The following is a 144,179-nucleotide window of genomic DNA, read 5'->3' on the forward strand; positions in this document are numbered from 1 at the left end:
TGACCGGCCGGGCCTTTCACTCACGGAAATGAAATCAACCGGGCCGCTGGCTTTCAAAGGTTGGAGAACCACTGCCATAGGCTACTTTAAAAGTTCATCAGAGCTGGGCAAATGCTGGAAATGGGGGAAAAAACTGTCACAACAATGGTTTCTCTGCCTCAACAATCACTTTTGGAATGCGCATTTAGTTACCATGGTTCCCTAACAATGCGTTTCAGACATGCATATGCCTTTGCACAATGTGTTGCCAGTAGTCTGGCTTCTTCAGTGCTGCCAGTATTATGTATAATAGTTTGTTCCTTTTTAATGGTTTGTCACTCTTTCAATCCTGATTGAAGAAAACCCGGGCATTGCCGGGTATTTTTGCTAGTAAGCTTATAAATAAAATTTAATAAAATTTCACAATTTTTTTAATAATTGTTTTAACACAAATATATGAAACAAAATTTGAAAAGAAATTCACAATTTTTGTATAAATCCAATTGTTTTAATACAAAGTCACAAAACAAAATTTATCGTTAATAAATTGATAGTTAATGTGATTATAATAAATACTGGATTCAATTTCAAAGTTTTTTAATTTATCAAGTTGCTTGACCACAAAATTCGATGAATAATTTTCATTTTCACGATTTCTGTAGAAAATAATTATTTTAATACAAATTTTATAAAACAAAATTAGAAAATTAATTCATTTTCGATTTCTCAATTTTTTTTATAATCAAAATTAGATAATTTATCCAGATGATTAATTAATTTATACAAATACAAATACAAATACAACGCCACAACAGGCAAATTGCCCAACGACGTGGCTGACTTAAGAACATCATGGATCCCCGAGCCATTTTTTGGAGGCCCTACCTACTACTGCTACACCACACATGCACCCCCCCCCCCCCCGCGGAACCCCCCAACGAGCCGGTACATGCGGGAATGTGCGTGTACGTGTAGTGCAACCTGACGTAAAGTCTGTTTTTGTGTAATGCTTGTTATGTGTAGTACTGTCATCTGCCCCCAGTTTTTCTAACTATGAGTGAAGTGTTATGGTTGAATGATTTAGCGTTGTAGGACTGTTGCTCTCTGTGGCGAGACTTTTTAACGGGGAGATCGGCTCGCATTTGCGCCTTGAAGTTGGGAACCACAGAAAACCAACTTCAGCCGACCACCACTGTGGGGTTCGAACCCGGATCCTCGCATCACGAGTCCGGCACTATAAAAAAAGTGCGATTACTTGGAGGTGGGTGGATTTGAACCCATGTACCCTGAATTCTTCCCATCTCTAACCCTGTATCTTACCAACCCACCACTACAGCACTTAAATGAGATAATTAAACAAAATTATATAATTTATGTTCAGTTTTACACAATTCTGTATTAATCAATTATTTCAAAAAAATTTCAAAAAGAAATTCATAGTTTTTACAATTTTAAAAAAATAATGAAATAAATTTTTCTTGTCTGTGAATCGGCCCGCGGATGTTACGATGCGGTGCTGTAATCGTAATTATGACGTCACGATTACCCGATGACGTCACACAAAGATCGTCGATCCATAATGCACCTCTCTGATTTTTCTCCCTCTCTTGGCGCATTCGGTTTTGCGCCATCTTGGCAACCTCGTTCCCAGCAGATAATCCGGCGTAAATAGATATATATTCCTAAATATATATATATATATGTACAGTGTGTATGTATAGATGGCTGGCTGCAGCTGCGGCAGCCGCACACACACACACACACACACCGCTGTGCCGCCCACAATGGCGATAGTGATGATGATGATGCTCTAGAATAATATTTTCCAAATAATTGACGGGAGTATTATTTCCTTTACTATTGCCGATGATGTAACAGCTACCTCCCCCGCGACCGTACATTCTCCAGATTTTGAACGGGACGAGTATACTCGGTTGCCGTGTAATCTCCAACCCGTGTACAGACATGTACATGACCATCATCATCATCAACATCTCGAAGACGTCGTCCATGAACCTGCTGTTACCTGACCGGTGACTTGATATTCCGATTTCACGTAATTACGACGTCTTTTTCCTTCCCATCAAAGGGGTAAGTTCGGTTTTTAAATTTGCATAATTTTCACTATAATTTCCGTAAATTATTATGTTCAAATATAATATTAAAATTTATTTGATATTTCTTCTTTTTTTTTAAATTTCTCTGCAAAAATTAATGTGTCGTGTGATAAATAAATTTGCGAGAAATTTTCAAAGGAATTTATGGGAAAATTTATTCTCTGTATTTCTTATTTCGTGAAATTTTGAAATTACCTGCAGCCACGCCCCAATTTTCTTGCCGATAATTTTTTTTTATTTTTTTGCATAATTACGGGTATAATCTTTTTGTAAAAGTAATGACGGGTGTAATGTTTTGTGTAATTACGAGCGTCATTTTTATTTATAAATTTTGTAGTAATTTTCAATTAATTTCATATATTAAAAGAAATACACGATATATTAGACGCGAATTATTCTTGAATTATTTTGGAGGTGTATTTTCGGATAAAAGTGATTAATTAAATTATCACTAAATTAATACAATTATCTATTTATTGTATATTCTCAATGATTTATGAAGAAATAATTCTATCAATTATCATATTGTATTTTTATCACACTCGGATATAGTAAAATCAAGAAATTTTACTGTCAAAATTGATAATAATTTAAGAGGAAAATTAATTATCAAATTAAACACTAAATTAAATAATTAATTTAGTGTTAATTAAATTACACAATGATCTATTACCTATAGTTATAATAATTATCTGCAGTTAGTGTCAGTGAATTTTATATATCAAAAAATATATACAATGAATTCAGCAAATTATTCTTGATCTATTTTGGAGGCGCATTTTCAAAAAAAAAATACATCAAATTATCACTAATTTACATAATGAAACTTTAATTTAATTAATACAGTCGAATCCCGTACTAACGAACTCCAAGAGATTGGAGAAATCACTTCGTTATAAAGGAACTTCAGGTTGTTTGCATTGTTCCTATGTAAACTTATTTGAGGGATTAGAAAAGTGTTCGTTAAAACGAGATTTTCGCTATAACGGTATTCTTTAAAACGGGATTCGACTGTAGTACAATAGTAAAATTATATATTTATTGCATATTTTGTGATATTCTTCTTTCAATATTATCATATAGTAATTCATCATATATTTTTTCAAACCCGGATATAGTTTAATGTGAGCAAATTAGTAAACCTCAGCTTCAGAGAACATTATCAAAATTAGTTATCACATTTCAATTAATTAATAACTTATTGCCCACATTACGTTTTAGTGCAGCGATTATTAATTATATATTATAAATTATATATATACGGTATTTCTTTTTTTTTTTCTCAATTTTTTAAAAAGTTTTTTCAATGTTGCAATTATCATTTTGAACTGTAATTTAAGATGATTTGGATTGCGATATATATTCAGAGATACAATAGTACAGAGATAAGCAGGGTTGCAACTGGGGATTATGCGACCCTATGTGTATGTAAGGCCGCATATTTCTGCAGCTTTGAGGCTCGAACATCAACTTATATTTTTTTTAACTATAGATTACAATAAAATTAATTTGAGAAGGCATGCAAAAAACTACGTGAAGGATAGCGGTTCTTAACTAGGGGTTCCTGGACTTCTTAGAGAGGTTTATATAATTTTTCTGTTTCTTCCCATCCTTCTTTTTCCACGTTATCAGGAATGTCGCTTCGTGTTTCAGATTACTTGCAGATCTGTACACAAAATTTAGGATTTTCGTATGAAATAAAAACGTTCAAATTAATCGTAAATTCGGTGCTTTATCTCCGTCTATGGGCTTGCAAGATAACGGACCGTAAGTCAGGATTAAAATCATGGCCCCCCACGTCCTGAAGCAGGGCCCCTAGGCTGGGATCCTTTACGGACCCTTCGGTCAGACTTTCCACGGGCCCTTTTATAGTTAATTTACAGCGTGAAAAATAAAAAAATGATGAGAATTGTTCCGGGCCTCAGGGATAGAGCCCTGTCATCCCTGCCCATGGGGGGGGGGGGCATGATTAAAATACACATAGGTAGTCCGTCGCTTATCCGACCCATATGTCTCGAGCATATGGGACGTATACCGGAGGCCTCTATATACCTCTCCTTCTAGAAGAGGTTTCTGAGGGTTAGTGATCTCGGATGAGAAAATAATGAGAACTTTTTATTTTTACATCATGATGTGCTGGATAGTATTCTGTGGAGGCCTTCATCTTATTTGGGAAGTTGGTCCTTGGGCCTCCTCGTATTGAAAACACAGAAGGTTAAGAACCCCTGGTCTAGGTGTTTATGAATAATACAATATCAGATAATAACAATGTCTGTGCGTTTATGAATAAGGTTCAAGAGATCGTAGGTTAAATATGACAAGTCTGGAAATCGAATGAAATTTTAAACTTCGGCAAGCTTTTGAACTCAAAATGAAATACTTAATCAGTGTATTTTCGTGGTGCGTAAAGTTATTGGAAGTATTGAGAGGGCTCAGAATTTGTAGGGGATGGGAACTTCAAACTTAATATTTCCATACATTAATATGGACAGGGGCGTCGGAAGTGTTTCGAACCCCTGGTGCTCGTCTTGAGCTTTATATTGGAAATTACGTTTTCTAAATCAATTCTGGGACCACTCAGGCTTGTGCCACAAAACACCGTGGGTGCTCGAGCATCCACAGCACCCCCGGCTCCGACGCCACTGACTATGTAGATGGTGGAAAAAATTGGAAAGTGGGAGAACCTCAGGCACATGGGACAGATACAAGTTTACGCTTATGTGTATTTTAATCCTGACACGATTCGTATTATTTTGTAGGCCCCTTGACGGCCTTGGAGATAAAACTCGGAATTTACGATTAATTTCAACGTTTTTACTTCGTACAAAAAAATCCTAAATTCCGTGTATAGACACTAGTAATCTGAAACGCAAAAAGCGTATTGACATTCCTGATAACATGAAAAAGAAGGAAGAAACAGAAACTGATATAGGCCGTTTTATCGATTATGTTGAGGCCCTTTCGAGGTATGCCTGAGGGTGAAACCTATTGTCGAGGGGGAGGAACGCGGATCCTTTGTGAGAACATTTTCTAATCGATGCGATTGTTATTTATATATAAGTAGATAACATTCAATTCCCTTTTATGATTATATTTTGGTCTCTTTTTTTATGGTTTTGATACACCCAAAATATTTCTTAGACCGCGATTACACTGTAAAAGTTTGACAGTAATCCACAGATGACAAAAGATCTTTCACAAAACTTGAAAAAAAAAAACAATAAGCCTATTGGTTGCACTCGTTCGAATGTAACCGATACGCTTATTGGTTGCAATTTTGAAGTTTCATAAAAGAACTTTTCTAAAAATTTTATAATCTAATGCCGGCCTTATATACATTAAAAAAATGCTCCACAAGATTTCTTGATTTAAAAATTCAATGGAAGATTTATTTTGATAAATAGTTTAAAGTCACAATAGACCAATGTCAGTCAGAATGGTGCTTATAGCTCGTAGTATATTATTGAATTTTCAGTATTGTTTGAGACCGGCATTGCACCATAAAAGTCTTAGGCCGGGATTACACTATAAATATTCTTTTATAAAACTTGAAAAATATAACGAATAAACTGATTCGAGCAAATGCAACCGACCAGTTTATTGATAGCAGTTTGCAAGTTTTATAAAAGCACTTTTATCAAATTTGAAAAATGCTACCAATAAGATTATTAGTTGAATTTTCTGAATTTAGTTGAATGTAACCAATAAGATTATTGATTACATTCAAGAGCCAACGATGATTGGAAAAACTCTATTTAGCGATACTGTACAAGAGTGCAGCATGTGCATACGTTAAGTTTCACAACAAGTTCTCAAATTTCTTATCCACAGTCATGCACAATTTTTTTTTTTTTTTTTTTTTTTTGTGATTCTGTTCTGTTTTTGTGTTTTCTACCTCCCCTAAAAGCTTGTACGTTGAGTTTTTAATCGAGCTGCATACTTAAATTTTAAAACACAACATACAGTCGAACTTCATTACAACGACATCAATTGTAACGATTCCTCGGCTACAGAGCCAATAATTTGTTCTCCCGGTTGATTTCGGCTATAGAGAACAATTTTAAGGAGCTTTGCTTATAACGCCAATAAAAAAATGAAACGACCTTGGATATAACGACACAACATTCGTTGCTTTTGTATACGTTTTTATGCGTTTTCCCAATAAAATAAAACAAAAATTGTTCGAAAAAAATTCGAATTTCCAAACAAATATGCTAGCGATACCGAACAATGATGAAGAAAAGATTTATTACATGTGATAACGCCCTGATAGTCTGCAAAGTTACACGCAAATGGTTCATTCCTGTTTTTTTCCTTGTAATTTTTACCTTCTTTACTTTTTGTACTAAGAATGTCTTGAAGATAACTTGCATCATATTTAGAAATTTTTATAACTATGTGCATATGATTTTATTTAAGTATGAATAATCAATCGCTAATATATGCGCCGTGTTTATTATTTTCCTACAAAAATACATTTGAAGTGTAAAAATGATAAGCACTGCAAGTGCCAAAAAATTCAAACACTGTTTTTCACGTTAAAGTGTCAAATAAGCAATGCTTTATAGTGTTGTCAACGTGAGAAGTGCCTGGTAGCCCTCTAAGTTGTTCAAAAAGTCTCAAATGTGAACTTTCCTACGGGTTGTAAAAACAGTTTTTTGCGATTTCCCAAAATACTTTCAATTTTTACTTACTTTTACCCTTCATTTTAATTTACTGCAGATTTGCTGCAGCGCTTCATTTCCCACAATGGGGTGTTTATGAGCAATAATTGTTAATATTTTTCTGACAATTTGCAACATTTTTGGCAAGAGTTAGCGATGTACCTTGTTAATGATCCCATTTTCCTCAATAAAATATGGTTACCTGAATGATAAATGGAATTTCAATTTCATGTGTAGTATTTGTATTGCATTCGATTATATTTGCATATATTTGAAAAGGTCTTGAAAACGTCAACATCGGTCGTAACGACAACTCGGTTATATCTACAAACTTTCGTGGAATCTTCGATGTCGTTATAACCGAGTTTGGCTGTATTATTGCCAGTATCAGTTCAGATGACAGCACAAGTTGGAAACGCATTATGCGTCAATGAATAAAAGCTATTTTTAAGTTGTGTCGGAAGTTCGGGTACGATAAGTAGAGTTTTCCCATGAAGTGTTTCAAAGAGTTGTTATAAATTTCATCACGAAATTATTGGAAAACCTGGAAAAATATTTAAAAATTATGGAATTGTTTCAAGTTCCCACGTTGTATTGTTTTGGAATAATCACTAAATGTTTTTTTAAGTATTTTTCCCCCAAATTGAACCTTTGTGTATGATTATAATACTCCAAAAATGATTGTTCCTGAAAGGTTGTCTTGAAACAACATTTTTCAGAATATTACACAATTTTTTCCTCGAAACAATGTCATTTAAAATTATATCTCCCCCACTGCTCACGTTTTATTTTTCGACATAAAAACCGCGTGAGAAACGTGAATACTTGTGAATTGACGTTATTATCCGTGGAAAAAAATTCACAATGAAAATGGTTTAATGGTTGCCGATTTGTCAGACCCGTTATTATGTTTTCTTTAAGGTAAAAAAAAAACAACTACAACATCATGCTGAGATATTTCTCAACATCATGCGTTATTTCCCGCTCGTTCGATCGGATAAACAGAGCGGCTCTGATTGGTTTTTCACAACTTCGGGAATTATTCTAAAGGAAATAATCACACGCGCATACGGTGTATGAGAATAATGAAAGGAGTAACGAACCGAGAACGAAGTTTAGAACCAATCATTTAAATATCGAAGAAGAATTATTTAATAGACTTTTTTTTTTCTGGTTGTGTGTGCCGTACTGTTTATCTAATCTCTCAGATTTACGTGGGCTTCTTGAAACTATGTACTATTAGGAATTGTTCGTGAATGGACGTATTGTATCACTTGTTACTGACGTCATTATGGGACCTTGACCGGTAAGAAATTAAATATTGGATCCCGATCTATTTTTGATATTTCTGACATTGAGTTCTTTTAAGGGTTTCCCATCGATTTTGTTCTTTTTTGTTCCTCCCATATTTGAAGCCGTTGCAGTGCTCGGAAATGATAAATTCAGCTATCGTGAGTCATTTTCTTAATTTATTTCTAGCTGGGAATGAGAATAATATGCAGCTTTGTGGATGTAGAATCTAACTTCGCTGGTATTTTGGGATTGTTGGTCATAAAAATGCCTGTCATTATCTTATATATAAATGTGAAAGTATGTCTGTCTGTTCTTTATACAAATCTAAAATTTTAGACCAATCGTCGCCAAATTTGTTTACCAAGCAGGACCGGGATTGAACCGTAGGCTACTTTAAAAGTTCGTCAGAGCTGGGCAAATGCCCGAAATGGGCGGAAAACCGTCGGGCAACAATGGTTCCTGGGCCCCCAACAGTCACTTTCTTCGGAATGTTTACTTTGGTTACCGTGGTTCCTCAACAATGCGTTTCCGACATGCATATGTCTTTACAATGGTTTGTCACATCTTTAATGCTGCCAGTATGATAGTTTATTCCTTTATAGTGGTTTATCACTTTTTCAGTCATCCTATTAATAGAAGAAAACATGGGCAGCGCCGGGTATAATAACTAGCCGCATCATAAAAATGTCTGCATCTGAAGGTTTTGTGTGTTACGGTAAATGTGATAAACATCATGCATAATCGGGGCGGCGGAAGTGTTTCGAACCTGTGGGTGCTCGTTTCGGGTTTCATGTAGGAAATTTCGATTTATGAATCCATTCTGAGGGTGCTTGCTGCGTGGACCCATTCTAAAAATTTCCTTGGGTGCTTGAGTGCCCACAGCAACCCCGGTTCCGAGGACACTATGCGTAATACGAAGGTTTTTAACAGCAGCCCGATGCGAAGATATATTTAGGAAAGAGAGAAAATTTAACTGTGCCCTTGCGCGGGGAAATGAACCCAAGCCCTAGACCACTAGACTACAAAGGCAACATATATCTCAATCTGCCTGAAAAGGAATGAAATCTGATTTAACGAATTTTTCCGAACATTCCCGAAAGAAACTCCTATTTGACCAATTCTGGAATCGGACCTCGATATAACGAACTCCTGTTTAACAAATTTTACTATTGCACACCGATATATTTTCTCTCATTTAAAAAAGTTTACGACCATACCCCGATATAATGAACTCCTATTTAGCAAGTTCTACGATCGCATATCAATATAACGAACTCTCATTTGATTAATTATGATTTAACGGATTGTTATAAGTTTGTGAGTGCGTGTGCGCGCACATACACAATCCTACCCCAATATAAAAAATCTCCTATTTCTTGAATTCTACAATTGAACCTCGATATAAAAAACCGATATTACACAAATTATACAACTGTACCTCGATATTACGTATCGTTTTATCAAACTAATTCTTTGAAATTAATTTATATATATATATATTAGAGCATTTATCAAATTTGTGAACGACATTTGGGTATTATGCATAATCGCCGATAAAAGCTATAATCTTTTAGTATTTATCAAATTTACCTACGAGGGACGCTTGGATATTATTCATAAACGCCGGTGAAAGTGATAAATTTATCAAACTCACGGAGACGATTGGCAATTGTGCATTATAAACTGTTAATTATGCATAGCAACCGATTTTTCACATTTACCTTAATATATGCACTACATTCAATGGTATTTGCTCAGGCTTACTTATATCTTTCAAATTCCTCAGGAAATACAATAGTGGACCACGGAAAGACGCCCTCTGACCTTGTATGACCTTCATGGCGAAAAGAGAGGGTTCATTCTTTAGTAGGGAGAAATGGGGGGAGGGGAATAAACATCCTCAAGGTTTGTTGCTAGGGTCCTTCCCTCCTCATTTTTCCTTACTTAAGAATGAACCTTCTATTTCATATTACGAAGGGCATACAAGGTCAGAGGCCATGTTTCTGTGGTCACACTATATCTGTCATTTGACACGGACTTTTTAAACCTCAGAAATGGTCGCTGGGGTCTACAGCTCATGAAACGCCATATGGGCTATGCAAAATTTCAAGAATAAGAAGTCATTCTTTTTATATTATCAACAGAAGGTAACCGAGTCGCTCTCCGTCGAGGAAGAATCGGGTGTCCCACAGCTGTCATTTCATCGCCAAGCTTATTTTAAAAACTGTATTACCTTTTTCGAAGTCCTTGCAGTGTCGTATTTACGGGGCGGGGGCAGCTAAGAGGGATATAGCCCTGGGCGGCAAAGTTCAGAGGGAAGGCAGATTTGGGGAATGGGTTGCCGAGAAAGTTAGTAGGATGGGAGAAGGGAAGCGAAATTTTTGTATAACCCTGAACAAATCTGCTTCTGCTCAGCAGTATGTGACTAGGGAGTGACCAAACCAAAACAATGTGCAAGCACGTGAGTGAGTAAAAGAGTGACTTCGAGCATGATCAAGCATGTGAATGACAAAACGAATGACTTACAGAGCAAGTCAGTCAGTGAGTGACCTAGAGCGCGTGCAAGTAGAGCGTGTGTGAGTGACCAGAACAGTGTGCAAGCATGTGAACAGTGGCGCCGACGTAAAGAAATCATTGGGGGGGGGGGAAATCGCCATTCGTCCCATATATATAGGACACAAGCCCATACGCAGAAGGCAGAATGGTGCATTCCATTGTATATTCATGATTTTTTTTTTTTTTTGCTGGGGGGGGGGGGGGAGAGTCAGCCCACCTCATAAAATTGGGGAGGGCTCAAATGGCCTCAGTCACCAGGTTCCGGCGTCTATGCATGTGAGTGAGTAACCAAAACAGTGTTCAAGCATATGAACGACCAAAACAGTGTTCAAGCATATGAGTGACCAAAACAGTGTTCAAGCATATGAACGACCAAAAGAGTGTGAGCATGTGAATGACTAAATGAGTGACTTTAGAGACCAATGTGTATTTGCAGGAGTAGGGGGGGGGGGGTCAAGCAGGTTATAGTAGTAAAGGGTGGCAAGTTCAAGGTAAGAGTAGTCAACAAAAATAGACTAAAATGGGAGAAGGGCGGCAAAAATTTCGTGTAGCCCACAGGCGGCAAAACCATAAATGTGTCTCTGAGCCCTTGCAGTATGAAAAATTTCGCTGCCATGAGGCGTTTCCTTAATGTCATTTTCATATGATAATAACATTACCTTATGGATGTGGAAAAATAGCTTGGCTGACCTTTAAATTAGTTGAACCAGAAATTTATGGGATACATTTACTGGTGCTGCCTTATATCTTTCAGATTCAGGAATTAGTATGGTAGTGAAATTGATTTTGGGACTTTTGTGTACGCGATTCTGTGCGGTGAGATTTTCACAACGGGAAAAACCAGCTTCTATTAACTTCTCGAAGGGATTTTTCACTTCATGGAACCATCACCGAAATAGTCAGTGGGCTCGATCTGCAACCTACAGCCTATATTTCAAGAAGTCATTCTTATTACAATAACAATAGAAGTTGACCTATAAGTCACAACTTATAGTCATTTAAAAATGGAAGAATCAGGTGTCCCAGAGCCATATCTCCTCTCACGATAACCTTCGTCATCATCAAGTTCGTGTATGAATAGATCTGATGACATTCTTCAATCACCGATTTTGATCCAGATCTGATTTTCATGTTCCTGATATTGGTTATCTGTTATAGGTTTGCAATTCCCCCTCCCCCCTCTATCCGGATTTCCTTGTTCGAAGCCATTGAAATGCTCGGAAATGATATATTTAGATATGATGAGCTATTTCTAATGTATTATTTATATGATATATAATAATATATGATTATAATGTATTCATTCTTAATGCATTTTCTGCCGAGAACGAGAATGTGTAGCGTCATGGATGTGAAAACTATCTTGGCTGACCTTTAAATTATTATACCATAGTTGTTGAATCTTAGCAATGCCTATATCTAGAGCGGTATTTGATACATTTCATGGTAGTTGCTACCTTATCTTCATGAACCTAATTCGTGAGGGAATCTAGCGAAATGAATTTTGGAAATTTTGTGTCTGCCATTGGCACGGATTTCTTCAACGGGAAAACCGACTCCCATTCACTTTTTCACTTGGAAAAACCACAAAGAGGTAGTCACTAAGATCGATCTCTAGCCTACAGCTCGTAAAATACCGCATGGTATATCCTTCTCACTAAGGGCTGGGTAAATCTTCAAAAACCCAAATGTCCAGTCGGACACGTAGCATGAAATAATAGATATCCGAATCGATATTTTTTACATTTCTGAAAAATATTATCACTGAATTTACTTACCATAATTCATATTTTTTTTTTACAAATCGAAACTTTGAAAGAAATGCGGAAATTCAAAAGAATGTGGCGACCAATTAAAAGTCTATAAAATTAGTCAAACCACTAATTATAATTTTCCTCGCTGTTGACGTCGGAAAAGAAGTCACCAAGTTACAATGCACCTCGCTCATAAAATCTTAGCCGATTTACGGTACGAGACAGGACGGCAGATGCGGGACTGGTGTAGGGTGGCCAGATTATGCTACTGAGGAACCGACCACAAATCTCAATTCAATATAGGCCTGAAGGGCATTTGCTCCTCACTTGGGGTCACGTTCTTGGAGCTTCCCGCATTTACCGATAGGTGGCTTCGTTCGGATGGGATCCATCTAAATAAGAGAGGGGTCTGGGAGGTTTACGATAGTCTTAGGTCAGGTTTTTTACTCCCAGACCACGTAGTCGGGAATGCGGGTTAGTTAATGATAATCACAACAGTACTGACGGAAAATTACCCACCTCTGACTTGGATGGCTTCTCGATTGACACTAAATCACCGGGCAAATTAAAATGTGTGTTAATAAATGCCAGGAGCTTGGGTAATAAGAAAGATTTTTTAGAAACTATGATAGTTGTGGAGGGCTTGGATCTTATAGCCATTACAGAATCTTGGGCAAAGGATGGGGATGAATCTTTCTTACACATCTCAGGATACGATACTTTTTTGAGAAATAGATCTGATAGGAAAGGGGGTGGAGTGTTGATATACGTGAAATCCTGTTTCAAGGCTAGAGAGTGTAACGTGCAGAGAAGTGATATTGAAACCATATGGGTTGAACTTGAGAGCAAAAGACGTAATAAGCTTATTGTTGGGGTTTGTTACATTCCACCGAATAGGGATCAAAACTATATCGCCAAAATGCATGATGAAATTTCCTACATGTGTAAGCGAAAGAGGGTTCTCATACTAGGGGATTTCAATTACCCGGGTATTGATTGGGAGAACCTTTCATCTGGAAATCGGTATGAAAGAGACTTTCTTAAGTTGGTGCTCGAAAATTTTTTGTATCAGCATGTATCAGAAGCCACTAGGGGTACTGCTATTTTGGATTTAGTTCTTACTAGTTCTGAGGATCTAGTTGAACATGTTTCGGTGGGGGAAGAGTTTTCTTCCAGTGATCATCGTATCGTCAGATTTCACTGTAACTTTTCCTCGGGTAAGGTTGATAACAAAAGACTGGTTCCTTGTTTTCGGAGAACTAACTTTGATGTTTTGCGAAGAAGGTTAGCGGAAGTTTTCAAAGACCGGTTGGAATCAGTAGGGGTGGTAAGTCAATGGGAAGAATTTAGTACGAAGCTGTCCTCTGTTTTGCACGACGTCATACCCTTTGTTCGAAAAAAGCGTGTTTGTGCATCACACCCTCTATGGTTCACGGATAGCGTGCGGAACCTTTATCTTGAAAAGAAAAGAGCATTCAGAGAGTATAAAAGTGGACGTGGTGACCTATCATTGTTTACTGATAAAAGAAGACTGTTGAAGAAAGCGATAAGGGATAGCAAAAAGGAAGTTGAATCTAGGTTGGCAGATAACATTGGCTCTGACCCAAAATCATTTTTTCGATACGTCAATAATGGATGTAAGGGGACAGTTGGCCCCCTCTCGATAGGAGGCTCTAAGGTAGAGAGCAATGTAGGCATGTGTAGTGCTTTCAATGACTTTTTCGCGTCTGTTTTTAATGGAGATAATGATATTCGATATACGGGTGTTGCATGGGGTAATAAAACCCTCAACGATATTCAAGTAGAAGACGTGGAGGTCCTAAATCTTCTAAGAAATGTATGTGCAAGCAAAGCACCAGGACCAGATGATATCTATCCCAGGGTTCTCAGGGAAGGTGCTAATGAATTGTTGGGGCCAGTCGCACAGATATTCAGGAGTAGTGTTGCTGAGGGTATCGTCCCGAGAGATTGGAAACTGGCTAACGTTGTTCCGATATTTAAGAAGGGTAGTAGAGAAGTGGTGTCTAATTATCGTCCAGTGAGTTTGACGAGCTCCCTCTCGAAAATTTTGGAAATTATCATCAAAAGGCAGTTTGTGAAGTGGATAGACGAGAATAATGTATTGTCGGATAATCAGCATGGGTTCAGGAAGGGGAAGTCATGTGTAACTAACCTCCTTTGCTTCTATGATTACGTGACTAAGGCTTTGGGTAAGAGCAAAAATGTCGACGTTGTTTACCTTGATTTCCAGAAGGCATTCGATCGGGTCCAACATGGCAAACTCTTGAAGCGTTTACACGAGATTGGAATAGGGGGCAACTTGCTGAATTGGATAGAATCGTGGTTAAGAGATAGGTCGCAACGAGTTATGGTGAACGGGGAATTCTCTGGTTGGACAGACGTCACAAGTGGGGTTCCTCAGGGAAGTGTCCTTGGCCCCATACTTTTTTCACTTTTTATCGACAAACTCGATCAGGGTATCGATGGAATTACTAGCAAATTCGCAGATGATGTGAAGCTAATGGGGGTAATCGGGAATGAAAGCGATAGGGAGTTGCTCCAGACCAACTTAAACAAGATTGCAGCATGGGCAAATGAATGGGGCATGACGTTTAGCGTAGATAAGTGCATGGTCGCTCATTTTGGTTCGAACAACCCATGGTTATCTTACGAGTTGAATGGTGTCACTATCCCGGATGCAACTAGAGTCACCGATTTGGGAATTCTCATTGACGAGCGACTTAAGTTTTCTGAACATTGTTCAGCGGTTGTCAAAAAATCGAATAGAATGCTTGGTCTCATTTTCAAAAAGGTCTCTTCGCGTTCTCCTAAAGTCATTCTTCCGCTTTTTCGAGGCTTAGTTCGTCCTGGACTGGAGTATGCTGTAAGGTTTTGGAGACCATAGACTTGGTTGAAGGGGTGCAGAGAAGAGCTACGCGTGTCCTTATTGGCACACAGGGCTTGAGTTATGAAGAGAGACTTCAGTTTTTGAATATGTTTACATTGGATGAACGCAGGTGTCGAGGAGATATGATCGAAGTGTTCAAAATTTTCAATGGGATGGATAGGATGGACCATGAACTTTTAGTACACCGCCAATCAACTGCTTTTACAAGGGGACACCAGTATCGATTGGTGAGGGACAATGCAAGGTTATGGTGTCGCAGGGAATTTTTCTCTAATAGGGTTGTTAATAAATGGAATAGCTTACTCCCGGAGGTAGTAAATTGTAACACTATTGACACGTTTAAAAAGAAATACGATAAACATGTTGGGGTAAATCGAGAAGCTATCCATTCTTAGAATAAGACAACCATAAGTATTCTTTATGGGCATTGTATAATATTTTATCATGTGTATATATTGTTTGTAATTTGTGTTAATTGCATTTTTAATGGGGTTGCTGTATTTTTGAAACATATGACATCCATATTTTTATGGGCATCTTTTTATCAGCCACCTCGTTGGGCATTTTGCCTGTTGTGGCGTTGTATTTGTATTTGTATTTGTATAAAAACCTGAAAAACACTGAAAAAAAATAGAGGGGGGACTCGACGAGAGCCGAGAGGGGGTCTGGGGGTGCCCTCAAGAGAGGACACCCTAGACCATTGGTTCTCAATCTTTGGAAGCCCACGGCCCGGTTGATTTCTTTTATGTGAGTGGAAGGCTAGGTCATACGCACTCCCAATGGGGGGGGGGGTATAAATGGGTAAAAATAAATCAGTGAGCTATTCATGGCCCGGTTTGACTGATGTCAGGGCCCGGTATTGGGCCGCGGCCTGTCGGTTGAGAAACACTGCCCTAGATCACTCTCTCCCTCTCGTGGGCGGGACTCGAAGAAAGCCGAAGATGAGGGCTTTGGGTGCAGGACACCCCCACCCCATTCCGCTCGAGAAGCCAAGGTAAATCCAGGGACATCTTGAAAAAAAAAAAATTCAGAAATCATAACAGTAATAGGACAAATATTTGGCTACTATTTGGCCTATTCGGAACTTTTGTCGAATATTCAATTCGGCCGAATAATGCTCAGGTATCCGGCCGAATATATCTGTATAAATCTATATACATGAAACTAATTTTTAAAATTATATTAATTGGAATTTTTCCAATTAATATAATTATATCAATTATGTCAATTGTATATATTGTGTGGTGTACATGGAAGTTGAGCTACTGAAAAAGGTAAAATGGACGAAGAATATCTAGAGAAGAAAAAAAGAAAGTGAGTCGTAAAAAAAAAAAATTGTATGATGCATTACAGTTGAGAGTAAATAATTGTTGAAATTTCCTTAATTAGATGTAAATTTGGTAAATTGAAAAAAAAAAAGATTCTGTAAGTAATATTAAAATGCAGTACAAATCATCATTAAATTTGATTGTCAGTATCATGGCAATAGAAATCTTTCATTTACCCCAGGTCTTTTAAATATTTATTCAAATAATTAATTGCACAATTAAAATTCAATGCCAATCATTTGAAATTACCAATAGTTTTATTTTACATTGAAGCAGCAATTTTATTTGTAATTGTGATGAATTTTAAGGAAATTGATATTCGGCTGCCGAATATCCGGTTATTCGGTCAAATCACTATCCGTCCCATCCCTAGTTTACAAGAGTTTACAGCACATACGGGCGAAAAATAACGAAATCCGGCATGTCTGGCCATTCTATATTACATAAAAAATAAACTATGATACTAATAATGTAGTGGAAAACATATCAATCGGTATTCTGATGCACATAATTTACACCGGTACGAAGCATAAAATGAATAATATATTATATAATAGAACTTTTTTTTTTTGATGGTGCATTATTGGTTTGAAATCAGTAACTTTTTAAAATTATAACAAATAGTTTACTTTTTATTTAACAGGTATCAGTATGAATCCTATGTTATTTTAATGGGTATTTTTTTTTGTCGATATTTTTGTATACAAGAGAAATGCTGCATATTTTCCATAATGTCAGAATGACTAGCAGAATTTTTATACTTTACGGACACTTTACATACTGTATAACTGGGTCATTCATAGTACATAGTTTTTGGGGTTTTTTTTTAGAAAAATATATTTTCCAGTTCTTATGCAAACTAAAAATATTTTTCTATTCTTCCATGAATATCATTAGGATATACTGTTTCGCTAGAAGTGGGGTTTTCCATTTTCCAGAACAGCCCAGCTGCAGTATATGGAGGGGGGCCCATGACCAACCACACCGGGCTGCTAAATATTAAAATTGTGAAAGTAGATCAAAATACGTTGACTACTGCATCATGGCTGCCAAAGAAAGCATTTCTGTGGAACTGCATTCGTGTTAGTTGCAGCAGCATCTATAAACAAATATTCAAAAGAAAACGGGAATGTTAAAATTTTTTTCCCCCATGTTCCCGCGTCGTCAAAATTTTTACATATCCCGGGCATGTCGGGCCATAGATTTGTTCAGTTCTTGTTACCGACAGGAGTTGGCCTAGTTGTTCGAAAGCTGAAGTATTAAGAGTTCCACAGCCGTCGTTTTTCGATGACTTTTTGTCATCAGCATGTTTATCCATGTAGAAATTGCATTATCTTATGACATTCTTCAATCAACGACCTTAATCCAGATCTATTTTTGATATTCTTGATATCGGTTGTGTGGGAATGTATGCCACGGGACACTTTGATTGATCTGTCTGATTTGAATATGCCGCAGGCAACTTAGGTGGTACGTAAATGTGCCGCAAGTCAGGTGATCTGGAACTATGTCAGCTGTCATACAAGGGGTCTTTAAATATGCTTCGGATCACTTAAATTTACTGTAAATGTGCCGCAGACCGCTTAAGTGCTCCGACGCTGTACCGCAGGCCACTGAATGATCTATTGTTTGTTGCAGTTCACTTAACAGCCGTATTCACCGGCATGTTTTAAACTGTAGTCACAAGTTTTGGATAAGAGATCGACATAGATTGTTGAAAGCCTGAATTTAACCAATCCGTCTCAATCTCTTATCAAAAAATTGTGACTGTAGTTTAATCCAGCGGTTCTCAACCGGTGCTCCGTGGATCCCCAAGACCTCCGTGTGCACCTCCCAGGGGCTCCGCGGCGACTCGAAAAAAATAAAAATGAATTAGTAAATTTGATAGATAAGTAAATAAGAGGCCTACAAGGTGCTGCCATAAAAATTGTGCACAAAAAAAATGGCTCCTCGAGTAAAACAAAGCTCCGCCATACAAATTATATACTGAAAAGGGCTCCGCGAGTCAAAATAGTTGAGAAAACCGCTGGTTTAAACCATGTCGGTGAGTACCTCCCTTAACACCAACATGGTTTAAACTGTAGTCACAATTTTTGGGTAAGAGGTCAACGTAGATTGGTTAAAAACCTGAATTTAACCAATATCCGTGTCGATCTCATCAAAAAATTGTGTGACTACAGTTTAAACCATGTCGGTGAATACCGCCCTAATAAGAGATCTGAAACTGTGCCGCTCAGTTTATTTTTACAAAATTAGGTTGGAGATCGCAGGCCACGTCAAATGACTTCGACAGACACATTTGGCCAGCGGGCCACGGTTTGATCACGTATGTCATAAAACATCGCATAGGACATGCATATTTCAAGAATATGAAGTCATTTTTATCTAAATAAGTTGACTCAAACTCTCCGGAATGGAAGAATCGAGAATTCAAAAAGCCATCATCTTCACCCATGTATAAAAGTTGCATATTATCTAATAAAACCCAACGATTTTCTCCACGCTCGTCAAAAATAATTTTGAGAAAGTTCCAATCATCAAATTTAATTTCTCTCTCGTGAAAAATAAAGCGAACCCGAATTTTCTGCGAAGGAATTTTCTTGCCCATAAAAACAAAAAAAACTCTCATCGATCGATCCTTAACGCTTTACTGAGCGGGAAAATGATTCCGAATGGAATTCTTCAGATGTTTTTCCTGTCTAGTATACGATATAAAGAGATAGTTGCTATACGTAATTTATTTTTCTTTTGCGCTCGTCTATAATCTCGATATAACGTCGAGTTGAGAAAATGGTTCTGTCAACGACTTCTTTCTCTCTCTCTCTCTCTCAATATCTTTTACAGAGGCCTGAAAATTTCTAGACAACGGTTAATGTTAATGTCCGTGAAGAGATTAGAGTGAGAGAGAGAGAGAGAGAGACAGCGAAATGCTCGTTCTACCGAGCAAAGCGGTCACTGAACTCGTTATATGCTGAATGAATGGAAACACGTGCCTCGGACAGCAATTTACAGTATTATTATCTATCATCTCTATGGGTTTTTTTAATACTAAATCGAAATAATAAAAAAATAGGAACCTGTTCCATTGACCAGCACCTCGACAATTGCCGGAGAATAATAGGGTTTTTTTGTGGAAGATTCTCTCTTCCATCACGTCAAGGTCACTATTCAAAAGACATGAAAGGGTTAGTTCGAACGAGACAGACTGATAAAAGTCAATTATGTTGTGTTATCTGAACTAATTTTTTTGTGGATGTTGTTAGATAATACAAAATATTTGCCCCTTTTTTATTCCGGTCTCTACAGCAGCTAATTTCGTCGGCATGTCTTTTTGCATAGCCTCCGTTTTTCAGGAAAGTTTTCCACTCCGTTGAGTTATCGCACTGTTGGAAAACCCGCTTTGCACTTGAGAGGTAATATGTCATGAATCAGTATTATCTTTGAAGTAAGAATTAGATTTCATTTTTCTGTCCGGAAACCACGTGATGATCCAAGCTGAGTTACGTTGTAGGCGAATTCGTGAAACTTGTTTCCTTGAAGATTCGGCTTTAAATTGCTGCGTAAAATGTATCGTAAAAGCGATGAAATCTTCGGCCATCTTCACTAGCTATTTGAAAAGCATGATTTCAGAGTGTATAGTAAGCCGTATGATTAAAATCTCGTACCTATCAACAAGCCACTTTACCGCACACCAACTCCGGTCATATATATATTGCCATACGGCAATTTCCAACTAGTGGAGTTAGGTGGGAAATGAAGGCTCCATTCATCGGTGGTCGCCCCAGGCTCAGTAGGTAAAGAACTTGCTTCTGACGTTCTATGCCTGGATTCGAACATATGAACCTTGATGGTAACCTTCATAGTGGAAGACGAGCATCTTATCACTGTGCCACTAGGGCACCTGTCAGCAAGCTGGCACATACAGGGAAGGCCTTAATGGCAAACGAAAATTTACTCTGTTGCCTAGGGCTAGTATCTGATTAGACCCTTCCCCCCTCCTTCCTGCCCGTCGGTTTAATGGGAAAAGTATAAACTCAGTGCACTGTCTCGTCCAGCACTCGGGACACCTAACCCCTGTGCCCTTCTCAAGTTTACGCACGCCTGGCACATAACCAGATACATACTAAATAATATATAAATTCAGTTTTGTTTTATCTAGAACCTCTGACCGTCGTGAGACAGATTATTTTTACCCTACTGTTGATAGACTAGGGTTCTCTGATGCAGTGGGGGTGAGGCTTCAGCTTGGTGCTGCTGTTTGGTAGCACTAAGCCCTGCGGTCGAACACTTTAGCTCTGTAGCTTTAGCAATAACCACACGACGGACATTAATAGTGTTGGCACCACCTTTCGAATCTGGCTCCGCTGGCTCTCGATTCGGGAATTATTTCCGTCTCGCCCAGTCAGATCTGTACTGAGTAGGATGGCGACGTCCGATCTACGAGTTACCTGAATACCTTTCGGAGTGGGACAGGGGTATACCAAAATGTTATCTAGAACAGTGGTTCTCAACCTTTGGAAGCCCGTGGCCCGGTTTCATTTATTTTTGCAAGTGGAAGGCAAGTCAAACACATGATTAACGGAACCTGAATAGGGGGGAAAAGGAAACGGCAGATCAGTCGCGGCCCGGTATGAATGTTGTCGCGGCCCAGTACCGGGCCGCGGCCAGGCGGTTGAGAAACACTGATCTAGAACCACTCCACTTCATCCTATAAGGAACTTTTTCTTATCGAACTTATAGAATATATTATTATGTTATTCAAAAGGTTACAACAGTGTTGTTGTAGCACTACAACAAACAAAATTGTAGAAGAATAATGTAAATAAAAATTATAAAATTATACAGGGTGCAAAGTAAAGTCCTTTCACACACATACACTATTAACACGATTAACTTTTGAACCAATGATTTCATTCAAATAACTGTTTCATTGACCAGCACCTTGACAATTGCCGGATAATAATAGGGGGTTCTTTATTTTTGCGGAAGAGGCTCTCTTCCATCACGCCAAGGTCACTATTCAAAAGACATGAAAGGGGTTAGTTCAAACCAGACAGACCTGATAAAAGTCAATTATGGTACTCGAACTAATTCTCTGTTGATATCGTTAGACAATACGAAGAAAATTCACCTCCTTTCCGGTCTCTGCAGCGACTGATTTCATTGATATTTCTTGTATACCTGGATTTTTCAGGAAGGTTTCCGCTCCGTTGAATTGCATGTTCGGTAAATTACATCGCCGAAAGAACCTGCTTTGTATTTAGAGAGGCCATGTTATCAATCAATATTATCTTACAAATTAGAATTTTTTTTGTTCCCCCTCTCTGTCCGAAAACTACTGGAGAAGATTTACGTTGAAAAAGAATTTATAAAACGGGTTTCCAAAAACGAATCAGATTCAAATTGTCATTGAACCATTGAATGTTCTCTTTTTGTTCGAGATCTGATGGTTTTTTTTCATAGTTAATGACGCGTATTGAAAACAGGAAAAAAATCAATTCCAGAAATCTACTTATTCGAATGGTACTGCTTATAAGGAGCCTCATTGAAGACGTGAAAAACCTCAAAAATCACCTATAAAATGAATGTATTGAAATAATATTACTTTTTCCAAATATACAAGGTGTCCTGTAAGTGCTAAAGCGGCCTTTATCTAATCAACCGTTCATCGTAGAGGTATGATTTCAATTTAAAATATGATCTAAAACTGCTCTGTACCAGTTTTGAGAATGGAGATACATTGTGTGACAAAATAAAAAAAATTTAATTTCATACAGCTCCTCGGTCTCCTAACATCCAATTAGAGGTTGTTCCCTATCTCTTCTGGGCTCAACAATAAAAATCTTACAAGATTCATCGAAAGACTGGTTATTTGTGGAGATGAAGATTACAAGGAAGAAAATTCATCACTGCCCCCACGGGGACTCGATCCCCGGTCTCTCGTTTGCCGGACGAGCGCTCTACCATCTAAGCTATGGAAGCAGATAGAATACTGCAACCTTGGAGCGTATATATATATATATGTTGAAAGGCACCGTACATGGACGGCGTCAACAATCAACTAATAGCTCGTGAATGACAAAGGCCAACCAGATGGCCATATGCATATAGAAACGTCCTCTCCACTTAATACAAATACAAATACAACGCCACAACAGGCAAATTGCCCAACGAGGTGGCTGACTTAAGAACATCATGGATCCCCGAGCCCCTACTGCTACACCCCACATGCACCCCCCCCGGAACCCCCCAACGAATCGGTACATGCGGGAATGTGCGTGTACGTGTAGTGCAACCTGACGTAAAGTTTGTTTTTGTGTAATGCTTGTTATGTGTAGTGCTGTCATCTGCCCCCAGTTTTACTAACTATGAGTGAAGTGTTATGGTTGAATGATTTACCGTTGTAGGACTGTTGCTCTCTGTGGCGAGACTTTTTAACGGGGAGATCGGCTCGCATTTGCGCCTTGAAGTTGGGAACCACAGAAAACCAACTTCAGCCGACCACCACTGTGGGGTTCGAACCCGGATCCTCGCATCACGAGTCCGGCACTATAACCACTCGACCACCACAGCGATGAATCTTGTCAATACAAGATTCATCGAAAGATTGGTTATTTGTGGAGAATCTTAAAATATTGTTAATAATCTTAAATAATTTATACAAGATAAAAATCTTGTTCTTATGAGTGCAATATTTGCTGAGATATTCGAATTAAAAAATCGGAGAGAAATTATGAAAGAAAAACCTAATTGGGGGTAAGGAACCGTTGTTCGTTAGTTTTTGCTGTTTTTTTTCCCCAAACTTTTCTTTGATTTTTGAATTCAAAGATCTCAATAAATATTGCGGTTAAAAACACGGTTTTTTAGTGTCTACATTACGTTAGTGTCTACATTAACTAAAAATTGTAAATTCAGGTGGGCATTAGACAGTTCGCACCTAACCCTTTCTTTTCGAGCATTATTACTCACTATTTGAAGAATATAACTTTTCGGGTTTATTGTAAGCCATATGATGAAACTTGAGTGCAATAGTTTATCTACCAATAAGCTAACACATGTGACCAGATGCTCTAAACAAACTTTTATTCTTTTATCTCGAAAACCGCTCCACGAGATGCTCCCCTTAACTTTCAGTCGGCAATATCAAGGTTGATATTGCACTTTGAAACGTGACATTTTTTTTTATTGGGCTCAGTGAGGAAAAAAAAAAGCAGTACCATTCTACGTGTGAGTTAGCGAACATGGGTACCAGTACTGATTGGTAAAGGACAGTTATAGGTTCTGATATGTCACAGGGAGTTTTTCTCTAATAGGTTTGTGAATAGATAGGAAAGCGTACCTCTGGGGGTCGTGAATTCTAGCACAATCGACACACGTCTAAAAAGAAATACGATAAACATATTGGAATAAATCACCTTGTTTTAGTTTTTATAATTGCTTTTTTTAATTGGGTTTCTGTATTTTTGAAATGTATGACATCCATATTTGTTATGGGCCATCTTTTTCTCAGCCACCTCGTTCGGCATTTTGCCTGTTATGGTCTTGTATTTGTATATATAGGGTGGGCAATAAGTCCGTAGATATTTTAAAAATGAATAAAATCCGACAAGAAAAAAAACTGAAAAAAAGCCGATAGGTGGCGTTGACGTACACAGGTCAAAGAAATACGCAAATAACGAACAGAATGCCTCCAAATTTTGCCGTACAAGTTTCATGGGTACCAGTACCGATTGATAAAGGACAATTATAGGTTCTGGTATGTCACAGGGAGTTTTTCTCTAATAGATTTGTGAATAAATATGTATTCACTCATTCCGCCGTACAAGTTTATTAATTACATCAGTATGAGTTCCACATGACCACCAACACAGGGGATAACACATTGCAGGTGAGTCGTAAAACCAGCAAAGGCAGAGAGCAGCAGGTCCACGTACACGGTTTACAGCGGTGACCTGATTGTGGATTAGGCTCGCAAGTTCTTATAACCGCCTCATTTGCATATTTCCACAGAAGTAGATAGATAGATAGAACCACTGGACTGCTGCAAAGCACCTTACTTCCGTTACCTCAAAAGAGTCAGAGTTGTGTCGGAAAAGTTAGCAAAGATTTACAGTGGTCGCTCCCCTTGCACCGTGCTCGCAAGTTTCGAATCACTCGCGTCGTTCTCCCCATGAAGACAGCCATCAACTCAGTGCAACACACAAGCCATTTGACAAAAATGGATGACTGAATCCAATGACTAGGGAGAAAAATTGCACGTGCGCCCAGTGGCACATAAGGGCCGGAGACCACAGCCTGTGATTTCGAAAGAAGTGTGGAAAAGACGTGTGGGCAAGAAAGAAAGAAGCTGGCATCTTCAAGTGGGAGAGATTAGAGAATAGTCTAAATATACAATGCATACAAATTACATATATACAGCGCCTCGACTGCGACGGGAACAATCAAACAGACCCTCCGCTGACAGTGCTGGACATTCACATTTGAATTACACGCAAACATTATTTACTTTACAAAAATTTATTTTTTTATACTATTGATAATGCATATAAACACTACTATGAAGGTAGTATTGGGTACCAATATCACCGTGAGCTCATACAAATATTCAAGGTTACAAAATTACTATCATACTATAACAGTGCGGCGGGAACAAGCTCGTACTAGCGCCACCTATCGGCTGTTTTTGAGTTTTTTCCCGTCTTCAAAAATTTTTCGTGACCTAGCAATTATAACCTGCAAACCGTTTTTTATTTCGGTTATTTTCCCGGTTTCTATTCATTTTTGAAGTTACACCCTGTATAAATCGAGAAGTTAACCATACTTAGATGAGACAACCATAATTTTCTTATGGGCGTTATATTTATATTTAGTCATAATTATTAATATTTTATTACTTGGACCTGCATATAATGTACAGATGAAACAGGTGTCAAAAAAAAAAAAAGAGCGAGAAGACTCTTTTTGAACTTTGGATTGTTTTGCTTACATAAAATTCGTTAATCGTAAATCCCCATTAATTTCTGATGCACTGAGTTGAAACAGAACTTTGTTACCTGTATTGCATTTTTGATGTTATTGCTGGGGTTTTTTGCGTCACGACTCCCATGTGATGTTTTTCCCCCGATTCCACTTGGAATAGATGTTGCTAGCTGCAGATTGTGTGATTTGCTTCAGTGAACTGTGTCAATAGTAATGCCTGCTTATAGCCAGATCATGACTTTCTTTTTACATACACTACACATTCATGCAAACACATATCTATCTACAAACATGTACACATTTTCTTCTTCACAGGCCTTCTTGGTCAGTTTTTATGCCGGCAGTTGGCCCTCACGGGCTGGGAATCGGCTCAAAATTCAATTCTGGTCTGGTCTGGTAGTGTTTTATTGCTCTTATTGGGTTGCTGTATTTTTCATATAATTTAGATATACATTCGACATCCATATTTCTTATGGGCATCTTTCTTCGGCCACCTCGTTGGGCATTTGGTCTGTTGTAGTCTTTTTTGTATTCGTATAAAAAAAATAATTTTGTGTCTCGGTACATGTACGGCCGCTAGTGAAATAAATGTCGTATTTAACTACGTCATTGGCGCGTTATTTGGATACTTTTCCTAATTGAAAATAATTCTCCATAACCTACGGTTCCCGAGTTATTTGAGCTGAAACGTACTTGAGTTTCCACTCTGTGTACGGAATAGCAAGGTTAAGTGTATTTGTTTCATTAGTCCCTACCCCCTCTCCCTCAAAAAAAAAACACAGTTGTTCCTTCCACATTTCTGGCTGAGTTTACTATCAACTAGCTGGCACATAACCAGACACTAACTGAATTCTTCTTTTCTTATTTTCCTCACCTGGAAATGTTCCACTTTAACGTGCATGGAACCAATGTTTCGGTATGGAATTCGTCCAATATTATGTTATTCAAAGGCTCACAACAAAAGTTAATGTCGTCTATTGATTTTCTAACACGGATAATCTTTCGACAAGTGATCGTGATCGCCAAACCACACGCAGCGATGTAATTATTTCCTTTCGAACAGGAACTATTGCATCGTCTTTTTCCATTAATATGACATTATTCTCCTACTGGCTTCTTCCTTGTTTTGACAAAACCCCATACGAAGTAAAAGAGCTTAACTGCGTAGAAATGAAATACCAAAGGTTACAACAACATTCTTTTTTTGCGTCTGATTCTGATGACATTTCACGGAAATGGTCGTCCTAGAAGTTGTGAAGGTTTTTGTTAGGTATTGTTGCTTCAGCTGCTGTCTTTTTGCCAAATTTAATAAATATTTTGTAGCAAGTGACGGAAATTGAAAGTCCATCTAGATTGATTCATTCTGGATTTTATTACTATCGGTCAGGACTAGACAAATCTATTGTCCGACATTCTCGGGGCATGTAAAAAATTTGACTGGACATATGTACGGGGCATCCATAAATAAAATCCTATTTCAAAATAGTCTACAGGCGAAACCAGTCATCAGAAAATTGTGAAATTCTGTGGGGGACTCCATGAAGTGATGGGAATTTGTTTCAAGGGAGAAAAAATTAGTTGCACATGTCGCCACCAGATAGGCGTTTCACTTTGAATACCTGTAGTAAACATGTAAATTTATGTGATGTCACGCAGCAGCTGTTATAAGTTTACGAGATCGCGCTTTCTTGGTCAAATTGTTTTACCAAAACAGCAATTCCACAGTAACTGCTCTACCGAAATATCGGACTTGGAAGAGGATTCGAAAAGGTCCAATGAATGTTAAAAACCTTCAGAGTATGATAACGAAATTTGAAACCACAGGATCGTTGGATGTTCGTCCTGGAAGAGGGAGAAAACCCGTTTCTATAGACGCAGCTACAGGAGGTTTCGCTTCAGGTGGAAGAGGGCAGAGCTTCAAATTCTCTTGGTAGCACTAGTGGCAGACGTGTAGCACAGGCGTTGGATAGGCCACGTTCAACTGTCCATAAGATCATGCGGAATGTCCTCCGATATTATCCATACAAACTTTCGCTTGCGCATCGGTTGCTTCCTCATGATTATGACGCTCGACTCCGGTTCTCACTGCAGTTTCTAGCTCGCGTTGAGGTCGATTCAGAATGGCCTTGGAATATTATCTGGACAGACGAAGCGCATTTTCACTTGGATGGTGCAGTCAATACTCCCAACTGCCGAATTTGGTAAACAGAAAAACCGCACGCTTTCTCAGAGGTTCAGTTGCATTCACCAAAAGTGACGGTATGGTGTGGATTTACTGCATCGTTTTTATTCTCGGTCCCTACTTCTACGAGGAGTTACGTTCTACAAGTCCAGTCACGTGTTCGACCACCGGGAAGCGATATGCATTGCTGTTACAGAATGAAATTGTTCCTGCTCTGCAATCACGTCGCTGTGCCTTGCAGACACGATCTTTATCGCTTTCGATACCTTTATGCAAATAAATCTATGCTAAAAATAGTTTAGATACTTTCTTGCTAAAAAAAAAATCTTTATTATTTTTTTCACCATTTTGGGACACTTTTTATCAAAAAATATCATTGAAGTTCACTTTAGAACCATTTTATACAAAAGTTATAAGAAAGGGCAATCAGGATAACCTTAACTTTAGCATTACGAATGTATTCACGAAACATGTTCAAATTCGGTTCTTGAAACGAACTTTCACATCTTTGAGTATCCTATGAACGATTATTGTTAATGCCCCTCCAGCAATTGCAAACTAATTAGTACTTTTCTTGTGCCAATGATAGCCTTTTGTCCATGGTACAAGGATTTTCTCGTTATAACTGAAATCAATTAAAGAACAACTGAATCTCTCCAAGAAGATAGCGATCTCGAAACAGCATGTTATGAACCGTTGCTAACAAGGGATGGCCATAATCATCACCATGGTCATCTTATTGTAAGGATGAATGCAATCATGTTTGTTTTTTTTCTCCTTATTTCCAAGCTTGTTATTTGATACTCTCGTAGCCTCTGAACTATTTAATTGTTATCTCTTAATGGCAGCTGTGTTTGCTGATCGTATTACGTCACGCCCACACGTCATCAAGTTTTATCCTGTCATTTACAGAAGAAAAGATACACATGAACATAAACCTACACATGGTTATATCAATAGTCTTCCAGACATTGCGTTTCGAGTTAATGATTCATGTACTCATCGTTGATTAATGGCCATTGAAAATGCTTGCGAATCTTTTATTTCTAGATCATGACATTCTTATTTTAGGCCATTCATGGGTTTTATGTTGGGCTAATAGAAACATTACGAATTAGCTTCGCTTCCAATGATAACTATTTGGGACATGGGAACAAGCTCGTCTCGGCTTGAAGTTTGAACTTTGAAAAAAAATCAATTACCTCAAAATAAAATCGATTACTAATGAAATCACCTGATTTTAAAAGCGAGAAACATTAGAATCAATGGAATAAAATAAATTCAAGACAAAAAGTTTGCCATTTTAAGTAAAGTAGTTTACACATATTTATTTTTTTTGAAATTGGGATCTATAGCAAGCAATCATACATATTGTTATCAGTAGAGAGTTGTCATTAATGTTTTAGTCAGTACTGGAAATTATAGTTGATTTTATTTTTTTCATTCCATTAAAAATTCAGTATTTTTTATGATTGAGAGAAATCAATTTGGGAATTAACAAAGTTTCACGAGAATAAAATTTTATTTTAAATTAAAATTAAAAATTCAATCAAAATTAAAAATTTTCATTAAAAATAAAAATTCTAATTTCATCAAAGGAAAATTAGGATTTACATCTTTAAATTACATCTTACAAATTTAATAGATTTACATCTATTAAAAATTAGAGAAAAAAATCTTAGAAAATATTAACAAAAAAAATTAGAAATGAGCTCATTTAAATTGGAATTTTGAAAAGAAAACGAAAATATATATAAAGAACTGTAAATCTTTCATGTCATAAGTAACATTCATAGAAATTTTCCATGACGAGGAAGAAAATCACTAAAAATTCGCAACTTTAGATTTTAAAAAAAATTATTATTAAAACTCTAGAGATAAAAATGAAGTCCAAAAATATTTCAAAAAATCAATACAAATTAAATACATTACAACTGGATAAACAGATTAAAAGAATGAAATTTACACTTAAAAATTCATCTCTGAATTTTCTCAACATATCTTTGAAAATGTATTTCAGAACTTATGCTATATTTTAAAACTTACGAAAAACATTTCTCAATTTTTACAAAAAATCTTTATTTTCCTTATATTTATTTTCCAGAATTTTCTATTTATAAAATATTTAATAAATTTATATAATTAAACTATTTATAAATTTTCTATAAAATTTCTTTTTTATAAAAAGGAAAAGATTTTTCTTTTGATAAAAATTTCCAATATCAGAAACTTTTTACTTGAAATATAACAAAACTACTATTTAGAAACCTCATTTGAATATTGGACGCGTAATCTTTTCTGTTCTTCCATCCACAACGTTGAATAAAATAGTAAAAATTACTAAAAAAAAATGCATCTGTAAATAAACATATACTAAAAACGATATCGTCGACATAAATACTGAACTTGCGATAACCCTATCACAACTTCTCATTTAGTTAATTGCTGTTTTTACTGATTCTTAAAATAAATGATAAAATTTGATGTTTTCTTTAATCATCTTATCGAAATATTTCCTTGTTCTAATTCAGCGCCAAAATATGTTCGAATGGGGTTTATTTTTTTTATTCTGTTAATTAACGCGATTAATTCATCTTAATGGATTTTTTTGATGAAACGGTTGATTCCTAGATGGCGCTGAATGTACGAAAACGATAGTGACTTTTAGTGGTAATTTTATTTTATTAAAAATTATTTCTTTCAAATATCAGAATAATTCTGCAGGGAAGAATTGTAAATGAGGCCTAACGAGAAACATATTTTAAGCTAACATAGTTTTATTAATACAGGGTATCTCATAAATACGTAAATAGTTTAAAATTCATACAAATTGAAGAAATTGGTGTAATTGAATGTACTTTGCGTAAGTCATTTTCACGAATAGGGGTTTTTTTTTAATACAGAAAAAATTTGTTCAGAAAATTTCTGTCAATAGATGACGCTGCTCAAAAACAAATCACAGAGATTTCTGCACCTGAATTCTGAATATTTTTTTTCAACCAATGTGAAAATCACAATGAAAACCTCATGTAAGTAAGTGCCTCAGTAACAGGAAAATTCAGAAATGAATTGTAGTTAGTACACTCAGCATTTTACAGGATCGCGATTTACGTACTATTTACAGATTTGCTTTTGTGCAGCATCCTCTATCAACAAAAATTTGAAATAATTTTTTTTTTTCTGCGTGAATTCGCCTGTGTGAGAATATTTTTTCTCTAATTGCATTCAAATTTATCAATTCCTTAAATTTTTATAAGTTTTTAAACTGTTCACGAATTTATGGGACACCTTACATCTTTGTTGCTATTTCTAAAGCAATTTAGAAACTTTTTTTCAATATTTTTAAAGTAGTGAAATATATTTGATGAAGCCTGAAATACCACATTTCAGGCCGAAATGTACTACAAGTAGAGCAAAATCATTTCTTGAGGTCAAACATGAATGAAAAACACTGTTAAAATCAATTCAAAAATGCCAATATTAATTTGATGGTAGAATAATTAATATATAGCTGTAAATCGAGGGATAATCTGCATGTTCTGTTGCTACGTGAGGGTCATGCGTGATTCTTGAATATAGTGTATGTGTACAGTTTATGCGTATGACTTAAGGTACGGTTTACTTAATCGATGTTACCATGGACTTGTATGGAGCCTCCTCTTGATTGAAACATGCACCTGCAGCGGTCATTTCAAGAATTCGTTATGGTCACTCCTCTTTTTTTTATAGTATCCCATTATTAATTCATGATCACGAGCGCAGTGGAATGCATGATTATTATGCGCATAATTCTTTCCACGTCGAATCGTATCACAAATATATACGGGTGTATCGCGAAGAATGTCCGAAAAGTACAATAATTTCGTGGTTTATTTTAAAATTAAAATATCAAAAAATTTCGCAAAAAAAAAAGAGGAAACTAAAGCTGTAATAGTTGCAACGACGCAGAATGGTTTTAGGGTATATTGGGGCTGCTGATTTCAAAACTTGTGTTGGTTTTGCCTAATTGGCACTAGTTTTTGAGATAATGTGATTTGTATGCTGCACGTGTATTACCATTGAAATTTAATTTTCACTTCATGTCAAAAACTAGGCCCCAATCTGACAAAAACCAATGCCAGATTCAGATTCAACGCCCCAAAATCATCCTAAAATCACTGAAATATCTTTGAGAACGAAATCAGTGTTGAGAGTTATTTGGAGGGACGTGGGAAAAAATTAAACTTTTACACTGCCCCCAACAAAAAAAAAATTCAAGCTAATGTCTAGAAAGCACACAATTTCCCACACTGAAGTAGAAGAAATATTCAATCTCACATTCACATGTGTCTCACAAAGAGCCTTCAGTTTCGATGACAAGTTTTACACCCAGACAGACGGTTTGGATGATGATTTTGTGCTTTGGGATGGTTCCGAGATGACTTAGAACAATTGTTACTCGTTACGAATGGCATAGACCCTCACGTTCAGTTCACAGTTGAATTTGAAACAAACAATGAACTTTCTTTCTTGGATGCATTAGTAAATAAACAGAAACTACATTTTCAAACCTGTATATCGTAAGCCTTTCTCGGTCTCACTACTACCACGTCACTTTAGATCGTGTCATCCCATGCAACAGACACATCGTTACTTAGGTAGCGTGTATACAAATAACCGGTTATTATTCATAATCACCAAGCATCACCATCATCATTATCCCCCCCCCCCAGACTTTGAAGTCCATCTCCAGCTATGACCCAAGCGTCGTTGGTAAATTTAATAAAAACTAAAAAAATATCACTTTTAAACCGGTGATTATGCATAGTACCAAAGCGTCGCAGCGTTGGTAAACATGATAAATCGTACTATATGGTATACTCATACCTGTACAGTATTATTATTATTATTATTACCTTGGGGTACGATCGTAAAATTTGTTACCATTATATAGGGGTCCGACTATCTTCATCACACGTACTAGACTCATTTGGAGTTTTTTTTCATTTTTACCAAATTCACCAAATACACTAGGACAGGGGGGTTCTCAAACTGCTCTCCGCGGAGCGGTGACTCTGACAAAGGTTTTCGAAAATGTTCTTCATTAAACAGCTCTGGGGAGCCGGCAGAGTTCGCGGATAAGCATCGAATAGGGGAAACGGGCGCCGCGGGTGGAGAAAGTTTGAGAACCCCTGCACTAGTTATTATGCATAATCACAAATAAAGGTGATAAATTTCAAGTATTTATCAAATTTACCTACGATGCTTGGTTAGTATGCGTATTCACCGGTAAAAAGTGATAAATTCGTCAAACTTACCAAGGCGATTGGTAAATATGTTATAAATCGGTTATTACGCATACTTACCAATCGCCTTGGTAAGTTTGACGAATTTATCACTTTTTCACCGTAACGGATATACGTGAATCAGAACCACAGAGAGAAGTGGCCATGTTGAGTGTTTACAATATTGCCATGTTGAGTGTTTACAATATTGCCATGTTGAGTGTTTACAATATTGCCATGTTGAGTGTTTACAATATTGCCATGTTGAGTGTTTACAATATTGCCATGTTGAGTGTTTACAATATTGCCATGTTGAGTGTTTACAATATTGCCATGTTGAGTGTTTACAATATTGCCATGTTGAGTGTTTACAATATTGTCACGTTTATTACAAACGGATCAAACACGGTGAATTATTTTATTAGGCTAAGCACAATACAGGGACGAAAGGAATAGCGTGACCGAACACAACGAATACGCAGATCAAACTGCCCAAAAAACAAAATAATCAAAAAGAATCAACTTAAGTCACCATAGCAACCAATAGTTCAAAGAAATGAGATGGAGAAGACAGTCCTTTGTAAAGGCTTGTAGCCCTCATACGTTGCATTGCTCCCTCTTCACAGAAACAGCGTCCCGCTGTTTGTACGACGGCTCATGAGACTTGTTGTCAGCCTTGTTCCTCTCCTTGTTCCTCCTTAGTATTGTCGTCGTTGGAACAGGAACTGTCCTGAGCGTCCGGGTCATTGTACGGTTTCATACGGAGCACATGAACAACATCTCTTGATTTCCGCCGTCGTGAAGCAGGATCAAAATCTTCTACCGCATAATTCACATCTGATAATTTTCTCAAAACTTTATACGGGCCAAAGTACCTCTTCATCAATTTTTCCGACAGCCCGACTTTTCTTACAGGTGTGAAAATCCACACTAGATCTCCAGGCTTGTAGTCTACCATTCGGTGTTGAGAATCATAACGTTGGCTGTCATATTGTTGAGCCTGTAAAGTTCGCAGCCGTGCTATCTGCCTTGACTCTTCTGCTTGTGCAATTAATTGGCCAAGATGATCAGATTCCGGTTCACCCGAACTGTATGGGAACATAGTGTCTAGGGTAGTTTCAGCTTCGCGTCCATGTAATAAATAAAAAGGTGTAAATCCAGTAGTTTCTTGTCGAGCAGTGTTATAGGCAAACGTGACGAATGGTAGGATTTCATCCCAGTTTTTCTGCTCGACATCGACATACATGGACAACATATCTGCTAGCGTTTTGTTAAAACGTTCTGTGAGGCCATTCGTCTGAGGATGATACGCCGTGGTCAATCTGTGGGTCACATTACAAAGCCTGTTGAGTTCAGCAACGAGTCTTGACTGAAAAACCTGTCCCCGATCGGTTATAAGAGTTCTCGGAGCTCCATGTTTTAGCATAATTTCTTCGACGAAAAACTTGGCTACCTCTGGTGCATCTGCTGAAGGCAGTGCTTTTGTTATAGCATACCGGGTAAAATAGTCAGTACTCACAATGATCCATTTATTTCCTGCTCGAGACTTTGGAAACCGTCCAAGCAGATCCATACCAATACGACAGAAGGGTGCTTCTGCTGGAGGAATGGGAATCAAACGGCCCGGTGGTTTTTGAGCTACGTTTTTTCTTCGCTGACATTCCTTGCAATGCAATACATAGCGACGTACGCTTCGATATAGACCGGGCCAGGAGAATCGCTTTCGTATTCGGTCGTAAGTTTTCGCAAATCCCAAATGGCCTGCTGTTAAGGAATCATGGAAATGTCTGAGGATGTCCAACCGTAGATGTTTCGGAATAACAGGTAGCCACTTTTTTTCCGCCGGATCAAAATTCTTCTTGCACAAAACGCCGTCGATAACCTCAAAGTCGGTCTTAAGAGAGCCGCTTGACCCTTCATAAGCATGGATCTTATTAGCTACATCGGGATCCTTGAGTTGTTCACTTGCTAGGTCGAGGACTGAAGTTATGACACTAATGTCCTCTGGCACGGAGCTTTCGTCAACGGGGTACCTTGAAAGGCTGTCGGCATCATTATGTTTTCTTCCGCTTCTGTATACTATTGAGACCTCGTACTCTTGCAGTCTCAGCGCCCATCGTGCTAACCGTCCGGAAGGATCTCTCAGGCTGGCTAGCCAGCACAAGGCATGATGGTCGGTAACAATCTTGAAAGGCTTTCCGAAAATATAGGGTCGAAATTTTGTAATGGCCCATATGACCGCAAGACATTCTCTCTCCGTGGTGGAGTAGTTTTTCTCGGCTTTTGATAGAGTTCTGGACGCGTATGCTATAACTTTCTCTTTCCCGTTCTGATGTTGGACTAGCACTGCTCCTATTCCGTAACCACTGGCATCCGTATGTAACTCTGTTTCAGCCTTCTCATCAAATAGCCCTAATACTGGGTCGGAAGTTAGGGCTTTCTTTAGAACTTTAAAAGCTTCTTCTTCATCTTTTTCCCAACGAAATTTTACGTCATTTTTCAATAAATTTTGCAATGGAGCAGCTTTCAGACAGAAATCCTTTATAAACCTTCGGTAGTAAGAGCTGAGCCCTAAGAAACTCCTCACATCTCGGATGTTTTGTGGAACAGGAAAATTTGTAATGGCTCTTACTTTATCTGGATCTGGTCTAATTCCCTCGGCATTCACAACGTGGCCAAGAATTTTAATTTCCGGTGCTGCAAACAAACATTTCTTTGGGTTCAAGTGAAGACCTGCGTCTTGAATGCATTGAAAAACAGCTGTTAAACGGTTAAGATGTTCATCGAATGTCTCGGAAAAGACGACGATGTCGTCGAGGTAGCATAAGCACATATTCCACTTAAGGTGACGAAGGAGATTGTCCATCATGCGCTCAAAAGTTGCTGGAGCATTACAAAGTCCAAATGGCATCACCTTAAATTCGTATAGTCCTTCTGGTGTTACGAAAGCAGTCTTTTCACGGTCAGCTTCATCAACCTCAATCTGCCAATAGCCACTGTATAAATCCATGGTGGAGAAATACTTTGCGCCCTTTAGAGAATCCAAAGTATCGTCTATACGAGGTAGTGGGTAGACGTCTCTTTTGGTAATTCTGTTTAATCTGCGGTAATCGACACAAAATCGCCAAGTGCCATCCTTTTTCCTGACAAGAACTACAGGAGAGGACCAGGGGCTTTCAGATGGCTGAACGACTTCTTTTTTTTCAGCATCTTTTCAACTTCCTCTTGAATTATTCGACGTTCGGCAGGTGATACCCTATAAGGTCTTTGGTTGATGGGAGAATGGTCTCCAGTGTTGATTTTGTGCTTCACGTTGAGTTTGTAACTCCCCACCTTACCTCCATCACCAAAAGCTTCCGGAAACTGTTCTAGCAATAGAAGCAATTTCTTTTGATGTTCACTATCAAGATCCGTTGACAACATTTGCGAATAATCGACTGGACTCGCATTACTCTTGCTAACATTCTCGTACGACAGCACTTCCGATAAAGCATTCACATAGTTACAGTCAAGTTGTTCAGCGTGGCCAACGCACATGTTCTTCAAGATACGTCGAGGTTGGGCTAGCCCATTAGCGACCCACAGTTCCCCTTTGTTATTAGCGAGGCTCATGATGGTTGATGGGATGGCAACTTCTTGGTTCATTAATAAAAACCTATTATTTTCTACGATAACGTCAATGTCATTATCCAGCATAGGTGCAGATACTTGTATCTTAGTTACTGAGCGTGCTGGTATGGTATAATCCTCTACAGCGTACAACCCCCCTTTCTGCGTAGACCGATGATCATGTAAGATCTCTTCAAACGTAAATTCTAACTTGCCACAGTCTATGATTGCTTGAGACGCTTCTAGAAAATCCCAACCGAGGATGACATCATGGCTACATTTCGGCATAATTGTGAATTCCACTGGTTGACTGTGACCATTGACGGTGAGACGAAGAGTACAGGTTCCAAGAGGTTTTACATAACTGCCGTTAGCGACTTTTAAGATAACATCTTGTGAGGAACATTTTTCACTATTTACAAACATAATTTTGCGTAAATGACGTCGAAAATCTTCTGAGATCACAGAGAAAGAGGCTCCAGAGTCTACTAGTGCACGTATGGGATGGTCGTCGAGGATAACATCAACATGATTTCCGAGCATCTTAGCGACATTGGGAGGATTTTGAAAAATAGCGGCCTCACCTCCAACAAAGGTCGCGCGGCTTAGTTTTCCTCATTTCGTCGATTCGGCGACTGACTAGAACGTCTATACGGCGACGGGGATCTGTAGCGGCGTGTCGGCGATCGTCCACGAAACGGGCTGGATGGAGGGGTCCTGGCGGCTGGTATGCTGGTCTCGTCGGTTATGCGGTTGTTACTGGGGTATGACGAAGCATGACGGCCTTGGCTGTTGCGGTAGGTGTCAAAGATGGCCCTTCGGTCTCGACAATAGCGTACGACGTGTCCGGGACGTCCACAGTGGAAGCAAACGGGACTGTTGTCCCGTGTACGCCACACATCAGTTTTCCTCGGAAGTTGTTCCAATGTTGGTTCCAATCTTGCCGTCCTACGGGTATGCGTCAACTGGCGCTGTCGTCTTGATCCAGGAGAAATCGGCCGTTGACGTTCTCCAGACAGAGAAGCGAGCGACTTTCCCACTTCATCCCTTACGACAGCCTCGATCGCTTGCAGTCCTGGTTGGTGCGTCTCTGCCGGTGGCATGGTTAAGCGCTGGATCTCCTCACGCACAATTTGACGGATAAGATATGACAAATCCTCTTGTTCCTCGATAGCAGCTATAGGAACTACGTTTGGGAGTCTGGCAAACTTGTTTCGTCCGATCCTTTTCTGCTGCATTTCTTCTATGTAATGGCACCACTTGACGAATTCAGCAGTGGTAGTGACTTCTCTCATCAGCAGCGCCTGGTATACGTCCTCGGCCACTCCTTTCATGAGGTGAGACACCTTGTCCTCTTCTGACATGGCCGGGTCTACTAGATGACAAAGTCCCAATACGTCCTGGATGTATGATGGACTTGGTTCGCCACTCCTTTGCGCTCGACTCTTCAGCCGTTCTTTGGCTCTTCGAACGTACAGCTCGGTGTCACCAAAGGTTTTCTTCAGTTCAGCTTCGAACGTTGACCACGAAGTGAGTGTGTCCTCGTTGTTTTCGAACCACTGCCTCGCAGTACCTTCGAGGAAAAAGTACGCATTGGCCAAGCGATGACTGTCATCCCACCGGTTGAAGTTCGACACTCTCTGATACTCCTTCAGCCACCTCGTCGGATCTTGGTCAGGATCACCTCTGAAAATATTCGGCTTCCGGGTCTCCTCCATAAGAGCTGGAGTGCGTATTGTAGAACGTTCTTCTTCTCCTCTAGTCGTCATGGCTCGAGAACGAATAGTCCTTGTAGATGTCACGTACAGTCCGTATTCAGGAGGAAGATTCTGTAATCGATTACTCTGCCGAGAATCGTCGTTAGAAGCCAGGCTGATCACAACTGTCGTTACCCGGCGCCTCCACCAAAAATGTCACGTTTATTACAAACGGATCAAACACGGTGAATTATTTTATTAGGCTAAGCACAATACAGGGACGAAAGGAATAGCGTGACCGAACACAACGAATACGCAGATCAAACTGCCCAAAAAACAAAATAATCAAAAAGAATCAACTTAAGTCACCATAGCAACCAATAGTTCAAAGAAATGAGATGGAGAAGACAGTCCTTTGTAAAGGCTTGTAGCCCTCATACGTTGCATTATTGCCATGTTGAGTGTTTACAATATTGCCATGTTGAGTGTTTACAATATTGCCATGTTGAGTGTTTACAATATTTCAGCATGGTTTCAAGTTTTACTGACGGATTAGGGCGGACATGTGGAGAATACTATCTTACGATGTACATGATTTTTTTCTCACAGATGAAGTGTCACTTTTATTGCACATTTTTCACCAGAATCGTCTTTTCTCGTTCACAACGCGTGGAAGTGATGGGAATAGAAAAGAAAAACGTAAGGGAGGGAAAATGATTTTACGCATCTTGGGTCGATACTTTCTCACCCGTGTTTATAACATAGGAAACGAATCCTGAAAGCATGTCTTTTCTTTCCGTTTTTTCTTGTTGCTTTCAGAGTAAAAAAAAACCTAATAATTCAAATGTATCAAACGCATACAACAGATTTCGTTTCAGATTAGGAGAAAAAAGGCTATGAGAAAGGTCAGAGATTTCAAGCCTTATATAATTATATAGAAACATTTCCTATATAGGCACGATCTTTTCCACTCAAGTTCATGAGCAACATATAATTTGTAGTCACGGAAATGAAATTGTTCGGATAGTTATCGATTGTGAATTGTCTCTATCATGGATCAGGTCGATGATTCTTTTCTTCTGTAAATACCCGTTTCAAAAACAGTCGGCCCCGCGTAATCGGATAACGGATAAACGGATACCCTGCTTAAGGGGGTCTTATACCTTTTAACATGGTGAAGAACTATGCTGTAGTACAGGGGAGGCCAACTTCTTCCTGTTCGCGGGCCAACGTAATGGTCAGCTATAGCGTCCCGGGCCGCATCAGTGGTGCAACTTCGGCGTATAAGCCACACCATTATTAATTGAATTGATTAGTTAGTTATTAAATTAATTTCGTCACTAGAAATAAGAAGTTCGTAAGCAGTTTGTTAATCAAGAAATCTGCTGATGGAACCCGATAGCTCAAATAATGATCACAAATTTAATTTTTTCACGGTACATTTACCTTGCCGTGGGCCGCACAAAATCACTTCAGCGGCCACATGAGGCTCGCGGGCCAGCTGTTGGCCACCCCTGCTCTAGTAGAAATATCATTAAAAATACTATTTATATAACCGCTGATTTATTTCAAATGTTTTACACATATTTCCGATTGTATATGCTGTCGTACGCCAGTGTAAGATTTTACACCGGGGGTTCTTTACCATTTTCGCGGCTGCGACCCAAAATCAACAATATGATGAACTTCGCGACCCAACGACTGATTTTGATTTGAAAATTCTTGTTACCTAGATATTTTCTGATTAACAAAATATTTGGTTTTCGAACCAAATAAAACTCAGTCCTTAGTGTCTTGACAGGTGGACCTAACAGAGCCTGAGCCTAAGGCCCCGAATCAAACAGAGGGCTTCAAGTTATTGAAAGCCTTCAATGATTCTTAAAATTATTTCTTTTAAAAATTCTGAAGCATTAGAAACAGCTTGCGTGCATGATAAAATAGCACGACATGAATGTGATTGGAATAAAAATCAATCCAAAACAAAAGAACCCTATATATATTATCATGTTAAAATGTATGAGACCCCACTAAACGGATCAAATCCTCCGCCACCAAAACTTCTCCCATAGAGACAATGTTAAAATTTCCCGCTGAATATGATAATTTCAATGACTTCTCCCCCGCTTAATTGAATATTACACTTTACACGCCAGCTGTTAATACCGCATCAACCACTATACACATACGTACATTTAATTATTATATGTGTATTGTCGTGTGCGGAGGTATATACTCGCTTGAAGTTCCAAAGGATGTTTAGAGGTGTCGCGAGTTCGATACCCGGTTTGTTCGCGGCGGTACAACCGAAACGGCGACATGACTACAGAAAAAAAGATTGATACCGCAGGGAGTTCCACACAGAACGGTTAGCGCATCAACCTCTCGGTGAGTACTTCTGTCGGTTCGGAATCGGCAATAAACTGTAGGTCCCGGTCTAATTAGCCCTCATGTGCAGAAACACAACACCACCTATAGAACAAGGCCTCCGCACGAAGCTCTCTTGTGACGTCACTGAAGAAGGCCATTTCGCCTATTGCTATTGGATATAGCAGGCCGACGCATGCGATAGCTTTACCTTTTTTTGCAGTATATCCAATGGCAATAGGGGAAATGGCCTTCATTGACGTCACAAGCTTTGTGCGGAGGACTTTTTTTTTATGCGTTTCTATGGGGTCATCCAAGTATTACGTCAGCATCGATGGGGGGGGGGGGGGTCCCGATTTGCTCACTTTTGATGACAAGGGGGAAGGGGAGGTTTGGATAATGCTTACGTCATCAATAACCCTTTATGAAATATTTTTAATGGCATCTTACTCGGTGCGCCAAAATGAGAAAAACCTTTGAATAGTTTGTGTGTGTGTGTGCACTTGAATTAACATTCTCCCCTATTGATAAATGCCCTACAGAGCCACTTGTTTCGGAATCCAAGTGATCTCGTAATGTGTCCGAGCCGCTTAAGTGCTCTGGAACTGTGCCACGCATCACTCAAGTGATCCGTAATTATATGCTGCGGATCACTTAAATAATCTGAGAATGTGCCGCGGGTAACTTGAGTGATGTAGACCCGCCCTGGGGGGCCGCTTAAGTGCTCTAAAACGATGCCACATGTCACTCAAGGGATCTCTAAATATGTCACGGTTCGCTTTAGTGTTCTGGAACTGTGTTCCGGGTCATTTAAATGATATGAAAATGTGCGACGGGCCTCTTAAATGCTCTGGAATTGGACCACGGGTCATTTTAGCGATCTGTAAATGTGCCGATTAGTTCATTTTTACAAAATTAGGTTTGAGGAGGGCAGGCTGCATCAGATAAACCCCAGGGCTATATGTGGTCAGCGGGCGAAGGGCTATTATGCGATTAATCATTATACGGCTTAGAGGGTGGGTTGCAATGAATTTATAAATGATAAATTTTGAGTTCATAGCCTTCAAATAGCATTGAAATTAACAGAAATTGATTACAATAACATATAGAGGTATTTTCTTCCGAAATTTTGATAAAAATATACTTTTTGCATTAAAAAACCACATTTTTGATAGTCGGGGGGGGGGGCATAGGGTCTCGTGCCCCCCCCCCCCCCCCCCCCGCGTACGTCTCCGATCCCACCAATATGCGTTAGTCACAGGAACAGTCAGAGGAGCAGAACTGATGACGAAATTTTGCTGACAAGGGTGGGGGGGAAGGGTGGTCAAAAATGGCGAAAAATTTGCTGACGTAATACTTGAACGGACCCTATGGGGTAAGAAAGTGTTTTACGCATTTCCAATGGGGGGGGGGGGGTTTACTCAACCCTATTACTTATTTTTAGGTAGCATTCTTGGTATCCAAGGGTTAGCGAGCATCGTACTCACTTCCATAAATGAGCGATTCTCCGACGAACTTATGGGATACGCATGTCTCTTAAGCATTTCTTGGGAAGCAGATACCTTCTACGTATTCGCAGGGTATACAGATCAAGAATTGTGATAATCATTCGGGCACTTCAAAAGTAATCGCTGGCTGTCCGTTAGCTAACCCAAAGCACGGACTCTTGATGCCTTTTAAGAGCCCGTTCTAACGAGCCTCCTTTCATAAGCGGATACAGGCTGTTCGAACGGGGGGAGGGATTTCCCTTCCCGCCTACGCTTGGAGTACAAATTTCTAGGAGAACGGAGTTGCGGTCGCCCTCTGTGTTCTCCCCCTGTATCCATATCTTCTGCGCCAATTAAATGAAGGTCACGGACTTCTTTACGAAATGACCGTGACATTATACAGGGTGGTTTTTCAGGAAGGACTCCCTAACTTTGAAATGACAGAACATGTAAACAGTGGTAAAGCAATTAAGTTGATAGCATACCGGGAAATTTAAATAAACCAGTTTGCTATAAATTAACTTTAGTTTTAACTTACAGATGACACCACAGTCATCATTATAATAAATTTAATAATTTCACTTTTACCTGTGGGGTTATTTACAAGTCACTGTTTGCAGCATGAGTCCTCAAACTCTGTATCGGCTCGAACAGTTCATGTATGAGGCGTTGAGCATATTTTTTTTTTCTCATTTCCTCTCTTTGTCTTGAAACAGCGAGTAACTTCCGCTATATGGAGTTTTTGCCTTTTTGCTATTTTTCCTTGGCTGCAAAAGAAAGAGCTCGGAACGCGTCTAGTCGTTGTTTTCTTCATATTTTGGGTTTATTTGCGTTGTTTCCCGTGCGTATTACAAACATTCATAGTTAGAATTCTGCAGGAAAAACATATTTTCCAAATTTTTCTACAATTATAATTTTTTAACCATGATTTGCCCCCCCCCCTCCTACAGAGGCACTCAGTGTAACCGCACGGGCTATCGGCTTGTTATACGAGAAATCGATTCACGAACTGGTTCACTTCTAGAGGAGTTGTATTATCGGGATAAAAAAGCGAGCCAAAAGACTGTCCCGTGCAGTGTACAGAAATTATGAGGTGCACAGAACGGTTAAAAATGTGATGATACCGAGATAAGATGGACCAGCTTCGCATGGAACAAGCAGAAAGCAGACAACTTGTAGAAATTAAAAAGATTCGCGCGCTTACCATTACCCAGTGCTCCATGAAATTACTAGAATCCCCCTCCCCACCAGATTTGCAACAGATGTACTGTATTATTATTACGTAAATCACCTTCTTCATCCAGAATGTCAGTGATTCGGTTTGAAGAAATGCCAGTCTGGTTGCTACGGGGAATGCTACCATGTCGAAATTTAGAGATAAATGGAATCATGGATGAATCGACGCAAATAATAATCGGGTACGGGCGTGGAACTCCTTTGGTTAACGGTGTACTATACGTATAGAAATCCACCACGGCTAATCAAATATGATATATTTTTGCCCTTTGGAAGTTGGCATACACTTCAAAAAGTTAGAATACTAAATGTGAATTTAGATACAAATACAGAGAAGCCACAAACAGGTAACTTACCCAACGAGGTGGCGGAAAAAATATAAAAACAAATGTGTCCATGACAAAAACTTTATGAACAATTTCCCCCGTGATCGAAAAGGCAGTTGGTGCGAAAACATAGTAAATTATTTTCGTTACTAGAAATTATCAACGTAAGTATTTTGTTGTACTGTAATGTTGTAATCAGGAAGTCCGCTGTTGGAACCAATAGCTGAAATAATGATCACAAATTTTTATTTAATCACTTCACAATCAATGACGTAATATTGCGTCCAAACGCCTAGGAATAAACTCAAACAAGAGCTCCCTCTGTTTTCTTTCCTCTCTCCCCATTAGCGCGAGGCTTTTATAACCCTACGAAGTGGCTCTTTTTTTTTCAACTTCCTTTTATTTCTATACAGTTATTAGTGATTTTTTCCCGCACATATGATGTATCCTTCGACTATATATAACTATATATAACAGCAACAAAACAAGGTAAAAAAATAAATCTACTTCGTATATACAGTCAAACCTCGTTAATGAGTCACTAGGGAGAGCAAAAATATGACTTGATATGCGGAGTGACTCATTAAACGGAGTAAGCCATAGCTGTGTCATTTCCTGCCTGAAGATAATAGGGACTTCCAAAAAGTGATCCGGTAAGCGGAGTAACGTGTTAACCGGGTGACGCACTAACGAGGTTTGACTGTATACCTATACTCCCTTTCATCTCTCTCTATCTCCTCTCTCTCCCTCTCTTATCTGTATTTATCTATTATACTGTTTTCCTTTTTCATTTGGTTTTTCTCTCTTTCTTTCCTTTTCTTTTTTCCCCTTCAACTTTTTCCCCCTTTTTCTAACGTGCGGTAAAGTTACGGCAAGGTTACCGCATTTAAAGTCCATTCGTCAAATATAGCTCATTCGAATTTCTTGCCAGTACCTTGTAAGCGAAGGGATTAATACACAGTTTTTTAATTGGTCGGGGGCCGCGCAGAATCACCTCTCTTGTGGACAACCCGGTTATATCAACCAACAGCATCAACCCCGGGTGGTTTAGACGTAGTACTAGCAGCATCAACCCACGTGTCGTAATCACACCACAAAAAAATCCTAATAGCCGTGGCATTCTCTCGACTTGATTGGAAAAACAAATGCTGCCTTATTTCGGATACACCCATCCCCCGGGAAAGCTTCAATATTTCTCTGAGATGGGAAGCCGGGTGTGTCCGGTCCTCGTTCAATGTTCAATGTCTTATTTCAGGTCTTTCAAATTATCCAAAAGGAGGTAGTCGCATAGTATTATGTCTATGTTATTAGGTTATTACATACAATTAATGATATAGATTATGATATCTGCAGCAACATCTATTGACAAAATTTTTAACTAATTTGAAATTCTTTAATGATTAAAATTTGTGCATTTTTTTTAACAAAAATGCATGCAATTCAACAACCAGCTTATTGCCCTGATCTCTTGCAACATGTGAATTTTCCTCTTTCATCGGATAAAAAATTTGCTAATGGCGCAACGATTATCGGGTTCCGAAGAAGTGCAGCAAGCAGCGATTGTGGAAGTGTCAAAAAATAAAAACTTGCACAATCCGCATTTACATCTTTGTATGAACAATGGCAAAAATGCATAATAGGGTAGTTAGTTCGAAGAAATTTGCCTTCAGTCTAAGAGATTTTATCCCGAAGAACCCAAAAATATCGGGTTCCCGGGTTTCTACGCGGTCAATAACATCGTCCGTGGTTTTCCAGTAGATTATAACCCCTACCTCCTATATACAGGAGGTAGTGGCTCCTGTATATAGGAGGTAGTGTTATAACACTCACTAGAGAGATTTCTCGACCTCCTTAGGACCTAGCCTAGATCTCAAACTTCCAATTCTTTCTCTTCGGAGGCGTGGGTTCGGATCCCACCGCTGCCACCATGCTTCGCTTGGCATCCTAGACATATCACCATTTAAGTGTACACTGGAGCCAACGAGAATAATTCATGTAATCACATATATTCACATTTATTTACATAGACGCCTAAACCAGAGCGTTCGACATCTCTCTCGTCCAACAGTCAACAACCTGTCTCCCTTCGGCTCCATGGCCTTTTCACCCGATCCGATTATTATACATCACTTCATTTCACTTCCGACACACTCAGGACCTAGTCTAGATCTCAAACTTTCAATTCTTTCTATGATAAGAAATCCACAACTTATCGAATTCATATTTTCTTAATTGATTTCAATATATTTAATTTATACTGACTCTCTGATCACAGCTCAAGCAACACTTTCTATAGCAGAAAGCCTCCGCGCGATGCTCGTGACATCACTGAAGTCGTTCATTTCAAGTATAGTCATTGGATGTACTGCAAAAAAAGGTAAAGATTTCGCATACGTCGACCTGCTATATCCGATGGCTACAGGTGAAATGGACGACTTCGGTGACGCCAAAGCTTCGCGCGGAGGCTTTATGCTGTAGAAGGTGTTGGCTCAGGCTGCATTTTTTAGTATCTTTCATTGCTGCTCTGCGGTCGTGTGAGCATCGTGCTGGACTCTCGCCCCGAGGATCCAGGTTCGAACCCCGTTAACGGCACAGTGGTGATTGGCTGAAGTTGGTTTTCTGCGGTTTTCCAGGCACAGAGAGCAGGCAAACCTACAACACGAAAAGTTCAAGCATTTCCATCTTTACTTCAGAAAATGGAAGACCGACGGCAGCATGAACACGAAACAAGCGCAACTCGGACAACATAAATACGTTAGGGCCACACATACACTCAGAACACACATTCTCAGGCATGAACCGATTCGTTAGAAATTCCGTAGAGGAATGTGTACGAGGTGCTTGTACGATTAAATAGTAGTAGTATCTTTTATTGATACACATCTTAGGCCGGGATTACACTATAAAAGTTGGATAAAATACCTTTTATAAAACTTGAAAAATCCAACTAATAACGCTCATAGATTACATTCGAGCAAATGCAACCGATAATCTTATTGGTTGAATTTTTGCAAATTTTATGAAAAAAAATTTAGAAAACTTTTACAGTGTAATCCCGGCCTAATACACGTACACCGACACACTCAATTATCACATGCAAACAGTTTCTAATCTTCCTCATCCAACTTATACGAAGCTGCATAAAACAGGGAAGCTTATGGGGGTCAATAGACTCGGTACGCCCTGAGAAAATGAATCTACTTCAGACAGTCGAAGAAAACACCAAATGGTTCTAGCCTTTTATTCATTCTTCTGTAATGAAATAAATCTCGGAATTTTTTTGAACGTTGTATTATAAAAATTATTCCGATAAAATTGGAAAAAAGAACTGAGGATCAACACCACGGATGCGTCTGCTTTCCTCCATTGGTGACTCAGATCATCCAAAATAATGTCAACTTGAAAAACAAAAAACATTCATGTCCATTTCCGGAAACAAAACCCAAACACACTCATTGATCTGCTCTGATAATTTCCCGTCATGTTGCCGACATCCCCGTATCATTTTACCGAATCTAATAACACGCAATGAGTCCACGATACACATCATCAATGCAAGGAGTTCCCTTCCACCTTCATCCATCATCGGTCTCGAAATAACCAATCGATGACTCGGATCAGTCAGTCCTCCTCTCTCTCAGACGATCCATCGATCTCGAGTCAAAAGTCATTGTCTCTTGCATCGCATCCTTGGACCATACAGAAGGGAATCAGACCCTCCCTATAACCCGCGTCATCTTTTAATTGTCACGTTGCGCCACGCATTGCATCCTTGTCTGAGGAATTGAACCATTGAACTTTTTACGCCATTGAGAAAATGAAATCCTCGAGCGCACGGCAACCGCACCTTCATTAGCGTCTGGTTTGCGGCTACCCTCCCTCCCATGCGGAATAAAAAGCAATAACGGTAATAATGGAAGAAATAAAAGTTGTTTCTTGGGAATTATTTATTTTATTATATTGTTCCTCAAATGGCGACTGCACCCAGTATTGTTCGCGTTATCTTTCATCTCTGTGCATACACCTTTTTTTTTCTCTAGGCTTTTTCCTAAGAAAACCAAACCTCATTCTCACGCGCTGTGGTCTTGTCTTCTGTTCTGAGATTCTGAATCCACCGAGAAACGGACTAATTTCGGAATGGTTTGATTCCATTAGTGAGGTCATTAGCATAATTATTCCTGAGGAGATTGGCAACAGTTCATCCTTGTTCCGAGAAGTGTCATGGACGTGTTCGGGCTCACGTTGCTGTGTTTTGGGTTCCATTCACGCATCATATCTGTGGAGGGCAGAGAAAAACTCGGACCTATATACTGTATAAATTCGATTGCAAATGCTTCTCAAATACCCGATTCCATGATCTGGATTCCAAAAAGTCGTCTATATTAATCGGGCTCAAGTTTGTACGGGTGTGGCTTGCCGAGTGCTCAACCTTTAGGGGGAGTGTGAGGCGTTTCATCGGTTTGAAAACGTTTAACGAGCCACTTGAATGATCTGGAGCATCGCCGCAGGCCACTTAAGTGATCTGGAAATGTGCCATGGATCACTTGAGTGATCTGCAAATGTTCCACGTACAACTTGAGTGATCTAAAACTGTGACACGGATTACTCAAGTGTACCCTTAAGTGACCCAGAACTTTATTGCGGAAACTCAAGTAATCTGTAAATGTCCTGCGGGTCCCTTAAGGTACGTCCACTCTCAGCAACAAATCGAGCAACTTGTTGAGCAACACGTGCTGCGGGACTTTATATATAAGTGTGGACGTTTTTTTCTGCGACTTGTTGCTTAACTTTTCAAAGTTGCAGAACCCGTCCACACTCATATATAAAGTTTGTTTCTCAACTTGTTGGTCATCATATTGCTCAACTTGTTACTAAGTGTGGTACCTTTAGTGATCTGAAAATGTGCTGTGGGTCCCTTAAACGATCTGGAAATGTGCCCCTTGGTTCAATTTTACAAAATTAGGTTTGGCCATATCAGATGACTCCGAGGGTCACATTTGGCCCGTTGGCAATGGGTTGAGCATGTATGGCGTTTATGAACAGATGTTTGCTTCTTGTTTAGGCTTTCTGCTTGACTACCGAATCCTCCCGAGCTTGGCTTTATTTCTAGGCATACTTAAGCCTAGGGGTCAACATGTCTTCTGCGCATTTCCACGGTCAAACAAAAACAATCCTTCAACGCATTCACAAGCATACGCAAACATCTTACACATTTGTAGGGTAAGCAAACTCCTCACGCATTTACAGGCAAAGCGAGCCTCTTGCGCATTTACAGGCATACGCAAACCTCTTGTGCATTCTATAAGAGTCACTCACACATTCCACGCATTCCTACGAGAGAAATCACCGATTCATTTCTAAGAAAGAGGAGTGCCTTCGTATTCCAAAGAGTACGCTCACCCTTTGCACGTTTTTAGTTGTGCCATGACTTGTACAAATCTTTCGTTCTACCCAATCTGCTTGGAAAAAAAAATACAGTGATCTCTCACTTATACGTTCCACTCAGTTATAAGACGATCTTCTGCACTCTCAGTTAAAGATATAGGTAAATAATGATATTCACTTTTTTTTTTATACGCCTCACTGCATTTTGCGTCTTTCTTGCTTATTCCTTTGCACCTAGGCATAAGTGAGAGATCACTGTATATGAATACGCAAGCCAAGTACAATAATAACTGCAAAAATATTTATTTGATTAATTATTACAAGATTTGTTGGAAGTGGCGGCCACTGACGCCATTGCACAGTCTACAACGACGTGAAAACGATTCCCGGACTCACTAGAAAATACCAGGTATGCTTTTGATGTCTGCCACAGCGACGACAATTCACGCTATGAGATCCTCCGGTGTGTCCACAGGCGTCGGATAAACGAGTGTTTTAAGGTGACCCCATAGGAAAAAGTCACACGGATTGAGATCCGGCGAACACGTGGACGCCAAGCAACGGGTCCCCCGCGTCTAATCTAACTGCTACACGTGCTTACTACCACGATAGCGCTAATTTACGTCGTCCGCAGCGCGTGCGTTTCGCGACGCTGCTTATGTCGGATATGGTGAGCGAACCCACGAACGCATTCAGCGATAAACTGACATCCAACTTTCGTCTCCTCTGGACTCAGAGCCAGCATGCGTTTTCCGCGATTGTCACCCTTTCAACGTGACGTGGTTTGCTACACGATGTTCCATTGCAATTTTTGCTCCTCTTGATGCCTTCTAACAACCCTCTGAGTTTGTCCGTCCATTAACACAGAATATATATAACCTATGGGTCTCGACCCTAATTTGGGTCGCAGGGGTTTCCGAGATGGGTTGTTAAACTCCCCCCCCCCCCCCCCCCCAGGGATTCTCAACTTCTTCGGTACATGCATTTCGGAACATATTCCTCCGTGGAATTTCTAACGAATTGGTACATCTTGGGTATGTCTTCTGAGTGTATATGTGTGGGCCCTAAAATATTTATGTTGTAAGATTTTCACTTGTTTTGTGTTTTTGCTATTGCTGCCATCTCTCAAATTCAGAAGTAAAGATGGTTAATTCTTGAATTCTCGTGTTATGTTATCGCGTTGTAGGACTGCCTACTGAGAAACTTTTACCGGCTCGCATTCACACCCCGTTGTTGGGAAACCGCAAAAAACCAAATTTAGTCGACCACCTCTGTCCGTCAACGGGGTTCAAATTTAGATCCTCATTCAGAGGCGCCAACATGAAGAAAACATTAGAGGGCTGAAAGTTGCTGGTTTCCTCGTATACACTATCTACCAATAAGTATTTGGACACCTATGCAAATGACGATATCTGCGGTCCTGAGATACGTCACGCCCTCCGCCGGTATATATCGTGTAGGAAACAACATCTGCATTAGTCGCATGCAAGATGCCCAGCAGTTCTGAGCTCTCTGATTTCGAGAAAGGTATAATTATCGGGTATCACAAAAATGACTGATCCTTAAGGGACATATCTAGCGAGCTGAAGTACACAAAATCGACAGTGGCCTATGTGATTAAGAAGTGGAAGGTGAGCTGTGATTGTCGGAATTTGCCCAGAGTCAGCAGACCAACGAAACTGGGAGATAGAGACCGACGGGTGCCGTCCAGAGAAATTCGGAAGAACCGCACCCAACCGATGGCCCTCATCCGCGAGGAGTTTCAACAGGCATCCGGGAGTATTGTTTCAATGAATACCATCCGTAAGGAAGCACATCTGATTGGTTTTCATGGTCGTGCTGCTGCCCATAAGCCTTTGATCACAAAGTCCAACCGCGTTGCTCGGTTAATGTGGTGCAAAGCACATTAGACCGTAGATCAGTGGAAACGGGTTCTTTGGAGCGACGAATCAAGGTTCACCCTTTACCGTTCGGATGGCAGGGTCTGGGTCTGGCGTCTGCCTGGAGAACGTCTCCTGCCAGAATGCATTGTGCCAACAGTCAAGTTCGGCGGAGGTGGAATTATGGTCTGGGGGTGTTTCTCCTGGTATGGACCGGGACCCTTGGTCCCCATTCATGGTAAGCTCAACGCCGATGCCTACTGCACTATTTTGGATGACAACGTGCTTCCTACGTTGTGGCAGTTTTACGGGGTGGACCCCTGTTACTTCCAGGACGACAATGCCAGCTGTCATACTGCAAGGTTAACTAAGGCTTGGTATGGTGCCAATGGGGTTCATCGAATAGACTGGCCTGCCCACAGCCCAGACCTGAACCCTATCGAGAACCTCTGGGACGAGTTGGATCACCGAATTAAGGGGTGCCCTACCCGTCCAAAATCGGTGAAGGAACTGACATGTCTTCTCCAAGCCGAGTGGAAGAAAATACCACTAGCCGTCACACAAGGACTTGTGGAAAGTATGCCCCGGAGGGTTCATGCTGTAATTGCCTCTCGTGGAGGCTCTACCAACTATTGATTTTGAATAAAGTTAGTTTTTCTTTTCTATCACAGGTGTCCAAATACTTATTGGTAGATAGTGTATATAGGACTCAAGCGCGTATGCAGGAGAGGAAAGGTGCATTGCATTGTTTTTTCAGAAATTATTGGGATAAATAAAAATTTATTGGAGGGGCTCAAATGGCCTCAGCCCCTAGGTTCTGGTGCCTATGACCTCAGAGATCCTTGCTATGGGTCTCAACCCAAATTTGATTCGCACGGGCTTCCGAGACTAGTCGTGTACAATCTACTTACAGTTCTGGTATAAAGGCACTTACTGCGTCACTGGTTTCAGTAATCTCGAGAGGAAAAAAACAAAAACAGTCCATGGGTCGGGAAGCTGATCTTTCTATTGATTTTGAGTCGTGGCTAAAAAAAAATTTAAGAATCCCTGCCTTAGTCAACGAATAATATGTATTGTTGTAATTAAGGGCAGGCAAATGCCGACTTCCCCAAGCAGAAATTGAACTCTGCTCCTAATTTTTTCCGCCACCGGGCCCCGCGTCTCGTAAATACAGCCCTGGGACTAGCAATAAAATCCAATCACAGATCAAAATACACAATAAAAATCATAGATTTCTATAAGAAAGACTTACACGATAACATTGCCGGTGAGGAAATAGTTATTTTCCGGATATTATGCTGAGGTGAACTCGGAAAGAAAAGTCATCACGTCTCCGCCGGGACTCGAACCCAAGCCCTCTTGTATACCGGGCAAGCATGACCCTGCCTTCACGGAGACGTGATGACTTTTCTTTCCGAGTTCACCTCAGCATAATATCCGGAAAACTGTTTCCTTGGTATCTTGGGGCCGAGAACCCATCTGGTGATATCAATATCTCTTCTATGGATTTTTTTTTTCAACTAAATAAATTTTGAACTGTTAGTCCAGGTAAAATTAAGCCTTCAGAGTGCGACGAAATAATCAGATTATATATGCATGTAATTTTCACACATTCATTGCCATATTTCTCTCGTAACAAACAAGAGAAACTGTTTCAAGGATCTTCCCTCCGATACGAATTAAGCTATTAATCCGCCGTCTAATGGTAATTGGAAGACGTGGGCTATTAATTACACGTTGGTGGTCGATACGCGAAGGCTATTAAAGGGTCATTACGGATTAATAGCCCCCCCACTCACTCTCTCTCTCTCTCTCTCATGGAAGGTGTATGTCAAATGATATTCTTGTGTTTTCGATGTGTATTTGGTCGAACCCATAAAAACTAGTGTCAACGTTTTCTGGTGAGGTCACGAAGCACATGAAAGTGTGCCGCCGACGTTGACTTGATGATGACTTCTGATTATTATTTTGTTCCTTTTGTTTGTAGCGGCGGAAGGTCCCGAGTGTTGCTTATCATGCGCTTCAAAAATGCTAAAAACAACAACGGGAAAAACGCCTTTGTTTTTCTTTTTTCTATTTCTTACGATTGTGTTATTTCTTGTTTTGTTTTGGGTCCGTAACTCCTTGAATAGTTTCTTGAACTGAGGATTTTTCAAGGCTCTAACCTGAAAACCCCGAAAATAACATTTTTCTTAAATATTTATTTTATTTAATATTTAATGCGTTCTGTTATACCCCATTTTCAATGTTTTTTGCATTTATTTTATTTATTTTTTTGCATCTTGTTGAATTTTTTTTCCAGATTTTTTATGTATATTTTTCCCCAATTTTGCATTCTATTTTTAAAATTTCCATCAATTTTCTCACATTCGTTGCCGTTTCTTTTCCTACGGTTTGTTTATTTCGATTTTTTTGCTACTTTATACTTCGAAAAACTTCTAGTCATATTATACATTTTATTTTCCTAAATTTGAAGAAAAATGATAATATAAAGACGTTATATATTTAATTTGTTAGTTATTAAAATATTGGGTTTATAATGTTTTATAAACTTTAATGTTTTATTGATTTTTATGGTTACTAAAAAAATGTAGATGTATTCCGCCATTGTTACTGAAACAGGTAATGCTGTATTTAGGTCGGAATTACACTATAAAAGTTTTATGAAAGTTCTTTTATAAAACTTCAGAAAAAACTAGAGCTTGTCCGATTAATCGGGTCGGTTAATCGATCAATTTCTAATCGCAGTTAAAAATTATAGTTGAATTAATCGACTCGATCAATCCGATTAAAATTTGAGTAAAAAGTTGATAATTTGACTTGATTTATTTAATGAAACAGATTAAATGCTATGAAATTATTGTACCAATATATAACATTATCGATGAGTGGCCTTATTTAAAAACATCTGAACCAATATTTTGATCAAATTTTTCGGCATTGGGGAATAAAGTCCATTCAACGAAAAATTGTGATAATTTCAATTTAAAATTGAATCCGATAGGAGTTTTGGGAGGCAAGACCAATATTTATTGTCTCCACTATGAACAGTAGTTGTTCATATTCTTGGAAGTATTAGTTCCTCTCTTCACACAGGGCCGTCTTAAGAACACCATGGGCCCCCCGGGCCAAATGATTTTTCTGAAGCCCTATCAGGCAAATTTTCGAAAATCTCAACCAGATCCCCCCTTTTCTCTTGAGGTGCCCGGGTGAATCCATGCCTTAAGACGGCACTGTCTTCACAAGCACCATTTGGGAGAGGTTTGAAGAAAAACAAGCAAAAGTATGATTAAAAGTAGTTTCGAAATCAGTGACTGACCTGAAATAATTATTTAAAAAAAAACAAGCCCCAAATGAATAAATTCCAGATTTCAACAAAATATGTTCCGCATACGAGTATTAAATTGCTTCAAGTGGCAGCCTTAATTTCTTAGTCTATTCCTATGCTTATTTACATCTAGCGAATAGGTGCGTGAAATGAATAAATTACATTTTTATAGCATCTATTAATATATATATATATATACTTACGAAAAATATTCAATTAAAATTCGATTAATCGATTAAAATTTTTTGATTAACCAGTTAAAAATTTCAATCGATTCCCAGCCCTAAAAATAACCAATAAGCCTATTGGTTTTAAATATTAGAATTTAAATATTCATTGATATTTTCGTAGATTAAGATATTCGTTGTCTTTGTAATCTAGTGGTGCAGGGCGCTCATCCGGCAAGTGAGAGGACGGGGTTTGAATCACCGCAAAGTCACTTGAATTTTCCTCTCTGGGGTCATTCAAGTATTACGTCAGCATCTATGGGGGAGGGGGTTTCCGATTTGCTGACTTTCGATGACAAGGGGGGTTTGGATGATGCTTACGTCATCAATCACCCTTTATGAAGATATGAAATATTATTAATGACATCTTATTCGGTGCACCAAAAACGGAAAAAAAACCTTTCGATAGTTATTGGGCACCTGAACTAACATTCTACCTATTGATAAGTCCCCTACAGAGCCACTTTAATGATCTCTAAATGTTTCACGGATCCTTCAAGTGCTCTGAAAATGTTTCCGGGCCTCTTAAGTGCTCTGGAACTGTGCCACGCATCACTCAAGTGATCCGTAGTTATGCCACTTATCACTTAAGTAATTTGGGCAATGTTCCGCAAGTAACTTGAGTGATGCAGAACCGCACTGGGGGCCGCTTAAATGCTCTAAAACTGTGCCACATGTCACTCAAGGGATCTCTAAATGCGCCACGGATCGTTTAAGTGTTCTGTAAATGTGTTTCGGGTTACTTAGGTGATCTTTGAATGTGAAAGTGATCTTTGAGGCCTACTTCAGTGATCTAAAAATGTGCCACGGGGCACTTAAATGCTCTGGAACTGTGCCACGGGTCAATTAAGCGATTTGTAAATGTGCCGCTTGGTTCATTTTTACAAAATTAGGTTTGAGAGGGGCAAGCCACATTTGGTCTGCGTGTCAAGAGTTTATCATATATGGCTTAAAGGGTGGGTCACGATGAATTTCTTAAAGAGAAATTTTTGAGTTCTTACCCTTCAGATAGCATTGAAATTAACAGAAATCGATTGTAATAACATATGAAGGTATTTTCTTTCGAAAGTTTAATTTTTTTTTTTTTTGAATTAAAAAATATTTTTTTCCTCTTCGGGGGGGGGGGGGGGGAGGCACACGAGCTCCCTATGTCCCTCCCTCCCGCATAGGTTTTTCATCCCACCAAGGAGGTAGGGGGCAGTGATGACGAAATTTTGCTTTCAAGAGAGGGGAGGGGGTTACAGTTATGCTGACTTTTGCTGACAGGGAGGGGGGGGGGTCAAAAAATGGCTAAAAAATTGCTTACGTAATACTTGAACGGTCCCTCTTTCGTAAATTCATCTTCGCATCAGCTAGCTGTTGAAAACCTTCGTATGGGTAGCGGAGAGAGACATTATCCTGGGATAAGTCACCATTTGGTGGCAGCGTCAGCAATTGTGAGCTTTGGCCCGAGTTATATGGACGGTCGTCCTGTCCATATACGATCCAGTTCAGTGCACACGAGCTCTAAGGAAATATTGAAGTTCGTTTTTGTCGTTGTAGTCTAGTGCGCTCACCCGGAAAATGAGAGGACCTGGGTTCGATTTCCCGCAAGGGCAGTTGAATTTTCTCCCCAATCTTCGCATTAGCCAGCACTTAAAATCTTCGTAAACATTACAATGGTTTGCTATTTTAACATTATACAAATACAAATACAACGCCACAACAGGCAAAATGCCCAACGAGGTGGCTGATAAAAAGATGCCCATAAAAATATGGTTGTCATATGTTTCAAAAATACAGCAACCCAATTAAAAATGCAATTAACACAAATTACAAACAATATATACACATGATAAAATATTATACAATGCCCATAAAGAATACTTATGGTTGTCTTATTCTAAGAATGGATAGCTTCTCGATTTACCCCAACATGTTTATCGTATTTCTTTTTAAACGTGTCAATTGTGTTACAATTTACTACCTCCGGGGGTAAGCTATTCCATTTATTAACAACCCTATTGGAGAAAAATTCCCTGCGACACCATAACCTTGCATTGTCCCTCACCAATCGATACTGGTGTCCCCTTGTAAAAGCATCATATATTATTACATCATATATAAGGACTATTTCCAAGGATTGTAGAGATGGCAAAATGCGGGAAATTCGGCCATATGCAAGATAACAGTTATAGCCAGGATGAAAGCACGTAAAAGAGTAACGCAATTATAAACCTTGTATTCCAGGTTTTTTTGTAGCATTATAAATATTTTTCCTACTGCTGAAGTTGATAATCGCAGCGAGCAAAATTTAAATTCGCCACTCAATATTAGCACTGTTCAACAAACTTTGAATATGTTTACGCACTAGAAAGACAACTGAGAATGAAAAGCGCAAAGGTGTGTTGTGTGTGTTTTTTCATTTTTCTGTTACTGCTGTTAAGGAAAAGGAGCTTGTGAAAATCCATGTTTAAACAGTTTTTCTCGAAATACACACTCTCGCAATTGACACTATTAATATTTAATACTAGCTATAATACCCGGCGCTGCCCGGGTTTTCTTCAATGAGGCTGTTTGGATCACGTGATATCTCCCTCTTTCTTCGAGGGACATGCAAACCGTGCCTAAGTTAACCAATATGGCGACTTCCTGCGCGACTTTACGAAATAAACAAATCTGGATTTAAAGAAACATAGAAACGAATTTTTTCCCCCTTTTTTTAAGGGGCGCTAGGTATTTCGATCCCCCTCCCGAACTTCAAGTTATCTATTTATGCCTGTTTCTGTTTCCAAAAATGCTTAAAGCTGTGGAATTTCTTCGATGTACTTTACGAACCCATAATTTATTTTAAAACAACCTAAACTATATCAATTTATGCAGTTGAATATAAAAAGACAATACGGAGAACTGAATTTTCATGCTTGAGAAGATATAAATAAAAAGTTGAAATTAATAATATTGCCTGGATATCCAACTCAAAAGTATATATATCTATATATAGGTCCGGATAATTACTTCATATTTAATCTCCTGGGCTTCGTATATCTCCAAGTGAATTCAATATTTCAAAAATCGAGAATTCAATACAATTTTTAAAATTATTGATGTGACAGAAACACCACCAAATTTTCGCATTTCTACAGTAAAATCGGCAATTTTAACACTGATTTCTATGAGGATCACCCTTTTCCTGACTCTCAAAGCGATGATGATTATGACGTCTATTCAAAAAGCCTCATTACTGAGAGTATATTGAAAATGTGGCAAACCATTATAAAGGCATAAACTATCATACATATACTAACAGGATTAAAGAAGTGACAAACCGTTGTAAAGGCATATACACGTCTGAAACGCATTGCTAGGGAACCACGGTAACCAAAGTAAACGTTCGGAAAGTGATTGTTGAGGCCCAAAAACCATTGTTGCCGGACAGTTTTTTGCCCATTTGGGGCATTTGCCCTGGTCTGACGAAATTTTAAAGTAGTTTATCGTTCAAGTCGGGTCCCATTTGGTATATATGCAAAATTTGGCGACGATCGATCTAAAATTGTAGATTTGTATAGAGAACATATACACGCACACACAGACAGAAAATCAATTTTATATATATAGATATCAATAGAGAAATATGGAAGAAAACAAATAGAGTGGAAACTGTACCCATCGAAATTGTAGTTCTGTGTACGATAATTATATAGCAACCATAATGTAATATTGCTTTCATTTTTTTTTTTTAGCCGTTTTTCCCTATTTTTGCCAATTTTTCCTGTTTCCCCCCCCCCCTCTTTTTTGCCTGCAAAAACCCAACCCTGTTCATACTTATTAAAATTTAATTTTTTTTTTATGAAAGCAAAGCGTTCTTCTTTGTACAGTAGAACTGGGTTAATTCGGATAATTTGAACTCTTACTAACTGAGCTTAAATTTTCTATCTAATTTAATGGTAAAATTTCTAATTGAATTTGAACTTTTTTTTAAATTCTTTTTGGATGATTCGAAGTTGGAGTAAAAAGTTTATGGTTTTTCTATTCGAGCAAATTTGGTTTGGAAAAATTTTACAAGGACCCAGACTTTGCTTTTCTCGATCAAGTTCTTAAAAATTTCAAAATTCTTAACCGATAAAAGTTTGAAAATTCTGTTATTTCTTTTCTGTTTTCTCTTTTTTTTGATAATGTAATGCCCAGTTTAACATTGTTCAGCTGGAGTACATCGAGACTGTCTACATCGTAATACCAATTACTTGTCGTCATTAAGAACATGGAAAGTATCGGAAAGTTCATATTTCAATGCGTTAATGGAAGTATATTTCCTTGATTTGCATAATGATTATAAGCAAAATTTGAGAAACAGTTTCATAACGGATGATCATGAAGTGTTTCCGTAAATCAGGCTTTGAACATGGTTAAGAAATGGTCTGCAGTGATGCTGATTTCAGAAAAGTGCAATAATATAGCAACCGAGATTAATTATTAGAATTATAAATTACTAAAATATGGGGTAAAAAGTTTTGTAACTGATGATAAAATTTCAACAACTGATAATTATTAAAATCCTATGTGAATGTTAAGTTTTAATTTGCAGTCAATTTACAGATTTAGGACAAATTAATGGGAATAATTAGGACGTTTTCACAATGACTTTGCACTTGGAATTAACCAACCTCAACTGTAACTAACTTCGATAATTCGAACTTTTCTTGCTGTCCCCTTGAGATTCGAATCAACTAAGTTCGACTGTATTACTCTTCCGGATATACCCAAGCTCTTCCGGACAAATAGAAGCATGCCAGACATGAAACTTTCGCGAAATGGATATATCAAGTGAATAACAAATATTTACCGACTGTATACCAGCAACACGTAGAAGAAAATTGAGTGTAAATATCTCTCGGCCGAAAATATATTGTTAGCTTTTCTCTTCGGTAAAGTAAGTAATTAAGGGAAAAATGTAATGGAAGGAAGGGAAAAAAAGCGAAGGTGAAAAAAAAAAAATCGAAAGTATAGTATATATAAATGTTTCTTAGCATTGAAAGAAGTGTACTTGACCCCACCTCGCCCCGAAGGTTCAAACACGCCTTTTACCTTTACCGACCACGTGGGCGATCCGCCAATCATCAAGCTGCCCACTCATCCCACAACGGTTCTTTTTCTCAATACTAACTTACATATATATAAGAGAAGCTCTACTGACTCTATCTCTTCAAAGTCCATCTGGAGAACCGGCTCTAACGGTAGCCGAGAGATCCTCTAATTCAAAAAGAAATAATTTTAAGATAGAAAATTTTTTAAACTTCAAAAAAAAAAAAATGATGCTTGCGACGTATTTTCAAAAGGTGAGATTCCTGAAAATTCTATTGATGCATTTTATAATTACTGCCTTTTAATTTGCGGTTAATAATGCTTCGATTTGACGGATATGAAATGGCGGTGATAGGATCGGGTGATGATAATCAGCAAATATGCTCGAACCTTTGGAAAAAGCGGACCACTTTATGGGTATGAAAACGTGTTGCGGGTCACTCAAGTTATGCGAAACTGCACCGCTGGTCGCTTAAGTGATCTTGAGATGTGCCGCAGGTAACCTAAGTGATTTGGGAATGGGTCGCGTCCCACTTAAGTGATGTGGGACTGCACCATGGGTCACTTAAGTGATAAGAAAATGTACCACACCGCTTAAGCTCTCTGGAATTGTCCCACCGGGTCCTTCCAGTAATCTGGAAGTATGCAAAAAGCATATCTAGAACTGTCTCACTAAGCAAGTACTCTAGAACTGCCCCACCTGGTTACTTAAGTGATCTGAAAATGTGCCGCAGGCCTTTTAAGTGCTCTGAAGTTGTGCCGAGAATCACTCAAGTGATCTGTACATATACTGCGGGTCATTTAAGTGATCTTGGAATTTGCTTCAAGCCACTTCGCTGATGTGGAACTGCATCGTGGGTGAATAAAGTGATCTATAAATGTGCCGCTTAGTTCATTTTTACAAAATTAGGGTTGACGTCGCGGGCAACATTTGGCCCGCGGGTGATTGGTTGAAGATGTATGCTAATGAAGGTATCATGGCGTTTATTTATTTTTTTTAATTTGATATTTCTGATTATGGAAATTTGATCGTTATTAACCGATTGATTTATTTTTTCTTCTTCTTACAGCTGAGCGATTATTCGCCGCACCGGGGTTACAGTGAAATTACCAGGTCTTGCGGTCAGTACCATCGTCGAGATATTTGGGTAAACGGTACCAATATGGCTGACGAGCAATCCGTCCCGGATTCGGAACCTCTCCAACAGCAGCAGCAACAACAAAATTCTGAAACGCTGTTTTTGAGCTGTAGGATCTGTGCTGGGCGTTTCGTTAATCCTAAGGTAAGATTTACGTTATCGATTTGCTCAGAGGCGAATTTATGGTTTTGCTGAATGTGCGGGCTACACAAATTTTGCCGCGCTTCCTTCATTCCAGTGTTTCTCAACCTAGGGTCCGTGGGCCAGCGGTGGTCCGGGACGATGGCATAGGTGTTTCTCAGGCAAGCTTGATAAAATTATTCATCGCTTGTAACTGATATCAGTAATAATCATATGGTTAAAATAAAATTATACCGTCGTACTTAGGCTCACCATGCAGCATCAAGCAGAATGCAGGGAATTTCGATCGTAAATACGAGACATCCAAATTCTTTGGTCACTCCCTTACTTGGTCCCTCGCACTCTACGTCACTTTTTCGGTCACCACTGACACCTTCTTTCGCTTGGTCATTTTTTAGTCACTCAAATGCTTGCAAATTTTCGTCATTCTTTTGATCACTCACATATGCTTGCTCTCTCATATGCTCACTCACCCGTTTGGTCACTTATTCAACTTATTCACCGAGTCACTTCGCTTTCTAGCAGAGGAATGACTGATGATTTCACTGTCTGTGGGTTGTACAAATTTTGCCACCCTTCTCTCATTCTACTAATTTTCTTGACCACCCCACCGAACTTGTCGTCTTGGGCTGTAGCCCGCTAAGCCTCCTACGCCTCTGATTTTACTACAGGGGGAGTACGCAGGATCGACCTTTGAAGAGGAGAGAGCACATCGGGTGCGGGGGAACACAACGAATCTTCTCTAGAGGAATTATGAGTTTTTAACCATCAAAAGCAATTTAAATTTAGAAATTTTTTGAGATAGCATTTTTAGGTATTTTCTATCCGTATTTTAATTTTTGAAAGGGGGGGGGGTATCCTTCCCCCACCCCAAATTAATTTTTTTTAATTTGGGATGGGGGAGGCGCTTGTCCCTCCTATATCCTCTCCTGCGCACGCGCGTCTGGTTTGCTGCAATCGTTTCGAAAATTTAAATTGGTTTAAATTGAATGCTATTTTTTTTTTTCGTGTTTTCAGATTTATTGCTAAACGGAAAATTTTGAATATTTTTGTGTAGATGCTGCCATGCCTCCACACTTTCTGCGAAGCCTGCTTATTGCGATATACCCCATCCGAGAGTCTAACCGTGTCCTGCCCTCTATGCCGGCAGCAATCTATACTGCCGAAACAGGGAATATCCGGCTTGCAGAACAATTTCATCATCAACAACCTGATGATGGATGTGCTGCAGCAGCAACAGCAGTCGCTATCATGCGGTTCGTGCCATTCCAAATGCAGCAGCAGCTCCAACGTGTCGAAATGCGCAGAGTGTAACGTATACCTGTGTCAGAACTGTTCGGCCGATCACCAGCAGAACGCAGCGACGAGCTTCCACGCTCTCGTGCCGTTGGACGACGCGAATCTCTTCAACAACGACGACGTCGCCAATAACCATCGGCGCAACAACTGCATAGAAACTACTACCGGTTACCACCAGAATGGCGACGTGAAACAGGAGGACTTGCTGATGTGTCCCAAACACATGAATCAGACTCTGAGGTTCTACTGCAAGGAGTGTGAGACGGCGATATGTGTCACGTGTACGGACATTGAACATGCGGGTCACATGACGGCGAGGCTCAGGGAAGCCGTGGAGGAGCAAAAGGTCCGATTACGCGAGTTGTTGACGAAAACACTACAGAACGTCCCGACAGTGAAGGATGCTATATCAACGGTAAACAACGTTGCTTTCTTGCTGTCCACTAGGCACACAGAAAACTCCCAAAGCATCGTGCAATGCTTCGAGAACCTTGAGAAGGCAGTCAGCCAGAGGAAGGTGGAGCTCCTACAGGAACTAGACGAACACTTCCGGGTAAAGCAGCACGTACTGGAACAACAGAAGGAGATGCTAGAACTCTGCATGTCGAACATATCGGCGAGTTCTGAGTTCACAGAGAACGCCCTGAATTTCGGCAACGAGACGGAGGTCGTGCTCGTCGTCAAACAGATATCGGAAAAACTGGAAGACTTCGCCAGTATGAGCGTACAGAAGATGCCCGAAGAAAACGACTACCTACTGTTCCTCTCGGAGGGCCTGCAAGAAGCCATCAACGCTATCCTGAACGTAGGCAATGTGTACACCACCAGTGCCGTCGCTCACGAATGCACGGCTGCTGGCGAGGGCTTGAAGCTTTGCGGCGTCGGGAAACAGACGCTGGTCGTCGTGACGGCGAAGGACAGACAGGGAGAGACCGTTCGTGGAGCTGGTTCATTGTTCGAGGCCGAGTTATCTTCGCCGGAACTGTCCTTCATCTGCAAGCCGAAAGTGATCGACCAAAAAAATGGCAACTGTGATATTCACTACACCATTCCAAAGGAAGGTGTCTATCACCTGGGTATAACCTTCCTCGGGCATCATATCAAAGGCAGCCCCTTCGAAGTCAAATCGTTCGTCGAAGAAGAGTCCTCGTCAAGCGACCGACCAGTGAGCTCGAAGATCCCTAGGACGACTGGTGTGAGGCAGAAATCGAGTAAATCCTCGTCCAGCAACAGATCTAGCAGCTCTCGGCTGAAAAGCAACACCATCGAGGACGATCTCATTTTCAAGATCGGGTATCGAGGTAAGGGTCGATATATTTTGATTCCAATCAACGCCATCTCAGACTTGATGGATCCAGTTCGTTATCTTTTTGCTTGTTTATTGCAGGTCGAGGTAAAGGTGAGTTCAGCAACCCACAAGGTATTTGCTGCACCCAAGATGGCAAGATAGTCATCGCAGACAGTAACAACCAGTGCGTGCAGGTCTTCAATTCTTCCGGCGCATTTGCGCTTCGATTCGGAACCAGGGGCAGATCCCCGGGACAGATGCAGAGGCCAACGGGCGTTGCTGTGCTACCGAACGGGAATTACGCCGTGGCGGATTACGAGAACAAGTGGATCAGCATTTATGAACAGAATGGCAAATATCTATCAAGGTTTGGCATTGGCAAGCTGCTGGGACCGAAGGGAATCACCGTCGATCGCAGTGGGCACATTATCGTAGTTGATAATAAAGGTAAGTCATACGTTGTCTTCTTACACTAATTCTACTATTAAAACCATACATGCGCTCATGAACATTCGTTTGAGAATTTTTTTATGAATTGGGGCATGTGGAAGTGCACTTTTTGTAAACCTAACGTAAAATTGATTAGCAAGGAACACATCCGAAAAACTCTGCCATCTGTCTTTCAAATTCGGAAGCAGCAAGTCTGCATTTACAATGATCTACATCCAATGCATAGCAGCATTTCTTCACGTGCAACGCTACAAATTCTAAATCATTACAGTTCACTCGCACTCTGATAAATAGATAGCAGCACTAAAACATTCACTCCCGACGCGAGATGCACACACTTCCGGCATAAGGCACCTTTATATAAAGGGGTTCTATTCCAGCCAGTGTTCGCCAATATGCGTCTAGATGCGTGATTCAAGCATCAAAAAACTCGATTTCACTCCAAATTTCATTGAAGAGTGAAAATACTACTTGAAATTTTAGGTTTTTCTCTTTTTAGAAACATTTCGCTGTTTTATTTTAAAGAAAGTCCCTTTTTTTTTACAAAATTCAGCCTTAAATTTTAGAGAAGAATGAAATTATTCTTCAAAATTATTTTATCGTATAGCATATGGTTATGGACAAGAGCACTGTGTAAGAAACTGTGTATTGTGTAAGAAACATCATTTGAACTGGAGCTCCTGCTGCCGCCTATCGTACACAACTTGTATAAATCATCGATCAAACCTGGTGACCGAGTAATTTCACTCTTCTCTAAAATTTTTAGCGGTAGTTTTGCAAAAAATAAGAACATTTTTTTAAAGAAAACCTGAAAACTAACTCTTCTGAAAGAAAAACCTAAAATTTGATGAAGTATTTTCACTCTTTAAATGAAATTTGGAGGAGTAAAATCGAATTTCTAGATGGCGTATTTGCGAACACCGCTGTTTGCTGTAGTTATTTTGAATATTTTCTAGAAGGAATTTTTTTTTTTTGCTGATAAAATTCTATTTTTACTCGTTTGTTGGTAATGGACAAGAGTAACTGAGAAAGGCATATTTTTTTCATGGTGAATAATAAATTTACGAAATATGAACGTTTTAAAGTCTGAGAATGAATGCGTCCGCGTACACAGAATTTTTTCCTGCGCAGAAAAACATTCTCCATATTTTATAAGGTAGCATGTTATTTGTCTTTTTGCACAGATATTGAAATTCTGTGCATAGAGAAACAACAAGTCTGCGCAGGTGAAATAAAAGAGAATATGTCCTATCTCAGTGTTTCTCAAAGTGGGCAATATCGTCCCCTACGGGCGGAATGGTCTGGGGGGATTGGTAATGTGGTTCTAGAATAGGATCTTATGGGAAGATTTGAGTTGGGGGCGATGAGAACAATAAATTTTTAAGGGGGCGACAATGAAAAGTTTATGAACTATGCCCTATTTGAAAAAAAGTAATCCATGTGGTATCAGTGTTCGCCAATACTCATCAAAATTCAATTTTACTCCTCCAAATTTTGTTGAGGGCTGAAAAAGTACTCCTTTAAATTTCAGGTAATTTTTTGTAGTAGAGATATTTCTCACTGGTAATAAAAAATACCCCTCACAATTTTTGACAGGAGTGAAATTACCGAAAGATACCCAGGCCACATCGCCATATGGCAATATCGGCTCAGAGTGAAATTACCCTTCAAGATTATATTTTCGGATAACACTGCTTCTGGCACCACTCATTCGGTAATAAATTGTCCGTGGCGATAGATCGCAGTTGTGCTCGGATTAAAAAAAGAGCATTTCTTAACCTTTTTCCACCAATTTCCCCCTTCGGACAATATTCTCTTCTCGTGCCCCACTCCCAATCACGAGCTCCCTCCATTATCCAGGAGCGAGGCACTTTACACTTATTGAATTGATAATTCGAGGCAAATTTATGGTGAACGAAAATTTTATAAATAAGGTCAGTCTCCTGACCCCTTGCATAGAATCCAATGAGCTCTCCTCTTGCGGGGCCTTCATGTGAAGTGCTTCCATCAACATTATGGGCCCTCGCCGAGTGATGTTCTGGGGTCCGTGCACCAAGCTGGAAGTTTAAAAGTTTAAATGTGTATATATGTTAAACATTAACATACTTACTCTCGAAAATCACAGCAACTATATCTCATTGTGTAGGGCCCTCTTTGAGCATGAGGTCCCCGGCCATGCCGGATGGGCCTCCATGCATTAGATGGCTTTGGTTCCTCTCTGCATTCTGAAAGTAGTCACTTCCCCCCTCATATTTCACAAGAGCTTTATTTCTTAACATCTGTAATTCTTTCAAAACTCTGTGGCTCCCATTAACAAACTATCATGTCCCCCTTCCACTTCTTTTTCATTCGCAGAGCCCTTAGGGCAGGGGTCTTCAATGTATGGCCCTCTGAGCTTTTTGCCGTAGCCACTGAGCTACAAGTAAAGCTTCAAGTAAAGTTTACTTATAGCTCAGTGGCCGTGGCCCACCGGCTATTTTTAGAAAATGGCTAAAAACATTTGAAACACGATCAAGAGGAAGAAAATAATAATTTGATTACGCCAACACAGCCAGTGAGACGGAGCATGAGGCCCAATATGTACTCACATATTTACGTGTATATTACATCGTATAAATGTTTGTTTTAAAGCGGTCCTAAAGCCCTTGTAGGTATAAAGAACGTAAAATAAAATGTTATGTCATGAGGCCCAAACAGTTTTTTGGGGGAAATTCGGCATCTGGAAAAGGCGTATCTACCTACAGAATTCACAGAAATTCTGAAAAATACCTTCATGAAAAAATAATTCCAGATTTTTGATAGAAATAATTTCAGAATCAAGGAAAGAAATTTCGGAAAAAAAAATCGAGATAATTCGCAAAAATAATAAATATTTCTCGGAATTATTCGGTAAAATAATTTCAGAATTTTTGAAAGAAATAATGTCGGAATAAATGAAAGAAATAATTTTGGAATAAATGAAAGAAATAATTTTGGAATAAATGAAAGAAATAATTTTGGAATAACTGAAAGAAATAATTTTGGAATTACTGAAATTACTTCGGAGAATAACAGAATAGAATTAACGGAATAAATAGTTCAAGTAAATTAAAGTAATTTCAGAATAATTAAAAGAAATGATTGATCAGAAATTTTTCCAGTTGAAAGAAATGATTTCAGAACTAATAAGAGAGAATTTTTCAGAATAAATGAAGTCCAATTATTTTGGGTACCTGTTAACCCTTCTGATAAGATAGAATACATTAGATATGGATTCCATCTCACACACACACGATTCTACATACCTCAGGTTGGTGGCCCGCGAGCTTCGTGGGAAGTTCCCAGGTCCAGGTTGAGAACCACTGATGTACAGTGACTTGAGTTGTTGAATTAAGACGAAGTTATGAAGTTATATAATTTCAGGGAAACACTTAATTTAATGGTGCATATTTTTTCCCGTAGGTAACTGTGTCCTGGTGTTCCAAGAGAACGGGAAGCTGCTCTACAAATTCGGATGTCGTGCGACGGATTCCGGGCGCTTCACGGGGCCCCACTACGCCGCCGTGAACAGCAGGAATCAGATCATCGTTTCCGACTTCCACAGCCACTGCATCAAGGTGTTCGATTCTGAAGGCACCTACGTCACCTCCTTCGGTTCCAACGGCGAGGGTAACGGCCAGTTCAATGCTCCGACTGGAGTTGCCGTTGACAAGCAAGACAACATAATAGTGGCTGATTGGGGAAACTGTAGAATACAGGTGAGGGAGGAGCTCTTAATTATGTTCTTGATTTCTCTATTGTATGTCCACGAAGTCCTCACCCTGGCCGGTTTCCTTCTCAACCTTTGGTCGAAGACAAAAACTTCTAATTGCAAAAATTTGACAAGAAATATTATTAAAGCAATTGTATGTAAACAAATTTTTTCAAAAAATTATGGAATCTGACTATTTTTTTGTTTCCCCAGGCCAGTTATATTTTATACATGTACTTTGAAAAAGTTTGTGCTTTCAGAAACATGTAAAGCAAAACAAGTTTCATTGCCGTATGATAAATATTGACTGAGATATTAAATTTTAAAGTCAGGAAGAGGGATTCAGGGATCTATAAAATTGAACAACAAAATCAAATTTTTACTTGAAATGATAAAAAATTGGTTTCAAATAAGTGTCTGATGTTAAAAAATGGAGCGATTATGATTGATATTCTGCTGTTTTGAAAATAAAGTGAAAAGTTAGTACTGTACAATTGTTTCTATAAGCGTAAATTTGTATCCAGCACATGTGTCTCACCCCCCCCCCCCCCAATATAAGCCACCATCTTCATTAATACCTACAGAAATACTGGCTTTAAGAGCCCCTCACATACACAGTATTTCCTGATTTCATCAAGATTTGATTAGGATGTAAATGCACACAAAACATGCGAGAAAATTATTAGATAGAGAGGTTAGAGCACCAATCTCTCGGTGATTATAAAAAGAATGACTGCCGTTCGGAATCGGCAACAAATTGTAGGTCCCAGTCCAATAAGCCCTAGTGTGCAGAAAATCCCTGTGGTGCGACAAAAATGATCAAAAATAAAACTCTTACTCATTTTTGAATACTTTTCTAATTCATGACCGGATTACATTTTTTTAACTACTAAATCTCTCTTTCTCTCTTGCTTGCCCCCCCCCCTCCCCCTAAGCCCCTCATTTGACCTTTTAACAAAAATGCTTATTTCTTACAAAAAATTACTTGAAGTTTTTTTTTAAGTTAAGGATTGCTCAAACTTAGTATCAGTCAAAAACGGGCAAATTATTCAAATTAAATTTTTTTGCACCAACCCCTGAATGACAGCTAAAAAAAAGACTTTTAAGCACCAAATACTGTAATTAGAAAATTGCAAATTAATATGCTTAATATCTTGCTCAGTTTTTGTCGTACAGGGAGGAAATGTGTTTTATTTGCCATATTACTGCGAGGGCATTTTTTTCTTCTAGATATGACTGAAGAGTCCTGAGGAAAAAAAAATATATATATATAAACTAAATTTTGTAACTTAAAACAAAAATTGTCTATTTAAAAGTTTAACATGAATGTTTACTTTATTTAAAACATTTTTATACAATTGTGGAAATCTACATCTACGACCAACAGTTCAGAATAAAAAAGCCTAGGTAAGGATTTTCTGGACACTGTATAAGTAATTTTTCATTATTTTCTTTATCCAATGCAATCACTTCTATGCAAGAGGATTAATTTTTAATTCTTCGCTGCACAACTGATTACCCGAATCTTCGTGAATTAATGCTATATATTTCATTTGTTGCAGGTATTCGATATGAACGGTTCATTTTTGTCTTTCGTCAACACATTTGGTGATCCACTGTACGGACCGCAAGGCCTCGCTCTAACTTCCGATGGTCATGTGATAGTATCCGATTCAGGCAACCACTGCTTCAAGATATACAAATATCTGCAATAAGTTATTTTATCATTCATACAAGCTCATAATCGTGTTATTATTATTATTATCACTTCTATGCTTTATATGCATATATATTATTCGTTGGATTTTTATAATACGTATGACAAAGAAGCATTTGTTTTATTGTCCACTCCCTTCTATTTTGTTAAAAACATTTTTGACGACATTAGTGAGAAGTATTTTTGTTTTAAATGTGATTTCGTTAAAAAAAATGCTGGAACTTTTGTATGAAGGTGAGCGTGTATTACTTGTTTGTTTTAACATTCCTCTAGATATCATTAAAAAGCATGACGTGAAATGACAACTCTAGCATTAATTGGTTTTTGCTCTTTGTTGTACCTATGTTTAAATTGATGCAAAGCGACCATTTTCAAGTATTACAGCAGCAAATTTTTAGTGATTTTTGACCCACACCCCTCGTGGTCAAGTTTTTCAGGGAAAATAGTATATAAATACACAAATTAAAGATCTCAATAAGAATATTTCATATTTTTATAAAGGTTGGTTGATGACATAATCATCATTCAATCCCCCCCCCCCCCCCCCAACGTCATCAAAAGAGTCAGCAAATTTGAAACCCCGCTCCTCTCGATGCTGAAGTAATACTTGAATGGCTTCAAATCGTGCAGGGTAGAACAGGGCTCTCATAATGCATAGTCACAGCCCTTGGTGAATTGGGGGCCTCCAACGACCTTGTATAACAATTTACATCAGTTGTGCCCAACCTGCTCGTTTTTCACTATGTAGGTTGTCATCAAGGTTCATGGGTTCGAATCCAGCCAAGAGAACATCAGAAAAGTTTTTTTACCTATAGAGCCTGGGGCGACCACTGATTAGATGGCACCTTCTTTTCCCACCAAACTCCACTTATTGGAAATCGCTATGTGACAATATATATGACTGGAGTTGGTATGCGGTAAAGTAGACTTTGGGGGTGTTCTCACGAAGTTCAGATAACCTGTAAGTAATATATACAAGTAGTAGGTTATGGAATAACAATGAAATCATTGCTCAAATTTCATAGATTAATGAGCATCAAAACAAGAGTAAATGATTAACATTGTTTCAATTCATGAACTAATTAATAATCCTGCCCAGTGATACTTGGGATACAATGCCAGAGACAAAACAAACACAAAAGTAAGTTGTCAAACAAAATGAAGACAATATACTTCTGTAGCATGTTGGTCTGGAACAGGAAGGCCATGCAAAAAAATGCATTTTGTATGTCAGTACATATACACCGCCCCCCCCCCACCCCAGTAGAAGAAATGACATATGTAAAATTGATACATTATTTGAATACTTTTTTCAATTGAAAGTATGTTACTAGAACCACCGATTCACGATTTGAGAGCTGAAACTGACATTTTACCCTGTACATAATGATTTAAATTGAAAAAACTTGATAATACCTGCTATCAGAACTCACTTTAGCAGTGTGAGCACAATAAAATACCTGTATATCACTGCATTCATAAAGACCAAGGATGACCCCAGCTAGGCTCTGATCAGCTACAATGTATCTGATGTTGAACATTGATGGAACAATCTTTATATAAAAAAATTAACATAGATAGGGTGTATGTATGTTACAGCAAAGTATGAAATATGGCATTTAAAAGAATACCTGATGGTTTTTAGGAAAATCATCAAATATGAGAGTTAGTGATTACTCCACGCAACACATATGATATAGAAATGTATAATAAAAGTAGATGTAAAATAAAACCATTAACGTAGTTGTGTAAAATAATGTTTGCATTATATATAATGAAAACATTATCATTTGTATTAACTATACCTATACTTTCATGCTTTGCCCATAACACATATATTATTTGATTAGAGTACCCACACGCCTTGATGTTGCAAGTTATCTGCCCATACAGCAGGAATTGATGACTGGTGGATTCACCTTTTAGTGTGATCACAACTGCCTCGACCTCTCGGGAAGGCCATCCACTAATTCTCCAAATTTTTTCATCAGAATAGCTTGCTATTCTTCCAAGAAAATGACAACAAATTCTGGTCATTCAGACCTTGCTTGCAATTGTTGTTAGTTGATTCCAAAGTTGCTCAATAGGGTTTAGGTCAAGGTTCTGAGCAGCCAATTCAAATTTTGAACACATATTCCAAAAGAAGAGTTATGTATGGCACAACTAGTATGCAGTGGTGTCTCTGATCAAGTTGAAACAGACCCTGACCAAATTGCCACTACAGTGCATCTATAATTTCGCAGACAATATGGGACTCTGGTCAAACTAAAGGCACTACTGCTACTAAACCACAGATAAACCTCGTCCACATTTCTCTGTGGAACTTCTAATGAGTGGGTACATGCCAGAATGTGCATGTCTGTGTTGTGAAGATGATTTAAAGTTTCTGTGTAATGGCATATAATTGCATAAATTTTTCTGAGTGAAGTATAATGATAAAATATTTTATCATTTTAAGGCACTGAAAATGGTTAAAATACCATGCACAAAAGTGAAATGACAAATTCCTGCCATGAGAAACAGATGCATTGTCACTGATCAAATCCACTAAATCAGAGGGGTGTTTGGATACTCACGATCACACAGGCAGTGTACTCCCAATTCAATAATTGAAAAAAATTTTCAATCAATGCAGCATTGGGGGCAAAGACAAATAAGATGGTACCGCACGTCACAACACCTAATACTTTATTAGTAGATATACATCCAAAGTGCTTCAACAACAGTTGTATGAATTGATGCAGATTTGATTTGTGCAAGTAAACAACATAACATACAAGCTATCAATGATTTCTGAATGTACATAAAGATGTATAGAGATTAATAAATTAAAGGGAACATATCAATCTTATCCAATATAGCTTTTACAAATTTCATTTTTTAAAAAATATCGTGAAATGTTTTTAGCAATACGACTAAAATTTCACCAAAATCACAGATACTCTTCCTTATTTTTTCTCATCAGATCTAGACGCATAGCTGCCACAACATTACACCTATTCACTATCTGAGAAACTTGTTATACATCATTTAAAAAATTGTGCTAAGATTTCTGATACACAAATAGTCTTTTGACATCACATTTGCACATGAACATTATTTCCATAAAACTTATAGCACAATATTTTACAGCTTTTAAAAAAAAACCTTGATACAGTGAAATCTGTATAAAACGGAACATCAAGAGACTGAAATTATTTTTCGTTTCAGACAGGTTTCCATTTTCTAAATTTGCACACGAAAAGATAAACAATGATTTATTTCCATCATTTTGCCAAAATTTAAATTTTGGGAATATTACCTTAACTACTATAAACTAACGGGTATTAAACGGAGACATGCATATTATTATTTTGAATTTTTTCATGTTTGCTGTTTCAAATTTATTTTTATACGTTTTGAAATTTAATATTTAAACTAAAATATAAAATGTTCTCCTGAATACCAATAGAACAAATACTTACATTTGTCAAAAATGAAAAATTTTCAATTTTTAAAATTAAAAAATTAAAAAATTGTGTACCTACTTTAAAAATAGTGACAATGAGAATAACAATCAATAATGCTTGCAAAAGATTCTACATCTGTTTCACTTTTAACGCATTTCTGTGTTTAAATTCAAGACGTGCTTCTTGTTGCTTGTCATCATCTCTACATTGAATGATACATTAACACACAGTATCACTAAATTGTAAACAATAATTCCATTCCCCCCTTGCCAATATTCCTATCCAGAAACTACTTTGAATAGAAATTATCAACATTTTCCCAAAAAAAAGACACAGAAGTGTTTTCTAACGAAAACCACTCGTTTCCATCATAGATGAAATGCTAAACGGCTTTCACTAAATTTTGAATAGTAAATTTGCTTCCACCTAAGCCCAACCCCTTACTTCCAGAACCAGTTCAGACAAATAAGTATTTACCATTTTTCTAAAAAGTGAAAGAGTTTCCTAACAAAAAGAGGATTAGTACGACTCAACTTCCTCCCATCCAAAGGGAAAAAAACAACCAAAAATTCCTTCCATTTCAGAAGATTTTTTAACTAAAATTGACTAAATATGCCTTCCGTTTCAGTGTTTGATGGTTTCTGTCTTCAAGAGGTTTCAGCACAATTGAAGAAGCATTAATTATCCACTAGACCAGTGGTTCTCAACATTTTTTGACTCGCGGAGCCCTTTTAAGTAAAAAATTCTATGGCGGAGCCCCATAGGTCAATTTTTTAATTATTCATTAAAGTTGGTGATTTACTTTTACTATTTAAAAGTATTTATAATTTTTTTTAAAACTGAATTAGTATATTTGAATAGTGACCAGCAGCAATTCCACATACATTAACTTGAATATAAAATTCCTCGAGTGGCTGCGAAGCCACTGGAGAGTGCACAAGGAGCCCCAAGGGGCACCGGTTGAGAATTCCTGCACTAGACTATTTTTATGTTAGGGTTCTGCCTCATACAGTGTCTATATTATATAGGTTTCACTGTATTTGCATATTAGCATAATATCTGATGAACATTTTTAAAATGGACAACTTTATTTATTGCGTTAGTCAAAAGCAATACGCTGGAGAGCCTGAACCATCACATGATGAATGAAAGCCTATCAAAAGGTATGCTGTGGAAACCAGTTTTACCTGAGAAAATAATTTTGAGGAGCAATTTCACTCCTCACCAAAATTTTAAAGTGTATTTTTTCTCTACATGAGAAATATAAAGTAACTCTATTGAATGGGTGGAAAATTACAATTTGTAGGAATATTTTCACTCATCAACTAAATTTTTTAGAAGAAAATTTTTTTTGTTGTGTGAATCATGCATCTAAATGCATATTTTGTCAACACTGGTGAGAACATAATTGAGAGCATCAGCTCATCAATCAAGGCTAAAAAATGCTTATCATAGAAAAACAAAATTGAAAGTATTGATTGCTAGAAAAATGTAATGGCTTTATGACAATGATATTTTGCCAAAGAAAGAAAGCCATGTGCAAAATAAATAAATATGTTTCCTGCATCAACATGCTCTTACATATCCACTTTCAGTCACTTGGCTGTGCAAATAAAATCACGCCTTTCTCTATGCGTGAGAAAAAAAATCCCCTTCTTTTTAACTTATCACAAATCATTAAAAAGTGATTGAGCAGGCTACTATGCTCATAATCTACAGATGATGGGAGCAGTTAAATGAAAAAAGTTAAAGAACCAGAGAGTAAATTGTTCATATCAATTAAGTCGCAAATCAAATAGCAATGCAATGTACACTTAAGACTTAGCAAAAGTGTTTATAAGGTGTATCTGGAAATTCCAGTGATCAACAATGTTTCCCGTAAACTACACTCGTACTCAGTGAAAATGCATCAGTTCATGCAAAACCACAAAATACACAATTTCTGTGCTGTATTGCCATACCACCCACTGAAAAACAGGACCAGGAAAGGAAAAGCATTACTAGAGAAAATATGAAAATATTAGTGATCAGCAAAAAAGGTTAACACTAATGATATATGCTAATTTGAATTCGTATATTTGAACAGTGACCAGCAGCAATTCCACATACATTAACTTGAATATAAAATATAATTATTGATAAATCTAACATGCTCAATATTTGTCATTTTTCTGCAGCATTGCGCAGCAATAATACCATGCACAATGCTTCTTCAAGTAACTGTGAATAACACAAGCAGCAGTAGTTATGACTCACAAGGCTTTGTGATTGCTAGAATGATAATTTGATATTATATTTTGGAATTCATTTGATTCATAGATAAAAACATATGTGTTCAGTCACGCATGATCGAGAATAAGCAAAAACGAAATATCATTCAACATTTGAATTGGCAAATTTCATTCTACAGTAGAACTTTGATTATCCAGAAATCTCTGCTTATTGAAATGTTTTTCCCTGACGTCACCTTGAGTAAAGCGGCAATTAATGCTGATGCTTGAAATTCTCGACGGATTGCAATGACATAAAAGGGATTTTTGCAAGTGCAAATGATCAAAAATTATAACTTTGAGCGATTTATTAAAAGGAATAGTTTGGTTATAATAGCATCACCACAGTGATTCATTAGAAATAATGCTGCTGGAAACAAAAGTTGTGATGTGGCTACAAAGCAAGGGATGGCCAAATTGTGTATGTCGATTGAATATGCAAGTTGTCCCATAAATAGGTAAGTAATTAAAAAATTTATGAATATTCAAGGAATCAGTATATTTGAACACAGCTTGTGAGAAAAGTTTTTCCCATAAAGGAAGATCTTTTTTTGCACAGAAAAAAAATTTAGTTCAAATTTTTGCGATAGAGGGCATTGCGTGAAAGAAAATCACTGGAAATATGCAAATAAGAGTCATGTAAAATGCAGGGTGTATGATTATCTGCTCATCTCTGAGTTTCCCGGTTACTGGCGCTCACATAAGGTTGTCATTGTGGTGTTGACATTGGTGGATAAAGCACTATTGGTGAAGTTCTTATACCTCAGCCACGAATCACTCACTGAAGCTTTGCAAACGTTTCGGACACAGATGAGATTGTAGAAAGGTGAAGTCAAACTGAGAATTTGATGAATAGAAATTTAGAAGATAGGGCTTGAAATATTTGCAGCTCTTGTTAGCACAGATGAAAGTGTGAAGACTCAAAGAGCAAAAAATATGCAATCCCTTCAGCTAGACGGGTTTCATGTACCCATAATCGACAAAAATTTGAACTAAATTTTATTTCTGTACCAAACAAATATTCCTTTGTGAGAATAACTTTCTTGCAAACTGCATCCAAGTTCTCAAATTCCTTCACTTTTTATGAATTTTTAAACTATTTATGAATTTATGGGATACCCTGTACATTACCTTACTAATTTATAAGTTAATATATCTAGTTTTAGCTTATACGTTCAGTATAAATGGCCAAATATTCAAGAAACTTTCCCATCACACAGATATTCACCAAAAGAAATGTTTGTAAAAGAGAAAGAAGGGAATACTTCATCACAGAAATCACAAAATGAAGTAATAAATAAAAACAGAATAAGTGTGACTGATACACATTCCCATGTAAATGCTCATAAATTAGACACAATTCACATAAAAAAAAACACTCGTACAACAGTAATGTCAATCAGGCATCTCTATAGACATTGCAGGCATGATGACGCGCAATTCTGATTGAGGAGTCGTACACTTTTTCTTTGAATGACTGCTCTGTGGTTTCCGACAACTGGGAGTCTGAGTCTGCACCTCTGTTTCTTCTGGTTCATCACTGTGGAGACTGTACGATATGTTCCCATATTCTTGAAGTAGTGGACATGCACCTAGAAGAAACTGACAAAAGTCTTTCCTAATTCCAAACCACCCTGAAAATCAGAACAATAAAACATAATTTATAATGCTATTATATTCCAAAGGAATTTTATTTTACTTTTTCCTTCAATTACTTCAAAAGTAAATCTTTGCAATTAACTGTATATTTGAATACTGCTTTTGATTTAATAAATAACTCACAGTGATTTCCTCCTTTGGAACTGAAAGACAACAGAATCAAGACGATAAATGTGAAATACAGTGGCACACATGTCTCTGTATATGTCAGACCACCATCTCTGTCAAGTTTATTAGACAGCAAAACCTTTGAAAAGTAAAATAAAGACATAAGAACCTTTGATTGGAAATACGAGTATCACAGCTTTTTTAAAAAAAATTATTTTAGTTCCTATACCAAATTCAAAGTTTATTGCCTAAAAACATAACCCATGGAGGAAAAAAAAACTCAAAGATACAAATTTATCTATGAACCTAATGCTAAAATGGGAGTAGAGTCGACCCAACTGAAGACGAACTCGCTAGATGTAATTTTTGTTTAATACAAATTAAATATTTTTCATGTTAGACATATATCTCTATATTTTTGGTTAATTTGCATAGTATGAAATATTTTCTGCATTTTTTCTACTTCGAAACAAAGTTTGATTTCATTTTATCTTGTTTTTCTGTACTGATGTGGCAATACACACACGCACAGCAACATACTGAATTGTTTGCTTTCCAATTCATAGACAGCAGCACTCATTGTATACATAAAATAAGTGATAGACCAATTTAATCAACAGAAATGATAAACCAATTTACTGACACATTAATGTTCATGGAGAAAACGACAGTGGAAGGAAAACTTGAGGCAGCCTTGAGAGTAAGAATTGTGTGCAGCAAGTATATTTCATAAATTTTCTTTACTGGCTTGAAGAGGGGAGGAAGAATAAATTGGTATTGTCATTAGGACGAATGTACAAATATTCCGAAAACACTAAAATCCTCTCTTTTTCTTAACCTTGTAAAGGTCTTCCAGTAGAAGATGGCAAGGGAAAAAAAATACTTCTCATTAAAAATGCATAAATATACAAAATAATGCCTTAAAATCATCAAATTATGCACCATCAGATAAAAACAGTGAAATATGCAAAGTCGTAGAAACACTAGCCCTATTGATGAGCAAATGAATAATATAAGATAATTCAAACCATTGCCACTAGGATTTTTGCTGCCCGGAGCAAACATGATTTTGCTGCCCACTCCCCCACAACTTTAAAATTTGATAATTTTATAAAGGTGTTCTTTGTTCTAAAGAAAACCTAAAACAGCTGCTTCCCCTAAATTTTCCCTCATTAGGCAGTTGCCCCCTTTCTACTTCCGGCCCTGCTTCAAACTCATTTCAACAAGCAAATACTGCAATTTATGTGAAAATATATATATTTTCATGTAAATTGCAAATTCCTAAATGAACACCAAATAAAAATTGAACATTCCATTAACCCTCAACTGGCATGGTGGGGCCTTGAGAAATGCTTCCAGTGCATCCTGTTTTCAGTACCTTTCAAGCTAGTTGTTTACATATGTTTGACAAATTTATGAGGTTCTTCTATTTTTTTCTTTCTGTTATTTCATTTGTTAAAGTTTCCATGGGGGTCAAAATGACCCCACCTCACCATTCGCCCAATACATTTTTTGTCTGATGGTCATAAATTGAGATAGAAATAGTGTTATGAAAGAGCGCCAGTTTTTTGATAACAGTTTCAAATTAATGGTGAAACATCAATATCTGAGGTGAGCATGAGGATAATGTTGTTAATGAATTGTATGTGAGATCTGTGTGATCAGTATTCCCTAGTGTTGCTTGCAAGTACTGTGTTACCGACTCAGAATAAGACTAATTTTTGTGCTTGTGAAAAGATAGTAAATATTATTTTAATTGGTAAATTTTATTTCCTGAGTACATTTCAATCATATCTGTTTAGTTTTTAATCATGAAAATTGCATTCAGAAATTTAATATATAATTTAAAAGTTTTAAAAGTCAAGTATTCCTCCATTTTTTTCAAATGCGTGTCTTCATTAAAGAAAATTTTTGGGAAAATTACAGAAATTTGAAAAAATATTTAGTGGACTAATTGACAGATGAATGAAGGCACGTAAAAAACCCATTGCTTTTATGAAGACTCTTTTTGTTATTTTTAAAATGGATTAATATTGCTAGGGTCCAAATGAGCCCATGACGCCAGTTACACACAGAATTTTCAATGCTAGTTAAGCGTTAACATAAACAAGAGAAACAAATCCATTACTTTTTCACAAAAAAACTCCTTGCTGTCAAATTTTTTGAGCCGTGTTTATCTTAGAAGCAAAACAATTTCTATTTACACATAATATACAACACAACATGCATTATTAATTTATTTTTCTAACAAGTGTCAATACTTGAGATGTGTAAAAGATCAATGAGATTTTCATTATTTAACAAATAAGTAGAACGTGCTGAATTACGGCAATTGTGCAAAATCAGAGATATTATTTGGTATATATATATAGAGTTTGTATTTCTGCAACTCCTAATTTTATTTTCCTAAATTACAGTACATGCTGCTTAATATGGTTCGATTGGGACTCGGGTGTCTAATAATATTAACCAATTTATGTCTATATCTGAAAAAAAAATCCCAGTTGTAAGTATGATGACTATTAATAGAATATATGGAAACAAAACAAATTAGTTTTTCTTTCCAATGCAACAGGTTTCAAAATGGTAAATCATGCAATTTTTTCAATTGTTCTAAAGTTGGATTCTATCGCCCGTCCACCAAGATAAAATTCTTAATTATAATTCAGAAATCATGAAGCGTTAGATGGAACTATCTAATGTGTATTACTTTTACAATACTTTTTACAATGTACAGTATATTCCATAGATTTCCTTGTGAAACTTTCCATCCAAAGAACTGTGAATATGGTCAGTTGAAAGGAACTTACTATGAACTGAATAAGAAAAAAATTGCAAAAAATTGCTACACACACACATAACGGCTATTACAGTTCGATGGGGACATTGTGAACCCAAGTAGATAAGTTTTGGTTGATAAGAGAGTCTTTCTATATGGTCTTGCACACCGATAATGATAATTTATGTGGAAAAAATAAATCTGGTTCAACCTTAGCTTGAAAACGTGTAAAAAGAAAAAAAAAAATTTGACATAAAAAAACTTATAACTCAAACAGAAGGCCTGATAACTGAATGAACGCCAGTGTCTCTGCCACCGGACTTATCCTGTTGCCGAGATCTCTTCCAGCCCAGCTTCGTGGCAGAGTCTGGAACAAAGTGAGTGCACCTAACAGTCTAAGTGTGTAGCTAGTGTTGTGTCTGATATTTCAGTGCTGCCATCTGTACTTCAAATTGTGAGTGAAGTGTAATGATTTAATATTTGTAACATTGTAGGCCTGTTGCTCTCTTTGGCGAGACTTTTTAATGGGGAGATCGGCTCACATTCGTGCCTTGAAGTTGGGAACCACAGAAAACCAACTTCAGCCGACCACCACTGTGGTGCCAATGGGGTTTGAACCTGAAGACCTGATAACTATAAATGAATTTTTTCGAATGCTATGACATTGGTATGTTTCGTACTTAGTGGAAGTGATAACTACAGCCCAGATTATATGTGCTAAAAAGTGACAAAATATGCACTAAAAAAACTGAAATATGCGCTAAAAAAACTGAAATATGCACTAAAAACAAAGCGAATCTGCCTTTAGACCACCGCAATATGGCATGGAATCAAAACTATACGCAAAAAATGAAAACAAATCAATCTTATTAGTTATGGGACTAAAAATAAGAATATATGCACTTAAAAGTGCCAAAAAATGAAAATAATAATTTCCAAAATATGTATTTAAATGTACTAAAATATGTATGTATATAAAATGTTGAACTATGAATAAAATAAAAAATATACTTAAAAATTTTTCAGTGTGTTTCATGGGGCTATTGAGAAAAATATATCTAAAATGAAAAAAATATGCATATAAAAATAAATTTTCCCTGAAGAGGAAAAATATGAAAAAGAAAATGTGCATTTAAAAATACGGAAATATGATCTAAAAATGTAAAACATTTACAAAATAGTAAAACATGCATAAAAAAGGAAAAAAAATCATTAAAAATCACTGAAGTATGTCCTAAGAGAAAAGAAAAATGAGCAGTAAAACTGAAAAATATGGACAAAAAGATGAAACCTTGCATTTAGAAGTGCAAAAATATCCATTTCAAAATGCTTAAAATATGGTCGTAAAATGAGCAATATTCAATGGGTGAAATATTTTCTTGAAAAAATTAAAAAAATGTGACTAAATTTGAAGAATAAAAAGATAAAAATCTTGAAAACATGTTAGTACAATGCAATTAATAGAAAAAATACTAAAAATATGTGCTTTCTCCAAAATTTAGGTGATTTTATACATTTATATGCAGTAACTATAAAACGTGCTAACATATGCACATATGCATTTGCATATTATCCGGGCTCTAGTGATAAAAATACCTGAATGAGATAACATAATCTATGATAAATGACATCTACTTCATAGTTTAAATTGTATACACTATGATTACAAGGTGGTATTTGATACTTAAAACATGACATAAGCTACATGAAATGCTGACTTACTGCTTCACAGGTATGAATTTACGATAATTTTAAATTAGGGCAGATAAATAATGAACAAAAAGGATTATTCAAAAAAATGAGTACCCACCAAAAAAATCAACAACGGAACTACAATAATACTGTAAGAGATGGCTGAATGCATGCTTGTGCGACGCTGTTCGGCACTAACTTCTGGAGTCCTCATCAGAATGCTTGCAAATATTATTGCATAAAGTACTCCTATCACAGCCATACACATGACAATCCAAAGAGGAACAAACACAACCTGCAGAAGGCGTGAGACAATACTTTAAAGATTTAACTTATGACAAAAAACTTACTAAAAATATGATGCTATATAATAAGTCCAGTAAGGAAGAATAAAATAGAACTTTTAAGAAAATATCAACAGATATACAGTAACACTCAGTTTTTGAAGCTTTTTAAATTAAAATAAACTAATTATTAGCATTAAAGGCAAGCAACATATGAGGATTTTTTTTTTTGATAGGCATATTTCTCATAGAAAATATTGTGTGTGTGATGCAAGTTATTAAAAAATTATGAATTTAATAACCCATATTGATTCGATTACATATCAGGCTAGATAAAAAATAAAAAAAAGGTGTCAGTGGCGCAGTGATAACATACTTGTCTTCCACAATGAAGGCTAATTAATGTAAGGTCTGCGGGTTTGATCTCAGGGAGGAAGACCATAGGTGAAAAAGTTCTTTTCCTACTGTACTTGAGGCAACCACTGACAGAGAGTGCCTCAATATAGTTCTGCCTGAACTCCTCTTTATCTAAAATGGGGACAGCAGTGCAAATAACACCCAACTCGGTTGGTAGTGAATTGCTGTAATGGTGATATGACTGGAATTAGTGTGTGGTGAAGTAATTGTCGAAAAAGAATGAAAAAATTTATCTTTACAATCTGTTTGGTTACAATTCTAGCATGTATGTGCTAGAATACAAATAAACTGTCAGATTCTCACAGAAAGTTTTGGACTCCAAAACCAATGAGCGAAAAAAAAAAACTTGGAGTACAAAATGCAAAATTTACATTACTACACACCATATGTGATCAGAAAATAAATTGATATTCGTCAAATCATGTGCTTTCATACTTACCACCCAATTCCACGTAACAAATCCATCCAGTCTCAAAGCCAAAATTATAAATTGCAAAATATTCACAGAACAGAACAACTCCAACTGAAAATGTAATTATGGAAATTTTTTAACATTTACAATAACACATACACACAAAATAATTTGGTACATCAATATATTATATTAATAAGAGCTTCCCCTCACTATCTCCAAGGGATACAAAAACTGTTATCATATTTACTTAAATCTTACGCACACTCTTACTTCAAAATCAAAACCTGTTTATCTAGAAATAAGCATTAAAATATAGAATTTCTTTTTTTAAAAAATTCATTATTATCATAAAAGCTAGTAAATCAGGTGAAAAAAATTAGATTGAAATAAATATGGTAATTGAATGCAATTGGTGGAAAGACATTTACAGACCGATTTATAACTTATAAATTTTTATACATTAATAATTAATATATATTATAAGTCATAAGTTAAAGTTTTATAATTTTTATTTTTATCAACTGGAAGAAAAGTTTTTGAGGCAAAAGGCCTTTTTTGCCCTTAAAACTTCTCGTCCAATTAAACATTTATAATTCTTCTAAATCTTCCAAAGGTAAGAAATTTTATGAAATATTATCTCTCTCTATTTTATCTCATCTCATAACTTTTGTTGTAAATCAGAAATCCAAAATGTCAGATATTTTTGGAGTCATTTGATCATTTTGTCACACCACAGTTGTTTTCAGCATGCAAGGGCTAATTACTAATTAGACATTACTTTTAAATGGAACACATGCGGTTTTCGCGATAATGAGGAAATTTTTTTTACAGAGGTCTGCAGTTTATTTCTGAATTCAAAAGGCAGAGTGGGGGGGGGGGGGAGCTCAAGCTTACCTGCCGCCTGGTTGCAAAGCCTCATGTGAAACACTTACAAATGGCTGACTGGGCTCTTTGCTCAGGTGACACTGGTTTTTTAGTAATACCACTGTTTATCATACAAAATGTTGCAACCCATACGTCCCACATTTTGATCCAAGATCAAGGTTGAAATTATGCCAGATAAGTGTACACATCCTGGAGCATGGGCCCCCCTATAGTTAATTCATAGTGTGAAAAAATACAAAAATGATGAGAATTGTCTCAGGCCCCAGAGCTGAAGCCAACAGCCCCACTCTATAACAAGGCTTTCGTAAAGAAATTTATTGCAAATTCGTTTCTAGTGTTCTAGAGCCAGACAAGTCAATTTTTTTTTTTTTTGCCTTTACTTCACCAGTCTAGAACGGGCATGGTATAGCTCAGATTGATAAAGTACTCGCCTAAAGTACCAAAGGATGTTTAGAGATGTCGCAAGTTTGATACCCAATTCGCCATCATCAGAAAATTTCCTGACACTGAGATACAACAGAAATGGCAGTAACACGACTACAGAAAAAGATGTTTAGAGATGTCGCAAGTTTGATACCCAATTCGCCATCATCAGAAAATTTCCTGACACTGAGATACAACAGAAATGGCAGTAACACGACCACAGAAAAAGATTGTTACCACAGGGAGTCCCACACTGAGGAGTTAACATGGCAACTCATTAGCGAGTATAAAGAAAGGCAAAATGTTGAATGCTGCCCTTCAGAATCTACAATAAATTGTATGTCCCGGTCTAATTAGCCCTCAGGTGCAAAAAATTACTGGTGACCCAAATGATCAAACCTTTCTTAAAAAATTATGGTTGTTGTTAATAAAGGCTAAAATACACACTTGCCCCTTGTGAAAGAGTACATTCTTGTCTCCAGTATTAGGGTCAAACCATACCTGTTTCCTCAAGTTTTCTCAGCATCTTCAAAGTATGACTCAAAAGTGTGATGTCATTTGAGTTTAAACTGTTTTGGAAATTTTTTAAAAATTCAGTGCCCAACTAAAGCCTAAGCTGCCCCCTTTAGAAACCTGCCCCCTGGGTACATAGCACACCTGCCTGAGCTGCATCTGCTAAAAGGTAGTGTTCAACATAGGCATTTTATTTTCATATTTCTCGCTCTGAGAGGATGGTGCATTAATTCCTCAGTGGAGGACTTTGTTATAACAATGTATTTGATGGCCATTTTATTACCATTTCCATTGCACCGCTGCATCAAGAAAGACTCTGACAAGGACGAATTGGTATCAAACTTATATTTTTGGAGTCATCATTAAGGAGCAGATAAAGGCTCAGTTGTCTTTTTTCTGATCAGATAAGATTTACAGCAACAAATTTCGCTCAGCTGGTTTTTTGCTAGTGCCAAGCTTGAATGGTTTTTTTTAATGTTTTATATATAATAATAATAATGCTGAATAATAATTTGCTACAAGTATGCAATAAACAGCATTCACCTCAAATGATCTATCATGTTTCACAGCCCATATGCAAACTGCCACAGATATTATTGAGATGAAAATCAAAGGAATAAAAACCAGTATCCAAAGATGTCTCTTATTCTCCAGCTTGTCGCAAACCAACAATTCAAACATGAGCAGTAGAAGCTGCAGCGCTAAGCTTATTAGCATAGCTTTGTAATGAACATAACCTTCCCCTTCGACCCTGAAAAATAAAGGTGTAAAAAAAATCTTTGATTACATGCAAGTTTTTCCACTGAGAGATGAAAGAACACAATATACAGTACTATTTCGAAAAAAATTGGGAGGGCGCAAGGAATTTCCAGAATCCAGGAATTAACAGGAAATTGATTAAGATAGCGTGAATACGAAAGCATTTCCTTTCAGTATTTTATTTTTACAGAAATAATTTTCATTTTTGATTATCTTGGGCAAGGAGGTGCACAAGCCCATACTACTAAACCACACATGCACCTCATCCCCATTCCTTTGCAGACTTTCTAACTAATTGGTACATGTTGGAATGTGCATGTACGTGTTGTAAACCTAAAATGAAGTTTGTTACTGTGTAACGCTTGTTGCGTGTAGTGCTACCATCTGCCAGCAACTTTTTCCAACTATGAGTGAAGTGCATTGATTGAGTGATTGCATGTTTATATGCCTGTTGCTCTCTGTGGCAGGCAGCATCACTGAAGGCATTTGGTTTCTTGAAATGGGTGTCCGTGCATTAGAACAGCATGCTCGCCATCACCTAAATACTGTTGAGCACCTTTGGAAATGGACTGGAACTGAAGCTGCAAGAAAAACCATTCAAAACTAAAACTAATACTGTGCTAAAATTAAGTCGCCTAGAGAAATGGAAAGACCCATTGTCCTCAATCTTTCAATGACCAAACCAGTTTTTTGCTCAATGTGACATCTAATTGTTAAAAAAAAAAAGATATGGAGCATCAATTGGCTATAGCAATAAAATGCTGCTATATGCTACACTTAAAAGATGACTGATAAGTCAGCCTAGGATATCAAGGACCCCTAGCTAAAATTAGTCTTTTGTAGAAATTGGTATGTTATCAGATCCATACATTCTGAAAATTGGTAGATAGCCTTACTCTGAAAGTGGCAGCTGTGATCACTACGTAAAGTTGGATCCACCATTTATTACTGCAACTCTGGACAAAGAGCTGCAGAGGATTCATGTTTAACCAGTCATCTGGCTACGACCGCATAGGATGACATGCCAATTTTCAGTATAATTATTACAATTATTATCATTTTTTTTGTGAACGATTTAAAAACACAGTTAAGAACATGATGTGTGGAGTTAGTTTCAATGTATTCATAAAAAAATTTAATGAAGTAAATATATTTTATTAGCTTTAAACTTGGAAAAAAGGGAAAAATCAGGCATTATTAGACAGTTGACTGGTTAAAAGTTTAATTTTGAGCATTATGTGTTTCTTTCAATGCAGTGTTTATGCTTCTTTTTTTTATCCCTTGAAGATGTTCTCAAAAGCTTTTAGCAAAGTTTCAGATACCCTCTCAACTGTCCACATGCAATTTTACCTTCCACATCATTGAAAAGAACTATTCACCATCAAACTGATCAGTTTTAGATTCTTTAGGGGAATAACTTCACAACTGAAACAGCACTTATGTGAAAAGCAGTGTTTACAATAGTGAGCTGTTTCTTCCAGAATGGTAATTTCTGCTGTATGGGCTAACTTGAAAAATTGAGACATTAATATACCCATGATAAAACAGTGTAACAATACCCACAATGGAATTCATTTTATTATTTAACACAAAAGAAGTATAATTGAGTCCTTAAAATACTTTCACGAATGCAATGCCCAGATATTAGCGAAAGAATTATTATGAACAGGTCAGAACTCCCAACAGGGCTCGACAAATCAAAGAAATACAGTATTTAGATGCCAGCCCAATTTCTTAGGAGCCAAGCATAGTATTTTTCACAAAAAAAAGCTGTCCTAAATAACGTTTTCCTCTCAATTTTCCTATGTTAAAAGATGTAGCGAAATGAAATCAGAAAATTGTGTGTCACCCATAGGCCGGCATTAGACTATAAAATTTTTACAAAAATGATTTTATAAAACTTGAAAAATGCAACCAATAAGCATCTTCATCACATTCGAGTGAATGCAACTGATCAGTTTATTGACTGTGTTTTAACAAGTTTTATAAAAGCACTTTTACAAAACTTTTATAGTGTAATCTGGGCCTTAGATTCTAATTTAGCAATCACATTTAAAAAATTTTATCTGTCAATACTGATTTTCTAGCCCCCAGAGCAATGCGGTGAATGGGATTTGTCCAGCCCTGATCTACAAAAATATGAAAATGAATGATTCATTATTATTGTCATCTTTTCTATAGAACTGCAAAATTATATCTTACCTATACTGTGGATGTTTGCACCACACATATGTACCGATACTTGCTCCTGCAATAACCATTATCTTCCAAACCCATAGTGGCAAAAATATTGCCCAGTAACTGCAGTTTATGATGCCATCAAGCCGTAAACAGAAAAGCACAGTAAAGATGAGAAGACTGGCATATACTAGAAATTTACTGAAAATAAATAAAACTTAGCATTAAAGCACAGTAGTATTTCAAATTTTTACATTTTGAAAACCAGAAAATCTGTGACATAACAGTAACAAAACTACATTACCAAATATCTTTTTTTACCTATCCTTATTTTCAAAATATTCTTTCAAGCACTGAAGATGACAAATGCAGTCTATAACATGGCTTGATAATGACATTAACCCTCAACTGACACGAAAATTCTGGACATAACTGGTGTTGTGGTGTCATTTTGACCTCACACGAGTATTTTAAATGCGTTTAAAAAATCAACAAAATGCTTTTATAAAAGCAATGAATTATTTTTACATGACTTCATTCATCAATCAATTAAGTCACTAAATAATTTTTTGGTTTCCTCTAATTATTTTCTCAAAATGGTCTGAGACACGCATTCGAAAGAAATGGAAGGATACATGGCTTTTATGAGTATTCTAATGTATATTATTTGATTTTTTGGATACAATTTTCATGATAAAACATAAACAGATATTATTAAGATATAGGGGAAAATGACATTCCTACACAGAAAATGAAATTTATAAATTCAAATAATATTCAACATATTTTTCCAAGCACCAAAAAAGTTGAAGTCGGAAACACTGTCATTGCAAACAACACCACAACATGTTGATCATAAAGATTTTATGTATCATTCACTAACAGAACTGTCCTCACATGCTCAACAATTGGATATCCTATGTTTCACGACAAATTTGAAACTGTATTTGAATCAAGAAAAATGGACACTTCTGAGACGTCACCATTTCAATCTGAACACTGCTATCAGACAAAAACGCCTTAAGCTAGGTTTCACCATCAGGAAAAGCAGTATGACTGTTCTCCAAACAGAGCTACTACTACTACTACTATTATTGAAGTGTACATGCACCTTGTACACATTCCTCTATCAAATTTCTAACAAATTACATGCCAGAATGTGCATGTACATGTTATGAACCTAACGTGAAGTTTTTTTGTACAATGCTTGTTATGTATAGTTCCGCTATTTGAAATCAATTTTTCTAACTATGGATGAAGTATAGTGATATCTCCAGAGCCCATCTGTCCCAGAGCTGCTCTCAGCGTCTGGGGCTGATACTCGAGATACCAATAAATACCACTCAATTATTCAACCCTTGTCCTCAGGTCTGTAATAAATTATTATTTATTTACAGCTATAACAAATAATGTATATATGAGGATGTATTTAAATTACATATTTATAAATCAGTACATATGTTTTATGCTACTACTCCTTGAGCGAGAGAGGAATGGAGAAAGCAATAGGTCAAGACTTACCCCAGACTTTCGTCATCTTCCGCTCCTTCCACTTTCATCCAAAAACCCCGGACAACCACCTCTCATCAAGACCTAGTTCGTTCTGTCTCTTTCAACCACCTTCTCTCGTCCAACTTCCTCCTGTTTCCCTCTCATTGGTTCCGTCTCCTAAACGTCACACCCCCTCCCCTTTGGGTCCCAGACTAGAATCCCTTACTGGAATCTCGCTGCTGCCCCGATGTCTACATACCAATGATAAATCCCTCTGCCACTCCTTCTCAAGGTACCACTGCCCAAAGGGCAGGGTCAATTCTGAGAATCTGCAAAAGGAGTTGGAGGTAACACCTGTGCATATAGGTGCCTCACCTATTTCTATACACGATATCTGAATAAAAGTCCAACCCAGTTCCCAGACTGTCTGGCGTCGTAAATAAAATTATATTCTAAAAGGCTTCATTAAAATTTAACTACAAATTAATGTAACAAGTTAACCAGTAGCTTGTTACACAACACACCTCTCACCAGCATTTAACTTTGGGTATTATTGGCAAATTGCTTCTGGAGGAGTCAAATGTGTTATGCACCGAGTGTTTCATGGAACTTCTCTTCACTTTTGTTGTTTTCTTTCCCTTCTTTTTCATCTCCCTATGCAAACGACAAAACAACTGTCATGCCAAGCTGGGAAAACATAAACATGCAGCGTGAAAAAGTGAAATGCTTCTGCTGACGTGAAATGGTCCTATTCGGTTCACACAGAACAAAACTTAAAATAATTAGGAAAACCTGGCTTTATGCAAGTAGTGTGATGGGATCATAAACTTTCACCAATGATATAGAGGGAGGCAAAAGTAGAATGACATCGCAAATTTGTCATACACGTGTAAGCAAATAGCTCTAAAAGTACTAAAAATGGGATAGGTCAGATGCATCGCTTTCTCAAGTAGTGAGAACATGAGCAATAAATGGGGACGAGATAACCCAGCCATGACAGTTAAAGGTTAAATCCCACATTTGCCATCCAATCATGAAACTTTTCATTTTTTGAATCTTGTCCTACACACATATCTCGCAAACACTTTTTCTGAGTTTTGTCTTTTTTTCCCCCTTGCAATGTTTTTTACTGTTTCGTAAAACATTATAAGGAGGAAGCATAATAAAAAATACATATATATATATAATTATTCCTATTATTGTTGAAAATTGTCATTATTACAATAAGTGCTTTATTTAAGTTATTCCTGTTCTTTGTTAATAAATTTTCCACATCAACTAATTGCCAATTAAATTCCTACTTATTCAATTTCCATGCTTATGATGCACATTAAGATTAATAGCTCAAAAAAATTTTGCATTTTCGCTAATGCAACATCAACATGTCTACATCAGTGCCATTACGTCTAAATTAATTTTTTTCAACCATTACCTCGGATTCAAATCTTGAAATAAGCTTTGCAGATTCATCTCCTCTTTTCTCTCTCGTCACGACCAATGGTGACCTTTAAATAATTTTATATATAAGCCATTAACTAAAAAAATTTAGCTTTCATCATCAACTTCATATTTACATGAAGCCATCCATAACAATGGTGAGAAAATAACAATATGGTAGTTACTTTTTAAAATTAAATATCAACAATGGGAAATTAATCTCGCCCACGTTTGGTACAGCTGTTGTTGGACAACAACAAAAAAAAATAACATCATTTGGATGATGATGTTGATGATACAAATTAAATTTCGAAATATATTCTTTTGTCAAAAAAAATAAAATATCGTGAAATTTTGGGAGCTTTTGAAAATTCGTAAGTATGATTTCTTGTAAAGATTTTTTTTTTAAAGTCGGATTCATAATGGTTGGATGGAAACAAAAAGTCTCGGTCAAAGCCGTTTCGATCAATTTGTTTACAAGCGGTGCCGTCTGCTGCATATTTTTGGTTGAATTTATCGTGTTTAGAATGGCTTCAGATTCAACTTTGATGTACTACGATAAGCTCGAGAGCAGTGGGAAAGAAAGGACAAGTGGTTCAAATCCCGAAGTATGTGTGATAATTTTTTGTTTATAAATTTCTTTGGTCGACTTTTGTGAGCAAAGTGAAATAGTTTCTTTAAGCCGGGTTTTCCTAGGAATAGGTTTGTTGCGCAGCGTGAACCGAATCTGACTATTTCGCGCCGACAGAAACGTGTTACATTATTACGCTACGCGTTTGTGTTTTTCTAGCGAGGCGCATCAGATCAGGGCGGCTATATAAAGTATATGGCTTTGGCATCAGCTACTCTGTCGTCTGCATGCTCCGGTTTGAAGGGAAGGGAAATAAAACACACAGGAGTGAAGAGAATATCGGGAAAAACCGCGGCGCACGACGCATTTGACTCCTCCAGAAGCAGTCGGCCAATCAAGCCTGGCGTAACGCGTTGTCGCCAGGCGTATTGCGCTCTGTAGGAAAACAGTCATGCTGCTTTTCTTACTGGTGAGTGGACTGCGTGTCGCGCTGGGTGAATCACGTTGCGCGCGGCACAGGAAACCAGCTCCTAGGGAAACCCGGCTTAAAGCTAAGATTCCGTAACCAGGGTTGTGCCAAATTTAGCGATTACTTGTTGTCGTCAACTGATTACCTTGTCGCTTTTAGCTCTTTCAGTGAAAAGCAGTATAAGCACCCTTCTTGGCACAAGTGCCGAGTCTACTGTAACCCCGCGAAGGAGAAAGGTAAATTTAAAAAACTTTTTTTTCACTGTTCATCAGTTTTTTCCCCCCTTCCTCCACTGCACAGCAATAATCCACGTTATAAATCGAAATAATCCTTAGGGCACATACACGTGAAATAATCCAAAATGCATGTTATAAATCGAAATAATCCACACAGAATTTGAATTGGCGCTAAACTCATACTACCGAATTTTTAAAAAAAAGTCGCGAAAGTACGAAATTGAAATCACCAGAAAAATAAATTCCGCTGGGTTTCAAGTTACTAGACCTTGACCCAACAGAAGCTGTTCAACACATCAGTGCTGAAATGCTACTGTGAGTAGAATATCCTGCAACAATGCATGATGGAAGTGAAATGACATGTAGTTCAACAACGCATTTGCACAGAAAACATTTCGTCTAATTGCTAACATAGGTGCATGCGAATATGCAATATTACTAAACCTTGGCCCAACAGAAGCTGTTTAACGCATCAGTGCTGAAATGCTACTGTGAGCAGAATATCCTGCAACAATGCATGATGGAAGTGAAATGACACGTAGTTCAACAATGCATTTGCGTAGAAAACATTTCGTCCAATCGCTAACATAGGTGCATGCGAATATGCAAATAAGATGTAAAAGGGAACAGTAAATTTCCTAAAGCTATAGCCATAGATGTGATTTTGCTTTTGTCATGAAGCCTCAACTCTGAATATTAATTTAAAAAAAAATGAATATCAGAATACAATGTATATTGCAAATATATATTTTTGTGTATATAATGTAATATATACGCAAAAAAAAAAAGAATCAGAATTCACAACATCTCTGACGTGATATGATAATCAAGTCACGTCCGTGTAGTTTGCATCTACAGTTAGATTTCCGTAGTCAGGGTTGTACGCCAACATGGTTTTTCCAATTAGCTAAGTTTCTAAGAAAATCTAACCATTTCTGCCTTAAGGTGTCGTAGTTGTTTGCCATTGTTGAAATTCATTTAGGCCGAAATCCTGTTTGTCATCAGGCATCCTTTGCTTGGGAATTTTTCAATTTTTTATGGATGGGCATTCTTATTCATTCAGACAAAAAAACACTTTAGTTTTAGACAAAATTCAGCGCTATATCTGCAAAAGAAATTATAGTCTCCTCCCCAGAATGTGCCATTAGTATGGTTTCTAACAGCAATCACTCTAAGAAATTTGATTGACGTTCTGTTTTCCAGAATAAAAACCTAAAGCCCAAATGGGTTGGGGAGGAGGGAATCCTATTACCAATACTTATTTCATTGGTTTTAGAATTCCTCATCACGACATTCTAACTTACCAAAAAAGAAGTGTCAAATTTCTATTTTTTTTTGTCGGGCATCTTGATTTTCTTGAGGTTAAAGATGTTTGGCGAGAAAAAAATCTTGGTCACCAAAGTTTTGGAAATCACTAAATTTGGCACAACTGCTCACAAAATCTTAGCCTTTTTTTTATTTTAAAAATGCTATAATCTCGCCAGTATTTAACATACACACTGATTTTTTGGTGACTTTCCATTATCTCTACAATTATTTTGATGTGCGAAAAATTGAAGATATAGAAGGTTTTGATGGAGGAGACATTTGCATTTATACCTAGAATGGCAAATAGCAATTATTTTTGACTGGTATATGTAAATTGTATGTGTTTCTTGTTGGGGTGGGATAAGTATGCTTTTGCTTTTTGCCCTATCATTTACTGATGGCACATACATACACACACAATGCAACCCATATTGGTGAAAACAGAGTTTAGTTGTCCTTATTGGGCATAGCAATTTTCGGCATAGCAATTTTCGGCATAGCAATAATCCACGTTATAAATCAGAATAATCCAAAGGGCATCCACAAGTGTAATAATCCATCTTATGAACCACAATAGGCCTAATCCAAAGGGCATCCACGTAATTGAATGGACGGTACACTGGTAATTCCCAATTTAAAAAAGAAATCATGAAAATTTAAAATTATTCATCGGAAAAATAAATTCTTCAAAGTTCAAAGCTGTTACGGAGCCTCAGCCCAACAAAACCAGTTTAACAATGGGGGGGGGGGGAAATAGGTGTTAAAACGAGACTGAGAGAAGAATATACAGCACCAGCTCACAATGAAAGCAAAATGACACAAAGTTCCATGATGCAATCATACAGAAAATGTTTCTTCTAATTACTAACATACCCGCATGTGAATATGCAAATGAGACATAAGAGGGAACATAGTAAAATTGCTGCAGCTACAACCATAGATATGATTTTGTTTTAATTTTGTCATGCCCCTTCGCCCCAGATTATAAATAATTAAAAATGAATAACAAATGCAGCTTACCGCAATGAAAATATATTAGAATATTTGTGAATGATAGCCAGGCCCTGCTTCACGAGCTGTTATTATTGTCATTTTGACGTGCCTGAACTGCATTTGGATTAAATCTGTGGGGAAAAAAAGAAATACAAGCATTTTTTTTTATAATGGTGTCATTAATATTATTTCACCAAGCAGGTTTGAAGTCTCAGTAGACAAAAGCAGGCCTGTAGCTAGAAATTTCATTCGGGGGGACCACTTTCATCCCGCTAACGGCCTCGGACAAAAGAGACAGTAAGATCCGGTTGGAGCAGACAAACACAGAGGAAAATAAACATTACCAACTTGTCACATTTGGCAACTGCCTGAATGGTATCTAAAGTCCATGCCACGTGAGTTGTATTTTGCCCAGCATGAGGGTAAGGTTTAAAAACCTGAAATTCTGGGGTTTCTTTATCCTATGCTCACTTTCACACTGCACTCAAGGCAAAAAACTTGTTCTTGGGAAAAACACTGCTTTGCCCTGTTTCCCCAGGAGCAGGTATTTTTCTCCGCGTACATTGTGAATCACCTAGCTTGACACACTGTTTGCTCACCAATACAGGTAATGACAATTTTTCCTACAAAGCTCAAGATGCTTCACATCAGCACTTTATATCAGGTGTGGTTGACCGACTAGTTCAGGAGCCCAAGGTATCATATGCCACGTGCTTCACTGATCTTCTGTGCATTTTTGTTGTGTTCCTGCAAAAGTCAAACACTTGAATGAAGATATGTAGACGACAGAACTGTTTATGCTCCACACTCCAGGAAAACACAAACATGCATCGTGATAAAATTACATGTTTCTGCCAAAGTAAAATGATCCTATTTAGTGTCACATGATACAAAAAAAAACCTACTGCTAGGAAAACTGGGCTTTTTGATCTATTTGCACAGGTTAAATAATTTAGTATATTAGACTCTCAATAATCTGGCTGTGCACTAGCCTAGTAATCTGACGTTTTTTGTCAAGTTCATTCAAGCATAGAAGAGGAAAACATGTCACTGCACGTCTGTGCGCAGAAGTTTAGGTTTTTTTTTCAATTAATTTTCCAATAATCTGACACACCCTGGTCTGATATGTGCTAGGTTAGTGTGAGAGTCTACTCTAGTGGAATGTATGCAGACTTCAAGGACCATTTACATGGTTTAGTTGGTGAGTGATTTAGTGGTCAAGTAGATAAGTGAAATATATGGGGGAAGAGGTCTATTTTTTCAGTTAAGTTGGCACTGGGTGCATGTGCCAACAGGTCAGAAATATTGACCCTACATAGCCCAATAAGCATTCACTATTTTATTACTTACATTGAGGTCTTTTTTTGTGCACTTGACGACGGAAAAAAAAAACTACTTAATAATTTTTAACGTATGTAAACATGCTTTCACATGAAGATTGGAACACATGACAGGCATCCTTCAGAAACAAAGGTGCTAGGAAATGCTGTCATCTGTTTTCTGAATTCGGAGGCAAACAAGCCTGGGTTCAAATCCCACCGTCACTAGTGTGGTGGTCAATTGAAGTTGGTTTACTGTGGTTCATAATTTTGAGGCAAAAATTTGAGCCAATCTCCACTTTAAATGGTTTCGCCACTGAGAGCAACAGGACTACAACATTACCACTATTCCATCATTATGCTTCACTCGTAATTTGAAAAATTGATGGCAGATGGCAGCACTATAACCAACATTACACTGAAACAAACGTCACATTAGGTCCAGAATACAGACATGCACATTTTCCAGCATGGCTCTGGGTCTTCCTTGACCCACCTGCTTATATCTTATTGAAACAGGTATGGTTTAGTGTATTTAGTATAAAAGTTATTTTAACGGTATGGTTAGGAGGAGGAAGCAAACTAGGCAGGTTCTGTTGCTTTATATATCTTGCTTGTATTTTTAAACTGCTGTATGTCTGATTGCTCTCTGTAGAGAGGCTCTTTCAAATAGGAGATTTGTTCATGCTTTAGTTCATTTCCTTGTATGACCAGTGTATGACCTTGTATGCTTAGTTTCTAAGTATGTGTTGTCACTGACTTTAGAAACACTCGTAAAATAGGGGTACAAATCAAGATTTAATTAGTTTTTCGTAGTTTCAAATCACAAATGTCTTTGTCTGTCTGATGAGTCAAAACTTTCTAATTCTTGATACATTGCAGACAATACTGTTTTACAAGATATTAATTCCAAATTATAATATTTTGCTTTTATCTTCTTACAGCGTCCACAAATACGATTAAGTCCAGAAGAAATAAGAATCCTGAAAGAATGCAACAGAGAGAGTTTTTACTATAGAAGTAAGTAAAATTGCTTTTCACAATGAACAATAAAGTTTCTGTGTTGGGAACAAAAATAGTAATTTCTTATGTAATTTAGTGTGCCAAACACAAATTTGGCTATAAAAAAGCTGGATTGGCTTTGCGTTTTCTCTGAAATTGCATATTTAATACATGCACTTTGTGTATAATAGCATAACACAATATACAGTGCATTGAAATAAACAGACAAAGAAATATATCAGTATAGAGGGATTATCATTATATTGAGAAGCAACATTATCATAACAGCCATCAAATTTATACAAATACAACACCACAACAGGCAAAATTCCCAACGAGGTGGCTGAGAAAAACATGCCCATAAAAATATGGATGTCATATATTTCAAAAATACAGCAACCCAATTAAAAATGCAAATAACAAAAATTATAAACAATATATACACAAGATAAAATATTATACAATACCCATAAAGAATACTTATGGTTGTCTTATTCTAAGAATGTATAGCTTCTCAATTTACCCCAACATGTTTATCGTATTTCTTTTTAAATTTGTCAATTGTGTTACAATTTACTACCTCTGGGGGTAAGCTATTCCATTTATTAACAACCCTATTAGAGAAAAATTCCCTGCGACACCATAACCTTGCATTGTCCCTCACCAATCGATACTGGTGTCCCTTTGTAAAAGCAGTCGATTGGTGGTGTACTAAAAGTTCATGGGGTCCATCCTATCCATCCCATTGAAAATTTTGAACACTTCGATTATATCTCCTCGATACCTGTGTTCATCCTTGACCATGCTGCAGTTGTTATCTTTTCTAAATCGCCATTGCTAGTACCACCAAAAATTGCAGTTTTGAGTACTTATTCACCACAAAAAATTTTAATTGATTAGTTAATAAACAAAGTTCAGTTATCAAGGAAATATTTATTTTCTGGATATTATTCTGAGGTGATATAAGTCATCTTGTCTCTGCCAGGACTCTAACCAAGGCCCTCTTGTATACCGGGCAAGCATGCTATCATCTACACCACTGGAGACACAACCCTGCTTTCCTTATTTCATGTACTGTGGCATGAGGCACTGAAGTAGAGACATTAGTAGCCTCTGTTAACTTCAGGAAAAAGTTCAGTTGGATGCATTGCCCCTGTAAAAGAGGTTAATTGCAATGCACTTTGATGTATCATACGAAAAGTAGTGATACCAAAAATTTCATCAGCACTTTCGATTATGGGGAGGGGGGGGGGGGGTACCAAATTCTGATATTATTAGGTGCCCTCAGAAGAACTAAAGTATGTGATGAGTTTAAAAATATATTGAAGGGTATTTTGATGAAATATATAAAAAATACCCTTGCAGCAGTTTCAAAATCTTGTAAAAAATGTATAGTTATATAGGGATTTGTCATAGTAGGACATTTGTCATAAAGGATATCATTATATAGAGAGGAGTTAGGCTGTAGGAAATTCTAAATAAGATTTTTAAAAATATTTTTGCTTAGGGATTTATTATTCTATTGAGTATTGTTATGGTGAGATTTCACTGTACATAGACAACACAACAAAAATACATAGAAATGCAAATGCAGCACAATTGTTCACTTTTTGGTGTCTGACACATACTTTGTTTTACATTGTGCTTGTACTAGAAATAAGGAGCATCTCTGGCCTTACGATTATCCAACAGTAGTCAGCCAGCATCGAGTTTGACCATTTTCCTTAGTAACGTTATTCTATGGTTCTTATTATTTTTTCACCCTACAATAACACTCGTAAAACACTTTTGACTGGCTCAAAAACAAGAGCCAATAAAACTTTTTCATGGTGATATTCATGTCCAGCAGGTGAAAACAATTTGGAACTGAGTATTTTCATGTTGGACACAATTTCATTGCTGTCCAGTGTAATTGCTGAATTGTTTTAACTAATCAATTAATTATTGTATCAAATTATTTCATTCATTAATTATTGCATCAAAAATATTATACAAGTATGTAATAAATAGGTGTTGTTGATACGAAGGACTAACTCACAAAAGCTCATTTCAAGGAAAACACTATCAAAGTCACCACTCTTGGCCGAGCGTCTTAGCAGGCATAGGCACAAACTTGTATGGAGTGCATGCTCCCCCCCCCCCACTGCCCCCTACTATTTGTCACCATAAATACCCCATAGAAATTTTGTGTTCCTGACCTCTAATAATATTTTTAAGCCCCCCCCCCCTGAATATTTTCAATGATTTTACCCCTATGTTAGCAGGCAGGAAAAGGGGAGCATATAAAGAGCCTCATGTCCCTTCCCAATAAGGCAATCAAAAATTAAGAAATTTGAGATAGTTTTGTAAAATAATTAGCATATAAAAAGGTTTTTTCTTTTAATGAAAGAAAATAGGTATTTCTATAAGATCAGAAACTGTATTTTAGGTGTCTCGAGATCAGTTTGAAAATTGTAACAATCAATGAGGAAAACTGCAGTGTCACAAATTATGAACAATTGAACCGTTTACATGCTAAAACAAAATTTACAGGGGTGTGCAACCTCTGTCCTGTGGAAGGTGTTCCAATAGATAAGTATTAGTGGAAAAAAACATGATAAATACCTAGGCTGACCATATCTTATTCATAAAAATACAGGAAATTTTGATCCATACAGGATATCACCAATTGTTGTTAAAAGTGGTCAAAGGCAAGTAAAGTTGCTAATTATAAGCCAAACAGATTGTCAAAGGGGAGTGATGTTGTCAATTACAGGCAAAAAAAGTTGTCAAAGAGTTACAAACAGTTTCCGGGTTGTTTGGCCATAGTATAAGGCATTTTATTCTTGATGTTTCACCCACATCTGTGGCAGGCATCTTCTGAGGTTAAATACATGTAGGTTTCTGATACAAGTGATTGCCTTTCTCTCTTGTCATACATACCTACGTGTGTTTAGCCTTAGAAGATGCCTGCTACAGATGTAGGTGAAATGTCAGGAAGAAAATGTCTTAGACCATGGCTTGAAAGCCCAAAAATGGTTTGTAGCTCATTGGACACCGGCCATGAAAGCCTCAGATAATACTTCAAAGTTGCCAAAGGCAAGTAAAGTTGATAATTATAACCAAAAACATTATCAAAGGCTAATAAAGTTGCCAATTGCAGCCAAAAAATTTTCAAAGGCAAGTGAAATTGTAAAACTACTAGCGGCTGGAAATAGATGGCTATATTTCAAGATGCAGTGAGTGAAAATTGTAAATATTAAAAAAAAGGAAAACATATGTGACAAACACAGTAGAACTCCATTATAATGGACTAACGGGGGGAGGGGGGGGTTTGAGGTTGTCCATTACAATGAAAGTCTGGTTTATAACAAATAATTCTTATAGATGGTACAATGTTATAGGGGTACATCAATGAAATTACAGTAGTTGGTTGTAAAAAGTATTTATTATATATCTAATTAAAAAACAGCCTTCAACATAGGGTGAATTGAAAAAGATGTGTGCTTATACACTGTATTAGTCTTAATTTTTCTAGCTAGCAGCACCGTGAATTATGCAGTGCATCCATATTCACGTAAAAGAAAACAACGATCAATGTTTAATCATTTGCTTGGAAATGCATTTTAAACAAGAATACTTTTTAAAATACTTTCTTAAGTACTTAAAACAAGTTTTAAACTTGTAAGATAAAAATTAAAAATTTTTTTTTAGTTAGCTGTTTATTATAAGAAAAATCTAATATATTGGGGGAGTCCGTTATAGAGTGAGGTTCTTCTGTATGTGATATGAATATATTTATATGACCATTATTAATCATGATAGTCATAATTACTATAATATAATTTATAAGTCATGAAAATAATATCGTAATTCTTTCATCTCAAAAATTGAATTATGCCTTGCTGAAAATAAGTGAAAAAAAACATTTTTTACATTTCATAAAAAAGTTAGGGAGCCCAAAATTATCGGTGGTGTCCCATAAAATATGAGCCTTATATAGGGTCACATATAAATATACCGATTTCTGATGATAATTATAACTGTATATGACCATTATACATATCTGGTCCACATACTGAAACGATTGTGTATTCCTGGATTAATATCATCGATCTCCATTGAGTTTCTAAAAGTGATAGTGTAAAGTTGTTCTGTTGTATAAAGTGATTGTTCAAGTACACCAATAGACGAAAATGCTGAAACAACTTTTTTAAAAATATAATTTAACTAGCTATAATACCCGGCGCTGCACAGGTTTGCTCTGTATATTGGAGGCATTGAAGATGTGAAAAACCATTGTAAAGGGATAAGCATTTCTGAGATGCATTGTTAGGGGAACCACTGTAACTGAAGTAAACATTCCATTAGTCAATTGTTTACTCTGATGAATCATTGTTGTCCGACATTTTTTTTTTGCCCCCATTTTTTTGGGATTCTAGCCCCCCCCCCCCTTATAAGCCAAGATTATAGTGTTATTTTGCAGGGGAAAAAAAGTAAACCTCCCCATCAGAAGGGGGGAAAAATCTGAAACCCCTCCTCTCCCCCCCCCCCCGAGAAAATTCCACTTACGCATATGCCTGTTCATACTTATATATGGATTACTAAGATATCAATATTCAGATTCCTTTGATCGTTGGTGTTGTCATAGCTAACCATAATAATTATGGTTAGATATGACTAATTATAAATGGCCATTATTGTCACAAAAAATACACCAATGCTGTGATGACCCTGAATCATAGAGATCAATATATAGGGGCCAGGGAAGCCTGAATTTTGGACATTGGCCAGGTCAACTGGGCTTTCCACTTCGTGAATTAGCAGTAACATATATACATTGTGTGTGTGATTACATAATGTTTTTATTTTTTTTATTATAATCAAATAAGTACATTGATATATGAAGAATATGTATTTATGTTTAAATATTTTTTTCGCTATCAGGTCTCCCTATGGCTCTCACTGCTATGGCTGCAGCTCATTTAGCAGTCAAAAGAGGTACAACATTCTCTATCATTCTCAAGTTGTTATCACCATGATTTTCTGTGGGAAAAAAAGAATAGTATATTATTATTTATTGTAAGCTTTACCCATGTGAAAAATGTCCAAGTAGAATTTGAAACTGGTCAGAAATGTACTTTTTTTCAATTTGTCAGAATTGAATCTAGAGCAAAATCTGAATGTTGCATTAATTATTATAGAAAATATTTCAGTATGCAGGTGCTAAACACATGTCCCCAACTAGTATTAGCAATCCAAACTCACCACATGCCTTAAAAATAGAACTTTTGAACACCTGAATGCTGTGTCCCTATTTCCATAAATGACAGTACTTAAAAACTACACCGCTCAGAACATTTAGAGGATATGTATTACTTATTTAAATTTAATAAATTTTTATTTATTTACATGTAATAAATGCATTTATTTGAATTTAATAAATTTTTATTTATTTACATGTAATAAACGTATTTATTTGAATTTAATAAATTTATTTATTTAAATTTATTAAAATTTAGTTGATGATTAACTCTTGTGATGCAAGTCTTTGTGAATACCTAAAAATTTTCTCTCTGCCAATATTTTATCAATTAAAATGTTTAAAAATCACATTCAAATACAAACTACATTTCCCTTAATTGTTTTGAGCAGCATATTTTTTAACAAGTAAAGAAACATTCTAACACATTGTCTATGATAAAACACGTGAATTAATTTTTTATACATATATATATTTTTTTCCATTTATCAAGCACAGAAGACGGTAACACAAATCACTGTTAATTTTTTCACACATTAGAGGTGAGAGGTGATAAATGACATGTTCTGAGTGCAAAACTGTTATTGTGTTTGTAGGTTTTTAATGAACAATTTTGTTTAACAAATTATTTGCATCACTTTGAATAGTTGCATTTATGATTCGAAAGTATACAAATATTGTGCTTGAAAAAAGGATGGATTCATTCTGCAGTATACCATTGACAATGTGTCAAGAAATTTCATGTAACCTAGATTATTCTATTCACATTTTATTTTCAGCTTTTCAATCCCAGATTTTCTCGAAGTGAACAATGATAATGCACATAATAATAGGAATTGCAATTATTCTGCTCTGTATGCTGTCAGCCTACTCATGTCTCCCTGTCTTCTAAAGACATGTTTGCATGCACATTATGTGTCATCCTTGAGTGGTTTGCTGAGATGTGTACAACTGTCATGAAATAATTGATCATGAACGAAGCAACATTCGCCAAACTTGGGACAATCCGCTGACAATCAGCATGCCAAAGGGATTCACTTTGTGTCTTTTGAATGTCATATAGCGAAGGTTGTGTGGTGCTGCAGTTAGAAGCAGGTTATTAATGGGGGGAGGCAGTAGAGAAGAAGGAAAGCAAAAGCATAACAAACGAAAGTCAAAGTGAGTAAGCATATGTAGATGCACTTTTTAAAAAGTTTGCACTATACTTGATAATTTTTTACATTTGTCAAATGATGAAATATTGTGGTACCCATTATTTTATTACTAACTACAACAATTGTTTATCTTTCATATGTTTCAGGAAATGCAGATCAATGATTGATTGTAAAACTCCTAAAAATGCTTTCTTCATCTCTATTTTTACAGGTTTCATGAAGCCTCATCCTAGATTTGGTACCGCTTTCAAACAAATCGGTATGCTATTTGTCTATAGTGACCCATTTAAATGCTCATATTCCAGAAATACAAAATGAATGAGACTTTTTAGTTTTCTGGAACCTGTGTGTCATGGCAATGGTTTTTACACCTGTGAATCCCTTCGCTTTATTATCAGACATCCACAGCTTCCCTGAATGTTTTACACAGAAGGTCACTTCAAACCCTTGAACAGACATACATTACTTCCACCAGCTTGCTTCAACACCCTTGAACAGACACACATTACTTCCACCAGCTTGCTTCAACACCCTTGACAAAGGTTTGATGCCCCTAAACACAATTTAAGTCCCAAAACACATTTTATTAACTACTGCATTATTGTATATCATGTATCAGAGTAATTTCTTAGTTATAGCTATACAACCGGCCGATGCTCAAGGTCTTTAGAAGTAATTTTAATTACTAATCTGATCATGCTCTTGTTCAGATAATTCAATAATCTGGCATTTTTAACCAGGTTTCCTCTGAGCCAGGAAGAGTGATCATGTTAGTGCATGTATATGCACGAACGTTTAGGGACACTGAGGTAAATGGAACCACTTTTTCATTAGTTCAAGTTAAATCTAGCACCTACATTGGAAAAATTAATGAAACTTCTTGAAAATATGGCAACAGGTTTCTTAAATAATTCTATTTTAGGGCTAGGGCTTTTACATAATTTTCTTCAGTGTCGCCTTTCGAAGATTAATTTTATTTTTTAGTAAGTGGCAGTGGTTTCACTTGCCCTCTCAAGAAGGCAAGTTGAACCTGAGGCTGAATGTGCTTTAAAATCATTCACAAGATGCTGATACATGAATGAAAGTTTAAACGAAGTGTCAAAATTTTACTTTAATAACTCTAAGAAGCCCAAACATTTTATTCTGGTAAACAAAGGCTAATTAACAACCTCATTATGCAGAAATCTCACAATGTTAAATAACAATTTCGGTATGTAGAAAACTCACTATATAATAATATCCAGTTGAACCTCAATTATCCATGCGCAGATTAATCATGCTATGAAAATTTCAGAATTTCATGTTCAGCTCTTCCATATTTATGTTATTGTTGTTGGGTTTTTTTCAATTGGTTACATGATATTTTGTGAAGGTTTGTGATGAAAGCAAACATTTCCATTTCATATAGAACTGGATTTCTTTTTTTCAGAACCACCTCCCCACCATTCTCAGAGTTGAACTCCTGTGTCAACGCGTTGAAACAGCAGCCCTCATATGTACACATAAGAACCAGACATTGTCCTGGGGCAATTGGCACTTGAAGGTTTACAGTCAATTACACAAAATGCCGGAAAGTCAAAATGTATTTTTTTTTTTTTTTTTCGCAACTGAAAGATAAAGCACAAGAATGGGTAACTTTGGATGCGGTCATGTGACTGAATGGCTCATCAGCCGAACTAACGCTATTCCTTGTTTGTTTCATTCTCGTAGTACATTTTATAACTGTGCAGAATGGCTGACAGGAAAATGATAACCATGTTTTTCGATTATCCATGATCGCTTTCCCCAATATTAATCTAGATAATCAATGTTCTGCTGTCATCGTAAATGAAACCTAGTATATTAGTAGTGTGTTTGTTTTTGAATAAGTGCAATTTTTTATTGGATTTTTTCTGCACAGATAATATATACAGTGGGTGGATATTTTTAACAGGTAAAATACATAAACACTTGTTTTTTTTACAATTTTGTTATTGCAAACATGTTTTTTACTCCCAGCTGCTTAACCGTGTTTTTCGATTATTCGTGTTCACAGTCCCCACCATTAGCCTTGGATAATCATGATTCTACTGTAACCCCCCCCCCCCCATAAATATTAACTGTCATTATATGAGGCAAATGGGAAAGTAAATGTGAATTTTTCTAGACTATCAAACTTTAGAGGTGAAGGAAATGACAAAACATCATTACTTTTCATCATACTTTGGTCTTGAATGTTAGACTATTGAAAGATAGATGTGGCAACTATTCCTCTTTTTTCCAAATTTTGCTTCCTGACAAATCTTAACTTTGGTTAATTGTGGAATGAATATCTTTGCTGACTTTTTATTTGTGAATTTGACATCAACAACCTTTGCTTCTGAAATGTTTTTGACGTTTTGAAATTTCATTGTTCCTCTATTTTGAGACATTCATCTTCTAAGTGTATATAGGCAGCTTATGCTGTCTCAGGAGCTTTATCTCTTTTTGCATATACAAATACAATGCCACAACAGGCAAAATGCCCAATGAGGTGGCGGAGAAAAAGATGCCCATAAAAATATGGATGTCATATATTTCAAAAATAAAAAATATTCATACCATAGTTTATAAAGCCAATGCAAATAGGTGTGTAAATGTATTGAGTTCCACTTACCTCAGCACAGGTAAAACGTGTGGAAAGTGTAACCTTTTAATTCCTATTTTACCTAAAGAGATATCATAATTATATTAAAATGACAGTTAAAGTGATAAAGGATGAAATCGGCAGGAAAAAAATTGATATTTAGCCAACTCACACTTTCAGAAATAGTGAAAATATAAAGAGCACAACAGGTAGTGACATGACCATAAACCTAATTTTGCCATATGAAAGTTCCTTGTAACCTTCTATGAGCAGCTATCATTCCAAATACATTTTTACTGTAAAAATGAGTAAGTACGAAAGAAAAATTCCATAAGAGGCAGTTCCCAGAAGAATTTAAAAAACCATGTGTGGTTCACTTACCTCAGTTTACCTTATATTATTTAAATAGTCTTTTTTCAACTATCTTCGGATAATCTAGCGGTTTTAGTTCTTTGGCACAACCCTGGTTTGATACGCGTGTTGGGTTACTTACAGATATATAGATGGTGTGTGTTACATGTGAGTGGTATAATTAACACTTTTTTTGCAAAAACATAACAAATAACCACCCCCATTAGCGTCATTTCATTTTCGGTTGTCTAAACATGTCATTGTCTTGTCTCACTAGGATTATGTTTTGTGATTTCATGTAAGTCGATTTCATCATTGATAAATGAAGTTTTTGCATGCAAATTATGCACCACTGCAGACTATCTGATGACATTTTTTCTTCAAAATATCAAAATTTGTAGCTGCATGTTATACGATGGCACAGATTATATCCAGCAAATCAATGTAGTTGAACAATTTGATTCACTGACGTGATGATGGTTAAGGAAAGTAAAAACAATATAGAAATAGTATTTTATTTATTAAATCTAAAATTACATAATGGCTGCATGAATTTGGCAAAATGTTTTGTGAACCGGCGGGAAATTCCCACTGACTGGTGGTTGAAGAACACTCAATTAAATACAACTGGATGCAAATGATAAGTTTGAATTGACAACACACAACAATATTTCCAAATAATTTCCTCAATGTTATTTTAGCAAAATAAGGTACTGAATATTGATATATGTGTTTAATGAAATGGTCAGAAAATATTGTCTCAGTATTGCTTTGTTTTCATTAACAGGAGCTGCTTTTATAGGTTGGTTCCTCGGTAAATTATCTTATCGAACAACTTGTGAAGATAAATTTTTGCACCTACAAAATAGTGCTATTGCCGATATGATCCGCAAAAAGAGAGGTTATGCATCAGAAAAGTGAGGGTGGTGATGAATTGGCATTTTCTTTAGTTTTTCTGTTAAAATTACTTTTTTTTTTTTTTGCAAAACAATGTAGTCAAATGTTTTTGAAAATGAGTTGTAGTGAAATTCCTTTTGTTACAATATTAATCACAATATTTCTGTTTTTGTAGCCTTTCAGAATTCTCTGGGAAAAGTGACGATTATCTTAGCATTCAAGATTCTGGTCTGCCATTGTCTGATTCAGAGTATCATTCTAGTTATGGATCACTGAATTTAGATGTGGACAAAAATGTACAGTATTCAGGTCTGGATGATAAAGACCGGCCCTCAATGGATAGTGAGTTGTATTAGTTTTGAATAATTGAAATCAGTAGTGTTCCTATTTATTGCCCTTAAATAAAAGGTTGCAAACAATTAAAAATGATGCTGAGTTAATTACCTTAATGAGTTTGATTGAAATACATTCAAAACTTACAGATAACTTGATTTATTTGTCAAAAATAATTAGGTCTACTTAAATTATATCTGCGCACTATGTTTTACTAGCTTGTTGGTTTAGAAAATTGCTAATGAGACATGAAGCAACTTACCAATTCACAAGAAAATAGACAAAATACAGGAAACATTTTTGCTTTTTTTTACCTTCATTTTACATACATAAATTTAACTTTCGCACATCTACTATTTTCTTGTATTCTAAAAATAAATATGTGTTAAAAAATGCTCTTTAAATGCTCAGAATTATTTCGGGGTAATTGAAGCATAGTTTAATTTGTTGATATTTGTGAGATATGTGACAGTGCTCATCGTTTTCTTACAGAATTGTGGTTTCAGAAACACAAAACTTATCATAAATATTACATCAGTATAAGCACTACCAGCCTTTGAATTTTTAATGTAAGTGTTTTTTGCATGACTGGATAAGAAATATGATAATTGCTTTGTATGAGGGTTGTCCGGAAAGTGGAGATGCATGAAATATGCATCATTCATACAGTATCATTGTTTCTATCTATCATTAGTTATGTCTTCACAAGTGAGTTTTTTTTTTTTTTGCACCAAGTGAGCATGTGAGGTTTAACATGATGTCAGTGCTGGGGCATGCCTTAAATCGGGTTGAAAAAAAATCAACCATTTTTCTGGTTACTAGTAGTGGCGCATGTGGTTCCAGTACCCGTGGATTTCCTTTCGCTTTCAACTTGGTTTCATGGAAGAATAATTTTCGAAGTTGTGATTTTTTTGTTGTGATATCTCCCAAAGAAACTTTAATGTTTATAAAGGATTAAAAGACGCTAAATTCATTATGGGATGTTGGAAACAAGGATTACATGAATAAAACCAAGAGAAACTATGCATACACAATTTTGTTGACAAAATACAGTATAAGTGTTAACAGTGTGAAGAACAAGATCAAGTGGTTGCGTTTGTATTTTTTTAAAGAACACCAGAAACAAACATCCAAAAAGAGTAGTGCTGAGGTAGAAGATAAATATCATTCTTCATGATTTGTCTATAAATCCATGCTGTTCATTTTGGACTTGTTCACCCCCCAGGGCAACTAGAAATTTTTTGCAATCCTGAAACTAGTGGAGAATGTGATGCTGATATCATAAATGAGAACAAGAATTGTTTAAATATAGATTATAATTGCAATAATTTATTAAATTTATAATGAATAAAATAATCATTCAAAAACAAATGTTAACAAACATGTTCACACAAAAACAAGTCATCCAAAAATAATTTTTTGAATAATTATTTTCCTCATGGTTTCACATGGGATAAGCTGCTAGTACTTCAAAGAACAGAATGAATTTTAATGTATTTGTATTTAAGTATATCACTATGAATTTACAAAGATCCTGGTCTGGGGGCCTGGTTCAGGATGTGAATTTTGTGATTATTCTTGTGAAATTAAATTTTATATATATAATAACTTATAAAATGCAAACCTAATAAAAAAAAATGCCTATATTGAGAGGCATATTTATAGGGGGAGAACTAAGCAGGCTACAGCCCAGGAAAAGTAGTTTTGGAGAGGCAGAAAATTTAGTAATTGATTGTTAAGAATATCAAATTATAACTGGTGGAGGGTGAGAAAATGTGAATAGAGACTGCAGGTGTTAAGGACATAAATCTGCCTCTGCTTATGGTCTCAGCACAGTTTTCAAATTGATTTCACAGGGTATGTTTCATTTCAATATTTCGTTCGACTTGAACCAATGGCAATAAAAATAAATTTAATTCAATGAAAAGTTAAAAACATTTTAAATCTACTGCAGAATGCAGGATTTTGAGGCGCAGGTGTAGACAGAAAAGGCATTTCAACTAACACATTCATCTCAAGCATCACATAATTATAAAAGTAAAGTGATAATTGAAATTGAATTTACTACACAAAAGCACACCAGTGAAGACATAGCTGTTGTGCTATGCTTTCAAAGTAACTTTTAATTTTGAGTAGCCAGTGTTTACAATGGTGCATCTCAGATAACTAACCATATGTGTGTGGTTATCTGATGTACATATTTTTGTTTGTATTTCTATCTCTGAAATGTTTGGAAATTGTGGAATGTGAATGGGATGCACATATGTGTAACTATTTTATTTTACATGTATGTGTAATTATCTCTGAAATGTTTAGAAATTGTGGAATTTGTGATACACATATGTAATATTTTATTTTGCTTGTTATTTTACTGTGCTTGTATGTATAACTATTTCTGAAATGTTTGGAAATTGTGGAATGTTTATGGGATGAGCATATAGTATTATTTCATTTTGCATTTTAAACATATTGAAAATATGCTTCCCGGTGATGGCTTTTCAGTTAAAAGTCCGTAGGATATGGACCGAGCCATCGCACAGTTAGTTAATTAGTGTTTACAATGGTAATGGTGATTCAAAATTCTGCTAATAGTGAAGTCCATGCTATCATACTTTTTCTTAAATGTTAGCACCTAGTGGGTGTTCAAAAACAACTTATTTAAATCCCTAATCATTTTCTTTCAAACTTATTACCATCTGCAAGATAAAATGTATTTTTAAAAAATTACATTTTTTTCAGGTTCAATTGATTCTGATACTAACGAACAGCCTTCGAGACCTGCAGTGACGTATGATGAACTTAGACGTAGGAACAGAGATAGCTATGAACAACAATTCAGGACTCAACCTTCTGGTTCTTCATCCCACCCAACATCAGAACGAGCATGGGGTCGACAAAATGATTCAAAAACAGAAGGTATAACTTCAGTTAGTGTTGTTTCGAGTTGATTTAACATGATTCCCTGTAACAATTAGCGATATGTGAACGATTTGGTCTGTTCTTTCTGCAATTTTTACTTAGCTGTCTTTTCTTCTGTGTAAATCATTTGATTGGTAGTGAATACTGCCATACTCCGGAGTGTGGGGGTTCTACTGGTAGTGAGTAACCAAATCATAGCACAGCATATGTGAACCCAGCATTATTGTTTGACATAGGAGAGGGGGATGGTTCCATAGAGCCTTGCACTGCAACCAGAGGTTTAGAGTACTATAAGATTAGGGTAGGTAGGTGCAATCAAATTAGACAATTATTTCAGAGCGTTTTCAGTTGTTTCCACATGAAATTTAACATTTTTACTGAGATGCCATTAGTGCGGGAGGACTTATCAAGACTGGTTTGGGGACTGGGCATCAATAGTGAATTGTGCTGATCTCAGTTCACCCGGTGACGATTCCAGTGACAATTCCGGTAACGACTGGCGGCTTAGACGATGATGATCTGCAACTAATTCACAGTGATTCGAAATTTATATACCAAGATCATCGGCAATCATTCGATCAATTGACGATTACTGGATTCTTATGGGATGGACGGCTATACGCCAGCATCTTATAATCCCGTTTATAATTTTGATTGCCCATTGGCGTTGATTGTTTAGATTTTATTTATTTGTTATATGGCTTCAGGAGTTGATGATCAATTTTTATGTAAATTATTTTATTTTGCTGCCTTCGTCTGAGGTGGTCATGTTACGTTGTTTTTAATAAAACTTTCCGGATACACCCATCCTTCGGGAACGCTTCGATATCTCTCTGAGATGGGAAACGGGGTGTATCCGGTCTTCAAAGGTCAAAGGACTGGGCATCATGTTGTGAAAATGTATGTTAATCATCATTATTTTTTAAAATTACATTAAAATTCTAATATATAAAAAAAGTAGAAAAGGCTCACAGCCACAATTACAATTAACACATTTCAAACTTTTTTGATATAAACGAAGGTCAATTTTTAGCTTTGTCAGGTTATATAGCCTTAAAAATTGCTCTTATCTGCATTTAAGTGTCTTTTAAATCATTTTGTCTGTGAATGAGCAGAACTACAGTCATAAAATTGATGTTTGGTGATTCTCTTAAACCAAGGGTGCCTAACCTTTAGGAGAGTGTGGGCCACATAAGTGGTGTGTAAATGTACCAAAAAAACCTTAAACTTACCTTTGAAAAACTTTAAAATTGAAACCTTAAAAAATTATTTTATAGTTAGATAAATTTTCAGAAACTAGTTCAAAGAGTAAACCAAAGTTGATTGACAAAGGAAGCTATTCTTATATAATCACCTTCTTTCTAAGAAGATACAAAACTGTTTATATTTAACTGAGTAATTGTTAACTGTAATATTTCTTTGCAAGTTGTGCGATTCAGCCATAGTGGTTTCATTTTCTTGCTTTTAAATTTTAATATTTGTGGGCTACAAACTTCAATGTTCTCCATCTTCATGACGGGGTGGGCAATGGGAACAGAGAATATTCTCATTGAGTCGAATATTCTCTGGAAGGATAATTATAAATAACTTGGGGATGTAATTCTTATTATTTTTGATAAGAACATTCCCCAGTAATTTATAATAGTTGTCGTGGTTACCACTACGTTAGCGGTTCTTTTGATAGGAAGATTCTCAATAAGAGGATTGTATTCAATCTTATAACAATCAACTGATATTTAATTTCTCTATGAAAAGAGGATGATTCTACACGACCTTCCTCGTCTACAACAAGCACACACTCATCAAAACAAACAGAGTAAAAGGATTTAAAAAAAGAGGAACTGGAACTAAAAATAGAGAGCATGGGTGGCTTCTTCCTGGAATGGCCCCTTCTGGATGGTTTATTCTTCATCAGTGGTCCTTCTGGAGAATATTCTCAAGAATATTACATGTAATTGTATTATAAATAACTGGAGAATGTCCTCATTGAGAATAATAAGAATTATTCTCAAATTATTTATAATAGTCCTTCCAGAGAATATTCTCATGTTCATTGTTATTTATTATAATACATGTTATTACAAATATTCTTGAGAATATTCTCTGGAGAAAGACTTTATATATAAATAATTTGAGAATTATTATTTTTGATACAAATATTCTTCAGTGATTTATAATAGTAGTCCTTCTGGAGAATATTCTCAAGTTATTTATAGTAGTAGGCTACTTCCAGAGAATATTCTCCTAAAGATTATTCTCGAGAAATTTACATCTCTGCTCGTGTGTATATTGGGAAAGGCTAAAAATAGGAAGAGTAGGTAAAAATGTGGCCTTTCTGTGTCCAGCCTTTGTTAGAAGTACCTCGGAGAAATGTTTATGAGGAGTACATGCAATAATAAATGTAATTCTGAAAAGAATAATGCTTTTTGAGAATTTTTTTCACAGTTTTTGCAGGAAGCTTTCCAATTTTCAACTCATTATAATATGGAATCTTTTCTTTCTCTTTTTTTTTGTATTTTTGAGATTATGTCTTTGACAATCACTTGCAAATTATTCATTTTAGAATGATTCTTATTATAAGCAGTACTCATTATAACAGATTTTTACTGTACAATAATTTAATGTTTTGTTTTTTTCCAAGAGACAGATGTAATCTGTCCAGAGAAAGTTTTAGAAATAGTACACATCCATGCTCCTAAACAGAGAGATGCTCTTACACTTAATATTCAGATCTACATTGAAGGGATGCTCCTACGCTCAATATTCAGATCTACATTCATCAAACTGGTTTATAAAAAAAATAAAACAAGGTGAAATTTTTACTTCCACTGTTTGTCTTCTCACTGGTTCAATTAGAATCTACAGACAAAACGATATACAATTTGAAAGAAAAGAGTAATTATAGAGAGAAATTCATGATGTTAAAGTGGACATACTGCATCTATGTGTATTACCAACACACATAGATGCACTTGTTTATTCCAAATAAATCTAACAATACCTCATTAATTATTGTACAATGTCCCATAAATTTGTAAATAGTTTAAAAATGCATAAAAATTGAAGGAATATATTGTTATATTCGAATGGGATTAGTAAAAAAGTTATTTTTCGACGTTTTTTTATGTAGTTCAATTTTTGTCAATAGAGGACGCTGTACAAAAGCAAATCACAGAATTCATTACCTTTCTTCAATCTTTTCTGTCAGAAAAAAATGGCTGCATAATTTACCGCATCATTAATCATGCGTTTGATTATGGACTTCTCCAACATAATCTGGCTTTCATTTCTGACTGGTGTTCGTTATGGCAGATACCTTCGTCAAACCAGACACGACCCGGGCTCTGTCCCTTCTGGGATGTAAGCCCTTTACCCATGTGGGTTGGACCGTGCTGGGGATATGGCAGATACCTATCAACATTCTGAAAACAGTGCTCATGAGAGTTTCCCGTAAAGCAATTCTTCATGAATTCCCATATTTGATCAATATGTAATTTACTATATTCAAAGTTTCTCAAATTAAATACCTTGGTGCCATAATCTCAGTTAACCTATATGCTGAAACAAACATAGTGATTATGTCTTCCACAAATGTCTCAATAAACTTTTTTTCTTCCACCACAACCTTAAACACTCTACGCAAGATGTCAGACTACTCTGCTACCAAACATATATCTTTCCTACACAGCTGAAATTTGGGACCCTACACCTCCAGTAAACTAAATCTATCCAAACAAAATCCACCTGTTTTATCCATGACTGTTGTTTCCATGCCCAAACTTGTAAACAAACTTAATCTCCACCCTTCTCTCTTTTCTTCTACTTATTTCTTGATTAACCCTGTTATGTAAAATTCCCCATGATCATTTTAACTTTTATACTCCTGGTATTCTAGCCAAACCTCATACATCTCCAATATCCTCATACATCTCTACTTGACCATACCCATAAAATACAACCTATTTTTGCTTCTACTGACTGCTTTAATACATCTTCTTTCCTCGTAATATTGGTGATTGGAACAAACTCCCCCAACTCTGTTGTTGATTCTCCCATGATCACTAGTTTTTTTTTCAATATCAAATAATATCTTTGTCTCATTCAACCACATTCTCTCGTATAGGCCTAGCAATGGCCAACAATATTGTATAAATAACTAAGTATATAGAGCTTCAACACCAGCCATTTGTAGCTGAGGTAAAACAACTTCACCAATAGTGCTCTATCCACCAATGCCAACATCACAATGAAAACCTTATGCAAGCACCAGTACGAGAAAAAATAAAAATGAGGTATTAATTTTACGTGCTGCATTTTAGAGGACTGATTTGCATATTTCCAGTGATTTGCTTTTGTGCAGCCTCCTCTATCAACAAAAATTTCAACTAAATTCTGTTCCTATACCAAAAAAAAAAAATCTTGGTGAAAATAACTTTACTGCATTCAAATATACAATTCTTTAATTTTTTATGAATTTTCAAACAATTTACAAATTTATGGGACATCCTGTGCTTAATTTATTCACATATTTTAATTTTAACCCTCATGTGAGTACAGTTCATCATACAGTGCAAATTGGATTAGCCAACAGCTCACAAACAAAGGATCAAAGAATATTTCAGTGGCAATGCCTTGCAGACAGTCTATATATTAAGTCTCATCTAAGGCACCCTGTTATACGAGTGAAGGTTCGAGGACAGTCTATGGTATCATTCATTATAATAATTTTTCACTAGAAAAAAAAAATCATCATGTTTAGACTCCACACTTCATTGAAACATTCCAATCAAGCGGAAGTTGTAGTATTCTTATCCACAGATTTTTATGCTTGCCTACAGATGTCATACCCTTTGTTTATGGATAATTCATAATCATTAAAATTAGTTTATATTAAAAATTATATTTTTTCTGATCAGCATGATATTGTAATTTTTCTTCAGGTCCAAATGTTCCAAAAAACAAGTACGGTGATGCATGGGAAAGATGAAGAGAAAAATGTTTTTTTTTCCTAGTAAAAACGGACAAGACTTCTCAACCGTTTAGATTGAACTAATGAAAAGCTTCGAAAAAAAATTATTTTGTTTGCCAACAAAGTGTTGTAGTTTTATTGTTATTCATTAAATGAAATTGTGTTTAAAAAGGTAAAATCTCATGTTTTTTAATAGTTATATAAATTTTATAGTCTCTTCTTCTTAGACTTTATGCAAAAATGTTTCCAGACTCAATTAATGGTAGCTTTGTTTGTTTCGCCATCTATTGTATGTCGATGATGCTGATGCTGCTGAAATAATTTCCAAGAATAAGTTAATTGCCCATTACAAGCAAATAACTAGGACGAGAGAAAATAACTGAGAAATTGAAGTTACAGTAATGTGTTTGTGTTAATGCCATTTTAAATAATAACAATGGGCTTGGCCAAACTTTTTCAAAAATATAGGCCCTTGGCAAAGCAGAAATCTGGGGAGGGGGGGGGGGGTCCCTGTAAAACTAGAGAATCCTGTAAAGCATTGCAAACAATTCATTTACACTTGCGCACAGCATGTCGTAGTCAACAGCAGAGATCTGGCATCATATATGACATCTTTCCGCTCAAACAATGTGGATAGACTTTAAAGCTGGTCGATTTTATATATTTTGTGAGGGAGGGAAATTGGCGCCTACAGATTCTGGCATTATCGCAGAATATACAGGAATGTTGAAAAACATTCACTCAAAAAAATACAAACAACTAAATGTAAATTAACACAAAAGAAAGATGTTGAAAATTTTGAATCAATGGAAATTAAGAATGAAGAAAATCTCAAAATGATAAATGATTCCAAAACTAATAAAAATTAGGAGCTAATGATCTGAGAACTAATGAAAATTTAGAATTGATTAATTGAAAATGAGAAATAATTGAAAGATATAATTCCAGCATGGAGGAAAATTCAGAATTGAAAGAAAAAAATCCTCAAAATTCATGGAAATTCAGAAGTGATGAAACAAGTAATTCTAGAATTGATGGAAATTCAGAACCAACCAGAGAAATTACTACAGAATTTATGAAAACATAGAATTGATGAAAGAAATAATTCCAGTCATATTTTTTTTTTAAATACCGTATATACTCGTGTATAAGCCGAGTTTTTTTGTGGAAAAATTCGTTCCCCAAGTGGGGACGTTGATTGTACAGCCTTTAGATGCGAGCATCAACAAGCCTCTCGAAGACTATTTGAGGAATTTGTGGATCGAATGGATGAGTTCGAATGATAAAGAAACTGCAAACAGTGTTGAAGAAACCTGACATTCGTACGATCTTTCAAAAAGTGTTGCATCAGCAATGCGATGGACGGAACTGAAGACCAGGGGCGTAGCCAGAAATTTCATTCGGGGGGGGGGGGGGGTACCAAAGTGACAGAACAATGGATTTGGCCTTTTTTTTCCCCTTTTTTCGGTCATTTTCTCACATTTCGGGGGGGGGGGACCAGACCCCCAAGTCCCCCCCCCCCCCCCCCTCGCTACGCCCTTGCTGAAGACGATATCCTCTTTGTAAGTGACAATGGCGATGAGACAGCCCAGATGAAGATAAAAATGAAGATGCCGCACCCCCATAATGATCTGATGGATTGAGCTTCCCATAATGAGCTTGGAGACTTAGAAGAAACGGATTGAAAAGTTTGAATCATTTTCTATTGTACATTTCCGTAAGCTATTCATTTTGCATGAAAATATAAGCATTTCTTTCCTCTGAAATGCACGGATTTTTTGGGGGCGGCTTATACACGGGTTTTCAATTTATTGCGGTTTTGGTGGTCCTGAAGTGGGGGGGGGGGTCGGCTTATACACGAGTATATACGGTATTTTTCATAATATTCTCCGTCATAATTTATTGTAGTACGCTTGCGGCTATATATTTTTCTCGCGGCAATCAGCGGACATGGCATAGTAGTGTCACTGTATAACACGGATAATAGAAATATAAACTGCATATTGCTGCCAATTCTCCCGGATTTCCCGGGAAGCTCCCGAATTTCTAATCTATCTCCCAGGCTCCCGAAAAATTATTTTATCTCCCGAATTTCAGCCGGGATTGTAAAAAAGCTCCTACATTTAGGGGAAAAAATTATTCCCCAAGAATTTAACAGAAAAAAATAAACTGCTGCTTCATAAGCGTTTAGTAAATTGTCGAAATTTTTCAAATCACAAAAATATATATACATGTGATATGTGAATATGTCTGCCTCCACTCATTTCTGAGCTGAATATATCTGCCTTTACTCATTTCTGAGCTGAATATATCTGCCTCCACTCATTTCGGAGCTGAATATATCTGCCTCCACTCATTTCTGAGCTGAATATATCTGCCTCCACTCATTTCGGAGCTGAATATTTCTGCCTCCACTCATTTCGGAGCTGAATATTTCTGCCTCCACTCATTTCGCTGATGTCTGTCTCAGCTTCTTTCCCAGCCGAATATTTCTGCCTCTGCTCCATTCGCAGCAGCAGAAGATGTCTTCCTTTGCTCAAGAACGGATCCAGAGGTGGGGGCGATAGGTAAGAACCGAATAATATTGGAAAATTTTTCTGTTCCCTAAAATACGAGACGATCCAACGAACTTATACAATTCGCTTCTCCCGACACATTGACCTGGATCCGCACTCGGCGGTACCCCGTACAGCCGCGCAGGTCGCACGACCAAAGAACCGTCCCTAGTTAAGAACACCGATTATGGTTTCTTTTCTAAATTGTTTCCAACTCTGGTTCAACATTACAAGAGGGTGCCAAAATGCTTGCTTGACACAGCTGGCCAAACCTCTAGTTGTGGCCCTGGGTCTACGATGGTCTTAGAGTGGCCTTGATGTACAAATGGGTAGGGGCAGAAAAGAGAAAGAAACCTCTGCCCGTGCGGGATCTATTTTTGGTGCCCCCGTGACGTTTCTCAGCTCGACAAAATTTTTTTACCTTCCAACTCGGATTTGGCACCCTTTCCTAGAGAGGTGCCCCATTTGGCTGCACAGGTCGCACGGCCACTGTGGGGCTGAAAAGCTTTAGCCTAGTTTCTTATAATTTTTGTTTTTTTCATACTATAAATTCTTTATCGAGGGACCAGTGAAAAATCTGGCCTCTAAGGCCCCAACGAAGATCCCAGCCTAGCGACCCCTGCTGAAGGACGTGGGTGCGATAAATGCATCCAGTCTTCCCACTAGGCCAGTACGTCCTATAGATATTGTATCTAGGAAATAGTGAACAGTGCCGTCTTACCTAACTTGAGGCCTCTGGGCACCAGAGAAGAGGACCCCCACAAAAATGAGATTTGGTCTAAATGTTCTAGAATTTACCTGGTAGGGCCTCAGAAAAACCACTTGGCCTGGGGGCACATGATCCTCTTACGACGGCCCTGGTAATGAGTCCCGTATATACCGGGTGACTCGAAACGTTACGCCGTCCGGTCCGCCAATAGCAGTTTTTTTTTTTTTTTTGTAGCATTTGCAGCGAATTCACAACGGCACTAACAATTTTAAGGGAATTAAAATTAATTAATACTCTAGAGTACTTTAGGATATTCATTTTTAAAAATATTGTTGGTGCTGCCATCTACTTTCGAAATTCGAAGCGCCTTATGTGGTGATGATGAAGGTCAGGTAGAAAAAAAATAAATTCTTCATTCAGCTTTGCTCCTTAAACACACTAGCGGCTAAAAATCCGACATTCCCTGGTGAACTTGACCAATCACAGAGGAGGAGTGAGTTACTCTCGAACCGGTCGTTACCTCGCGTGGAAGACTTCGGAAACGGTTCGGAACTTACAATGCGCAAGCGCGTTCTCGTAATGTTATAATATTCTGCGCTCTTTTCTCATCATTTTTTTCCATCAATATTTTCTATATACGTAGTAGTTCCCTTTTTTTCATCAATTTCCTGTTGGTTTGTGTTTATGTATTTGAGGTTAATTGATTTTTCTTTTATAATTATTTTTCCTACATTGTGTATTATTCTGTTTTTATTTTTACTGCATTAAATACATAAAATACAATACATTTCCCTGTTATTTTTCCTACATTACGTATATTTTTGTTTTTATTTTTCCTACATTTACATTTTCCTGTAATTTTTCCCACATCGTGTATTTTCCTGTAATTACTTTTCTTACATTACATGTACTTTTCTGTTTTTATTTTTCCTGCATATTAAGTACATTTTCTTGTAATCATATTTTCTACAGCCGAATTTACAATGTCTAAGTCTCTTCGCTCATGCCGTTTCCATGATTTATTCAATGTGGAAAAGAACCAAAAAAAAAAAATAAAGCTGTCTTATTCATTAACATTTGCACTTTTGAAGTGGTTTCGACTATTCCTGCTTGTATCACTGAACTTTTGTGACAAGCTTATGAATTTTGAATTTAGAAAACTAATCATTTGGTGCTATGGATACAACACATCCTCAGACCGATATTTTGGAATTAGCTCATGATCAGTGGTAAGTTGTTTTAGCCCCACTGTTTGGGATGGTCAGCTCAAGTTGGTTTTCCAATTTTAAGGTGCAAATCTAAGCCAAATTCCCATTTAACCCTTTAAGTGGTTTTTGAAATTTTCCTGATCAACATTATAATTGCCACATTTGAAATTACCAAACCTTGCCATTACGTGTGTGGCTTTCTATGAAGAGAAACCTTTTTGTATTATTTATACTGAGCATATATATACATTTTTTCTTCTTGCTTCTTCTTATCTAACCTAGAACAATAGCTAACTCCCCCCACTCACAGTTCATTGGTTGGAGGGGAATGGAAAACATGTTTTATTGTAAAAACACTGCATTTTTATAGAAGACAAAATATTTCGGGGTGACAGAAATAAAGCAGATCAGGTTTGACAAGATATCTCAGGATTGCCGCTGAAAGGGTAAAAAAGGTCTCTTTGGGCAGAGTAACATGGTCTATAATATTAAAAATTGAATGCATGATCATGTTTATTTTTAATATTGTAGAATCGTGCCTGCAATGTCTTATTGATGGCCTTATCCTCTCGGCTTTTAGAATAATTGTTTATTCTAGTTTATACCTGTTTATCTTCAATGTTATAGAACGTCTGTGATCTCATTATGATTTTGATGATCCTCTCTGCTATATCAAGAAATTGCTTATTCTATAATGTATAAAAATTCAAAACACCATGTACATCTGCACAGTATTACAGAATACTATGAAAAATAGTATTTTCAACCTATGGAAATACAAGTAGCAATTTAAAAAAATTTTCAATTTCAAAATATATACAATCATATTTATTTCAAATTGCCTTTGGGACTATGACAACTATGTGTGCAGCTTTTTATGTCAAACGCCATTCAAACACATGACTTAATAAAAAATTTTTGTGTTCAAAAGTTTTTTCCCTCTCACTGTGTATAATTATTTGTACATTTCTATTCTCACAACCGTTCAAATATTACATAAGCACCAATAGGGAAAAATAGGGGTTTGTATTTGCTTTTAATAGCAAGGAAGGGAGGGATTGGAATGATTATTTAAGCATTTTGATGAGAACATATTGGCATGGCTTTATTCAAATCGAATTTGAAGAAAAAATCGAAAAAAAAAAAATCATCAGTTTATTGAGGGACGATATATAACTACAGAGTACCTTGGCTAACAAATGCCTCTGCTGGTGAATTTTTTTGCAAACAATTTTTTTTCCTTAGTTTCTCTGCCTTGGCTAACGGATGCGATTAATGAGCATTTTCTTTGATACAAATGCAAGCAACGACATGAATCAGCTGCATCATGAGCTGAATTTAAGCTAATCATTGTCAGAATGTCACTCGAGCATTGATTTACACACATCCCCTTTTTGTAATCTTTTCTCCAGATGTACCAAAACACTCGACTGTGTTAACACTGGCTTAAGCAGAATAAAGCTGGTGTTTATTGTGTGCATAGTTTAAAACAAAAAGATCTTATGTATCTCATACTCCTATAAATTCTCATTCATTCCAATTTCAAAGCTATTCATTTTAGCGTTTGGTCAGTTTTTATCATCTTTATAACATTCCTTGGTATTTTAAAAAACTTATCTTTAAATTTTGAGCCATACCTGGAATAAATTAAACAATAGTCCATAGAAACTTATGGGAAAATGTGTTTCAACAAACAAAAGTGATTCTGAAATGAATTTCTTCATACAGTACTGTATCTTCATTCAGAGCCGCAACTAGATACTTTGTCACCCAGGGCAAGCCGGAATTTTGCACCCCTTGCATGCAGAGGAAGTAGTTAAGGATAAATTTGGTGCCCCTTATGGTTCAGCGACCGGGGCACCAGACCCGCCTGCAGCCCTGTCCTCATTTGCAACCAAATCAAATACAGTATCTCATACAACTAAAGACATAATTATCAAAAATTTCCTGTTAATTGAGCATTCATCGCACTGATATAGATTTTTAATAGAATCATTTTTCACCCTTTTAATCAAAGCATTGATATGTTATTTGGAAAATTATGCATCAGTACTTAGACCAGATCAAGGTGATGGCCACATTTGACATTTTAATGAAACTCACAGGGCACTAAGATATGCTACACATATAACACGTAAACAGCTCAGCAAACCATGCGTTGAAGATTTTTGTTAGATGAAAGGGGTTTTGAAACCAACTTGATCGATGCTCTTCTGGGCATTCAAAATGTACATGCACTATTAAGGAAACAAAAAGCGATATTTTTAGTTTTGCTGGCAAGGGGGATGTGAGTAAAGTATTATAAAGCGCAATGGCAATTGATGGTTGTTTTGTTGATCCGTAGAGGTGCTCACCTCAGCAGTGCAATGTCCTGAAATCTCGATCTATTCTCCTAGGATGCTTCAGATCAACAAGAGAAGTAAAGAGGGGGAGGAGGGGGGATTACACAGGACCTGCCTTTAAATGGGCACAGGGTAAAATATTTCCTCTCATCACAAGCTTTCAAAAAACATTTTGGGGGCTTACACAGATATTTTTCTACGATATTTCATTTTAAAAAAATTTGAATTTTTATCTCTTGGAGGTCACGGGGGTGGGGTGTACATTATACAATATATTATTATATCCCCCCCACCCGCGTATTTCTCGAGAATGGGGGAGGGCAGCCGAAGCCCCCCTTGGTTAATAACGGTACTAATCTAGAAGGTTTTGGTCCAGTTTACTTGATTTTGCTGACAAGTGGGGTTGGGGAGGGGTAAAAACCCATAAAATTTTGCTTAAATAATACTTGAACGGTCCATAGTTACGGCCCAACCACTTCCTTTTGGAACTATTTTAACTTTATCTCCAGCTCCGAACGTTTCAATCTGTTGTTTACACCCGAAGCTGTATTAAAGATCTAAAATCGCATTGTTTACACCTCTCAAACAGTGTTTACGCCGCTAAATTTACGGTTCGAGAGTAACTCATTCCCGCTCCTCTGTGATTGGTCGAATTCACTAGGGAATGTCGGATTTTTAGCCGCTAGTCCTTAGACTCCTTAGCGGCTAGTCCTTAGTCCTTAGCTAGTCCTTAAACAAAGCTTATATACTGACCTGAAAGATTAATTTCCAGTTTAGTTGTTTTTTCAAGACCCAAGGAGACATCCACACAAGCAGACGACAAACGACAAGTTAAGATCGTAAAAAGTGAATTTTTTCTACACTCCACTTTATAGTAATGTGCTGCCATCTAATCTCAAATTTAAGAGTGACTAATGTGGTGATAAAGTTTAAAGTAAAAAAACACAATATTCTTCATTTCGCTCAGTTCCTTATTAACAAAGCTCATGAACTGAACTGGAAATTCAAACTGAAAGTTCAGTTATTTTATATGAGCATAAGGAGACGTCCAAAACAAAGAACCTCTTAATGAGCAGACGACAGACAAGAAGTCGGTTTGTTCGGTTCCCTACAAGCTGAGCTCACAAACCGAACTGGAAGTTTGAACAATCCGTTCAGTAATTTTATCGGGACACAAGGACACGTCCAAAACAAGTAACCTGGAGAGAAGCAGACGACAGAGATTCTGAGGCTTGCATCGAGCTTATACACCACCTTCTAGAGCAAGCTGCTTTAGAAGGTATTGGCTTAGGGTGACCATATTTATTCGAAAGAAATATGGGAAATTAGGATTCCAAATACGGGAAAATACGGGACATTGCCAATTATCGCCAAAAGTGAACAATGTTGCCAAATATTACTGAAATTACGGAAAAATCATAATGGTGGGAAATGAAGCATTATTGCAAATTGCCGTGAAATGAAATGAATTCCGGTAAATAAAACGTTCACCAAGACAAATGTGGGAGATTTATATTCTTAATTTATAGTTGTAATATAAGTTGAAAAATAATTCAATAATTCAATAAATAATTCAATTCAAGTAGAGATATGAAACCAATCAGAGTACGGCGCTGCGGTCGGCAACGCCTATATAAAACAAGTGTCTGGCATAGTTGTTAGATCGGTTACTGCTGCTACAATGGCAGGTTATCGAGATTTAAGTGAGTTTGAACGTGGTGTTATAGTCGGCGCACGAGAGATGGGACATAGCATCTCCGAGGTAGCGATGAAATTTGGATTTTCACGTACGACCATTTCACGAGTGTACCGTGAATATCGGGAATCCGGTCAAAAATTAAATCTACGACATCGCTGCGGCCGGAAAAAGATCATGCAAGAACGGGACCAACGACGACTGACGAGAATCATTAAACGTGACAGACGTGCAACCCTTCCGCAAATTGCTGCAGATTTCAATGCTGGCCCATCAACAAGTGTCAGCGTGCGAACCATTCAACGAAACATCATCGATATGGGCTTTCGGAGCCAAAGGCCCACTCGTGTACCCTTGATGACTGCACGACACAAAGCTTTACGCCTCGCCTGGGCCCGACAACACCGACATTGGACTGTTGAGGACTGGAAACACGTTGCCTGGTCTGACGAGTCTCGGTTCCAATTGCTTCGAGCTGATGGACGTGTACGGGTATGGAGACAACCTCCATGGACCCTACATGTCAACAGGGGACTGTTCAAGCTGGTAGAGGCTCTGTGATGGTATGGGGCGTGTGCAGTTGGCGTGATATGGGACCCCTGATACGTCTAGATACGAGTCTGACAGGTAACAGGTACCTAAGCATCCTGTCTGATCACCTGCACCCATTCATGTCCATTGTGCATTCCGACGGACTTCGACAATTTCAGCAGGACAATGCGACACCCCACACGTCCAGAATTGCTACAAAGTGGCTCCAGGAACACTCTTCTGACTTTAGACACTTCCGCTGGCCAACTAAATCCCCAGACATGAACATTATTGAACATATCTGGGATGCCTTGCAACGTGCTGTTCAGAAGAGATCTCCACTCCCTCTTACTCCTACGGATTTATGGACAGCCCTGCAGGATTCATGGTGTCAATTACCTCCAGCACTACTTCAGACATTAGTCGAGTCCATGCCACGTCGTGTTGCGGCACTTCTGCATGCTCGCGGGGGCTCTACACGATATTAGGCAGGTGTACCAGTTTTTTTGGCTCTTCAGTGTATTTATTGTTTTAAATTCCTGTGGATAGAAAATAACGGGGGATTGTGTTTGTTTTCACTGAATCACGTGATGTTCCGACGGAAGATGCTGGGGGACATTTATTTCCCGGACGAATCACCGTTATATATTGGGTATTTTTTTCTTTTAGATACATTCTCAAGTTTGTAATTTACACCTGGTAGCATTTCTTTTACTTCTATAGATCAAACTACACAGTTGATCCACCAATGACCCACAAAAATCATGTCCTTACTTTGTAGAACTTGGTTTACTGCATGGGCTCATCATGGTCCCCCCAAGAGCTGACAGGGCTGTAGCCCAGGGGACCGGGACAATCCTAATAATTTTTTGCTTTTTCATGATATAAATTAACTATAGAAGGGCCCGTGAAAAGTCTGACAGAGGGCCCGCAGAAGATCCCAGTCTGGGGGCCTTGCACCAGGATGTGGGGGCCATGGGGCCCATCTGGGAACTTCTGGCACCGGGGTGTCAAGTGACAATTAGATCTGATTCCGATTATCAAGAGTAAATGTGCAAATAGGTAGGTAGATAGGTAGGAATTTTTAGCTGGGTAGTAGTGCCTCTCTCAGAAAAATCGCTTTGTATGTGGGCGTGTGATAATGTTAAGACAGCCCTGGGCGTACTTTATGAAAATTGTGAAAAGCTAATCGAAAATCTCAGCAAAATAATGTGGTCCAGTTTGCAATATAATTAGATTCTCATCTTTCGTGTCATTCTTGTGATAATGATCTTCAACTATACAATCAAGTGTTCTTAAAATTTTAGGATCTTCTATCGGATCATCGATGTGGAATCGATGTGGAAAAGATATCAATGGTATTGTACATTAAAAAAAATACCATTTGATATCATTTGTGGTGCCCCTTCAGTACTGATGCCTAGGCTGACCATATTTCATCGAGAGAAATACGGGAAATTGGGATTGCAAATACGGGACATCGCCAATTATCGCCAGAAATGATGCCAAAACCGAACAAAGTTGCCAAATACAGTTGAAATCCGTTTTAACGAATACCGTTATAGCGAAAATCTCGTTTTAACGAACACTTTTCTAATCCCCCAAATAAGTTTACGTAGGAACAATGCTAGGTAACCTGGAATTCCTTTATAACGAAGTGATTTCTCCGGTCTCTTGGCGTTCGTTATAACGGGATTCGACTGTATTGCTGAAGTTACGGAAAATCACAATGGCGGGAAATGGAGCACTACTGCAAATTGCAGTGGATTAAAATGAATCCACGATAACAAAACACGTTCACCAAGACAAATATGGGAGATTAATATTCTTATTTATAGTTGTAATTTTAATCTTTTATGTAATAATTTTAATCTTTGACTTCAATGAAGAATAAAAATTCAAGTAGGCTTCGTGTAAAATACGGGAAAAACCGGGACACTTTTGCCGAAAAGTCGGGACGGCCAGAATAACAGAAAATACCGGGACTGTTTCGGTAAATACAGGACGTATGGTCACCCTACTGATGCCCTAAGAACGTGCTTATTTTGCTTAATGGTTAATCCGGATTTGTATTCTGCCATGAAACTTGGTACATTTGGTTACGTGTTTGTAAAAAATGAGTACAAACATTACAATTTGCAGACAAAAATATCTTTTAATGGTGAAAATTAATTGAAGAGGCCAGAAAGTTTTTCTTTTTTTCCGGGATATCTTTCTTTTATTAGTTCCGAATTCTCATTTTTCGGTACTGAAATACAATATATACTTATACATGTTCTTTCAATTGTTCCTCATTCTTAGTTCATTAAAACAAATTTTCCTTAGATCACTAATATGTCCTAATTTTCATTAGGGGCCATTCAAGTACATATTACGTAAGCAGATTTTTAGTCATTTTTCCCGCCCCCCCCCCCTTGTCAGCAGAACTTCGTCAGCTGCTTAGAATATCTCATGTCTTCAAAAAGGGTGGTCATGGCCCTCACATCCTGTAGCGGGGCCCCTAGGCTGGGATCTTTTGCGGGCCCCTCGGTCAGTTTTAACGGGGGCCCTTCTGTAGTTAATTTATGACGTGAAAAAGAAAAAAAATGATGATAACCGTCCCGGGCCCCAGTGTTAGAGCCCTGTCAGCCCCCCCCCCCTATGTGGGGGTCATGAGGGTGGTTGATGACGTAAGCAACCTTCAAACCCCCCCCCCCCCCCGATGCTGACGTAATACTTGAATGAGTCCCTTAGTTATGAAATTATTTCTTTGGTTAATTTATAAAATTTTCTTTAACAAAAGAAAATTTTATAAATTAACCAAAGAAATAATTTATTAAATTATAAGAACACAAGGGATGGACATGGATTTCTGCTGCCATCTAGGAACTACAATAAAAGCTACGTGTCATTTCGATTTTTGTCAGAAAATATTTTATTATGTCAACAGTTTTTAATTTTTACATTTCACGGTACACCAAAATCAACAACTAAAGTTGTTGACCCACAAAATTTGGTTTGTTCGTCCCCCACCCCCCACACCCGGGGTAAAACTCAATAATTTTGTAACAAGATTATTTGTTTCTCACAAAATTTTCTGCTCCATCAAGAGATTGCCCCGTCGTACCGTCTTAGTTCCGGCCCTGGTTGCGGCAGAAAGAACATGGATTCCTGCGGGTCTTCTTAGCAATGGGGGCGATGAGACAAACAAGTTTAAAAGACTACTGCGTGCTGTATACTTCCAAATTTGATACCAGTGGCGTCAGAGCTGGGTGTGCTGTGGGTGCTCGAGCATACACAAGTTGTGGCAAGGGTCTGAGCACCCAGAGGTTCGAAACACTTCCGACGTCTCCGAATTCACTTCTGCAATAGCCGGACAATATGGGGGGGGGGGGGGGTGAATCTCTCCCGTAAAATACGGGATGATACAAAAGAAACTACACATTAAATTGCCCCTCCAGACACATTGCCTCGTATCCATGCTTGTCTAAATGCCCGACTATGATCCCAGCCCGGGAAGGATGCAAGATGTGTGGGACCAGGCTGGCAATGCCTCAAAGAAACTTCAAGAAACTCAAAGCCAACACAACGAGTCAGCACTTACTGGTTTTAACTATTACGTTAACTCAGAATCACCTTCAATGTATTTTTGAATTCCTCACCCCAGTTTCTGTACTTTCGAGAGTGATTAATAACATGGGTATTTTTTTGCACTATCTACCCTTTGAAAGTGAAGTTGCCGTGAAGCTACTTTTTGTGTAGTACACAAAAGTATTGTGAGAGAACTACTTTGGAGGGTGAATACAACCAGCTGAATTTTATTCATTGACTAAGGGGCCATTCAAGTATTACGTCAGCGTCGATGGGAGGAGGGGGAGGGTTTCCAATTTGCTGACTTTTGATGACCAGGGGGAGGGGGGTTTGGATGATGACTACCAAACCACACACGCATCTCGTCCACATTACTCTGCGGTACTTCTAACGAATGGTGCATGTTCGAATGTGCGTGTACGTGTTGTGAACCTAGCATGAAGTTTGGAAGCAATTTACTTCCAATCGAGTTGGGTCGGAAGTGATGGCGCCATCTGTTGGTGGTTACCGAAGGGAAAGAATTTGTTACCAATGTTCAAGCCCAGGATTGAACCCACGGACCCGTTGGTAGCCTTCACGAGTGGTAGAAGAATACCTCACCAATGTACCACTCGGACGTTAGACCGTCCTAGCTGGCAACTCTATCAAGGGAGCCACTGAAAAATGGTTGCTAGGACAAGAGAGCAAAGTGCCCTTGTGGGGTGGGGGGGGGGACATATACAATCACCAAAGTTCCGTATATGCGGCACGTGAATGTTTCGCGGTGCACCATTTAGACATCATTGCCTCAAAAGCAATCATTTTTTCCTCCAATTTTGCGCTTTGCTTACGAGATAGGTTCTTCCATTTTTCGCTAGAGGCGCAACCTGCCAAATATTTATTTTCCCTCCATTAACATCATTGTTACTTAGCGACGGTGTTGCTAAATAAACATCATTCTCGACAACAATGCTTTCTTGATGACCTTGAGAAAGGTCAGCTTCCAACAATGCTTTAAGCTGACATTGAACTGTATTTGTTTACATTATATAACAATGATTTTCAAAATTTTCCATGCGCAACAGTTATTTTATTTGAACAATGCAATTTACCGTAACAATATAAAGTTTTGAGATAAGAAAATATATATGCAGGTAATAATATCTTTCGAACGGAAATATAGAGTAAAGGTTAAACGAGATAAACTAAAGATGTTTTATCCGATAACACTATTTTAGCGCCCTCTATCGATAAATTCACGTATTTTTTATATTTGATTTGAATTCCAAAGTCAGAAAAATTTTGCACAAGGAGAATTCCAATTACATTAATATGGAAGGGTACTACAGTCGAACTTCCCCTAAACTAGGGGTCGCTGGGACTCCCGAGATGGGCCGTAAGATTCCATTTACAATTCAGAATTAATGAAAACGATTCTAAATTAAATGAAAAATGATTCCATAATTGATGAAAAATGATTCCATAATTGATGAAAAATGATTCCATAATTGATGAAAAATGATTCCATAATTGATGAAAAATGATTCCATAATTGATGAAAAATGATTCCATAATTGATGAAAAATGATTCCATAATTGATTAAAAATAATTCCATAATTGATTAAAAATAATTCCATAATTGATTAAAAATAATTCCATAATTGATGAAAAATGATTCTTCAGCATTCATGAAAGAAATTATTATTACCGTAACAGCGGGGCCTGGTGCCCATTAACCCCCCTCCCCCCGTAAACACCCCACTGTCCGGGGCCCCTTCCCCCAAAGCAGAATACGCTGAAAACTACAGCGTACGTTGCGGAACACAATGTCTTTAAGAATTTTAAGAAAAGCGTGGAAAACGCTATTGTGGGAATTTCGCTGCCGAATAATTTCCGATCAGCTGAGGTGCAGAACAATGCAAAACATTCTGCTTTGGGAGCCCATGCCCCGTTCATGTGCGCACTGGCACCAAACTAATCATTTTTATTTGAAATGACGATGAAAGAAACTCGCTATCGTATAACTTAAATTTCTTAGATATTTTGATCCTAGTTGCAAACAATCAATTTACCCTAGAAAATTTTCATGATTTTGAAGAATAAAAATTTGGGTCGTCTCTCTCTCTCACACCTGTTATTGTTATCATTGTTAAAAAAAATTGTTGATTTCTTTCCATTTTTTTCCTCACGCAACTTTCATGCTGTATATCCTGAACTTTTCAACTTGAAAGCAAAAATAATTTTTATGACGTTTTCGTCATCACAACATCCGGTGTTGTGTGAATGTTTTCGTCATATCATCTTGTGATGAGCTGAGAAATGTGTTGTTAGGACATGACAGTATCTTGAACTGGACAACAGGTTCTGCTGTGTCCGATGGCATTGGTCTGTCAAATAGACAGGTGTTAACGTGGGGGAAAAAAATAAGCCGTGAATTGTCGACAATAGGAAGATTCGAATCGCGTTGACAGCTTGTCGATCTGGATCCAATATTCTTTTCATTCCCCGTCACCCTTAAACCCAGTTTTCTGATGAGATCAGTAGTAAGGGTACCAACCTGCTCTCGAATCCATTATCTGAATTTCTGATTCTGAATTTCCATCGATTGAATTTTTTTTTCTCATTAATTCTAAGATTTCATCATTTTTAGGAAATTTTCATAATTTTTTTTTCTCATCAATTTTGAATTTTCATCAAATCGTGGATTTTCTCTCATTAATTCTGAAATTTCATAATTTTTAGAACGTTTTCAGAACGTTTTTCGTATCAATTTCGAATTATCATCAAAACGATTTTTTCTTTCTCTCTCATTAATGGTGAATTCCCATCTAGATTCCAGGACTTTTTTCTCGCATTAATTCCGAATTTCCATCGATTCTGGGATTTTTTCCTCTCTTATTTAATTAACTACCAAAAATAAAAGAGTAAAAATTTTAGTCTTTAGAGAGATATTTCAGTCTTTAATTTGTAAAAATTGATTAATAAATCGAAATGCGTAGAATTATTTAGAGGTGGCATGGCAGGTTTCAGAAAATTCAAAAAGACGTTAATGTTTCTTCTTCAATATAAGCTGATTCACTTGAAACGTACGTAATCAAGCGCTTGGGTTATAGACGTCCGAAGTTTGTCTCTTTCTGCAACAGATGGCGTTTTAACTTTCCATAATTTCATTTCTCATTACCAGGCTATACACTACTTTATTAGTCATTTTAAGAATCGTGAAGATACGCTTTATATACCCTTAGGTGTGTACGACAGGTATCCACTTACGGTGGTAGAAGTGTAAAAAATATACGTATTTATATCAAATACATTCAGAACAATAATTCTGGGATTTTTTCTGTCATTAATTCTGAATTTCATCTCAATTCTGAGATTTTTTCTCTCATTAATTTTGAAGTTTCATCAATTCTGGGATATTTTACTCTCATTAATTATGAATTTTTATCTCAATATTCTGGGATTTTCTCTCATTAATTTTGAAGTTTCATCAATTCTGGGATATTTTTCTCTCATTAATTCTGAATTTTTACCTCAATCTTGAGGTTTTTTCTCTCATTAATTATATATTTGATCTCAATTCTGAGATTTTTTCTCTCATTAATTCTGAATTTCATCTCAAAATTCTGGGATTTTTTTTCTCTCTCATTAATTTTGAAGTTTCATCAATTCTGGGATATTTTTCTCTCATTAATTCTGAATTTTTACCTCAATCTTGAGGTTTTTTCTCTCATTAATTATATATTTGATCTCAATTCTGAGATTTTTTCTCTCATTAATTCTGAATTTCATCTCAAAATTCTGGGTTTTTTTTTCTCTCTCATTAATTTTGAAGTTTCATCAATTCTGGGATATTTTTCTCTCATTAATTCTGAATTTTTACCTCAATCTTGAGGTTTTTTCTCTCATTAATTATATATTTGATCTCAATTCTGAGATTTTTTCTCTTATTAATTCTGAATTTCATCTCAAAATTCTGGGTTTTTTTTTCTCTCTCATTAATTTTGAAGTTTCATCAATTCTGGGATATTTTTCTCTCATTAATTCTGAATTTTTACCTCAATCTTGAGGTTTTTTCTCTCATTAATTATATATTTGATCTCAATTCTGAGATTTTTTCTCTTATTAATTCTGAATTTCATCTCAATTCTGGGATTTTTTTCTATCAGAAATTCTAAATTATCATCATTTTTCTTGGAGATTTATTCTTTCATCAATTTTGCATTCCCATCGATTCTGGAATTTTTCCTCCCATCAATTTCGGGATTTTTCTCTCTCATCTCAATTCTAGAACTTTTATCCCTCATGAATTCGGAATTTCCATCGATTCTGAGATTATATTTTTAATTATTTTCAGTTCTAAAATTTTCGTTAGTGCATAGGGAATTTTTTTTTCTCTCTCATTAACTTCAGTGCTGATTTTTTATCAATTTTTGTGTTGATTTACGTTTAATTGTGTGTTTAAAATATTTTGTGCACATATTTCTCAGCATTCCTGTATATTCTGCAATAATAGATGCCGATTGCCCCCTCAAACAAAATATATAAAATCAGAGCAGAGGGAAGTTGTCCGAAATATTTTTGGTGGCCCGGAATTGCACTTGACCCATATCTTTAAAATTAGATAATTCCATAACGGTGTTCTTTGTTCTCACCTAAAACTTCCGCCCCCCCTAAATTTTTTCCTCCTGGGGCAGTTGTCCTTCTGCCCCCCTCCTCTAATTCCAGCCCTGGCGTCTGGTGAGGACGGCCATGAACAGGGGGAGGGGGTTACTGCCGTTGATTGCTACGTACTCTTTCGAAAAATTTATTATTGAATCACATCTTTCACTGTTAAAACAGATGTTTCTCGAAATGGTCGGCGGGCTACGGCAAAATGCTCCATGAGCCACATTTGACCCGCGGGCCATGCGTTGGGAACCCCCCTTCATTCATTTCAAACATTTACTCATTACAAGATATTTTCCCTGCAAATCGTACTGCTCAAGCTACTTTTTGCAAACACGTAACCAAGTGTATCAGCAATAGTTCATGGCAATAATTCTAGTTTTGGTTAATGCAAGCCAAAAAAAATAAGAAGCTTTGCTAACGACATCTGTCGTTCACTGAAAAAAATTCTGATTGATGCGTATTTTTAGCAATGTGTTTATCTCTTTCCAAGGAAAAATTTATATCATAAGTTATAATTTTAGTTAAATATTTTACAATTAAGCTCAGCTACAAGAAAGGTTGATGCAGTCAAATATCGGTTGATATTATTTTTATCTACATTCTGATGAAAATTGATAATTTTTATATTACGATTGATGTATATATAACATTGTCGGTCCAGAGCAGCACTCAATTATTGCGGTTCGTAGAACGAATTCAAGAAGCCAAAATTTATAAAGACACTGCAGCAGTAGCCTTTTTCTATTTAAAGAAATCTTTTGATAAAGCTTGGCACAATGGGCTGCTGTTTAAGATGATTCGCATGGGAATGCCGTATAACATCATCAAATTTGTGAGCAATTATCTCGACTCGCGCTCCTTCCGTGTACAGATAAATGACTCAATATCTAATTCTAGACAGATTCGTTCATCAATAGCTCAGGGAAGTGTGTTAGGTCCCATCCTACACAATTTTCATATGAATGACTTCCCAGTTGCCCCTAAGGGTTTCACCGCTCTTTATGCCGACGATAGTGCCCTTTGTTGCACAGATAAGGACTCTGGCAAGGCCCTTTCAAACTTGCAAGAAATGGTAAGATTGGTCGAGCGCTGGTGTGTGCAAACCCGTGTTGAACTGAATGCAGATAAAACCAAATTCATGTGGTTCACTAACAAGTCCTCATTACCACAACAAGCACACATAGAGGTACAAGGAGTTATAATCAACCCAGTCATTCACAATAAATATTTGGGGGTGATAATGGACAAGAGATTCAGTTTCTCCCGGCAGTGTGTTGATGCCATCCGTAGGGCGACCGTGGCCTCGGTCATGCTCAACAGACTAAGCCACAGGCACTCAAATCTTTCAATTCGAAATAAAATTATTCTGTATAAGATGGCAATTAGACCGATTCTTCTGTATGCTGCGCCTGTCTGGTTGTTCTCGAAGAAAATGAATATCATCGCTCTGGAGAGATTTCAGAACAAGACTCTGAGGAGACACACCGGACTACCTTGGTACGTTAGAAACGTTAATATTAGACGTGATTCCGGAGTGGCTGATGCAACGTCATATGCAGAGAAACTGGCAAAGAACTTATTTGATAAATTGAACGATTCTGAATTTCCACACCTTGCGGAGATTTCATCATACGACAGTAGACACAAAGCACGATTAAAAAGACCAAAAAATTTTCTACGCATGCCTCGACCTGTGTTGCCAGGTCTATGAAGATTTGAAAACTTTTGAAAGAAAAAAAAAAGAAAAAAAAAACCCTTGGGTCTCAGGTGAACCTACGTTTTCACCCACCTTATTAGAATCTAACTATCATTGCAAAGCGCACTACTGCACAGGAATTGGCAGAGTCATGATGAAGGGGGTTTGATGGATTATAACTATCCATTGGAACCCCGTTTCACCAATTACGGTTTTCGGTTTTCGGTATGATTGATATAGCGTCATCTCTTACTGTAACAATAAAAATAAGAATGCACCTAAGTATATGTATTTCGAAAACAATGTTTTATTAACAGACGCCTTGATTGCTGATGTTTTCTCCAAGTTTTTTGTATCGAATTTCACAACTTCTGAGAATGATCACAATCATTATTCTGCTTCAAACAACGACTTTCCTGTTTCTTCTGATGTTGTCAATATTCCTTATATATCCGTAAATGACATCAAATGTAGTATAAAAAGATTGAAGGGGAGTAGCTCCAGAAGTATTGATGGAATACCTCCATATTTTGTCAAGGCGTGTGCTGAGAATTTGCTGTATCCACTTTTAATAATTTTTAATATGTCTGTTAAAAATGGGATCTTTCCGGATGAATGGAAGAAAGCAAGAATCATTCCAATTCTTAAAAAAGGTGATAGACATAAAATTGAAAATTATAGAGGTGTGGCCATTCTGTCACCTTTCGCTAAAATATTTGAGTCTATTTTATATGATAAAATCTATGCTCAAATTAAGACCTGTATGTCCCCAAATCAGCATGGTTTTGTTAGAAATAGATCTGCGGTTACCAATCTTCTTTCCCTCAATACCCATATTGTTGAAGCCATAGCTAATAAAATCCAGCTCGACGTAATTTACACAGATTTCGCTAAAGCATTTGATTGTGTTAGACACTCTATATATTAATGTACAAATTAAAATAATTGGTTTCTGCGATGATACTTGTAAATTATTTGCTTCGTATCTAAAAAACAGATTGATTTTTGTATCTTTTGGCTCGTCTCTTAGTGATGGATTTTGTGCAACATCTGGAGTCCCTCAGGGGTCTGTCCTTGGACCATTATTGTTTCTAATTTTTATTAATGACCTTGCCGCTGCTGTTCATAATTGCTTATTATTTGCTGATGATTTTAAAATATTTGACTTTATTGTAAATTTTGAATCTTGCTCTATTGTTCAAGATAAATTAACCTACATTCACCACTGGTGTATCGAGAATCATCTACATTTGAATATTAACAAATGCTTTGTTATGTCTTACACCCGTAGGAAAAATCCTATCGCATACTCTTATTATATTGGAACTGATATTTTACAGAGAAGATACTCTGCTACGGACTTGGGTGTAATTTACACCTCTGATTTTACCTTTCGTGATCATATTAACGACATTTGTAGTAATTCATATCGCAAACTCGGTTGGCTTAAAAGAATAACTAAAGATTTCACCAATTTGGATACAATGATTGTTCTTTTCAATTCTATAATACGATCAAAATTGAATATGCATCTATTGTTTGGAATCCTCATTACAATAATGCTATTGATGATATTGAAATTATACAAAACTCATTTATGCGATAATTGTATTTTAAGAAATTCAGAGCATATGACATTACAGTTTCAACAACTTTTTTCCGACAAATTTTTTTAATTACTAGTCTCCAAAAGAGAAGAAATTTCATTCTTTTGAAATTTTTCTGGAAGTTAGTTAATGTTAATATCGATTGTTATTTTCTGTTATCAAAAATAGGATTCTTGGTCACACGGTACAACACAAGATCAAATAAATTATTTCATGTAGCTCACTTTAGGACATTGATTAGTCTGTCTTGTGCTATAAACAGATTTTGTATTTTGTATAATAGTTTACCTGATGAATTCGATATATTTGCGACACCTATTGGTAAATTCAAAGAACTTCTTCTCTCCGATTGATCAGCGATTTTATTTTTCTATGGTGATTTCTTGTATTTGACTGTTAAATATATTTCGTTTTTCTTTGCGTTTATTCATTTTTCATTTTATTTTTAATCGTCTCATGTGTTTTTATTTGTTTTCATTTTTAATTGATCCGGTGATTTTATACAGGCCTTTACTTTACTTATTTGGTATTGACTAGTGTTTGTTTCTATTTTATGTATTTTATATCAGTGTATTGCATTCTATCCTGTTTGATTTTATTATATTTACAATGTTTAGGTCATACCTTGCTGTAATTGGATTGTTTTCTGTAGCGTGGTATTAAATAAATAAATAAATATTACTCTATAATTTTGCACATTTGCATTTCGGTCATATTTTTTTGCACTTTTTACCGTTTCTTTTATTCGGGAAATCATTCTCTCAATAATTTGTGGGATACTTGATTGTTTCGATAAGCTGTACCCACCAGTAGTACAGTGTAATATCGGTTAATACGATGTTTCTTCTGAGCTTCATGAACCTGAACCATAAAAATAACGTTTAAAAAAAAAAACCCCGATTCCTTTTGCAATACATTTCGTAGTGTTTATTCATCATGTTTCGAATGCAGGAATTCGACTATACATATTTTGCCGCCGGCTAATAGTGTTGAACGAGCAGTATAAAGAAGGCTTTCTGGATGTCCCCTCCTGACCCTGGATGCCACTAAGTGGCTCAAGAAACGTCTACTCCCCCCGTAGTTGCGGCTAACAAACAGTAGACATTCCCGTATTTACTGGATATCTGGTAACATCAAATGAGAGAAATCATTAGAGCCGTAAATGGGCAGTCCAAATAAAAATTCACAAATACGCAACTGCGTATATAGGCGCCGGAACCTAGTGACCAAGGCCATTTGACCCCCCCCCCCAATAAATTTTGTAGAGGGTCTGAGCCGCCCCCCTCAATAAAAGCAATGCAAGGTACCTTCCTCCTCCTGCGTACGAGCTTGAGACCCGTATATACGGGACGACCAGTAACTTTCAGCCCCCTTCAGTGTTTTCTGCACGTTGGAGCCTCTGGGCAACTGCAGTTTGCTTGCGAGAACAGGTTGAGAAGATTTTTGATCTGTGCCAGTGTTTCATGCTGTTATGGAACCCCGATGTTAAACAATTAGGGGTGGGGATAGACATCATACATAACTGCAGTAATTACAGAAATGCAGAGGGAATACCTTAATGAAATATAAATTATTCTACGAACTAGTGATAGAAACTATTTTATAAACGATGAAAATATCAATAACTAATGGGAAAACAAAATTACAGAAATAAATTACAATAATTTAATTAAAAGATAAAAATAGAATTCATTCATCTTGCACAGAGAGACATTTATTTTTCTTTAAGTCTAGATCAAGGGTGCTCAGCTGAGGTGTTCAACAAAGAGGGTGCGTTTTGAGAGTGAGGGCAACTTCATTGAGATTTGAAAACGCATCGCGGACCACATCAGTGCTGCGGAGTGCTTGAGTTATCTGTAAATACGCCACGGGTCATTCAAATGACCTCGAAATGTGCCACGGGTAAAGTCTGTAAATGTGAGTGGCCCGTGGGACATTTCTAGGCCACTTGAGATTAACCTGTGGTATATTTACACGTCAGTTGAGGTTACCCTGTTATATATTTACAGGTCACTTGAGAAACCAGTGGCACATTTCCAGATAACTCAAACGGTCCGCGGGTACCACGGGTCACTAAAGTAAACTGTAAATGAGCCATGAGCCACTTGAAAGATCTGTGTGTTGCATTTACTGGCCAACCGCTGATCTTAGAAGTATACTTCCAATTAGAAAAAGTTTCCAAATAACATGCAGTACCAATACTATATATATATATATTCGCTATAGAATGCTTTCTGCTATTTCTATAGCAGAAAGCATTCACCTATAGTCATTGGATAAAGTAGTCCGACGTATGCGCATCTGCAGCTGTTTTTTTCTCACCTTTCCTCCGTTTTTCGAATTCGAATATCTCAGAGAATGTTGGACTTAGAAACATAGATTTTATTATTATTATTGGCATCAGGAGAGACAGGGCAACAACTTTCCAATTGGGGTTTTTGTACACGGGAACTGTATATATAGAAAGTTAATTTTTTTATTTTAATAACTATGCAACCCCTTGAAACACGAATAACATATCTGAGTACTTCACGTTATTTGGAAGCTTTTTCCAACTGGATGTATTCCTCTAGGATCAACGGTTCGCCAGTAAAATGCCACACCCCCCCCCCCCCCTGTTTGCTATACACCCTGTACAATAAATTAATGTTCATTACATTAAATTTCATTAAAAAATATTTCTTTATCTGACTTTATCGTTCGAAGTCATTAAATGACTGCAGCTTAATTAACAGAATTTTACTGTTATGTATTCAGCCAATTTATTTCTTAATTAAGTAATTTATTTGTTTAATTAATTAATTCGTTCATTTTATTTGCTTGTACTTCAAAAATTCAAATTTCGACAAATTCACCGCATTTTTCACTTTTTTGTCGAAACATTAATTAAAAAAAAATAAAATGAATTAAAAACTGAATTTAAGGTGTCTCTTAGACCTTTTTACATGGTGAAAACCTATGTTTCTACTACAAACATCATCACTATTTACCTATTGATTTATTTCTAGTTTGATACAATTATTTTCGATTGTATAGAGTATAGACTATTCTAATATGTCCACACAATCTTTTACATATCTCTAATATTTGATATTTTATAAATTTTCAAAAAAAATGTGTTATTAACACTTTATGCGAATGATAAAATATATATGTGATTGAATAAATGTTAATTCAAAACAACGAAAAGTGTCCAGTTCATAAAAAAATGATGGAAAAAGATCAATCTTATTTTCTTTATTTTGAATCAACTTTTACTTACATTGAATGTCATTGCTATATTATCATGCGCACAAGGTGTCAATAATGTTTTTTTGTTGTTGAAAATTTGCAAAATATCAAGCATTAGGGATATGCAAAACATTTTATAGGCATAGCATAACATATACAATCGAATACATGTGTACCAAATTTGAAAAAAATCAATTTTTAAATAGTATTTTTAATGATATTTCTACTTGAATTATTACAGTTTTTACCATGTTAAAAGCTAGGAGGACCCGTAAACGGGATTATGAATTAAATTCGCAAAAAAAAAAATTCATTACTATTTCATTAAATTTTACTCTGCGCCAAAACATGCTGTTGATGAAGTTGAATTCACGAAATTATAAATAACTAGCTATAATATCCAGCGCTGTCCGGGGTTTCCCCCATATACTGGCAGCATAAAAGAAGCAACAAATCATTGTAAAAGCATATACTTGTCTAAAACGCATAACCAAAGTAAACATTCTAAATGTCATTGTTGAGGGTCATTCATTTCGGGCATCTGCCCAGCTTTGACAGACTTTTAAAGTAGCCTATCGTTCAAGTCGGGTACTGTTTCGTATATATGCAAAATTTAACGACGATAGATCTAAAATTGTAGATTTTCATAGAGAATATGTATATACACACACAAAGAGAGTGGAGACAGACAGAAAATTAATTATATATATGGGCAAGTTAAGGTTACAGTAGTGTAAGGCCGGGATTACACTGTGAAAGTTTAATAAAATTCCTTATAAAACTTGTGAAAAATCCAACCAATAAAGCTCACGGGTAAAATTCGAGCAAGTGCAACCGATAATCTTATTGGCTGAATTTTTACAATTTTATAAAATAACTTTTAGAAAACTTTTATAGTGTAATCCCGGCCTAAGGACTGGATTACACTATAAAAGTTCTATAAAAGCTTTTTGATAAAACTCGAAAAATTCAACCAATAAGATCACAAGTTGCATTTGCTCGAATGTAACCAATGCGCTTATTGGTTGAATTTTTCTAGTTTTATAAAAGATCTTTTACCAAAATTTTATAGTGTAATCCCGGCCTTAGTCACATTTTCAACAATTCTGACTAAGGCCGGTATTACACTATAAAAGTTTGATAAAAATCATTTTATGAAACAAAAAATGTAACCAACAAGCACATCTGTTACATTCGAGCGAACTTAACTAATCCACCTATTGGATACATTTTTCAAGTTTTATAAGCGAACTTTTATCAAACTTTTATAGTGTAATACCGGCCCAAGTCTAGAAACGCAATCTAGAAGTGCCAAACTTTTGAAATAAAAAACGAACCAAGTCACAACTTAGTAACAGTTCGGTAACAGTTCTCCAAATTGTGAAATCAAAATATTTCAACATCGGAACCTATGTCAACCATTTTGTAAAAAAAAAAAACCCTTTCTTTTTCTCAAAATAAGGATTATTGACTTACACAACAGTAACATTAACCCGTCCATACATAGAAATATTTTGAAATGTCGGGATTGTGGCTGTCGTGATTATTATAACCGAAACACCTTTTACGGATATCATCTCCAGAAATCTGAAAGTCCTTCGAGTCCCTAGAAATACGGCATTTTTAAGTCCCAGAAAAAAATGTGAGATCCTTCAAGAACTTTCGAAAATCTTCATGGTTGTTCAATTACTTCAAAAATTTTTATTCCGCAAAATCCACACGCCAATTGTGGATTAAACGCTCTCCAAAAACGGTTATAAGTATCATAACCACTTCCAACCAAGGACGATATCACACACAAGATAAGCCGAGCCAGCACACAGTATCCTACTCCAAGTTCCAAAAAAAAAACCCCCTGAAAAAAGTACCCCCCTCTAAAATACATATTTCTTAAGGGGAGGGGAGGCATGATGTATTCAGAGGCACTTAAACCATACTGTTTGCATACCATTTATTTTCCTTTTCATCTCGAAAAATTCACCCTCCCCTATATTCAAGTCATATTTCAGAATTTAAGTATGGGGAGTGGAAATAGCTCCCCCCCCCGTTTTTATATATATAAGAAGGGCACAAAAACGAAAAAGGAGGCGGGTAGACCCTAGGCTATATGGTCAATCGCCGCTCCTATATGTATGTATATGCATGTAGGCCTTTACGCATTTTTCCCATATGCCTACAATAGGTGATAGGGGGCTTGAGCTGCTTCGTGGTTGTCAACACATTTTTATTCGATCTATTCAAGCCCCCCGATACTCTTTATATAACTCACACCTGTGCATGTCGGCCATTTATCGCCCCCCTCCCCTCCTTTCCTTATATTATAAGCGTAAGTACAAAAATCCCTTCGACCTCATGTATCTACATATCTATCCCGCCTTTTGTCGAATAAAAAAAAAAAGGCCGCCCATATAGAAAAGGGCCCCTGTATTGCAGGAGGCAGCCGTCAACACTTCAACAATGAAGGGTATCCCACGATGTTTGAACGTAGGCTGTACGGTGTTTTAAGGCCTTTTATGATGCAATATCAATAGATACACTATTCGGCTTCGATACGCCTTTTTTTTTTTTTTTTTTGGAGGCTGTAGGCTTTTACTGAGAGCCTGAAAAGCTCGAGGTGTGCCTGCCTGACTGCTTATGGTTAGTTAGCATTGGCGTTATGTATATTTTTGTCGTGATGTCAAACGGAAATTTTTCTGGAGAAATTTCATGGAAAAAATGGATATTGTACCAAAGAATGTACCAGTATTCCTTGACCATTTTTTTGCCCATGGCCTCGCTTAGTACCATATTTTTTCTCGTAGCCCCTAGTTTCACCCGGCCCGTCCCCCATCTTCATCTATAGGTTTGAGGTTTACACATTAAATGATTTTTGAGTAAATTTATAGTAAGCAAAATAAAACAAGGTCAAAATAATTTATAAACAAGGTCAAAATCTCCGGATTCCTGATCTAGAACTTCAGTGAACTTCCCGATTGTGGAAGAGAGAAGGGGTCTAGGCAATGCTGTGGCCCCCCCTCCGACGATGGGCTCGATATTCTTTCAAACTATAAATTCACTATAGAGGGGGCACGTGAATAATCAATCTGGCGTGGAAGCCTGGTAAAGATCCCTGCCTAGGAGGTCCTGCTGCTGGATGTGGGTGAACCAATTAATGGTTTTTATGCCGTAAATGCTCAATCTATGGTCCAAGGGCCTCATTTGGCCCGCGGAAAATAACCACACCGCTCAAGAAAGACTATCAAATTACTCAAGTCACTCGTAGCGCATGTCCTTATTACTTCATTGGCACATGTTCAGATCATTTAAGATGTCAACGTGATGTATCGAGATCACTTTAGCGACCCGAAGCACATTTCCAAATCACTTGAGTGACGCGCACCGCACCTTCAGTTCACTTAAGTTGCTCGTGGCACATTTGCAGATTACTTGAGTGGCTGACGGCACGTTTCCAGATTACTCAAGAGACCCGCGGCCCATTTCCAGATTACTCAAGCGGCCCACGATACGCTTCCAGATCTTTTGAGTGGCTGGATACTTACTTACACAGCATACTTACAGATCACTTAAGCGGCCCGCGACATTTTTATAGGTAACTTAAGTGGCTCTTGCCAAATTTCCGGATCACTTAAATTGCCCGCGACACATTTTCAAATCCCACAAACGCGGCCGGCTGCACATTTCCAGATCTCTCGAGTGACCCGCGGCATGTTCTCAAACTAATAAAGTGACCCCTATCCCCTTCAATAGGTAGAACAACCTTGGCCTATACAGAGCCATCTCAAGATTATGGGCTACTTTCCCGCACACCAACTCCTGTCATATATCGCCACACGGAAATTTCCAATCAGTGGAGTTGGGTGGGAAATGAAGGTGCCATCTATCGGTTATCGCCCAGGCTCGGTAGGCAAAGAACTTGTTTCTGATGTTCTTTGGCCGGATTCGAACCCGTGGACATATACGGTAACCGTCAAGATTACGGGTTGGTGAAAGTGATGTTCTCTAGGCCCATGTTTATAGCTGCATGTATTTTCTACATCTTATTTGCATACTTCCAAAAATTGTAGTACCAAATCTCATCCATGTAGGCCCTTATGTATAATGCATGGGCCTTTCCAGCGAGTCAAGCCCAGATGGGCCTATTTCCTCTACAATATTTCGCCCCTAAAATCTTTATAATTTGACATCAGAATATTTTTCGCAGCTCTTTGTGGGCCGCCATCTGTCATAGCTGTCCCCTTCCCCCTCGATTTTCATCCATGGCCCCCTCATGCTGTCCCTAGACCAAAAGAGGGGCCAGGTTGAGAACCAATACATAACTTATACCATGCAAAACTTTATAAGAATTTGTAAACTTTAAAGGCTGAAAGAATTTTATTTATTTATATTCAATAATGGTGATTATTGTAATGGACCCCCTTCTCCTTAGGCCAGAATTTTACCAGAATCCCCTGTATACCAGCTTTATATTGAATTTATAAGGTTTAAAAAAAAAATCATAATAATGGGTAAAGTTGAACCTTGGGCCCCTAAGGCTACAGACCTGTCATCCTTCCTCTTATATGTGAAGATGGATACCGTCCCCCGAGGGGCAACGATTTAGGGAGTCAATAGTAGCTGCAGGTGCCCCTTTTGACCACGTTACCTTTCCGTGCCACCCCTCCTACCTTTACCTTACCTAGTGTTCCCCCGTCTCCAAATGCTGAAGAAGGCTATTTCCAGGCTTTGACAGGCTTCCCTTTCTATTCATAAAATTGATATTCGTATAAATTTTTTTGCGTTCGCGCGAAATAAGGTTAAGTTCTTTTTAGCTCCTTTCAGCATCATCTGTATGGATGACATGGGGTGCCACCAGTTAAAAATAGTGAGCTAGTGTAAAATAGTATTCGAAAAAAAATCTATATTTCAAGTCTAATCTTTTCGAGTTCTAATTTTCAAGTCTACATCTCAAAAATGTTGCTAGAAGTATTCGAACTAGCAGTTAAGGTCTCTGAGGCTGCAGCAAAGTACAGTGCTTAGAGATAAGAGATGAGCATAAGTGTGGAAATTTATGCTCAAAATCCAGATTTTGTAAGAAAAAATTTCCATATCGGAAATTTCACATTCGCAAAAATAAAAATTTTCGTCACAATGTTTATCAGAAATTCTGCAGAACCGCAAAAATGTTTTCAAATCAAAAATTCAGAATTCATTCGTGCTCTGCAATAACAAATTTTCGAATCTTTTCATCCATTCGCAATAACAAATTTTCCTAAAACATTTTGCATTCATTCGAGAAAAATATTTTCCGAATCAAAAATTTAGCCGCAAAAATATTTTTCAAATAAAAACAAGGGCATTACATTCATCAGCAAAATCAAATTTTAAATTCAAAAATTTTGCATGCATCCGAAAAATATTTTTCAAATCAAAAATTTTGCATTCATCTGCAAAAAAGAAAAAATCAAATGAAGAATTTTGCATTCATCCTCAAAACTAACTAAACAAACTAGCCGAACTATAAACAAACACAATTTTTTTTAATAGTTTAATTACGAGACCAAGTATTAAAAAAGCAGCACAAGGTGCCTCAGAAATTCGTAAAAAAATGTTTAAAAATTCATTAAAATTGGAGAAATCGATATTTCTGGATGTAGTTAGTTATGAGAATTTTTTTTTGATACACAGGAGAGAGAGAGAAGAAAAAAAATTAATTGATTGAAAGAAGTTTTGTTGATAGAGGGCGCTGCACGAGAGCAAATCACAGGAGTTATGCAAATCAGAGTGTTGTATATACTCAATTTTTGATATACTCGTATTTTTTTCCCCCGATGAGAAGGAAACAGCACCATAACTACATCAGCCTAATTATGGTGATGTTCCACAGAAATC

General features: G+C 37.0%; 4 protein-coding genes and 1 non-coding gene across 7 annotated transcripts; 2 read left to right on the forward strand and 3 right to left on the reverse strand.

Annotated features, from left to right (window-relative positions):
* Positions 1 to 1,579: 1,579 nt before the first annotated feature.
* On the forward strand, positions 1,580 to 69,691 carry LOC149070161 (tripartite motif-containing protein 2-like). 2 transcript variants are annotated; one of them, XM_089249665.1, is made up of 6 exons: positions 1,580 to 2,070; positions 60,695 to 60,907; positions 61,962 to 63,504; positions 63,591 to 63,938; positions 67,383 to 67,678; positions 69,234 to 69,691. In XM_089249665.1, exons 2-6 carry the CDS (start codon positions 60,788 to 60,790, stop codon positions 69,384 to 69,386), a joined length of 2,460 nt encoding a protein of 819 aa, XP_089105791.1. In that variant the 5' UTR covers positions 1,580 to 2,070; positions 60,695 to 60,787; the 3' UTR covers positions 69,387 to 69,691. The 2 variants fall into 2 exon arrangements, with proteins under 2 accessions (XP_089105791.1, XP_089105790.1); XM_089249664.1 differs by lacking the exon at positions 1,580 to 2,070 and adding an exon at positions 59,777 to 59,878.
* Positions 22,510 to 22,581, reverse strand: TRNAA-GGC (transfer RNA alanine (anticodon GGC)). The gene has a single exon. It is a non-coding gene; the product is annotated as a tRNA-Ala (tRNA).
* Positions 37,239 to 38,576, reverse strand: LOC149070163 (uncharacterized). The gene has a single exon (XM_089250024.1). It carries the CDS (start codon positions 38,400 to 38,402, stop codon positions 37,239 to 37,241), a length of 1,164 nt encoding a protein of 387 aa, XP_089106150.1. The 5' UTR covers positions 38,403 to 38,576.
* Positions 69,692 to 72,059: 2,368 nt separating the features above from the next.
* Positions 72,060 to 90,421, reverse strand: LOC149070164 (transmembrane protein 185A). Of its 2 annotated transcripts, XM_089249422.1 has the most exons (8): positions 90,333 to 90,351; positions 90,143 to 90,215; positions 87,244 to 87,420; positions 84,826 to 85,033; positions 82,486 to 82,569; positions 81,464 to 81,640; positions 76,890 to 77,013; positions 76,364 to 76,741 (listed from the first exon to the last, which is right to left on the reverse strand). In XM_089249422.1, exons 2-8 carry the CDS (start codon positions 90,178 to 90,180, stop codon positions 76,503 to 76,505), a joined length of 1,047 nt encoding a protein of 348 aa, XP_089105548.1. In that variant the 5' UTR covers positions 90,181 to 90,215; positions 90,333 to 90,351; the 3' UTR covers positions 76,364 to 76,502. The 2 variants fall into 2 exon arrangements, with proteins under 2 accessions (XP_089105547.1, XP_089105548.1); XM_089249421.1 differs by having other exon boundaries at positions 72,060 to 76,741; positions 90,143 to 90,421.
* Positions 90,422 to 90,617: 196 nt separating this feature from the next.
* On the forward strand, positions 90,618 to 114,751 carry asrij (OCIA domain-containing protein asrij). Its single transcript, XM_089249725.1, has 8 exons — positions 90,618 to 90,755; positions 95,988 to 96,063; positions 100,972 to 101,025; positions 102,653 to 102,700; positions 106,185 to 106,314; positions 106,470 to 106,636; positions 109,367 to 109,543; positions 114,487 to 114,751. Exons 1-8 carry the CDS (start codon positions 90,675 to 90,677, stop codon positions 114,531 to 114,533), a joined length of 780 nt encoding a protein of 259 aa, XP_089105851.1. The 5' UTR covers positions 90,618 to 90,674; the 3' UTR covers positions 114,534 to 114,751.
* The last annotated feature ends 29,428 nt before the right edge of the window (positions 114,752 to 144,179 follow it).

This window comes from Pholcus phalangioides, unplaced genomic scaffold (genome assembly GCF_987345545.1).
Source record: "Pholcus phalangioides strain wild (caught in Gottingen) unplaced genomic scaffold, Ppha-v1.0 ptg000022l_1, whole genome shotgun sequence".
Lineage (NCBI taxonomy): Eukaryota > Metazoa > Arthropoda > Arachnida > Araneae > Pholcidae > Pholcus > Pholcus phalangioides.

What these genes read in the sequence shown, in the direction of transcription:
- LOC149070163 (XM_089250024.1), bottom strand. Translation starts at nt 38,402, where the DNA reads ATGACGACTAGAGGAGAAGAAGAACGTTCTACAATACGCACTCCAGCT.
- LOC149070161 (XM_089249664.1), top strand. Translation starts at nt 59,852, where the DNA reads ATGATGCTTGCGACGTATTTTCAAAAG. An exon ending in GGCGTTTCGTTAATCCTAAG is followed by an intron (nt 60,908 to 61,961) that starts GTAAGATTTACG and finishes ATTTTTGTGTAG; the next exon opens with ATGCTGCCATGCCTCCACAC. An exon ending in GGGGAAACTGTAGAATACAG is followed by an intron (nt 67,679 to 69,233) that starts GTGAGGGAGGAG and finishes CATTTGTTGCAG; the next exon opens with GTATTCGATATGAACGGTTC.
- LOC149070164 (XM_089249421.1), bottom strand. Translation starts at nt 90,180, where the DNA reads ATGAATCTGCAAAGCTTATTTCAAGATTTGAATCCGAG. An exon ending in TGCAAACATCCACAGTATAG is followed by an intron (nt 85,034 to 87,243) that starts GTAAGATATAAT and finishes TTTATTTTTCAG; the next exon opens with GGTCGAAGGGGAAGGTTATG. An exon ending in TTGTTACGTGGAATTGGGTG is followed by an intron (nt 81,641 to 82,485) that starts GTAAGTATGAAA and finishes CGCCTTCTGCAG; the next exon opens with GTTGTGTTTGTTCCTCTTTG.
- asrij (XM_089249725.1), top strand. Translation starts at nt 90,675, where the DNA reads ATGGCTTCAGATTCAACTTTGATGTACTACGATAAGCTCGAGAGCAGT. An exon ending in TACCGCTTTCAAACAAATCG is followed by an intron (nt 102,701 to 106,184) that starts GTATGCTATTTG and finishes TTTCATTAACAG; the next exon opens with GAGCTGCTTTTATAGGTTGG. An exon ending in AGAGGTTATGCATCAGAAAA is followed by an intron (nt 106,315 to 106,469) that starts GTGAGGGTGGTG and finishes CTGTTTTTGTAG; the next exon opens with CCTTTCAGAATTCTCTGGGA.